Source organism: Ranitomeya imitator, chromosome 2 (assembly GCF_032444005.1).
Source record: "Ranitomeya imitator isolate aRanImi1 chromosome 2, aRanImi1.pri, whole genome shotgun sequence".
NCBI lineage: Eukaryota > Metazoa > Chordata > Amphibia > Anura > Dendrobatidae > Ranitomeya > Ranitomeya imitator.
Window position 1 is genome coordinate 501264378 of NC_091283.1, and position 144179 is coordinate 501408556.

The 144179-nt window shown below is 43.0% G+C and overlaps 3 protein-coding genes across 3 annotated transcripts; all 3 read left to right on the top strand.

The window, feature by feature from the left end:
• Positions 1–29682: 29682 nt before the first annotated feature.
• LOC138664671 (keratin, type I cytoskeletal 42-like) lies at positions 29683–53087 on the top strand. The gene is made up of 8 exons (XM_069751574.1): positions 29683–30437; positions 44608–44690; positions 47161–47317; positions 47619–47780; positions 49075–49200; positions 51433–51653; positions 51857–51891; positions 52898–53087. Exons 1-8 carry the CDS (start codon positions 30033–30035, stop codon positions 53008–53010), a joined length of 1302 nt encoding a protein of 433 aa, XP_069607675.1. The 5' UTR covers positions 29683–30032; the 3' UTR covers positions 53011–53087.
• Positions 53088–55349: 2262 nt separating this feature from the next.
• On the top strand, positions 55350–103882 carry LOC138664672 (keratin, type I cytoskeletal 19-like). Its single transcript, XM_069751575.1, has 7 exons — positions 55350–55878; positions 59088–59170; positions 70083–70239; positions 72404–72565; positions 86413–86538; positions 95977–96194; positions 102908–103882. The coding sequence occupies exons 1-7, from the start codon at positions 55474–55476 to the stop codon at positions 102921–102923; spliced, it is 1167 nt and encodes a 388-aa protein (XP_069607676.1). The 5' UTR covers positions 55350–55473; the 3' UTR covers positions 102924–103882.
• A 34319-nt stretch (positions 103883–138201) lies between these two features.
• LOC138664673 (keratin, type I cytoskeletal 12-like) lies at positions 138202–143711 on the top strand. The gene is made up of 8 exons (XM_069751577.1): positions 138202–138697; positions 140812–140894; positions 141354–141510; positions 141604–141762; positions 141860–141985; positions 142103–142320; positions 142590–142645; positions 143166–143711. The coding sequence occupies exons 1-8, from the start codon at positions 138308–138310 to the stop codon at positions 143261–143263; spliced, it is 1287 nt and encodes a 428-aa protein (XP_069607678.1). The 5' UTR covers positions 138202–138307; the 3' UTR covers positions 143264–143711.
• The last annotated feature ends 468 nt before the right edge of the window (positions 143712–144179 follow it).

Here is a 144179-nt window from a genome sequence, read left to right on the forward strand (position 1 = left end):
ACGAACCTCTGACATACTGCACCACCTTTATTGGACGCCCCTTAGCAGGACCGGGTCTAGCCACTGTGACAGCCTCAGAACCGAACCAGAGAGGCCCGGTACCGAGAACTCGTGGCCCTGTGTCTGGGGGCAATCCATAAGCCAAAACCAGGAGTGGAACAATTAGAGGAAAAGTATAATAGAAACATATGCACCACTTCTGTATTTATCACCCACTCCTGGTTTTGGCTTACAAATACTGAGGTAAAATACTGACCAAATACTGCTAGTGTGACGGCAGCCTAATACAGCATAGTCTAATATATAAAGCTGAATGTGTGTGTGTATGTGTGTGTGTGTGTATGTATGTATGTCCGGGATTGGCATCTGAACCGTCGCAGCTACAGCCACAAAATTTTGCACAGTCACACGTCTGGACCCCGAGAGCGTCATAGGCTATGTTGTGAGGTGAAATTTTAACCCCGCGCTTTCCAATTCACCAAACAATTTTGCCCCTATCTACATAATGGGGAAAAAGCGAAAGGAAAAGTGTTGGAGGCATCGCAGCTACAGCCACAAAATTTTGCACAGTCACACGTCTGGACCCCGAGAGCGTCATAGGCTATGTTGTGAGGTGAAATTTTAACCCCGCGCTTTCCAATTCACCAAACAATTTTTCCCCTATCTACATAATGGGAAAAAGTGAAAGGAAAAGTGTTGGAGGCAAATTGACAGCTGCCAGATGTGAACAAGGGGGACTTAAAGAATGAGAGCGATGGCGCCAAAGACTATATACCGTACAGTTGCTAAGGTGGGGCACCGACATGGGATACTCACCATACACGGGGATATGAACACGCACACAAAATGCGCCACACACTACCATGTGCTTGAACACATATACCACCCTCAGCACACATTTCACCACACATACACCAACCTCGCCACATAAAAGTCGAAACACAAAAGACGCCGCTCAAAACTCGCCTCGTGCAAAACTCACCACATGCAAAACTAGGCTCACGCAAAACTCGCCACACGTGCAAAACTCACCTCATGGGAAAACTCGCCACATGCAAAACTTGCACCCGCGGAAAAATTGCCACATGCACAAAAGTTGCAACACATGCAAAAGTTGCCTCACACAAAACTTGCACATACTCAAAAGGCACCACACATAAAGCTCGCCACGCGCAAAACTCGCCATGCGCAAAACTTGCTGCACACAACTTACTACACTAACCTGTCACATGCAACTCGACACACAAAAAGTTGCTACACGCATGTCGCCACACAAAACTCATCTCACAAAAGTCACTACATGCATGTCGCCACACGCAACTCAACACACACAACTTGACACACGAAACTCGCCCTAGAGCACACACAAGTCTGGTATTATCCTTCAAAAATAAAAATCTGATTAATAAGCAGACAAACTACAAGAGCAACAAATACACCATATAGGAAATCCGCCAGCTGTCAGTCACATGACCTGTCTATTATGTGTATGTGTGAGCTAATATATACTGCCAAGGGGAGGGCTTCCTGTTGGCTGGGGATTTATCAGGCTGCCAATTTAGCTTACAAATACTGAGGTAAAAATACTGACCAAATAACGTGTGAACGAGGTCTAATACAGGAGGAGATGACATACAGATATATACTATGTACAGGGGAGATAACACACAGGTATATGCTATATACAGGAGAGATGACACACAGGTATATACTATATAGAGGAGGAGATGACATACAGGTACATACTATATAAAGGAGGAGATGACATACAAGTATATACTATATACAGGAGGAGATGACACACAGGTATATACTATATACAGGAGCAGATGACCTACATGTATATACTAAATACAGGAGGAGATGACTTACAGGTATATATTATATACAGGGGAGATGACACACAGGTATATACTATATACAGGAGGAGATGACATACAGGTATATACTATATATAGGAGGAGATGACATACAGGTATATACTATATAAAGGGGAGATGGCACACAACAGGTATATACTATATACAGGGGAGATGACATACAGGTATATACTACATACAGGAGATGACATACAGGTGTATACTATATATAAGGGAGATGACAAACATGTATATACTGAGGTGAAAATGAGAGGTGTGAGGTGAAAATGAAAAGGTGTGAGTGCAAAATGAGAGGAGTGAGGGAAAATAGTGGAGTGATCGGAAAATGACAGATGTGAGGTCGAAATGACAAGTGTTAGGGGGGAATGAGAGGAGTGAGGGGGAAAATAAGAGGAGTGAGGGGGAAAATGAGAGGTGTGAGGGAGAAAATGAGATATGTGAGAGGGAAAATGAAATATGTGATGGGGAAAATGAGAGGCGTGATGGGAAAATAAGAGAAGTGAGGTGCTACAACTAACCACAGATATTTACTATGCCCAGGCAACGCCGGGCTCTTCAGCTAGTAACATATAAAGTTGTACCATATACCATATCTAACAGTCACTGTTAGTAGTAATTGCATTTATCAATGTAATAACATTGAATTAGTGTCAAGTAAGTGACCACTAGACACCAAAGACTCGACCATACAGCCCTCTGGCCACCAGGATCTAGGGCAACAGTCCCTATCATGCGTCTCTCCAGCTGTTGCTAGGCAACAACCTCCAGCATGTCCTTTCTATAAGACACCCACCTATTGAATCAGGGAAGATGCCAAGGCCCATTGGAATCACAGGTAGCAAGGCTGATCCAGATATTCAGGATTATTCCTTGTCAAACAGAAAGTGTAGCAGATTTGGTGAACACTGTCACCCAGGATTCCATATGTACCTGGGCTGTGCCCTGACTACATGCTCACAATTGCTTGCACATGCCATTAAAATCAGTACCAGCCGGCATTTTCCTTATACAGTGCATTTCATATGTATAAGTAACACAACATTTTCCCATATACAATGGCAGACAGTGTTCCAATATAAAATGCTAGGCAATATTCCCAATATACAGTACCAAGAACATAGTAACATAGTTAGTAAGGCCGAAAAAAGAAATTTGTCCATCCAGTTCAGCCTATATTCCATCATAATAAATCCCCAGATCTACGTCCTTCTACAGAACCTAATAATTGTATGATACAATATTGTTCTGCTCCAGGAAGACATCCAGGCCTCTCTTGAACCCCTCGACTGAGTTCGCCATCACCACCTCCTCAGGCAAGCAATTCCAGATTCTCACTGCCCTAACAGTAAAGAATCCTCTTCTTTGTTGGTGGAAAAACCTTTTCTCCTCCAGACGCAAAGAATGCCCCCTTGTGCCCGTCACCTTCCTTGGTATAAACAATCCTCAGCGAGATATTTGTATTGTCCCCTTATATACTTATACATGGTTATTAGATCGCCCCTCAGTAGTCTTTTTTCTAGACTAAATAATCCTAATTTCGCTAATCTATCTGGGTATTGTAGTTCTCCCATCCCCTTTATTAATTTTGTAATCACTTAAGTGATTTGTAATCACTTAAGTGATTACATTCTATGGAGAATATCTAACTTTGACTTATCTGCCATGTGCTGAGCGCATCGCTAGGGTTATGAACTCACAGTCTTTGCCTCTAGTGATATCTACAGTATTTTCTTTTATTCGGAATTACAAAGCTGTCAGTGGGCCAGATCTATTCAGATAAGACTCTTTCACAAATACAATGTCCTTATATAAATAATGAACTAGTGTTTTTGAGGTCATAAATATAATTGCTATCATTAAGGGAAATTATCATTGATGATATCTATTCTAAATGCAATTAAAGCATAAGGCAACAATGATTATTCTAGTTTTTATGATCTATGTTCTGGTGATGGGTGGTTTGGCTTCTTTCCCAGGACTTGGCAATGCTAAGATCAATGAGAAGGAGACCTCTAGGCACTCCCTGATTTATCATGCACAAGTAATACCCCTACGCATCATAAAGGGGTTGACCAATCAGCTTACTTTTACTTCGCAGTCACGATGGGCGAGATGGGCAGAGGGGCAAATGCCACCCGGGCCGCTCCCCCAGCAGCTGTACAGGGCCAGCTACCTGCTGCGTGATGTGAGTATACCAGACATGGCCATGCACAGTGAACTGCACCGTCTTTGCTGTACTGGGATGAGGCTGGAACGGCACACCGACACATATACAGGCGCCATGCTGCATACCAGTACAGCAGACACGGCCCTGGACGAATGGGGATCCACTCGACGTCAGGCACCCCAGAACAGCGTGGGTCCCTCCCTCTCAGATACTCAACTCTCCAGGTTGAGAAATGCACTTTTAATCTTTTATGTTATTGATATCTTCCAGGTTCCGGAGCGTGCGGTGATTGGAAGAAATCACTGCCTCCTCTTTTCATTACAATACCCCCCTGCCATGCTGACACACTGCCCAGTGACATACAGTTGCGGCGCCGTAATCCTGCACATGCGCCCTGCTCTTGCGCTATTACCCGTACCTTATCTGCCCTTCTATGGGCAATGTCTTCTGATTCTGTGCAAGTGCAAACAAGTCACTGCTGCTGCTACTGTTTTGTGGGCCTCCACCATTTTCATTTTCAGAGTGTTAGGCAGCTGCTTAGAAGAAACCATGGCTGCCGCTTCTTGGCATAAGGTTAGAGGAGGCTGGGTTTTTATAAAGCTGGAAAATTTGCATCCCCTGGCCCTTCCTAGCAATGATAATGAACAAGCCATAACACTAACAGGCTAATTAAAGTCAAAGTTATCTGAGCACACAAGTCTCCAAGGGTGCCCAAACTTTTGCATTGGTCCATTTCCCATTTTGTCTAAAATACAGAAGAAATGTTTCTTCTTTAACTTTAGACCTTTTAGAGATCATTTCATCTTCAACTTGCTTAACTGTTCACAATAACCGTAATTTTGCCCAGGGTGCCCACACTTTTCCATGCCACTGTATATACGAAAGTTTCCTTCACTAACACATAGTCTTATTTCCTATAACAACCAGCCAGTATCAGTATTCTTAGAAGATAGGAGTTTCATGAATACTTAATTGCTTGCTAGTAGTGTTAACAGTTCATCAGGCAACTAACAATCTCTCTTCGGGTGAAGCCATATCCTCAAAATGGCAATAAACAGTTCCTCCACTGACAAGATTGGATAATATAGTCGTCATTTTTACGTGAAAATATCCTGATAATAGTAATCACCTCTGACTAATGACTCTCTAGAATATTGATAGTGGCAGGCCCATGAAAAAAATGTACGGAGATAAATTACTTGGTTTCAGTCTGAGTTGACTGCAAATTGCAGATAATCCATACGTGCAGTATTGACTCCATCGTGAGACCTCTCACCAGCTTTCCTCATCTATCAGATACAACTTTATATGGACTTTCCCCTATATATTGAAGCAGGATGACATGGGCTTTCCCTTCTTCTTGCCATCGCTGCCTTGTTTTGCTGCTTGTCATCTGCTTTCTTTTCCTCCTGCTGTCATTGTCTTCTCCATTTTCCTCTTGCTTCCCGCCTCGTCTTCTGGCAGCAAGGTCTCATTCCTGCACTCTCAATCTGCCGAAAAATGTAGGGATCAAAATCTCCCCATGTCCAATAAACAGTCAATTATCCTGCCAGAGTCCAACCCCATCAAAGGTTTCTCAATGTCATCAATACCCCGCATCCCACCTCAAAATGGCCTCCATCTGAGACAGCAGCCAACTGCCACTTAGTTTCTTCTTCCTGCTTCCTCTCATTGATGCTTTGTACTGGTGCAAATAAATATCCTCATTTAGATACAGGGGCCAATATTTTCCACTTTTTTTAAAGGGAGTGTTTTATCAGAAAATAACCTATTGTAATCAGGTACTATTCTTAAATGTATTTTTATGTATTTATTTGTTCAGTATCACAATCTGTATTTAAAAAAAAATAATGAAATCTTGCAATTTTTGCACTGGCCACTGGGCAATTATTAAATTCATGCTGCCTGTTCTTTCCAGAAGACTTTTCAGAAGTCTCATTATCATCACAGGCAGGTTTACAATGACAGGTAACACAGCTGATAACACATAATCCATCATTTACAGTTCCCCCCTGCCTTAGCTATGACTTTTGCACATGCTTTTCAGATGCTTCAATACAAAAGATAGGGTCTGACTAAGTCTATTGCTGCTAATGTACATGTGGATTTCCAGAAATAACAGGAAGTAAGAGTATAGAATACCCCCAGTGGTTAATGGGAAAATTGCAAGATTTCTATTATCAATACATGAAAAAAAATGTTAAAAATACTTAAAAACACGATTTAAACATTATGTGAATTTCTGATTACACTTTTATATCCATTGTCTGGGCACGTGTTACAATATGATGATCTCTTATGCTAATTTTGGATGTGGTGTGGGCATCTGGGAGCAACATTTTTTTCAATATGTATATATATATATAATATTCATTATGTAAACTAGGGGGCAGGTCAGTGAGAGATCAGTGACCTGTCAGAAGCCATACAGATGTTGTGAATTCTGCTTTTGGGCTCCCTTCGGTGGTTGTAGATGGTAATGCAGTTGTCCCTGGGCTGCAGGTTTGGACAGGTGTATCTGCTAATTGCAATTCTGACTGGGGAATTTAGCTTTGCAGGAGTCATTAGTCCTTGCCAGTTGTCAATGTTCTTTTGGACGAGTTGGTTCTCTGCCTGGCCTCTCCTGCTTGCTGCCAAATCAGCAAAGATAAGTGTCTGCTTCTTTTTCTTAGGCACACATGCTGTGTGCTATTTTCAGTGCTGTTAATTTGTTTCTATTTGTCCAGCTTAGACTGTGTCAGTTGTTTTTTCAGTCTGGTTGGATTCTCTGGAGTCGCAGATATACTCTCCACATCTTTAGTTAGGTGTGGAGTTCTGTATTCTCTGCTGTGGATATTTTTGTAGTTTTTTTCATGCTGACCGCTTAGTATCCTGTCCTATCCTTTTCTATCTAGGTAGAAGTGGCCTCCTTTGCTAATCCTGTTTTCTGCCTGCGTGTGTCTTTTCCTCTCCTACTCACAGTCATTATTTGTGGGGGGCTGCCTATCCTTTGGGGGTCTGCTCTGAGGCAAGTGAGTTTTCCTATTTCCATCTTTAGGGATATTTAGTCCTCCGGCTGTGTCGAGGTGTCTAGGTCTGGTTAGGCACACCCCACGGCTACTTCTAGTTGCAGTGATAGGATCAGGGTTTGCGGTCAGTATAGTTACCACTACTCCAGTGAAGGTTTTCATGCTGCTGCAAGGCCACCTGATCATAACAACGGATGAATACCTAATCAGAGCACCACATGAAGGCCCCCACACAGGCCCGCACCAGAGTATGAGCAGATCATTACCTCAAAACTGAAAATAAAGATTACACAACAACCACAAGACAGATTTCATCACCCAGGTATCATTGTTATCAGTGTAATGGTGCCAACCTGACACTGCCTGTAGGTTACTGTGCACAATCCTGCTGACAGGTTCCCTTTAATACATTAATTAGTGGCATTCAGAATTTTTCTTCCGCAAAAAAATATTAGGCCTTTGTGTTGTTTTTTTATGTTTATGCTATCCTGAAGGATCCCCCTTACTTTGGCTCATTTCCCTCATTGAAAGTACGGCAGTTCCCTGATAATCTTTTTCTCACTGCTGATTTACTTATCTATACAATTCTGTCATTGATATTAATGTAAAAACTCACAATAGAACTAGATGAGCAATAAAGTTGATTTATTAATACATTTTAAAAAAGTGATGACGTTTCAACCCTTTGTCTGGACCTTCATCAGAATAAAAGGCCGATTGAACAGAAGACATGGATGTGTCGGGTGTGGATAGCGCAATGGTAAGATGGTAAGATACTCATAACAATAGATGTCACTTTTGCCATTGCACCATCAACAATTTTCCATTTTTGCACATCCCTTCCTTCCCTGTAATCCACCTTTTTTCTGATGAAGGTCCAGACAAAGGAGTGAAACGTCATCCCTTTTTTTGGATTGTATTAATAACGCAGCTTTATTGTTTATCTAGTTGAGTGCAGAGTTTTTGCACTACTTACTACTGATTACATTTTGTCATTGATGTGATGGAAATCTGCACTCTGTGGATTGACATCCTGACATAGATCATAATGCTGCCCTAGTGAAGTTGAGCTAAAAAGCTGCCAAGCAACAAGTACTGAAAATAAATAAGTAAGCATTCCTCTACCTTGCTTATCAATTTTTGAACGCATGACTGCAGAGTCACTTTAAATGCTTCGATAGCCTCCTCTTCAATGAAACAGTGCACCATGTAAAAAAAAGAAAGGGTATGCACTCTCCTCCTAAACCAGCGCTGCTTGAGATATGTCATTGCTGTTTTTGTAAGCACTAACATGACATTGTTATACCACATAAGCGCTGAAACCTAGAGTTGAGCGACCTTGACCTTTTTAGAGTCGAGCCGGGTTTCGCGAAACCCGACTATCTCAAAAGTCGGGTCGAGTGAAATCGGCCGATTATGACGTAAAGTCGGGATAGACCGAAACACGAAACCCAATGCAAGTCAATGGGGCAGCATAGTCGGCAGTGAGTGGGGGCCAGGAAAACACCTAGAGTGCCCATTTTAATGTCAAAACCATCCATTCTTCTTAATGAAGCTTGTCAAGCGTAATTTACCTTATAATAATTGGAAGGCATTTGAAATTGGGGGTCATTTGGCTAAAGTTGTGGGGGGTAGGGCTGGTTCAAGTAATTAGTGGGCCCAGGAAATCTGGACCACGTCACGGCAGTGGAGCAGGGAGAGGTAAGTATTTCAACTTTGCAAGTGCTGTGAACCTGAGCAAGCAGGGGGGGCCCACTCGTTGGCATTGGCACTGGCACAGAGCCCCTCAAAGTACAGCGGTGTGTTTGCACGGCGGGGGCGCCTCCCACCGGCAGCAACACTTTTGCGTACTATGAGAGGCCCTGTGCCAGTGACGTCGCCAACTAGTATTCCTCCCCCACCTGATGAAGGAACCTGCACTTTCATCTGCACCTTCCTCTTTGTCCCCGTGTAAGGTGGTATGGTATGCGGGAAGAGCAACCTGACTTTCAGCAGGGTCACAATGTTGTTGTCTAGCGTGCACGGGGAATGTTGCGTTATGGGTCAATGTACCAGCAGACTCATCTATCACTGGCTGGGCAATGGGCAGGATGAGGAGGAAACACAGATATAGGCCCAAAGAATAAAGTTGGCTAAATGCAGTTCAAAATTGGTAACACAGGAATAACCAGGGGGCATTGCAGTGGAGGACAACTGGAATGAGAGGCTGACACAGAGAGTAGGCCCAAATCAGTAAGTAGTCGAAATGCAGTTCAAAATTGGCAACCGTAGTAAACAGGCGGCACAGCTTTGTTCAGTGAAGGAGAACAGCAAGGAGTGGCAGACACCGATAGTAGGCCCCAACCCAACTAGTAGGCCAAATGCAGTCTAACATTAACAACTACTTAACGAGCGCCTGAAAACGGAATTTCAGGACAGGAAACCAGGAGAACAGCAAGGAGCGGCAGACACTGTTAGTAGGCCCCAAACCAACTAGTACGCCAAATGCAGTTGTTCCATTTAACCACAATTTAACGAGAGCCTGAAGATAGAAGCTCAGGAAAGGCAACCTGGAGAACACCTTGGAGTGGAACACACCATCTCTCTCCACCCCATACCCATTTTGGAGGCCTAATGCAGTGTAGTTTTCTACAACTACTAAACGAGAGTCGGAAGATCGAAGCAATGGCGAGGAAACCTGGAGAACACCTTGGAGTGTAACACACCATCTCTCTCCACCCCATACCCAATTTGGAGGCCTAATGCAGTGTAGTTTCCAACAACTACTAAACGAGAGCATTAAGATCGAAGCTCTGGAAAGGCAACCTGGAGAACACCTTGGAGTGGAACACACCATCTCTCTCCACCCTATACCCATTTTGTAGGCCTAATGCAGTGTAGTTTTCTACAACTACTAAACGAGAGTCGGAAGACCGAAGCAATGGCAAGGAAACCTGGGGAACACCTTGGAGTGTAACACACCATCTCTCTCCACCCGATACCCATTTTGTAGGCCTAATGCAGTGTAGTTTTCTACAACTACTAAACGAGAGTCTGAAGACCGAAGCAATGGCAAGGAAACCTGGGGAACACCTTGGAGTGTAACACACCATCTCTCTCCACCCGATACCCATTTTGTAGGCCTAATGCAGTGTCGTTTTCTACAACTACTAAACGAGAGTCGGAAGATGGAAGCAATGGCGACGAAACCTGGAGAACACCTTGGAGTGTAACACACCATCTCTCTCCACCCGATACCCATTTTGTAGGCCTAATGCAGTGTAGTTTTCTACAACTACTAAACGAGAGTCGGAAGACCGAAGCAATGGCAAGGAAACCTGGGGAACACCTTGGAGTGTAACACACCATCTCTCTCCACCCGATACCCATTTTGTAGGCCTAATGCAGTGTAGTTTTCTACAACTACTAAACGAGAGTCTGAAGACCGAAGCAATGGCAAGGAAACCTGGGGAACACCTTGGAGTGTAACACACCATCTCTCTCCACCCCATACCCAATTTGTAGGCCTAATGCAGCCTACTTTCCGACAACTACTAAACGAGAGCATGAAGATCGAAGCTCAGGAAAGGCAACCTGGGGAACACCTTGGAGTGTAACACACCCTCTCTCTACACCACGGAAGGGCTGATTCTTAGGAAGGAAGGCTGTCGGAAAGAAGCAGGGCGCGTCCGAGGGTGATTATATTCTTATTAGGTATATACTCACCCTCGGACGCGCCCTGCTTCTTTATTTGTAATGAATGTTTATTTGCAATGTGGTTTTGACTTACTCTATTTTTTTGGTAAATAATGATTTTATTATTTTCATTGTTTTGCATCTTCTTGGCAATAATATAAAGAAGACGCGACAGGACAACACTCGGTGGATGCCATATCTGTGTTTTAAATTGAAAAAAACTTTCAGTTAACTACTTGCAGGAGAAAGTTATTGTAGCTGGTGGCCATTTTTAGTACTGTACCTGATTTTTGTTGTATGTGTTTGTTTTTAATGTTAAAATGTCTGCATTTGATATCTCTCCAGTATTTTCTTTTTTATAAGCAAAATACTTATTTTTATATTTTCTGATGTTGGTTCAAGGGGTACACGGGCAGCAGTAGACAGGTCAGTGGAGGCCTAGTGGAAGGAGGGACCGCAGACAGGCTTCGAAGGCCTATCATAATAAATTGGGCTGGCTGTCGGCAATTTTAAATTGGTTCCAGGGGAACACGGGCGGCAGTAGCCAGGTCAGTGTAGTAGTGGAAAGAACGGGCCGCAGACAGGCTTCGAAGGCTTAACATAACAAAAATTGGGCTGTAGGCAATTTAAAATTGGTTCCAAGGGAACACGGGCAGCAGTAGACAGGTCAGTGGAGGCCTAGTGGAAGGAGGGACCGCAGACAGGCTTCGAAGCCCTAACATAATAAATTGGGCTGGCTGTAGGCAATTTAAAATTGGTTCCAGGGGAACACGGGCGGCAGTAGACAGGTCAGTGGAGGCCTAGTGGAAGGAGGGACCGCAGACAGGCTTCGAAGCCCTAACATAATAAATTGGGCTGGCTGTAGGCAATTTGAAATTGGTTCCAGGGGAACACGGGCAGCAGTGGCCTGGTCAGTGTAGTAGTAGTGGAAAGAACGGGCCGCAGACAGGCTTCGAAGGCCTAACATAACAAAAATTGGGCTGTAGGCAATTTACAATTGGTTCCAGGGGAACACGGGCAGCAGTAGACAGGTCAGTGGAGGCCTAGTGGAAGGAGGGACCGCAGACAGGCTTCGAAGCCCTAACATAATAAATTGGGCTGGCTGTAGGCAATTTAAAATTGGTTGCAGGGGAACACGGGCGGCAGTAGACAGGTCAGTGGAGGCCTAGTGGAAGGAGGGACCGCAGACAGGCTTCGAAGCCCTAACATAATAAATTGGGCTGGCTGTAGGCAATTTAAAATTGGTTCCAGGGGAACACGGGCAGCAGTAGACAGGTCAGTGGAGGCCTAGTGGAAGGAGGGACCGCAGACAGGCTTCGAAGGCCTAACATAATAAATTGGGCTGGCTGTAGGCAATTTAAAATTGGTTCCAGGGGAACACGGGCAGCAGTGGCCTGGTCAGTGTAGTAGTAGTGGAAAGAACGGGCCGCAGACAGGCTTTGAAGGCCTAACATAACAAAAATTGGGATGTAGGCAATTTACAATTGGTTCCAGGGGAACACGGACAGCAGTAGACAGGTCAGTGGAGGCCTAGTGGAAGGAGGGACCGCAGACAGGCTTCGAAGGCCTAACATAATAAATTGGGCTGGCTGTAGGCAATTTAAAATTGGTTCCAGGGGAACACGGGCAGCAGTAGACAGGTCAGTGGAGGCCTAGTGGAAGGAGGGACCGCAGACAGGCTTCGAAGGCCTAACATAAGAAAAATGTCAATACAATGGTATTGACAGTGCCAGGCATTGAAGGATGTCAGCGCATAGACTAAACATTGGTGGAGCTGTGAGAGAAAATTTTGCAAGTGGTAGAGCACTGTTTGAGCTGGGGGGGGGACTGTCTTGTGGCCGGCGGTACAGGTCCAGGGCCCCTCATATTACAACGGTGTGTGTGACGTTGGGTGCGCACCACCACCACCAGACACTTTATTGTACTATGAGGGACCTAGTGGCAGTGCCGTCGACCAAAAGCGGGCACACCCACCTCTTCAGACAAACAGTACTCTCACGGGTGCTGGCGCCAAGTGGCGATACCACGGCCCCGTGTGGGGACTTTGGCCATTTAGGGAGGTGTTAACATGTCGGATGCTGGCCAATCAGGTGCTGCAAATTACGAGATTGGAAAAGTCGTTCAGAATAGTCCACAGGCAAGACCTTTACATAGGAAAGCTAGGTGTCAGCCGGGCAAGGTGGGGCAAAAGATTTCGAAATCCAGTTGTGGTTCATTTTAATGAAGGTTAGATCATCTACATTTTGGGTAGCCAGACGAGTCCTTTTTTCTGTTAGTATTGAACCTGCAGCACTGAATACTCTTTCTGATAGGACACTAGCTGCCGGGCAAGCAAGCTCCTGCAATGCATATTCTGCCAATTCTGGCCAGGTGTCTAATTTTGATGCCCAGTAATCAAATGGGAATGACGGTTGAGGGAGAACGTCGATAAGGGATGAAAAATAGTTAGTAACCATACTGGACAAATGTTGTCTCCTGTCACTTTGAATTGATGCTGCAGTACCTGTCCTGTCTGCGGTCATAGCAAAATCACTCCACAACCTGGTCAGAAAACCCCTCTGGCCAACGCCACTTCTGATTTCTGCCCCTCTAACACCTCTGGTCTGCTGGCCCCTGCAGCTCGTGTTAGAACGATCACGGGCGCTGTGTGCAGGGAATGCCAGAAGCAAACGGTCAACAAGAGTTGATTGTTTGGTTGCTAATATTAGTTCCAAGTTCTCATGTGGCATTATATTTTGCAATTTGCCTTTATAGCGAGGATCAAGGAGGCAGGCCAACCAGTAATCGTCATCGTTCATCATTTTTGTTATGCGTGTGTCCCTTTTGAGGATACGTAAGGCATAATCCGCCATGTGGGCCAAAGTTCCAGTTCTCAAATCTGTGGTTGTGCTTGGTTGAGGGGCAGTTTCAGGCAAATCCACGTCACTTGTGTCCCTCCAAAAACCAGAACCCGGCCTTGCCGTGCCAACAATTTCCAGTGGCCCCGGAAAAGCTTCCTCATTAAAAATATAATCATCCCCATCATCCTCCTCGTCCTCCTCCTCCTCTTCGCCCGCTACCTCGTCCTGTACACTGCCCTGGCCAGACAATGGCTGACTGTCATCAAGGCTTTCCTCTTCCTCAGCTGCAGACGCCTGATCCTTTATGTGCGTCAAACTTTGCATCAGCAGACGCATTAGGGGGATGCTCATGCTTATTATGGCGTTGTCTGCACTAACCAGCCGTGTGCATTCCTCAAAACACTGAAGGACTTGACACATGTCTTGAATCTTCGACCACTGCACACCTGACAACTCCATGTCTGCCATCCTACTGCCTGCCCGTGTATGTGTATCCTCCCACAAAAACATAACAGCCCGCCTCTGTTCACACAGTCTCTGAAGCATGTGCAGTGTTGAGTTCCACCTTGTTGCAACGTCTATGATTAGGCGATGCTGGGGAAGGTTCAAAGAACGCTGATAGGTCTGCATACGGCTGGAGTGTACGGGCGAACGGCGGATATGTGAGCAAAGTCCACGCACTTTGAGGAGCAGGTCGGATAACCCCGGATAACTTTTCAGGAAGCACTGCACCACCAGGTTTAAGGTGTGAGCCAGGCAAGGAATGTGTTTCAGTTGGGAAAGGGAGATGGCAGCCATGAAATTCCTTCCGTTATCACTCACTACCTTGCCTGCCTCAAGATCTACAGTGCCCAGCCACGACTGCGTTTCTTTCTGCAAGAACTCGGACAGAACTTCAGCGGTGTGTCTGTTGTCGCCCAAACACTTCATAGCCAATACAGCCTGCTGACCATTGCCAGTAGCTGCCCCATAATGGGAGACCTGGTGTGCAACAGTGGCAGCTGCGGATGGAGTGGTTGTGCGACTGCGGTCTGTGGACGAGGTCTCGCTTCTGCAGGAGGACGAGGAGGAGGAGGAGGGGGTGCGAACGGCTACAGCCAACTGTTTCCTAGACCGTGGGCTAGGCAGAACTGTCCCAAACTTGCTGTCCCCTGTGGACCCTGCATCCACCACATTTACCCAGTGTGCCGTGATGGACACGTAACGTCCCTGGCCATGCCTACTGGTCCATGCATCTGTTGTCAGGTGCACCTTTGTGCTCACAGATTGCCTGAGTGCATGGACGATGCGCTCTTTAACATGCTGGTGGAGGGCTGGGATGGCTTTTCTGGAAAAAAAGTGTCGACTGGGTAGCTCGTAGCGTGGTACAGCGTAGTCCATCAGGGCTTTGAAAGCTTCGCTTTCAACTAACCGGTAGGGCATCATCTCTAACGAGATTAGTGTAGCTATGTGGGCGTTCAAACCCTGTGTACGTGGATGCGAGGCTAAGTACTTCCTTTTTCTAACCATAGTCTCATGTAGGGTGAGCTGGACTGGAGAGCTGGAGATCGTGGAACTAGCGGGGGTGCCGGTGGACATGGCAGACTGAGAGACGGTGGGAGATGGTATTGTTGCCGCCGGTGCCCTAGATGCAGTGTTTCCTACTACGAAACTGGTGATTCCCTGACCCTGACTGCTTTGGCCTGGCAAAGAAACCTGCACAGATACTGCAGGTGGTGCAGAAAATGGTGGCCCTACACTGCCGGAAGGGATGTTGCGTTGATGACTAGCTTCATTGGCCGAGGGTGCTACAACCTTAAGGGACGTTTGGTAGTTAGTCCAAGCTTGCAAATGCATGGTGGTTAAATGTCTATGCATGCAACTTGTATTGAGACTTTTCAGATTCTGCCCTCTGCTTAAGGTAGTTGAACATTTTTGACAGATGACTTTGCGCTGATCAATTGGATGTTGTTTAAAAAAATGCCAGACTGCACTCTTTCTAGCATCGGATACCTTTTCAGGCATTGCAGACTGAGCTTTAACCGGATGGCCACGCTGTCCTCCAACAGGTTTTGACTTTGCCACGCGTTTTGGGCAAGATACGGGCCCGGCAGATGGAACCTGTTGCGATGTTGATGCCTGCTGCGGCCCCTCCTCCTCCGCTTCAGAACTGCTGCCGCCTGCACCCTGTTCCCCCAATGGCTGCCAATCGGGGTCAAGAACTGGGTCATCTATTACCTCTTCTTGTAGCTCGTGTGCAACTTCGTCTTTGTCACCGTGTCGGTCGGTGGTATAGCGTTCGTGATGGGGCAACATAGTCTCATCAGGGTCTGATTTTTGATCAGCACCCTGCGAGGGCAATGTTGTGGTCTGAGTCAAAGGACCAGCATAGTAGTCTGGCTGTGGCTGTGCATCAGTGCACTCCATGTCAGATTCAACTTGTAATGGGCATGGACTGTTAACTGCTTCACTTTCTAAGCCAGGGACGGTATGTGTAAAGAGCTCCATGGAGTAACCCGTTGTGTCGCCTGCTGCATTCTTCTCTGTTGTTTTTGCTGAAGAGGACAAGGAAGCGACTTGTCCCTGACCGTGAACATCCACTAACGACGCGCTGCTTTTACTTTTACCAGTTTCACGAGAGGAGGCAAAAGAGCTAGAGGCTGAGTCAGCAAGATAAGCCAAAACTTGCTCTTGCTGCTCCGGCTTTAAAAGCGGTTTTCCTACTCCCAGAAAAGGGAGCGTTCGAGGCCTTGTGTAGCCAGACGACGAACCTGGCTCCACAGCTCCAGACTTAGGTGCAATATTTTTTTTCCCATGACCACCTGATGCTCCACCACTACCACTACCCTCATTACCAGCTGACAATGAACGCCCCCGGCCACGACCTCTTCCACCAGACTTCCTCATTGTTTTAAAAACGTTACCAAACTAACGGTATTTGTTGCTGTCACACAACTTACACGGTGAGCTATAACTTCAGTATGATTTAGCTACCCCTTTACAGGTGGGTGAGACCACAACGAAAATCAGGCACAATGTTACACACTCTGTTGTTGGTGGCAACAAATGAGAGAGATGCCACACACGCAGGACTGTCACTGAAGCGCAAATGTAAATATTAATCTCCCACTGATTTGTGGGTTTTTTTTTAAAAGGGAGACTTTAGAAAAAAAAAAATAATAAAAAAAAAAGATTTTTTAAGGAAGAATTTATAAACCAAATAAAATGAAATGATTGTTTCAGGGAGAATTTAGAAAACAAATAAAACAAAAAATAGGCTTTCTAGGGCCCACTGAGTGAGAGATGACGCACACAGGAGTCAGGAGTGGCACACAAGCCCAGAGGCCAATATTTATCTCCCACTGATTTAGTGATTTTTTCAGGTAGATTTTTTCAGGGAGACTTTAGAAAAAAAAAATACAAAAAAATGAATTTTTCAGGAAGAATTTAGAAATAAAATAAAATAAAATGATTGTTTCAGGGAGAATTTAGAAAACAAATTAAAAAAAAATAGGCTTTGTAGGGCCCACTGATTGAGAGAGGATGCACACAGGAGTCAGGAGTGGCACACAAGCCCAGAGGCCAATATTTATCTCCCACTGATTGATTTAGTGATTTTTTCAGGTAGATTTTGGAACCCAAATCAAGCCAAAAAATTAATAGGCTTTCTATGGCCCACAATTGGAGAGAGAGAGATGGCACACCCAGGAGTCAAGACTGGCACACAAGCAGAAAGGGCAATATTAATCTCCCACTGATTTGATTTTTTTTTTTTTTTCAGGGAGACTTTAGAAAAAAAAAATACAAAAAAAATGATTTTTTCAGGAATAATTTAGAAACCAAATAAAATAAAATGATTGTTTCAGGGAGAATTTAGAAAACAAATAAAACAAAAAATAGGCTTTCTAGGGCCCACTGAGTGAGAGATGACGCACACAGGAGTCAGGAGTGGCACACAAGCCCAGAGGCCAATATTTATCTCCCACTGATTTAGTGATTTTTTCAGGTAGATTTTGGAACCCAAATCAAGCAAAAAAATTAATAGGCTTTCTATGGCCCACAATTGGAGAGAGAGAGATGGCACACCCAGGAGTCAAGACTGGCACACAAGCAGAAAGGGCAATATTAATCTCCCACTGATTTGATTTTTTTTTTTTCAGGGAGACTTTAGAAAAAAAAAATACAAAAAAAAGATTTTTTCAGGAATAATTTAGAAACCAAATAAAATAAAATGATTTTTTCAGGGAGAATTTAGAAAACAAATAAAACAAAAAATAGGCTTTCTAGGGCCCACTGAGTGAGAGATGACGCACACAGGAGTCAGGAGTGGCACACAAGCCCAGAGGCCAATATTTATCTCCCACTGATTGATTTAGTGATTTTTTCAGGTAGATTTTGGAACCCAAATCAAGCCAAAAAATTAATAGGCTTTCTATGGCCCACAATTGGAGAGAGAGAGATGGCACACCCAGGAGTCAAGACTGGCACACAAGCAGAAAGGGCAATATTAATCTCCCACTGATTTGATTTTTTTTTTTTTTAGGGAGACTTTAGAAAAAAAAAATACAAAAAAATGAATTTTTCAGGAAGAATTTAGAAACAAAATAAAATAAAATGATTGTTTCAGGGAGAATTTATAAAACAAATAAAAAAAAATAGGCTTTGTAGGGCCCACTGAGTGAGAGAGGACGCACACAGGAGTCAGGAGTGGCACACAAGCCCAGAGGCCAATATTTATCTCCCACTGATTGATTTAGTGATTTTTTCAGGTAGATTTTGGAACCCAAATCAAGCCAAAAAATTAATAGGCTTTCTATGGCCCACAATTGGAGAGAGAGAGATGGCACACCCAGGAGTCAAGACTGGCACACAAGCAGAAAGGGCAATATTAATCTCCCACTGATTTGATTTTTTTTTTTTTTTCAGGGAGACTTTAGAAAAAAAAAATACAAAAAAAATGATTTTTTCAGGAATAATTTAGAAACCAAATAAAATAAAATGATTTTTTCAGGGAGAATTTAGAAAACAAATAAAACAAAAAATAGGCTTTCTAGGGCCCACTGAGTGAGAGATGACGCACACAGGAGTCAGGAGTGGCACACAAGCCCAGAGGCCAATATTTATCTCCCACTGATTTAGTGATTTTTTCAGGTAGATTTTGGAACCCAAATCAAGCCAAAAAATTAATAGGCTTTCTATGGCCCACAATTGGAGAGAGAGAGATGGCACACCCAGGAGTCAAGACTGGCACACAAGCAGAAAGGGCAATATTAATCTCCCACTGATTTGATTTTTTTTTTTTTTAGGGAGACTTTAGAAAAAAAAAATACAAAAAAATGAATTTTTCAGGAAGAATTTAGAAACAAAATAAAATAAAATGATTGTTTCAGGGAGAATTTATAAAACAAATAAAAAAAAATAGGCTTTGTAGGGCCCACTGAGTGAGAGAGGACGCACACAGGAGTCAGGAGTGGCACACAAGCCCAGAGGCCAATATTTATCTCCCACTGATTTAGTGATTTTTTCAGGTAGATTTTGGAACCCAAATCAAGCAAAAAAATTAATAGGCTTTCTATGGCCCACAATTGGAGAGAGAGAGATGGCACACCCAGGAGTCAAGACTGGCACACAAGCAGAAAGGGCAATATTAATCTCCCACTGATTTGATTTTTTTTTTTTTTTTCAGGGAGACTTTAGAAAAAAAAAAAATACAAAAAAAATGATTTTTTCAGGAATAATTTACAAACCAAATAAAATAAAATGATTTTTTCAGGGAGAATTTAGAAAACAAATAAAACAAAAAATAGGCTTTCTAGGGCCCACTGAGTGAGAGATGACGCACACAGGAGTCAGGAGTGGCACACAAGCCCAGAGGCCAATATTTATCTCCCACTGATTGATTTAGTGATTTTTTCAGGTAGATTTTGGAACCCAAATCAAGCCAAAAAATTAATAGGCTTTCTATGGCCCACAATTGGAGAGAGAGAGATGGCACACCCAGGAGTCAAGACTGGCACACAAGCAGAAAGGGCAATATTAATCTCCCACTGATTTGATTTTTTTTTTTTTTTCAGGGAGACTTTAGAAAAAAAAATACAAAAAAAATGATTTTTTCAGGAATAATTTAGAAACCAAATAAAATAAAATGATTTTTTCAGGGAGAATTTAGAAAACAAATAAAACAAAAAATAGGCTTTCTAGGGCCCACTGAGTGAGAGATGACGCACACAGGAGTCAGGAGTGGCACACAAGCCCAGAGGCCAATATTTATCTCCCACTGATTTAGTGATTTTTTCAGGTAGATTTTGGAACCCAAATCAAGCAAAAAAATTAATAGGCTTTCTATGGCCCACAATTGGAGAGAGAGAGATGGCACACCCAGGAGTCAAGACTGGCACACAAGCAGAAAGGGCAATATTAATCTCCCACTGATTTGATTTTTTTTTTTTTTCAGGGAGACTTTAGAAAAAAAAAATACAAAAAAAATGATTTTTTCAGGAATAATTTAGAAACCAAATAAAATAAAATGATTTTTTTCAGGGAGAATTTAGAAAACAAATAAAGCAAAAAATAGGCTTTTTAGGGCCCACTGAGTGAGAGATGACGCACACAGGAGTCAGGAGTGGCACACAAGCCCAGAGGCCAATATTTATCTCCCACTGATTGATTTATTGATTTTTTTCAGGTAGAATTTAGAACCCAAATCAACCAAAAAAATAAATAGGCTTTCTATGGCCCACTATTTGTGAGAGAGATGGCACGCTCAGGACTGGCACACAAGCCCAGAGGCCAATATTAATCTCCCACTTTTTTTTTTTTTCCAGGGAAAATTTATAAACCCAATAAAAAAAATAATAAATAGGCTTTCTATGGCCCACTATCTGAGAGAGAGAGAGATGGCACGCTTAGGACTGGCACACAAGCCCAAAGGCCAATATTAATCTCCCACTGATTGATTTATTGATTTTTTCAGGTAGAATTTAGAACCCAAATCAAGCAAAAAAATTAATAGGCTTTCTATGGCCCACTGAGTGAGAGATGGCACACACAGGAGTCAGGAGTGGCACACAAGCCCTGAGGCCAATATTTTTCTCCCACTGATTGATGTTGTGATTTTTTCAGGTAGATTTTGGAACCCAAATCAAGCAAAAAAATAAATAGGCTTTCTATGGCCCACTGAGTGAGAGATGGCACACACAGGAGTCAGGAGTGGCACACAAGCCCTGAGGCCAATATTTTTCTCCCACTGATTGATGTAGTGATTTTTTCAGGTAGATTTTAGAACCCAAATCAAGCAAAAAAATAAATAGGCTTTCTATGGCCCACTGAGTGAGTGATGATGCACACAGGAGTCAAGAGTGGCACACAAGCCCTGAGGCCAATATTTTTCTCCCACTGATTGATGTAGGGATTTTTTCAGGTAGATTTTATAACCCAAATCAAGCAAAAAAATAAATAGGCTTTCTATGGCCCACTGAGTGAGAGATGACACAGACAGGGATGGCACTCTAGCAGAAATGCCAATCTTAATCTCCCACAAAAAAAAAAAAAAATAGGAACTGTCCTTCAATTACTATCTCCCTGCAGTAATCTCAGCCAGGTATGGCAGGCAGCAATAAGGAGTGGACTGATGGACAAATTAAATAAAAAGTGTGAACAAACAAACAAGATAGCCTGTGCAGAAAGGAAGGAACAAGAGGATTTGTGCTTTGAAAAAAGCAGTTGGTTTGCACAGCGGCGTACACACAGCAATGCAGCTATCAGGGAGCCTTCTAGGGCAGCCCAATGAGCTACAGCGCTGAGGAAAAAAAAAAAATGTAGCTTCCACTGTCCCTGCACACCGAAGGTGGTGTTGGGCTGTGGAAATCGCTACAGCACAAGCGGTTTGGTGGTTAATGGACCCTGCCTAACGCTATCCCTGCTTCTGACGAAGCGGCAGCAACCTCTCCCTAAGCTCAGATCAGCAGCAGTAACATGGCGGTCGGCGGGAACGCCCCTTTATAGCCCCTGTGACGCCGCGGACAGCAAGCCAATCACTGCAATGCCCTTCTCTAAGATGGTGGGGACCAGGACCTATGTCATCACGCTGCCAACACTCTGCTTTTACCTTCATTGGCTGAGAAATGGCGCTTTTCGCGTCATTGAAACGCGACTTTGGCGCGAAAGTTGCGTACCGCATGGCCGACCCCGCACAGGGGTCGGATCGGGTTTCATGAAACCCGACTTTGTCAAAAGTCGGCGACTTTTGAAAATGTTCGACCCGTTTCGCTCAACCCTACTGAAACCTAAGGGTTTCACCCAGAGGCATAGCTAGGGGTTTAGCTCAGGGGGGGCAAACATCTGAGTGGGCCCCTAACCAGGTAACTCTGATTACAACTATAGTGGCACACCCTAATAACAGCACTGTTATTACCGCCATATGGTGCTAGATCACACTACTGCAGAACATGTAGGAGATTACATAACAGTTATAAATAGTGACTTACAGGTGACGTTCTTTCTGATAGAATTGTTCACTTTCACCATCTTTTCCATCTGGCCCAGACTGACATGACAACTTCTCCACCCAGGACTCGTCTGCAGAGATTACAACAAAGACACATTTCACTTCTCATATTCCAGCCCCATCACCATCTATTCCCAACCTACACAAACTCCTTATCCTACTGAGACCCCGATACTGAACAGCGTCTGTCATATGTGCCCCTATTACTGCACCTGCTGTACAAAAACAGAGCTCCTCTTACTGCCCCATATAGTAATGCCACCACTGTGCCACTGCGAAAAACATTTAGTCTCTAGAAAGATATAATGTCACCTTTGACAGTCACAAAACTCTGAGTGCCCCTATAATAATAATGCATCTTAAGTGCCCACTTAACATTGAATATTGTCCGCTGAGTCCCCAAAATGTACAGCTCCCCTATACACAGTATGAGGGACCCACAGCTCTACTATACACAGTATATTTCCAGTACAGCTCCCTATACACAGTATGAGGGGCCTACAGCTTCCATATATACAGTATGAGGGACCCACAGTTTCGCTATACACAGTATGATGGGTCCACAGCTCCTCTATGCATAGTATGCAGGGCCCACAGCTGACCGATACATAGTACAGTGGGTCCACAGCTCTCCTATGTATAGTATGAGGGGCCCTCAGCTGCTCTATACACAGTATGATGAGCCCACTGCTCCCTCAAACACAATATAGTGATCCCCACAGTAACACCCACACTATGTAATGGCCTCCACGCTGTCTGATGGCTCCTACAGTAGCCCCAATACTATATGTTGGCCCTAACACTTTATATTAGCCTATACAGTAGTCTCCACACTATATGATGGCCCCTAAACTGTTGAATGGTGCTCACATTAGCTCTCACACTGTATTATGGCCCCACACTAGTCCCCACACATTATATTGGCTCTCACACTGTATGAGGGTCTCTCACAATAGTCAACATAATAGCCCCCAATCGACATAATGGCCTTCTCATTAGCTCCCAAACTGCATAATGGCCCCAACAGTAGTTTTCACATTATATAATGGCACCCACATTAGCTTCTATGCTGTATAAGGGCCCCCTAAAATTGTATTCACATTGGACTAATTTAAATTGTGAATATAATGTAATACTTGCTGCATATCTCTTGAGTGCCGAGTTCTACTTATATTAACATTTAATGGTGCCCCCCAAGCCCCCATGCACAGTAATAATGTCCACCAAGCCCCTCATGTACAGTAATAATGTCCCCCGAGCCCCCCATGTACAGTAATTATGTCCCCTTAGTCCCTCCATGTACAGTAATAATGGCCCAAATATCGGTGATGTGAGAAGGCGGTCATGTGACCAAAGGTATACAACTTGCAGTCATGTGTTGACTACACTCTTTTGGCTTCTCTCAATTCTTTTTTATTGAAAGACACCAAACGTACCCGGTCAGCACGTGCAAATAGCAAACATGAGCTTGCATGACCGCCTGATCGCACATAGATCCCAAGCCTGGACAACCCCTTTAAGGGAGCCTGACAGGTGATACAAGCTGCTCAAACTATGTGCAGCGTGTATCAGATGTAGCAGTAGTATCTTGCCAGGATGTTTGTCTCTGTAAAGTTGCAGCATTTCAGAAAAAAACATACTAATAACTGCTGGGGAGCAGGCGGCGCTGTACACTAGTCCTACAGACAGGTCCCTGGCGGCTTCTCCCCGCCCGCTGACAGTGTGGTGCTGTGCACTAGTCCTACAGAAAGGTCCCTGGCAGCTTCTCCCTGCCCGCTGACAGTGTGGTGCTGTGCTGTTATGGACCTGGTGGTTAGGAGCACCGGAACGACCTGATGGTTAAACTAACACAGGACAAGCTCTGGGAAGTGGGAGCTCTGCTGACCGCAACCCCTAATCCTATCACACACACTAGAAATAGCCGTGGAGCGTACCTAACTCTGCCTAGACGCCTCTGCACAGCCTAAGAGCTAACTAGCCCTAGAGATAGAAAATAAAGCCTACCTTGCCTCAGAGAAATTCCCCAAAGGAAAAGGCAGCCCCCCACATATATTGACTGTGAGTTAAGGTGAAAGTCACAAACACAGAAATGAAACAGGTTTCAGCAAAGGAGGCCAGACTTACTAAACAGACTGAGGATAGGAAAGGTATCTTTGCGGTCAGCACAAAAAACTACAAAAAGACCACGCAGAGTGTGCAAAAAGACCTCCGCACCGACTCACGGTGCGGAGGTGCCACTCTGCATCCCAGAGCTTCCAGCTAGCAAGGCAAAATCATGATAGCAAGCTGGACAAGAAAACAATGAACAAATAATTAACTAGCAGGGACTTAGCTTCTGCTGGAGTAGACAGGTCACCAGAAAGATCCAAGAGCGAACTGAACCAGTACAAGAACATTGACAGCTGGCATGGAGTAACGATCTGAGTGGAGTTAAATAGAGCAGCCAGCCAAAGAATAAACTAAGTCACCTGTGGAAGGAACCTCAGAAGCAGCAGCTCCACTCACAGCCACCAGAGGGAGTCCATGGACAGAACTCACCGAAGTACCATTCATGACCACAGGAGGGAGTTCGATAACAGAATTCACAACACTGTGCACTAGTCCTACAACCAGGTCCCTGGCGGCTTCTCCCCTCCTGCTGACAGTGTGGTGCTGTGCACTAGTCCTACAGACAGGTCCCTGGCAGCTTCTCCCTGCGCGCTGACAGTGTGGTGCTGTGCACTAGTCCTACAGACAGGTCTCCGGTGGCTTCTCCCTGCCCGCTGACAGTGCGGAGCTGTGCTCTAGTCCTACAGAGAGGTCCCTGGTGGCTTCTACCCACCCGCTGACAGTGCGGTGCTGTGCACTAGTCCTACACACAGGTCCATGGCAGCTTCTCCCCACCTGCTGACAGTGCGGTGCTGTGCACTAGTCCTACAGACAGGTCCCTGGTGGCTTCTCCCCTCCGCTGACAGTGACTGAAAGTGTCTTCCTATGTGCACATATAGCAGAGAGTTGTCAGTCACTGTCAGCGGATGGGGTAAAGCCGCCAGGGACCTGTCTGTAGAGCTAGTGCATAGCGCCGCACTGTCAGCGGGTGGGGAGAAGCTGCCGGGGACCTGTCTGTGGGACCAGTGCACAGCCCCGCACTGTCAGCAGGCGGGGAGAAGCCCCAGGGACCTGTCTGTAGGACTAGTGCACAGCCCCACACCCTCAGCGGGCAGGGAGAATCCACCTGGGACCTGTCTATAGGACTAGTGCACAGCGCCGCTTGCTATGTTTTTCACTGAAATGCTGAAATGTGCACACGTTCAGTAATTGGAAGCGCTTTGGACGCAGCACATGTCGGCTGCGACCAAAGTGCTGACAGCTTTTGACCGCAAGTGATTCCACATGTGTTCACTGAACTGTGCGGATTCACTGCGTTCAATTGCATGGGTGACATTTATCTTACGGAGACTCGCGTCTCGGCAAGAGAAATTGACATGCTGCGGTCTGGAAAGACGTGCTGCATGTCCGTCTCTGCAGGTTAGCCGCGGGCATCTCAGGACGCATAGTGGGCATGGGACTTCTTGAGCTCCCATCCACTATGCTGTAACATCTGGACGCTGCGGGTTGGACGCTTCACAAGTATTCAGTGTCTAATCTGCAGCGTTTACTGATTGTGCGCACCTACCCTTGCAGGGACAAACATGCCTGGCTGGGATATTACAGCCTATGCTGATAGACGCTGTAGAAACCATGAGTGGCCTGTACCACCGGTCAGGAATGCTTTAATAACTTTATTATAATAATAATGTTATGTACTATAACAGTATTACATATAGCGCCGCTCATGCTGTGGTTACTGTTTGGGGGCTTGTTATGCTCACAGGATGGGCTTATAATAAGTCCCCGGCTGTAAGAATAATAATCCCCCTACCTCCCCATCTCCAGCCCCCCCCTCCCCCCTGAACAGCACCTATTACATGTGATGTTGTGCAGAACACTAAACACTGTAACAATGAGTATAATAATAAGGCCCCTGCCCCATCCATTACATTCTGGATAGCACTGGCAATTTCTGATCCAAGTGCTGCAGGTGAAGAGCATGAGATGAGGTCAGGCCCTGGCGGAGCCGGAGATGGTGAGCACTAGTACCCAGGGGAGGTCCAGTGTGCATGAACCAGAGCACGCAGGGAGCGGCGCTAACTGCAGCACTGACAGCAGAGCCTCTCAGAATCTGATCAGCTCAGCTCCTGCCGCACATTACACTGCACCCAGACTCTGCTGCTGTGCTACCAGTGCAGTCTCAATCAGATAGGGAAGCAGGCAATTTGCCATGCTCTCCCTCAGTGCTTCCTCATGGCAGAAAGGGCAGTGGATTCGGGAGGGCCCTTTCATATTTATATCCTAGCTAGTGAGGGGCACCAGTAGTAGGGGGATACAGTACCTGGTGTCATATACCGTATACTCAGACTAAACATTGCAGGGCAGGTAGAGGGCACGATAAGACTAAGAAGAATGAACTAGAGATGAGCAAATTCTTTAATACCAAATCGAATCTGTTCCAAATTTCCTGAAAATTGTGGATTCCAGTGAATCTGAAATTTTTGCCATTCGAATCACACAATTCCGGCAAGTTGCTGGATTATTTTGAGGAAAGGAGATGAATAATAAGACACTCTATGCTCACCTCTCATAGGCCCTTACCTACATCGTTACGCTGTCTTGTGTGCTGCTCATTGATCCTCTGGTCGGGTCTCCAGTTCTTCTGCCGTGAGGCGGCAATAGTATGGGGTCAGTGGTCATCAATCCCACAAGCATACATGAGGTGACACACATCATTGATGTCCTTGAACTGTGTGCTCCTCTACATGGATTGCTCAGTTCCACAGCGATCTCAGGACATTGATTATGCCAGGTTAGCACTGTAGCCTTCAGAGTTCTCTCAGGGCGGACATAGCGTTCAGAACGGAGCAGCGGTGCTAGCCAGAGCGAATGGGTTTTTTCTTAAGTCAACAATTTGGGAACATTTATAAGGGATTTTCCAGTAGTGGACAACCTTATAATAGTAATCTTATTGTTACTACTCTACTCTAACTAACAACCATGGGCAGGGGAACTGGAGCAGCACGTCTGCAGCATTAGAACCCACATAGGCTATATTAGCTGGCTGTTATTATGAAGATACAAACTGTTAGCAAATGTAGTAAAAAAACATATATTTTGCAAACGTTCTTTTTTTATATTGGAGAAATAAAAAACAAAACAACTGTTACTGCAAAAGTCCATATCCCAGTTTCACACGTCTTTATTGATATGATCTAAAGCAGGGATGCACAACATTTTCCAGTCCGAGTACCAAATTTTCAGATGGATCCAATCCATACAACAGTAATAATACCTTAAAGGGCATAACCATCTGATACATTTATGACATATTGAAAGTATATCCATAAATATCTGATGGGCCCTAGAAAATTGACCTCCTGTTTATCACAGAGCTTAGAAGGAGTCAGCTAGTCAGTTTTTAATCACGTGATATCATAGGCCTAATGGAAAAGAGAAGAATTAACTGGATAGAAAGGTAAAATGAGCAAATGTAAGTACACATTGCTATATCATATGATGACTGCAGTATATTAAGAGTTTGAAAACTGTGATGGGAGGAGTGTTTCTTTAATATGAGCAAAGACCCCTATATACATTAGGATAAAGTGTGCCGAACCCTTCGATATCGACAGTATCAGCCAACAGTCTGATGTGCATAGGGGCCTCATGAATCTCCCCTAACAGATGATGTCAGGGGAGAGGAAGTTCCAGCATGTTGGATTTCCAACAGCTGATCATTGTGTTCTTTGAGAGATAAGCTGTCGTCAGAGGATTCGGGCAGCAGCTCTTTCACAGAGTGCACAAGGTTGTTCAAGCCAACAAAAATAGTTGGGAGAGATCAATGTTGGACAACCATTCGGCCGAAAGCTTAAGACTACAAAGAACAGAACAACACTTGAGTATAGCCACCACATCTTCCCCTTGTGTGTAGGGAAGGAAGTAGAGAAGCCCTACTCATCCTAGATATGGGGGATCACAAAGGTGGCCACACAAAGTACACAATATCCTTATTGTTCTTTCAGCTTCCTACACACCACTCCTCTCTGACATGTCTGTGACCAGATGGTTGGAGCCAACACAGAATAGCATTGCAAGCTACATATAACCCCCTGGCCACAGATTATATACCCCTGATCTAAAGTATAGGGTTCAGTTTAACAGTAAAAGGGTGTAGAAAAACATGGCTGCTTTCTTCCAGAAATAGGCTGCGTTTGGCACTGCATCATTAATCTGAATAGAGCTGAGCTACATCACCGGACAGAACCCATGGACACTGGGTTGTGTAAGGCTGGTTTCACATTTGCGTTTTTTTGGGTGCGTTTTTGCGGTAAAAAACGCAAAAAAACGCATGGTGAAAAAACGCATGTAAACGCGTGCAAATGCTGCGTTTTTTTGACGCATGCGTTTTTGCATGTGGTGAAAAAAACGTGGCGTTTTGATGCGTTTACATGCGTTTTTTCATGCGTTTGCATTTTTTAAACGCATGCTGAGAAATGTGTGACAGCTGCCAATCATCAAAATAAAGTAAAAAACACACTATAAACAGAAATAGTTAGGGTTAGGGTTAGGGGTAGGGTTAGGAGTAGGGATCATAACCCTAACCCTAACCCTACCTCTAACCCTAAGGGATCCTACCCCTAACCCTACCCCTAACCCTAAAAGGATTAGGGTTAGGGTTAGGGGTAGGGTTAGGGTTAGGGGTAGGGTTAGGGGTAGGGTTAGGGGTAGGGTTAGGATCCCTTAGGGTTAGGGGTAGGGGTAGGGTTAGGGTTAGGATCTCTTAGGGTTAGGGGTAGGGTTAGGGGTAGGGTTAGGGTTAGGATCCCTTTATCACTTTTATGTTGGGGGGTGGCATATCAGTGTGTTTTCTGTTTTTTTAATATAAAAACGCATGCATTTTTAACGCAAAAAAACGCATGCACAAAAAAACGCATGCGTCCCCATTGACTCCAATGTATTTTTTGACCCCCAAAAAACGCATGAAAACGCATGCGGTTTTTTTTTGGTCCAAAAAATGCCTCTCAAAAATACTACAAGTTGCATTTCTGAAAATGAACACATGCAGTAAAAAAACGCATGCGTTACAAAACGCGACCAAACGCGTACAAACAAAAATGCATGCGTTTTCAATGTTAAATATAGGAGAAAAAAACGCATGCGTTTTTTTGAAAAAAAAAACGCTGCAGACAAAAACGCAAGTGTGAAACCACCCTAAGATTAGAGAAATAATTATGTTTTTTTTTTACCAAAAACAGCTTAGCTCTTTTCCATAGGCTTTGTCTTGGTTTGCAATTCTGTCCCATTCCAGTGAACAGTGAAACACTAAACATGGCCTATGGTCTACTGATGCTATTTTTTGAAAAACAGTCAGTTGTAAAGAAATCCTAATTTCATCCATAGAGCAAACTTAGTACGTCCTAATTTCATCCTTAAAGAAAACTTAGTAGGTATATAAGGCTTGTCAAAACCTTATTGATGTGTGTGTTCGTTGAGCAAACAATGGTAACTTGCATTGACTTCTGTGTTTGTATCTGGTCACTTCCCTCGGAATTTCCATTTTAAGCAATACACAATGAAGGGCACAGCTTATGCCAAGCAGGAACGAAGCCAGATTTATGTAACTAGTATGGATGGTCATTTGTACAGATCTGAAGATATACAATAAAGTGTAATGACTTTTTAAGGTCTGCATATGAACCTGAAAGCAAGGCTTTATAGGATTCAAAGGTTTTATTTGCTCAGCTTTTCATGCCTCACTTATCAGCAGTTGAGGTATATTGCACTTTTATGGAGGAGGAGGAGCTGTAATTCTTGGATATAAGGAGTTCCATCAACAGTAATTCTCTTCCACGCTTCAGTCATTTCTCAAGTCCATTCACACTAACTGGCAAGTCTAACCTCACCATGTCTTACAGCATAGTCGGCTACAAGAGATTAGGTTCTGTAGACAGAGCTCCAACATTTTCTGGAGGAAGCTATAACAAATCAGTATCAAGATATGCCGGAAGTGTTTATGGCGGAGCTGGTGGGTATGGGACCAAAATCTCAACCGGTTCAGGTTTTGGTGGTTCCTTCGGTAGCAGTCTCCAGATTGCCACCAATAGTGATGTCCTCCTGGCTGGAAATGAGAAGGAAACAATGCAAAACCTGAATGATCGTCTTGCTACTTACCTGGATAAAGTACGATCCTTGGAGAGGGCCAATGGGGAGATAGAGCTGAGGATCAAGGAGTGGTACAGCAAACACTCTGGCATTGTGGAGGCCGACTATAAAGATTATTACCAAACAATTGAACATCTGAAGAACAAGGTGAGCTATTAAAATTTTATATAATTCAATTTGAAAAAATATTAAAATGGATTAAATTATTCTAAGTTTGCTTAAAATGATCGAGATGCAAACATGTACCACCCACTCACTTCTCCGTACTTGAACGACAAAAAGTACATAGGGTGTAACAACGGCTGTTCATGTCTGTCATGTTGACTTTGGCATAATGTTGCTAGTAGTTCTTGAGCAAACATCATAAATTATTACTCAAGTGATCTATCACTGAAAATATAATAGGCCTGTCAGTGACAGAATAAGGTTTAAACTATTACTGTATCTAGTAAAGATCTGCTCTGCAAAAAAGAACCAGATGGCTTATGGAAGGCTAGGATTAGAAAATAGAGTCTGTTATTTTTCCAGAAAATATGCCCTTGTTGTCCGTAGGCTATGTCTGGTAATGCAGACATTTGAATTTTGTTCCATTGCCAACTACCTGGCATCAACTGTTTTATGTACCCGCTAAGAATGTCCACAACCATCAATGGTATTTTTATGGAAGGAAATTAGTCAGATTTGTCTATATGGACAACAGTTTTGCAGGCTATCCGTATAGCATGCTTGCACTATCAGAGTGAATGTCTGCAAAAAAAAGGGCATGTATATATACACTGAGGTTTTTGAGGAGTTGCCTGAAGCATACGCCTCAATAATCACTTAAAAAAACTTTACGTACTCTTCCAGTTAAGTTTTATTGTAAATCCTCCTTTCTGGTCATAGTTTCAGTGCTTTGAATGTTTTTTTTCACTTTCTGTTTTTAAAAATGGCTGGTGGAATAAGAGAAAGTGCAGGACACTTCTTTAAAGCAACTCCTGATGGAATCTGCTCCATAAAAGCAGCAACAATGAAATCAGGAAAGAAAAAACCCACATCAGAAAACTGAAAAATTCCTCAAAGAAGCATTTCCTGGTTGTTTTTGACCACCTTAAAAACACTTTTTGCACACAGTGTAATTGTGGTGGATGTTAGATATCAGCCATAATACTTGAAGGCGAGGGTATTGAAACTATATACAATATATAATGAAGGCATATGCTGCAGGCTGTTAATCTTTTGAGACATTAACGGAGCTAAAGAAAAAGGTTCTCACCCTTCAACTAGGCTATTCAGCCATTACCTAGTTTGACCAAATGAGTCCTTAGCTTTAGGACATCATGTCTTGACCAAGCTAAATGCATGTGTAGGCTACTTAATTCACATGATGAATTCGCATGATGAATTGCCTTGGGATTCTAAGGATTTGCCAAGTTATACTCTAAAAATATTTTCCTTTAAGATAGCAGCAGACAAGAATGAATCCAATGGTCATCAACATATGAATAGACCTTCATTCACAGCAACATAATGTCATTTTTCATCCCCAGGGGAAATGATTTTCCAAAATGTTCTGAATTTTGAAGAAAGTATTCAGCCATATTTAGAGCTAGATAAAAAAAAGTTTCCCCTTACCTGAGGCCCACCACCAACTATCTCTCAAGTGGCTACAAACTAATGAGTTGAACAAAAAATAGCATTATGTCCCGTTTTTTAACTGCACTATGCAAAAATTACTAGGGGTGAATCTATGTTTTCCTCCTCTCCATCACCCGGGTCAAAGAATTTCCTTGAGTGATACTCATCTCTGCGATTTCCCTAACTAGAGGTTCAGACTTTGTATACTGCTGAAAACTTTTAGTGATGCACAGCAATATTTTATACAAGATCCGAGTGGGGGCAATTTACGTTATCACACTAAGCAAATATCGAAAATACCCATTGCGTGACATTAGGCCTAAGTCTTGGCACAGACCAGTGGTATAAATGACGAATTATTGAAGGAATATTTGGGAGCAATTATTTATCAGTCATAAACAGTTGGCTACGAGTAATATTTTCTAATCAGAACAGATTAGATGGTTATGATAGCCACACGACCCAAACGAAAGCAATCTGCCAAACAGCTTTACTATTAATATGGGTCATATTAATGCCCAGCTGTCACAGAAACTCCATTATCTATTACATAATTATGTTAGAATATGGGTTTATATGATTTATCAGATGAGTAAAGCAAACGTACAGTACTGCACTACATTAGTAATTAAAGAATGTATCTAGAATTACCCATCTCTTTACTAGTAGATCCCAAACCCAATGTCACCACTAAAGGTGTCGACATTATGGGCAACTTCCTAAAAAGTTGAGAAAAATCAGAGTTTTAGATTTTAACATCTATGACCTATCATTTTGTATAGAGTGGGTGTAGAGCTACCAGAAACTTTTACAATAGGGGTGGGACCAATGCTCATAGTAGTGTCAGAGCCCCTAATGTTTTTGGCACATCTGGTATTGCAGCTCAGCTAAATTACAATGTATGGATATAACTAAGGCTGAAGATAACTGCTGAAAAATATCCACAGATTTATATACTAATTGAAGAGCTAAAAACTAGTTGAAAAATAATGTAATCTGTATCTGTAAATATTGAGAAGTCTTAAAGATTGCTCGACAAGAAATGTTTATATCCCTGATCAATTTCGGACTAGGGTGCCAAGGGCCTACCAGTAGCATCGACTCTGGGGGCGTACTGTTCAGCTGCATGGAATTATTACCTGACCCTAATTCACAAGTTTACCTCTGCTTCTACAAAGTGAACCAAATGTATTGTGCCAATTGCTGCTTATACAGGGAGTGGTAGGGACCGTTTCCTGCACAGGGACCCACAGGGGCCAGTCCCTGCTGTTCCCAACCTATACCTGAATATTGTACACTAACACTAACATTTTGGGTTTACCTTCATCACGGTCTACAATTAAGGGCTCATTCAGACATCCAACTTTCATGTTTGAGTGCTATTGGTGATTTTCATGGATAGTACTTGTACCTGTGATAGTCTGTAGGGCAATTCACTTGACCAATTGTTTCCTCAGACCGAGGGGTCAGAAGAAAATCTTGGAAAAATATCCAACTTTGATCCGAGAGTTGGATCAAAATTGGCAAGTCAATGGGTTAGTGAAAATATTGTACCACACTTGGATGACATCGATTTTCATGGACTGTCAGAATGGAGAAGGTGGATTACTTTATTATTTTTTTTTTAAATTTCTCCACTTACAACAAATTTGGATGACACTTGTACCATACTGTGATCAAACTCTGATCTTCTCATACATGAAAAAATAGGACATCTGAATGAGCCCTAATTCACTCTGTATCAAATTTATCTTTCCATTACCGCCTTTTTTTATGTGTTTATATGCCTGTTTATATGTGTTTGCCTGTTGTTTCTGAGTGCTGGGTTTACGACTTTCAGATGTTTTTTTTTTACCTGACTCATTTCAAACTTTTCAAAAAAGGCTCAAATTTTGTTGCAAAAGTACACCAGTCCTTCCATTAGAGTAAAATAATATACTGTATATAGACATTACTTCAGTGGAGGGGCTCGAGTACATTTATGCCTTTTTTTGTAAAGTTCTAAATGATAAATCAGGTAAAAATATCTGGAAACCTTAAACCCATCCCTCAGAGTCGAACAAAGAAACAACAAAAACAGGCAAACACATATACGGTATATATAAATATGGTAAAAAATGTTGCACAATGAAACGTGTGACTTTTTTGCACTAAAATGTTACAAAACTGGTTAGAGACATCAAAAATAGCTCCTTTTCCATTGCGCAATTAATAAATTGTGTGAATTTTGATGAATTTAGCCAAACACATCAGTGAAAACCACAAGACAAAAAAGAGAAGTGGCTTAAAACAAAATTTAAATTATGAATTTAGTTTTCTATCCTTTCACACAAATTAATGTTAGTATGGATTTTGCTACATACTCTAAAAGATGTGTTACCAGGAAGAAATATATTTTTGAGTAAACCATGACCTGTGTCCCTGAACACCTGAGAGTCCAACCCTCTTCTTCAATCTTCTGTAACCTTATATGGTTAGTAAAGATACTGATGAAGTCACCTGCTTTATATAACTAACCGTCCACACCTATATACACCTTTGACCCAGAATAGTGTAGACCAGGGAATGGCACGCTTATCTCAATATACATTCTCTTAGCTAAAAACTATGCAACTCAGACCTTGAAACATGTAACATCATTAAATCAATTGCATGTATGTTTTTTTTCAAACATGGAAACTTAAGACTTTCACACAAATTTAACATCGATCTATCTACTAAGCCAGTCATTGCTACGAACAACCACATAGTCTAGTAGCGCTAAAGTTCTTTCCATGAAATGTCCTTAAGTCATATGCAATTAACTCTCCCGAAAGGACATCTTTGAATAAACCAGCACCTTTATATAGACCAAATTTCCAATAACAGATACTATATCATTTGGCTACTGATTACCTTCATTAAGAGGACCAGCCTCCTAGAAGACGGTTTTAGTGTGGCTGTCTCAAAGAGTTTTCATTGTATTACTAAGTACAATAATGTTGAAGGTCTCATTAAATGGTGAACCCAGATAACCTCTAGAGAATTTGGATACATTTCACGTCCATAATATTTTTAGAATTTACTTTGTCTTTTACGGTATCAGACTGAGCTTTGAGTGGAGTATGACTCTCCTTCAGGATTCAGGACGCCAGTTGAGTATGTGGAGTAATGCTATATGGGAAAAACATGCAAATTACCTCTCTTCTGAAAGGAAGCTGCCTCACTGGTGCTACCTATGAGAAGCTATCTCCATAGATGGCACCAGTAAGAGAATATTGGACTTAAAAACTAATTGATTTTAATAATGTGGATTTGTACATTAAATCTCAGGAATGACCTCATAAGTTGGTTCTAATGGCATTTAAGTATAGATATCAGCACAGTACAGGGTATAGACACCATCCTCCTCAATAATGAAGACAAGAACAGGACCCTCAAGACATCAAGACTAAAAGTGCTTTAAAGGGAACCTGTCACCCCCAAAATGGAAGGTTAGCTAAGCCCACCTGCATCAGGGGCTTATCTACAGCATTCCGTAATGCTGTAGATAAGCCCCCGATATATCCTGAAAGATGAGAAAAAGACGTTAGATTATACTCACCCAGGGGCGGTCCCGGTTCTGTTCTGGTCGATGGGCATCGTGGTCTGGCCCGGGGCCTCCCATCTTCTTACGATGACGTCCTCTTCTTGTCTTCATGCTGCGTCTCCGGCGCAGGCGTACTTTGTCTGCCCTGTTGAGGGCAGAGCAAAGTACTGCAGTGCGCAGGCGCCGGGCCTCTCTCACCTTTCCCGTCACCTGCTCAATGCAGTACTATGCTCTGCCCTCAACAGGGCAGACAAAGTACGTCTGCGCCGGAGCCGCAGCATGAAGACAAGAAGAGGACGTCATCATAAGAAGATGGGAGGCCCCGGACCAGACCGTGACGCCCATCAGACCAGAACAGAACCGGGACCACCCCTGGGTGAGTATAATCTAACCTCTTTTTCTCTTTTACACGTTCCCTTTAACATTGCGTCTCTGCTCCATTCAGTGGCCCTGTTGGAATTTCAGTCTACTACGTCTGAGTGTCCTGTTATGGCTGGCAATCAGGCAACACAGCGTGCAGTAATCAGCGCACATACAGAGATCTGGCAATAACCAAAAACAATAGGACGAGCTCTGAGACGTGGAATCTCTGTAGACTGCAGTACCTGATCTATCCTCACACAACTATAAGCAGCAGTGGATTGCGCCTAACAACTACCTATGCAACTCGGCACTGCCTGAGGAGCTGACTAGCCTGAAGATAGAAATACAAGCCTGACTTACCTCAGAGAAATACCCCAAAGGAATAGGCAGCCCCCCACATATAATGACTGTTAGCAAGATGAAAAGACAAACGTAGGAATGAAATAGATTCAGCAAAGTGAGGCCCGATATTCTAGACAGAGCGAGGATAGCAAAGAGAACTATGCAGTCTACAAAAAACCCTAAAACGAAAACCACGCAAAGGGGCAAAAAGACCCACCGTGCCGAACTAACAGCACGGCGGTGCACCCCTCTGCTTCTCAGAGCTTCCAGCAAAAGACAATAGCAAGCTGGACAGAAAAAAACAGAAAACAAACTAGAAGCACTTATCTAGCAGAGCAGCAGGCCCAAGGAAAGATGCAGTAGCTCAGATCCAACACTGGAACATTGACAAGGAGCAAGGAAGACAGACTCAGGTGGAGCTAAATAGCAAGGCAGCCAACGAGCTCACCAAAACACCTGAGGGAGGAAGCCCAGAGACTGCAATACCACTTGTGACCACAGAAGTGAACTCAGCCACAGAATTCACAACAGTACCCCCCCCTTGAGGAGGGGTCACCGAACCCTCACCAGAACCCCCAGGCCGACCAGGATGAGCCACATGAAAGGCACGAACAAGATCTGGGGCATGGACATCAGAGGCAAAAACCCAGGAATTATCTTCCTGAGCATAACCCTTCCATTTGACCAGATACTGGAGTTTCCGTCTAGAGACACGAGAATCCAAAATCTTCTCCACAATATACTCCAATTCCCCCTCCACCAAAACAGGGGCAGGAGGCTCCACAGATGGAACCATAGGTGCCACGTATCTCCTCAACAACGACCTATGGAATACATTATGTATGGAAAAGGAGTCTGGGAGGGTCAGGCGAAAAGACACCGGATTGAGAATCTCAGAAATCCTATACGGACCAATAAAACGAGGTTTAAATTTAGGAGAGGAAACCTTCATAGGAATATGACGAGAAGATAACCAAACCAAATCCCCAACACGAAGTCGGGGTCCCACACGGCGTCTGCGATTAGCGAAAAGCTGAGCCTTCTCCTGGGACAAGGTCAAATTGTCCACTACCTGAGTCCAGATCTGCTGCAACCTGTCCACCACAGAATCCACACCAGGACAGTCCGAAGACTCAACCTGTCCTGAAGAGAAACGAGGATGGAACCCAGAATTGCAGAAAAATGGAGAGACCAAGGTAGCCGAGCTGGCCCGATTATTAACGGCGAACTCAGCCAACGGCAAAAATGACACCCAATCATCCTGGTCAGCGGAAACAAAACATCTCAGATATGTTTCCAAGGTCTGATTGGTTCGTTCGGTCTGGCCATTAGTCTGAGGATGGAAGGCCGAGGAGAAAGATAGGTCAATGCCCATCCTACCACAAAAGGCTCGCCAGAACCTCGAGACAAACTGGGAACCTCTGTCAGAAACAATATTCTCAGGAATGCCATGTAAACGAACCACATGCTGGAAGAACAAAGGCACCAAATCAGAGGAGGAAGGCAATTTAACCAAGGGCACCAGATGGACCATTTTAGAAAAGCGATCACAGACCACCCAAATGACCGACATTTTTTGAGAAACGGGAAGGTCAGAAATGAAATCCATCGAAATATGTGTCCAAGGCCTCTTCGGGACCGGCAAGGGCAAAAGCAACCCACTGGCACGTGAACAGCAGGGCTTAGCCCTAGCACAAATTCCACAGGACTGCACAAAAGCACGCACATCCCGTGACAGAGATGGCCACCAGAAGGATCTAGCAACCAACTCCCTGGTACCAAAGATTCCTGGATGACCGGCCAGCACCGAACAATGAAGTTCAGAGATAACTTTACTAGTCCACCTATCAGGGACGAACAGTTTCTCGGCCGGACAACGATCAGGTTTATTAGCCTGAAATTTCTGCAACACTCTCCGCAAATCAGGGGAGATGGCAGACACAATGACTCCTTCCTTGAGGATACTCGCCGGCTCAGATAACCCCGGAGAGTCGGGCACAAAACTCCTAGACAGAGCATCCGCCTTCACATTTTTAGAGCCCGGAAGGTATGAAATCACAAAATCAAAACGAGCAAAAAATAACGACCAACGGGCCTGTCTAGGATTCAAGCGCTTGGCAGACTCGAGATAAGTCAAGTTCTTATGATCAGTCAATACCACCACGCGATGCTTAGCACCCTCAAGCCAATGACGCCACTCCTCGAATGCCCACTTCATGGCCAGCAACTCTCGGTTGCCCACATCATAATTACGCTCAGCAGCAGAAAATTTCCTGGAAAAGAAAGCACATGGTTTGAACACTGAGCAACCAGAACCTCTCTGTGACAAAACCGCCCCTGCACCAATCTCAGAAGCATCAACCTCGACCTGGAACGGAAGAGAAACATCAGGTTGACACAACACAGGGGCACAGCAAAAACGACGCTTCAACTCCTGAAAAGCTTCCACGGCAGCAGAAGACCAATTAACCAAATCAGCACCCTTCTTGGTCAAATCTGTCAATGGTCTGGCAATGCTAGAAAAATTACAGATGAAGCGACGATAAAAATTAGCAAAGCCCAGGAATTTCTGCAGACTTTTTAGAGATGTCGGCTAAGTCCAATCCTGGATGGCCTGAACCTTAACCGGATCCATCTCGATAGTAGAAGGGGAAAAGATGAACCCCAAAAATGAAACTTTCTGCACACCGAAGAGACACTTTGATCCCTTCACGAACAAGGAATTAGCACGCAGTACCTGGAAAACCATTCTGACTTGCTTCACATGAGACTCCCAATCATCTGAGAAGATCAAAATGTCATCCAAGTAAACAATCAAGAATTTATCCAGATACTCACGGAAAATGTCATGCATAAAAGACTGAAAAACAGATGGAGCATTGGCAAGTCCGAACGGCATCACCAGATACTCAAAATGACCCTCGGGCGTATTAAATGCCGTTTTCCATTCATCTCCCTGCCTGATTCTCACCAGATTATACGCACCACGAAGATCAATCTTAGTAAACCAACTAGCCCCCTTAATCCGAGCAAACAAGTCAGAAATCAATGGCAAGGGATACTGAAACTTAACAGTGATCTTATTAAGAAGGCGGTAATCAATACACGGTCTTAGCGAACCATCCTTCTTGGCTACAAAAAAGAACCCTGCTCCCAATGGTGACGACGATGGGCGAATATGTCCCTTCTCCAGGGACTCCTTCACATAACTGCGCATAGCGGTGTGTTCAGGTACGGACAAATTAAATAAACGACCCTTAGGGAATTTACTACCAGGAATCAAATCGATAGCACAATCACAATTCCTATGCGGAGGTAGGGCATCAGACTTGGACTCTTCAAATACATCCTAAAAGTCCGACAAGAACTCTGGGATGTCAGAAGGAATGGATGACGAAATAGACAAAAATGGAACATCACCATGTACTCCCTGACAACCCCAGCTGGTTACCGACATAGAGTTCCAATCCAATACTGGATTATGGGTTTGTAGCCATGGCAACCCCAACACGACCACATCATGCAAATTATGCAGTACCAGAAAGCGAATAACTTCCTGATGTGCAGGAGCCATGCACATGGTCAGCTGGGCCCAGTACTGAGGCTTATTCTTGGCCAAAGGTGTAGCATCAATTCCTCTCAACGGAATAGGACACCGCAAAGGCTCCAAGAAAAATCCACAACGTTTAGCATAATCCAAATCCATCAGATTCAGGGCAGCGCCTGAATCCACAAACGCCATGACAGAATACGATGACAAAGAGCACATTAAGGTAATGGACAAAAGGAATTTGGACTGTACAGTACCAATAACGGCAGAGCTATCGAACCGCCTAGTGCGTTTAGGACAATTAGAAATAGCATGAGTAGAATCACCACAATAGAAACACAGTCTGTTCAGACGTCTGTGTTCTTGCCGTTCTACTTTAGTCATAGTCCTGTCGCACTGCATAGGCTCAGGTTTACTCTCAGGCAGTACCGCCAGATGGTGCACAGATTTACGCTCGCGCAAGCGACGACCGATCTGAATGGCCAAGGACATAGACTCATTCAAACCAGCAGGCATAGGAAATCCCACCATTACATCCTTAAGAGCTTCAGAGAGACCCTTTCTGAACAAAGCCGCTAGTGCAGATTCATTCCACAGAGTGAGTACTGACCATTTCCTAAATTTCTGACAATATACTTCTACATCATCCTGACCCTGGCATAAAGCCAGCAGATTTTTCTCAGCCTGATCCACTGAATTAGGCTCATCGTAAAGCAATCCGAGCGCCAGGAAAAATGCATCAACATTACTCAATGCAGAATCTCCTGGTGCAAGAGAAAACGCCCAGTCCTGTGGGTCGCCGCGCAAAAAAGAAATAATAATCAAAACCTGTTGAATAGGATTACCAGAAGAATGAGGTTTCAAGGCCAAAAATAGCTTACAATTATTTCTGAAGCTCAGGAACTTAGTTCTGTCACCAAAAAACAAATCAGGAATCGGAATTCTTGGTTCTAGCATCGATTTCTGATCAATAGTATCTTGAATCTTTTGTACATTTACAACGAGATTATCCATTGAGGAGCACAGAGCCTGAATATCCATGTCCACAACTGTGTCCTGAAGCACTCTAATGTCTAGGGGAAAAAAAAGACTGAAGACAGAGCTAAGAAAAAAAAATGATGTCAGGATTTCTTTTTTCCCTCTATTGGGAATCATTGGTGTGGCTCCTTGTACTGTTATGGCTGGCAATCAGGCAACACAGCGTGCAGTAATCAGCGCACATACAGAGATCTGGCAATAACCAAAAACAATAGGACGAGCTCTGAGACGTGGAATCTCTGTAGACTGCAGTACCTGATCTATCCTCACACAACTATAAGCAGCAGTGGATTGCGCCTAACAACTACCTATGCAACTCGGCACTGCCTGAGGAGCTGACTAGCCTGAAGATAGAAATACAAGCCTGACTTACCTCAGAGAAATACCCCAAAGGAATAGGCAGCCCCCCACATATAATGACTGTTAGCAAGATGAAAAGACAAACGTAGGAATGAAATAGATTCAGCAAAGTGAGGCCCGATATTCTAGACAGAGCGAGGATAGCAAAGAGAACTATGCAGTCTACAAAAAACCCTAAAACGAAAACCACGCAAAGGGGCAAAAAGACCCACCGTGCCGAACTAACAGCACGGCGGTGCACCCCTCTGCTTCTCAGAGCTTCCAGCAAAAGACAATAGCAAGCTGGACAGAAAAAAACAGAAAACAAACTAGAAGCACTTATCTAGCAGAGCAGCAGGCCCAAGGAAAGATGCAGTAGCTCAGATCCAACACTGGAACATTGACAAGGAGCAAGGAAGACAGACTCAGGTGGAGCTAAATAGCAAGGCAGCCAACGAGCTCACCAAAACACCTGAGGGAGGAAGCCCAGAGACTGCAATACCACTTATGACCACAGAAGTGAACTCAGCCACAGAATTCACAACAGTGTCCGCCTCCTGTAGGTGTACATTCCCGTAAATGAAGCACGCCGGAGTGCACGTTCACTCTGCCATCACCATTATAGTCTATGACCCCGTCGGTGCATACATCTTAACCCTGTTTTGCTGAAGATTTGGGCATAAACTCTGCCGGGGCCACTGAACGAGTGCAATGTGCAATTGAAAACGCAATGTGAAAGCACCCTAAGCAAGACATGCTTTATTATATTTTGTTCCACTAATGTCCTTCCAGTTTAGTGACTTTCTGTTTTAAGTACCGTACTCAATCTTTACAGTGATATAAAAAGAAGAAAGAAGTATGCCCATACAAAGGGATGACCCAAAATGAGTCACTGTTTATTTATTAATGTACAGACAAAAAGACGCCACATGGTAAAAACAATTAAAATATGTATGTAGTGGCTATTGCTCATTTTTACTGATACCGAGCTCCAAATCCAGTGCATAGCCCTAGAGAATATTCAATTCTTACTGCATACAGTTTTTAATTTTTCGTTCAGTATGCATTAAGCTCCGAAGCTCCACCTAGTGATGGCTGCAGGGAAAAAGAATTGTGACATTAATTTTATAGGAAATATTATTAGCAGGGTGGATATTCACATTAAATGTTTAACACATGATGCTTATGTCCTCCAGGAAAGGAAAAGCTACACCAGTTCCAGCCCTGACTTACAAAAGAAATGAATGGTTACGTCAATGACACTTCATTTTCAACATGTTTTTGCATATACAATATGTGGAAATAATTCCCTGAAGACTATGGTATTTTCCCATATAGAATGACATGGTATAGAAGCATCACTACATGAGTAACATCGGGTGGATATACGGCACTTTGATATATGATCAAACACAGTCAAATAACAAGAAAGCAGAATTCAAATTGCGGAGCGATTAAGGGAGGGAACCGTCAAAGTGAAAAGATCATTGTGAGGAAACCTCTCAGCCAGAGGAAAATTAGAGAGATATTATCGCACCCGTCTACATCACACCTGTCACAAATAGCTCAATGACAAAGTAACAATGCATCATTGTCAATAGCCGCACGGTTTCATTTACATGCATCATCTGCGTCGTAATTAGGCGTCTGCCAATAGATTGAATATTACACAAATATCATTTGTTTGGCAGCGGTTGACTTCATATTGCCTCCGCACTTTCTTCAGCTTCTTCAATTTACTTCTGATGCCATGTTTTAGGATGCTATTTCTTGGCAGAAATCCTGGCCTCGAATAAAGAAACTGTTTTGAGAAGTTGTAAGGGATTATAATTAATTAAGACTGCATAAGCACAATTATACATAAAGAATGCAAACAGTAGCTGTTTTTGTGTTGCTATTATTCTATTGTAGTAAGAGGTTGGGGACGATTACAAAAGATTTTTTCACAAACAACGCCACTTTTGTGAGCTGGTCACCTCTCAAAGTAGTAATATAGGTAGAGAAAAGTAGAACAGCAGGCTGACCTCAATTGTAGACTTATTAAAAAATTCCAGACCAAACAAAAGACCATCTCTGTATTTCTCATTCTCTACAAGCAACGTTTCAGGTAATGAGACCCTTCATCAGACTTAATGATTAGTGATGAGCAAATATACTCGTTACTCAAGATTTTTCGAGCACGCTCGGGGGTCCTCCGAGTATTTTTTAGTGCTCGGAGTTTTATTTTTTCTTGCCGCGGCTGAATGGTTTACGTCTGTTAGCCAGCATAAGTACATGTGGGGGTTGCCTGGTTGCTAGGAAGTCCCCACATGTACTTAAGCTGGTTAACAGATGTAAATCATTCAGCTGCGGCAAGAAAAACGAAAACTCCGAGCACTAAAAATACTCGAGAAATCTCGAGTAACGAGTATATTCGCTCATCACTATTAATGATAAGTACAAAAGACAAAATAGATAGTGAGCACATATTTGTGTAAATGAACAAAAAAAAAAAAAATATATATATATATATATAAAGAAAATTATAATAATATCAAAATCTGTATCATAGCTCATACAAATTCTCTACTGGGATATAGGAAGGCAAACAAGATACTTTGAGAAATCCAAATATAGAAGTTGGTACAAATTATGACAGGATGGCAATAAAAATGTAGTAAAAATACAAGTTGTATAGTAAAGAGGTGGTGTACTCCTAAAGAATATAAACCTCAGGCGCACAAGGCAAAAGGCTTTTGAATGGATGTGCAGGTAATGCAAAGTGTCAAGAAGAGTTAGCATTTCTACTAGTTTACTAACAGATTTTTTAAAACTAGGGAAATAGGATAAAATTATGTATTTCAAGGTGCGTGAAAAGGTCATTAGGATTCTATTGTTGAGAAGGTACTGAGGATGGCGTCCTTTGTGTTATGAACCTATGGATTAAAGGGATAAATTAGTCATTTTGCACTAACAAACTGCTTTTAACATCGACACCTCTAAAACTCAAGGCATCCTACCAATCAGCCGAGATAGATTATATATATATATATTATAGATTACCAACCATAATACAAGAAGGGCCAGGAGCTGTCAGAGAGCCAGACCCTTCCAATGTGCCTGCTTCTTCCTTCCCAACACGTCATACATTGGAGGAGAGTCAGGCGGCCATTATACGCTTTATATAGAAGGGAGTCCTAAGTGATGGAACTTCCCTAACAATGTCCATTTGCCCTAATATGTAATATAGTTGGAGATTATCTTTATGAGTCAATCCATTTGATTGTCATCAAAGGAGTAAATCCCTTTGAATTTACAAATCTAGCTACATTTTGTTAATCACTTGATTGAACAGAACTATATGTAACATCATGAGTCTTCTTCTGGGTAAAATGACTCATTGCTTCACATTACATCATTAAAAGTTGTGATTTGCTACATTTGACCAAAACAAAGTGTCGCCAATGTTCAAGAAAAATGGTATGGCTACAGAAAAATGACTATGTATTGTGTTCTTCTAGATACTGACTGCTACCTTGGACAATGCTCGAGTTTTGTTGCAAATCGACAATGCTAAATTGGCAGCTGATGACTTCAGACTCAAGTAAGGAAATCTTTTCTACTTCTGATGAAATTGTGCTAGCTGCAGGTTAGAGAGGTTTTCCCATCTTCAACATTAAAGGCATTTTCACAGGTCGACATCCTTTGGGAGTTTTGGAAGTTATGGAAACAGCAACAAAAAAAGAAGAAAACTGAGTCAAAAAAATGACAATAAAAAATATCAAAGTTTATTATTACACAAAAAATAAGTAATTCCAAAGGAAGAGGAAAATTACACAAAATTGTATTCATAGCATTATGCATGTATATTTAACATATGGGTTTAATCTGAAGACAGTCATTCACTCCATGGGTGTGAATAGGGGCCAAAGGAAAGGTCAGGATTAATGATTATAAATGCAAACAAAAGGGAAAAGTAAAAAAAGGTATGTAATTCCATTAAAATCTAATGCAACGGTTCATTAAGTGCTTGTGCACATAGATATATATGCATTAGATATATAAATAGTCATAAAGGTAACATGCACTCAATATAGCGCACTGTAGTATCCTACATTATGCATTGTTGTTAAAAAGATTAGTTCTAATAAACTACGAGATAATTACCCATTATAGGTGCTTCGTCCTGCCTTAACCCCGGCCACGTACCCCAACGCGCGTTTCGCTTTAGATGTCGCTTCCTCGTTATATGCTGACACACTACTGGTATTTATACATAGAGTTATGGAAACAGCTTAGTAGGCATGTTTTCCATATGTTTGACTTCCACAAATCAGACAAGCTGACCAACACGTGTTCGGCCGACAGCTATTTCTTCCAACCCACCTATACACACGTACTTTCAAGTTGAGTGCCCATGCATATCTTATGAATGGAGAGAGAAAGTAAGCTGCTGCCAGCTTATACCCTATGATATCAGCCATTGAGAGAAAGTAAGGACACCTCCATACTTAAAATGTAAAGTGCTGTGGAATATGTTGGCACTATAGAAATAAAAATTATTATTATTATACTAAATGGATGGTGGGCTTGTCCTAACTAAATTGGTAGGTTTGGTTAAACTACTTTGCAGGCGCTTCTTTAGGTACACAGAATATCCTCTATTTTCCTCTACTTACAGTTAGAAGCATACAAAAGTTTGACATGAACCCATAACAGGTTATTGGCACCATAATAATGCATCCATACAGCACATTAATCCATTAGTGAAGAAATGTCCAAGATGTGATGTTAGATCTAATCCTACAGAATTCAGCACATTATAGCTAAAAACATAAATCTAATCAATATTCTAAAGATGATGGTAATTACACAATACTAAAAATACCTGCAAAATGCTGAGCTCAATGTGCCATAAATAAATAATGAGGAGTCTATTCCAACAAATGGCTGCATAATTACAGCATACAACAAAGGTCAGATTACACTACAGCTGACACCTGAAGTTCCAGCTCACCTTATGTCACTGGTTAAAGTCTCAACCATTCCATGCCCCATGAATCAATCTAATCTGAAAAATAAAGGAAAACACCTATAAAGTACTCAGGACAATCAGCTGATGGTGTGGCTTATTTGCTTGATGTATTAAGGTCTCCTAAACCAGTGGCTACTTCCCACTTTATGCACAGATCTGCCTGTGCACTATCTGTTCATCGTAGAGTAAACCAACAAATGTCTTTTAAAGAGTGAAACCCATTTATCTTACAATAGTGTTGTTAACTTGTCAGCAAACCATCTATAAATGTAACTGCTCAGCTTGACCAAATGTGCGGTTGTTTTCAATAGAAAGAGGGGGTTAAGATGCTGTCAGACTCTTCCTCTCATCTTTTCTGAGGACTGAAGGATCCACTGTTGAAATCCAATGTTGCTTTCTTTCTCAAATTCATCCATTGGGGCTAAGTCAGGAGGCTCCCAAACATCTTAGAATAGATAGTCGGCTGGTCCAATCAAAATCAGAAGTTTCATCCGCCGTTGTTCTAATGTATATGAACACCATTATTTTTCAGTTTTGCTTACTATGCACATGAATTATGTCATGGTAGAATTTCTGTTGGCCTTTGCTGACTAGCTAACCATCTGTATATAGATATAAGTTTGTAGGTTCTCCATCACAACCCAAAGCTATAACCTTGTCATGTAAGTAAGATAGCCTACAATAAAACTTGGAATGCAGCCTTAATCCACCATAGTCAATCAAGAGAATGTAAGCTCAAGAAATGAAAAGGCTATGATCATTAAGGTCTTTTTTTCCAAAGTCCTTCTCCTATTTCTTCATCAACCAAGTGCTCAAATCCTACATGTGTGACACCTTGAGCTTCTCCCTCTCCCTTCAGCATACTCATGCCTCAATATTTTCAGCATCAGTAGATTGGGAATCTCCAACTTTCCATCGTGGTTAGTTTCAGTTATGTTGGGTGTTGATGGGCCCCTTCAAATGCTAGACATCATAAAAGCTGCTACTTTAACCTATAATTTTTTAAATATAGTTTTCTTTAACTATCAATGCATTGTAGGTTTGAAACTGAGCAGGCTCTGAGATATGGGGTGGAACAAGACATCATGGGACTCCGTAAAGTAATTGATGACCTCAGTTTGACCAGAGCTGACCTTGAGCTTCAGATTGAAGCTCTGCAAGAAGAACTGGCCTATCTCAAGAAGAACCATGAAGACGTAAGTTGGTCATTGTTAAACCACATTTGGCACCTTTGTCATCACTGTATTTGGCACAATGTGTACCATATGTATAGTTTGTACTGCACTATCAGGCACAGGTGTCTATGTGTGAACTTGGGCAACACATGAGTTTTTTCAGCTATCAGTTCCATAGGCATAGAGCAACTTACCATCAGCTCACATCATGACCTTCATATATGACCTTAAGTAGTCATAACACAATCTATGTACAAGCTGCTTGAATTTTTGCATGTTCTGAAATAATATCATCTAACATAACATGTTTCTTGGCATTCAGGAGGTTTTAGTACTCCGCAAGCAAGTTGGTGGAACAGTCAACGTTGAAGTGGATGCAGCACCTCCTGTGGATCTGGCCAAGATATTGGCTGACATGAGAGTCCAATGTGAAACTGTAGTGGAAAAGATAAGGAAAGAGGCAAAGGAACAATATGAAAGCAAGGTAAGTTTGCGAACAAAACACAATAAGTCGATACCATAAGAGGGTGTAAGCATAAAAATGAAAAAAAATAAACTATTTGGTTTGTTCCTGCCCTGTTGTGGGCAAAAGGATTCTCCTACAGACGAAGACACAACAGATTTCAAAAAGTTCATAGACAACTCAAGGACAAATACTTTGCTGAATGGGGTCTGTCGCTTTTTCTTTTTTTAAATCAATTTTTTCCTAGTCCTAAGAGTAGTGTGTGCAACCATTCCCACAGCTTACAATACAATAAATATTAACCTAAACTAGATAGATGGGGCATTAGAATAGTATACTGTAGAGGATCCAAGTATTTTATGGCAGCAGTTTCTTCTGTTCACAATGGCAACTACCAATATTCAGCTCATAATAAATTAGCATGAGCAATTACTTAATAAAAACTATTCTGAGCAGAAGTGAGACAATTTGCCATATGGACTTCATTGCTGAAAGAGGAACATGTCCTAGAAGATGAGGACATGAAGAAGTTTTGTAAATTTTGCTTTTACTGTTTCACTGAACTTCCAACTGATTTACATTAATTTACCACTCTCCACAACCCTTCGTTGTGACTATTTGCCCAACTCTGAATGAAGGTGGTCCCACTAATATCTGGACACCACATGAACATCAATTTCCATTACCATGGTAGTTACTTTACATTTACATCCTACCTCACTTATACAGTTAGGTCCAAATATATTTGGACATAGACAACATTTTTCTAATTTTGGTCATAGACATTACCACAATGAATTTTAAGCAAAACAATTCAGATGCAGTTGAAGTTCAGACTTTCAGCTTTCATTTGAGGGTATCCACATTAAAATTGGATGAAGGGTTTAGGAGTTTCAGCTCCTTAACATGTGCCACCCTGTTTGGACCTAACTGTATCTGTTTGGAATTACTGTAGAGTTTACACAGAGTAAGATATTCTATCTGGGTCTATAGTGCAAATTTTCAACACTAATATTTTCTTAAGTTTTTTTAATTTTTTCTTTTTAGCTGAATCCTGCATGTTCTCTCTCGCTTACTTTCCACATTTGTCACACTGGTCTATAGTATGATGAAGCTTCTAGTTTATTTGTAGATTGTGTGCTAAAAACTATAAAGTTCATGTGACCAAGCAGGTCTTCTTGTCCTCAGTGGCTACAGCTCGTCCACAGAGCACACTGGACCTAGGGACAGATTCAACATCTGAATATAGGAGAACAGATCCCTGTTTCCTATCAACCACCTCTCTTATGTGCATTGTTTTTTTGCTTCTTTTTAGATAGAAACTGTAAGCATTCAGATAGTAACAGAAACTAATGAGCTGGAGAAAACCAAGGTCATAATTAAAGAGTTGAAACGCAGTTTACAAAGTCTGGAAATCGAGTTTCAAGCAGAACTGAGCACGGTATGGATTATAGCATTTATGATTCTCAGTAGATCCGATATCTGTATGGTCACATATATATGGTTGGATATTTCTTCAAATCTTTTAGCTCTTTTTAATATTATTCAATATGTAGCCCATTCTCTTGTCCTCTCTACTATGTAATGTAATTTTCAGATTTGAGACTCATAGGATTTAAAACTTCTTTCCGAGTCTCTGTTAGAGTAAAAGTACTTGATTTTGTAGCTATATACTACTTAAAATAGTTTGACGTACGGCTGATGATTGGCTAAGCGAACGTTAAAAGGATGTTACAGATCAGCTCATTTGTCAGCTGATCACATCTTTTAAGCGGATGTAAAAATCCTCATTGACCAACAGCTCATCCTCTTGTATGAATAGGGATGTGTTAACAAAAGTATGCAAACTGTACGGCGATGGCTTTTGTAACAATTGTTTATTTCTATGCAGTTTGCACATGCAGATGATTAGATACAGTGGCTTGCAAAAGTATTCACCAGTCTTGGTTTTTTGCCTATTTTGTTACTTTGCAACCGGTGTTTAAATATTTTTGTTTTCCGATTTGTGTGAGATGCATCAACACTAAATATTCTAAGATGGTGACGTGAAAGTAAAATAATATAGGCGTAAATTAAATTTATAGGATCAAATAACTAAAATTGGCATGTGCATATATATTCACCCCTTTTGCTATGAAGCCCCTTAAAATTTCTGGTGCAAGCAATTACCTTAAGTTACACACTTAGTGAAATGAAGTCCGCAGGAGGTGGCCTTTATGCAAGGCTTGATGTGAGATTGCCAAAAGACATGTGGGAGACTCCCTTAATGTATGGAGGAAGGGGCAGTGGTCAGATGAGACCATAATTTTAGTTTTTGGCCTTCAAGGTAAATGCTAAGTCTAGCGCCAAACCAACACAGCTCGTCACCCCAAGAATATCATCCCCACAGTGACATATAGTGGTGGCAGCATCATGCTGTGGGGATGTTTTTCGGCAGCAGGAACAAGGAAAATAGTTTGAAGCGAGGGGAAGATGGATGGTGGGAAATATAGTGATATTCTCAAGCAAAACCTGTTTCAGAATGTCAGTGATTTGAGACTGGGATGAAGGTTCACCTTCCAACAAGACAATGACCCAAAGCAAACTGCTAAAGCAACACTCGAGTGGTTTAAGGAGAAACGTGTAAATGTTTTGTTATGGCCTAGTCAATGTCCAAACCCTAATCCAATGGAGAATCTGTGGTCTGACTTGAAGATTGCTGTTGATCAGAGAAAACCATGTAAGTTGAAGGAGCTGGAGCAGTTTTGCTTAGAGGAATGAGCTGAAATCCCAGTGACAAGATGTGGAGAGGTCATATAGACTGATCGAAAGTGACTTGCAGCTGTAAATATCGCAAAAGGAGGCTCTAAAAATTACTGACTTTAGGGGGGTACATGGTTATGCACGCAAGTTTTCAGTTATGTTGTACTATTTTTTGTTTACTTCACAATAACAACAACAAAGAAAATCAAATGTTCACAGTTATAGGCATGTTCTTTAGATGATCTGATGCAAACCCTCCAAAAAATAAAAAACAGAGAAATTCAAGGTCGTGAGATAACAAAACATGAAAAATGCCAAGGGAGGTCAATAGTTTCGCAAGCCAACGTATATGCAACGAACTGTATCAGTGCTTGTTAGAGTAATGATTAGGGCAGGATATAAAGGGCTCCATAGACATTAGACTAAAATCTGCCAAGCTCACTGAAATTCCCCAACATGTGAAGTGTGGAGAAGAATCCAGTTGTTAGAATTTCAATCCTTTTCTTCAGCTGAGTGATAAGCTACTGACAGTCTTTTAGAAGCTCTCTCAAGGAGAACTCAAGAAAGTTACATGAAAACAAGCATTTTTGTATATGGGGGAGCCAAGAGGATGTAATGAACAGAGGAATTGACCATTCTTTCAACTGGCCTGATGAGGTGCCCAGCAGCAACCTTGTAAGACAGAACAAGGATGGAAGGCCTTTGCTCTTGACAATAGTGCATGTCCTATGTATCAAATAGTTATGGCATGTCATAAATGTCTAAGAAATGTCCAAGATAGTTCATTGTATTCAAAGATTTTTTTGTCAGGACAATTTCTTCTCAAATAGCCTATCTCCTTCTGTACTGAATTTAAAAAAAAATGTAATTGCTACTGAAATTAAATCCTGTTGATTTTCCATTATTAACATCTGTTATCTTCCTTCAACAGAAAAACGCTCTAAGTGACACACTTCAAAGTATTAATGCTCAGTATGCTGCTAAGCTGTCCCAGATACAGGAAAGGATCAGCATTATTGAAGCTCAGTTGCTACAGATCCGGTCAGACATGGGACGCCAGTCTCATGAGTATGAGCTTCTTCTGAACATCAAGATCCGCCTGGAAATGGAGATCGCCACTTACCGTCGTCTGCTTGAAGGGGAGGAAGTGTCGTGAGTTATTATTGATAAACTTAAGTGTAGAAATTTATACAATGTCATAGGATAGGAAAGTTTTCAATCAGCATATGGTTCACATGAGTCTAGAACTTGATTCCCCATAACTTGAATTTTACATGCTGAATGATGCCAGCACATCACAAAAATACGTCTAAAAAACACAATAATATTACATGTCTTTTTTACATTTTTTTTAGCATCATGACGTTGGAAGAAGAAGAGAGACAAAGAGGTAATAATACAAATATCTTTACCGAGAAACAACTTAAAGACTAAAGACTGCAGGGAACTGTGGAAGGGGAGCAGATTAAAATAAAATACAATGAAGATTTATATTAGACAGATTATAAAGGTAGGAGGGGTGACTCCAACTTAGGAGTCTCAAATCCTCATTCTCAGTTGGAGAGCAAGACGGAAAGCAATGTCTCTTTCTATAGAACTGAATGGGACTGTCTGAAACAGCTGCATACACATTTGGCTTTTTCTGAAGCACCTATTTAAAGGGAATCAGTCATCTCAAATTGGCGGGCTATGTAAATGGCCTGTGTCTGGTCTGATGGGTGGTGTTTCGTCTTTTCTCCACCCCATCCTTCCCCGCTGTCTGCAATATTTTCATGAATTTGAGTAGGTGTCCTCCATAGTTTGGGCGTGCGCAATGCAATCTTTCCTCGCGCATGCGCAATATGCTTTGCCCAACTGCGGGAAAAGCCGAAAAGCATTACTGCGTATGCGCACGCGCACTATGTCCCGGAACACAGCAAGATACTTCCGGGACATACCGCGCCGGCGCATGCACAGTAATGTTTTTCGGCTTTGCCCGCAGTTGGGCAAAGCATACTGCACGTGCGCAAGGAAAGATTACATTGCACACGCGTGAACTATGGAGGACATCTACTCAAATTTACGAAAATATTGTGGACAGCGGGGAAGGATGGGGTGGAGAAAAGAAGACAAAACGCCACCCATCGGACCGGACACAGGGCATTTACATAGCCCGCCAATTTGCGGTAACAGATTCCCTTTAAAGAAGTCCTGACATCAGATCAAAAGCGGGCAGTTTTTGCTCTTATTTTATTACTGCTGCTTTGTCAGTTATTACCTTTATATATCTTGGAGATGTCTGTGTTTGGGGTCCGTGCTCAAACAGTAGGTTTTCAGATTTGGTTATCACTACTTGTCGGCGATTCTAATTCACATATTTACCTTTACCTTTAACTACTGTATTTTGTTCCTTCCAGAGCTCCTCAGAAGCCGAAAAATTAAGACAATCGTAGAAGAGGTGATTGACGGAAAGGTGGTGGCTACTCAAGTTAGGGAGGTTGAAGAAAAGCTACCAAGTATAATGCAATGAGAAGAATTACTTCACTCCTAATAAACGTCTTGACTTGTTGAGGATTTCCAATAAATAGATATATACATTCTAAACAAGTCTCAAGTAATTTTTGCACTGGTAAAAACTGATCCTTGCAGTTCTCAAAAAAGTGCTTTGAAATAGATTGAATTGTGAAAATAAAAATAAAAATATTTCATGATTGTGACAAAGGGTATAAAACTATAGTACCCAGGGACGTGAATTCAGGATGTAAAGTCTTGTGGACAACACTAAACACCAGGAATAGCCCAATAAACAGGCACTAAGAATTGAGTCACTAAGCCTTTGGAGGTTTTCTTGGACAACCAATCTATGTGAAAGAAGCTTATCTGCAGTATCAGACATAATCCTGCTGAAAGTACATTGGTCACACTCCATTGAACCAACCATAGTGTAAAATCCGGGGAACTCCCTTATTGACTGAACACAAAGGTTTGGGTACAAAACCTTTAGACACAAGCTAGTGAAACTGCCATGTTTGGGCTTCAAAGAAGCAGGTACTATCAATACAAGCAGGAAATGCCTGCAGTAGTCAATCAATGATGTTATGCCAAGACCCCTCAGGATCAGCTGTGATGCAATGTAATGCATAAACCAGTAGTAAGTTTTCATTTTCCTGGCAGCACCAACACCTGGCCATTGCCAACTTCATAGAAAGGAACATGAAGAGTAAAACAATCAAAAATTGGTGTTACCAAATCCAGCACAATAATTGCTAAGTGGATCTCTCACAATTATATACCATTGCCTTTCTTGACACAGAACAGTGTCTGCAAATTGAGATTCTGGTTTGGCTTTTATCCTAAGTCATGTGACAAGGCTCGTTAAAGGGTCGACATAGACTTTTAGGATAGCTACTTCCAATAGGTGGCACTAGAGTTCCAGTGTAAATCTCTGAAATATGTGATTCAGATAGAAGCCCCCGGTGGAAGATTACCTTAAATGAGGCAGGTGGAGGCACTGTGGACACCATCTAGCTTATGATCCAGCGGTGTCCGTCTTTATAGGCAAGCATAAAAACGTGGTCTAGCGCAGCTTTTTATGCACTTCCGGAAAAAAAGGACAGCGCTGAACAGATGCCAGGCAGAGTCCAGAGTAACTTTGCTTCTTCATTATAGTGAATGGATCCCTCAGTGGATTCATATGAATCACATCACTCGGAGATTTAGATGGAAATCCCGATGTTAGTGCTCGTTGTAGAGTGCCAGACAAATGCGATTCAAAATGTTGTATAAAATGCTCCCAATAAAAGCTTCAACTAGTCCACACAAAAAAAACAAATCCCACTCTAGTCCGTCATCTGTTAATGGAAATATAGGGGGCTTCCACGTTACTTGTAGTACAAAAGTTTAGGAAAACCGAAATTGCTCCTTGCCCCCCAAAACAAATTCAGTAAATTCTGGCCTGATCATGAAGGTTAAAACCAGGCTCGGGGGTGAAGGGGTTAGTTATCCTTTAGAGGTGTATTCCAATGGCCAAGATCTTATCCCACTATGTAGTCGGTATAAAAATATTAGCAAATTGCAGTAGCTTAGATATCCATAGCAATGACCACTAACAGCTAACTGTCACAATGTATGTGGTCATAGCTATGGATGCCTAGGCTACTGCAATGCCCTGCACATGAGGTAACTGACATAGCGAATCAGAAGAACTATGCTACATTTCTACTTAAAGGTATTTACTAATTTTATTATTATTGCACCTACTACATATTGAGGTTGGATCTTAGAGATGGAAATACCCATTTTAGTCCTAATTTTATATACAGTGTAAGAAAAAAAACTGAAGCCTTAAAGTACATTTCTGCTTGCAATTATTAGAAGTATCCCTTGCTGTGATGTTCAGAGACGAGCTGTAAGATGTAGGGATACTTTGTAAAAAGTGTTTAATATCACAGCAGCGCCGACACATGTGAAAAGAATCATTATACAGTGCTGAAATTCAGATTTCTGTAATACAGAACAGGGCACATGCCCAGAGCCGGAGACACTCGTTGCAACGACTCTTCAAAAGATGAGGCTCCTGAAAAGAGGGACCCTCTATATTTAACCAGAATTTTCCAATGGGTATATGAAAATTTGCCCCGTAAACTAGACACCATCCTTGAGTTCAGTCAAACATTCAGGTAATTGAAATTGGTTAATATGTGAGCAATTTTAACGAGATATGCAAAGTGAGGGTAAAGGTTATTTAATCAATGAGGTATTGGGGCCTTTCGAATTTCATTGTTATACTGAAACTAATTTGAAGCTTAGTCAATTTTTCTAAACGGAGCAATGACCTCCAGAACATGGCATACCGGGGCAGTGATGTAGCCTTGCTTATCACTATCCAAACATTAGTGAGATTTTTACCACTGGATTCTGAGCACAGGAAGTTCATTTCATTTTTGAAATTTAGAAAAGAGGATCTGAGGGTCTCTTGCTATCTGTTTTCACTATGTACAACCAAACTTATTTCAAGAAGGTGACATCTGTTCAAGTGGGTTCAAAGGCGGCTAGTATTAGCGGTGGAATATACCGCAAGGTCTCAGGAGATGGCCATGCCTCCAGTGTCTATGCTGGGGGAGAAGCACTGGGCACCAAAGTTTCATCCACTTCACATAATGCCTGGTTTGCAAGTGGACATGTACAATATGGAGGCACTCGAATCATGGGAAACGAGAAAGAAACCATGCAGAATCTGAACGAACGTTTGGCCAGCTATATTACCCAGGTTCATGACTTGGAGAAGGCTAATGCTGAGCTAGAGGGACAAATCTGGGATTGGCACAGCAAGAACAAGGGAAATGCAGAAAGAGATGACCAGCGCTACTTCCAAACTATTGAGGAGCTGCGAAAACAGGTAAATCAGTTGTATGGAGATACGATTAGATGAAAATGTAAGGGCAAATTTGTCCATGTCTTTTCTTTGTCAAATTTTCCATGTATCTGTATTGCTTCTCACATGTCAGATGATAGATAGACCCTCTACCTCGTAAGAAGGCACCACAATTATTAATGACACATGGTGAGGGAATTTTTCACTGAAGCCTAGGAGCTTCAAGTTTTGTTGGTTGCGGAACAAGACAAATTTGGTTCTGCTAAATCTAGAGATCCAATAATGACATATAATCCTATCATAATTAGATTCTACAGATACACCATTGCATTTAAAGCTTTTGGGCAATTTTTTTATGAGAGTGACATTTGACATATTTAATTTTTCTTTATTATTTACGAAAGCTATTTTATTAAAAAAAAAAAAAGACCTGTCCTTTAGCATAAGTATGAATTTTATCTGATGTAAACGCCACTGTCGATGTTCCTGCACCTCTCCTGTCCTGAGAAATGTCTTTCTCTTCCATGTATATACAGTAAATCTAGTCTTATTAGCCCAGAGGACTCCCATAGAGAAGAGTTAGGAACCACACCCACTTGGATGAAAAGACTATATTTATATACAGTGAAGAGGAACCATTTTTCCATGGATAGAAAGGCACAAACAAAAGCAAAAGAAATTACTGTAAATTCCATATTTAGGAGAATAGTTGCATTTACACCAGGTACAAAAATTCCATATTTATGGCAAGTGGCAGGTCTTACTTGGCAGTATATGTAATACATCCATACTACACAAAATTCAACTATGGGTAACATCACTTTCTATATAGTATTTAGACCTGATTCCAGATTCTGATTCTCACATTCCAGGAAATCTATTAATATGACATTTTCAGTAGAGTTAGATTCTTGAGTGCAGCGTTGGACTGGAGCACCTTGGGCCCACCAGAGAAAATCATTCTTGTGGCCCACTATGTAGCTACATAGAAATGAATACAAGACCACCAATTGTGTGGTAAAACACGCTAATATCAGGGTATAATATAAGGTAGTACACAGCTTAATTATATAGCAGGATATAATGTAGCCCCCTCATAGAATATAATGTAGCCCCCTCATTGAATATAATGCAGTCCCCCTCACTGAAAATAATGTCGTCCACTTATAGAAAATAATGTAGCCCCCTCATAGAATATAATGTAGCCCCCTCATTGAATATAATGTAGTCCCCTTTATAGGATATAATGTAGCCCACTCATAGAATATAATGTAGCCCCCTCATAGAATATAATGTAGCCCCCTCATTCAATATAATGCAGTCCCCTTCATAGAATATAATGTAGCCCCCTCATTGAATATAATGCAGTCCCCCTCCTAGAATATAATGTAGCCTCCCTCATTGAATATAATGTAGTCCCCCTCATAGAATATAATGTAGTCTCCCTCATTGAATATAATGTAGTCCCCCTCATAGAATATAATGTAGTCCCCCTCATTGAATATAATGTAGTCCCCCCATAGAATATAATGTAGCCCCCTCATAAAATATAATGTAGCCCCCTCATTGAATATAATGTAGTCCCCCTCATTGAATATAATGTAGCCCACTCATAGAATATAATGTAGCCCCCTCATAGAATATAATGTAGCGACTTCATTGAATATAATGTAGTCCCCTTCACAGAATATAATGTAGCCCCCTCATTGACTATAATATAGTCCCCCTCATTGAATATAATGTAGCCCACTCATAGAATATAATGTAGCCCACTCATAGAATATAATGTAGCCCCCTCATAGAATATAATGTAGCCCCCTCATTGAATATAATGTAGTCCCCCTCATAGAATATAATATAGCCTCCCTCATAGAATATAATGCAGCCCCCCTCATAAAATAATGTAGCCCCCTTCAAAGAATATAATGCAGCCCACTCTCATAGAATATAATGCAGCCCCCTCTCATAGAATATAATGCAGCACCCCACAAAATATAATCCAGCTGCGCTGTCTCAGACAGGAAGTGTCGGGCAGGAAGCAACCCCCTCATAAGGTATAATGCAGCCCCCCATAGAGTATACTGTAGCCCCCTCATAGGGCATAATTCTGCCCCTCCTCATATAGTATGATGTAGCCCCCCAGAATATAATGTAGTCCCCTTAGAGAATGTAGCCCCACCATAGAATATATTCTATGGGGGACTGCATTATACCCTATGAGGGCGTTGCTTCCTGCCCAGCGCTTCCTATCTGAGACGGCGCAGCTGGATGATGTCATCATTCAGCGCGTGGCTGTTTCAGACAGAAAGCTGCCGGTGAGGAAGAGGCTGCCGGGATGTGCTGTGAGAGGTGAGTGGTGCTGTGTGTCTGTCTGCATGCGCGCACATGCGTGTGTGTATGTGGTGCGGTGCTTTGTGTGTGTTTGTGTCAGAGTGGTGCAGTGCTTTCTGTCTGAAACAGCCACGCGCTGAATGATGACATCATCCAGCTGCGCCGTCTCAGACAGGAAGCGCCGGGCAGGAAGCAGGATGCCGGGATGCGCTGCGAGAGGTAAATGTTGCTGTGTGTCTGTCTGCATGCGTGTGTGTATGTGGTGCGGTGCTTTGTGTGTGTTTGTGTCAGAGTGGTGCAGTGCTTTCTGTCTGAAACAGCCACGCGCTGAATGATGACATCATCCAGCTGCGCCATCTCAGACAGGAAGCGCCGGGAAGGAAGCAGGATGCCGGGATGCGCTGCGAGAGGTGAATGTTGCTGTGTGTCTGTCTGCGTGCGTGTGTGTATGTGGTGCGGTGCTTTGTGTGTGAGTGTGAGAGAGTGGTGCAGTGGTGGTGGGGCTTTATATATGGGCAGTGTTAGCTGCAGCCTGTGGCTAACACTGCCCGCTATTAAAGTGAAATGGTATTCACTCCTCTCCACGCCCATGGGGGGCATGGGGAAACGTGAATATTCATTTCTCTTTAGCAGTGGGGGCAGACGTGGCTTCCTATCACCCGTTGCTGCTCCACTGGCACAGGGTGGGCCCCCTTGACTCCGGGGCCCCGTGGCCACTGGCTGGGGGCCCCTAGAGCAGTGAGGGCCTTAGGCAGCTGCTGGCCAGTATGCCAGCAGGTGTCAGTGCCTGGGCCCACCAGAGAATCCTCCGGTTCTCCGGTGGGCCAGTACAACCCTGCTTGAGTTTTTGTGAGATATACTGTATTTATACATAAATACATAATTGTTTGGTTTTCATTTAGATCCTAGATGCAACCATAGAAAATGCCAGTATTTTCCTTCAGATTGATAATGTAAAGTTGATGACAGATGACTTCAAAACAAAGTAAGAAAAAAATTAAATCATAAAAAAAAATGGTGAGGTCCATCGATAATATTGTTTATATCAATATTTTCATGTACAGTAAGTAAATTTGTACCTATAAATTGTGTCTCATACCTGTGTTGTAGGTGCATAAAGCTAAATGACTAATATTAGGGGTGTAATAATAAGAGGTGCAGAGGAAACTGTTCCACTTGAGCTCTGATATCCAAAGGTTCTTCTGAATTTTAGAAAATCAAGCAATAGATCACAATCTACGGGTAGACTTCAAAGTTAGGTGGTCAGGTTATTCTCTTTCTGAATATAGAAAACACCGTGCGCACAGCTATGGGGTGGTGCTAAGGTTAGGTTCCCAAACCGTTGATATAGTAAAAGTAAACCTTGCACTCAACTTAAATGCGTAAAGATGAATTTATTGTAGCACATGACACGTTTCGGTCCACACGGACCTTCATCAGTAACTACAACAGTAGATAGATTAAGTTTAGTACAAGATAACCGTGAAAACACAGCAAAAGCAAAAATAAAGTATGTACATAGTTAAATACAAGGTCATTAGGACATGTATCTGTAGAGATAGGCAGGCAGGGAGTCTTATTGCAATATACTGGCGCAAACTTAGTAAATCGGTGGTGTGTCATCATAGAGTATGAGGTACAGAGAGAATAAGTAGATAGAGGTCACATACCGTGATATGCTGGGCTTGTATATAACCTAGCTCCCAGAAGAGGACTGTATGTAAAAAGTACCTACTATGATGAAAGAGAAGTAGTCTAATTAAGAGTGATGGTGATGAAGTGAACAAGAGGTGGACAGAAAACACAGGAGACCGTACTTACAGCGGGAGATGTTATGAAAGGCAATTCAGTACTACAATGGACATAGCGGTCAGACCACATACAGTGATCTGACAATAACCCAAAATCATAGAACGAGCTCTGAGACGTGGGAACTCTGCAGACCGCAATCCCTAATCCTCTCCAAACAACACTAGAGGCAGCCGTGGATTGCGCCTAACTCTGCCTATGCAACTCGGCACAGCCTGAGAAACTAACTAGCCTGAAGATAGAAAATAAGCCTACCTTGCCTCAGAGAAATACCCCAAAGGAAAAGGCAGCCCCCCACATATAATGACTGTGAGTTAAAATGAAAAGACAAACGTAGGGATGAAATAGATTCAGCAAAGTGAGGCCCGACTTTCTTAACAGAGCGAGGATAGAAAAGATAACTTTGCGGTCTACACAAAACCCTAAAGAAAACCACGCAAAGGGGGCAAAAAGACCCTCCGTACCGAACTAACGGCACGGAGGTACACCCTTTGCGTCCCAGAGCTTCCAGCAAAACAATTAGACAAGCTGGACAGAAAAAATAGCAAACAAATAGCAAAGAAGAACTTAGCTATGCAGAGCAGCAGGCCACAGGAATGATCCAGGGAAAAACAGGTCCAACACTGGAACATTGACAGGAAGCATGGATCAAAGCATTAGGTGGAGTTAAGTAGAGAAGCACCTAACGACCTCATCAGATCACCTGAGGGAGGAAACTCAGAAGCCGCAGTACCACTTTCCTCCACAAACGGAAGCTCCCAGAGAGAATCAGCCGAAGTACCACTTGTGACCACAGGAGGGAGCTCTGCCACAGAATTCACAACAGTACCCCCCCCTTGAGGAGGGGTCACCGAACCCTCACCAGAGCCCCAGGCCGACCAGGATGAGCCACATGAAAGGCACGAACAAGATCGGGAGCATGGACATCAGAGGCAAAAACCCAGGAATTATCTTCCTGAGCATAACCCTTCTATTTAACCAGATACTGGAGTTTCCGTCTAGAAACACGAGAATCCAAAATCTTCTCCACAATATACTCCAATTCCCCCTCCACCAAAACCGGGGCAGGAGGATCAACAGATGGAACCATAGGTGCCACGTATCTCCGCAACAATGACCTATGGAATACGTTATGTATGGAAAAAGAATCTGGAAGGGTCAGACGAAAAGACACAGGATTAAGAACCTCAGAAATCCTATACGGACCAATGAAACGAGGTTTAAACTTAGGAGAGGAAACCTTCATAGGAATATGACGAGAAGATAACCAAACCAGATCCCCAACACGAAGTCGGGGACCCACACGGCGTCTGCGATTAGCGAAACGTTGAGCCTTCTCCTGGGACAAGGTCAAATTGTCCACTACATGAGTCCAAATCTGCTGCAACCTGTCCACCACAGTATCCACACCAGGACAGTCCGAAGACTCAACCTGTCCTGAAGAGAAACGAGGATGGAACCCAGAATTGCAGAAAAATGGCGAAACCAAGGTAGCCGAGCTGGCCCGATTATTAAGGGCGAACTCAGCCAAAGGCAAAAAGGACACCCAGTCATCCTGATCGGCAGAAACAAAGCATCTCAGATATGTTTCCAAGGTCTGATTGGTTCGTTCAGTCTGGCCATTAGTCTGAGGATGGAAAGCCGAGGAAAAAGACAAGTCAATGCCCATCCTACCACAAAAGGCTCGCCAAAACCTTGAAACAAACTGGGAACCTCTGTCAGAAACGATATTCTCTGGAATGCCATGTAAACGAACCACATGCTGGAAGAACAATGGCACCAAATCAGAGGAGGAAGGCAATTTAGACAAGGGTACCAGATGGACCATCTTAGAAAAGCGATCACAGACCACCCAAATGACTGACATCTTTTGAGAAACGGGAAGATCAGAAATAAAATCCATAGAGGTATGTGTCCAAGGCCTCTTCGGGACCGGCAAGGGCAAAAGCAACCCACTGGCACGAGAACAGCAGGGCTTAGCCCGAGCACAAATCCCACAGGACTGCACAAAAGTACGCACATCCCGCGACAGAGACGGCCACCAAAAGGATCTAGCCACCAACTCTCTGGTACCAAAGATTCCAGGATGACCAGCCAACACAGTACAATGAACCTCAGAGATAACTTTATTGGTCCACCTATCAGGGACAAACAGTCTCTCCGCTGGACAACGATCAGGTTTATTAGCCTGAAATTTTTGCAGCACCCGCCGCAAATCAGGAGAGATGGCAGACACAATTACTCCTTCCTTGAGGATACCCGCCGGCTCAGACAAACCCGGAGAGTCGGGCACAAAACTCCTAGACAGAGCATCCGCCTTCACATTTTTAGAGCCCGGAAGGTACGAAATCACAAATTCAAAACGGGCAAAAAACAGCGACCAACAAGCCTGTCTAGGATTCAACCGCTTAGCAGACTCAAGATAAGTCAAGTTCTTATGATCAGTCAATACCACCACGCGATGCTTAGCTCCTTCAAGCCAATGACACCACTCCTCGAATGCCCACTTCATGGCCAGCAACTCTCGGTTGCCCACATCATAATTTCGCTCAGCAGGCAAAAACTTCCTGGAAAAAAAAAACGCATGGTTTCATCACTGAGCAATCAGAACCTCTCTGCGACAAAACAGCCCCTGCTCCAATCTCAGAAGCATCAACCTCGACCTGGAACGGAAAAGAAACATCTGGTTGACACAACACAGGGGCAGAAGAAAAACGACGCTTCAAGTCTTGAAAAGCTTCCACAGCAGCAGAAGACCAATTGACCAAATCAGCACCCTTCTTGGTCAAATCGGTCAATGGTTTGGCAATACTAGAAAAATTGCAGATGAAGCGACGATAAAAATTAGCAAAGCCCAGGAACTTTTGCAGACTTTTCAGAGATGTCGGCTGAGTCCAATCATGGATAGCTTGGACCTTAACAGGATCCATCTTGATAGTAGAAGGGGAAAAGATGAACCCCAAAAATGAAACCTTCTGCACACCAAAGAGACACTTTGATCCCTTCACAAACAAAGAATTAGCACGCAAGACCTGAAAAACTGTTCTGACCTGCTTCACATGAGACTCCCAATCATCCGAGAAGATCAAAATGTCATCCAAGTACACAATCAGGAATTTATCCAGGTACTCTAGGAAGATGTCATGCATAAAGGACTGAAACACTGATGGAGCATTGGCAAGTCCGAATGGCATCACTAGATACTCAAAATGACCCTCGGGCGTATTAAATGCAGTTTTCCATTCATCTCCTCGCCTGATTCGCACCAGATTATACGCACCACGAAGATCTATCTTGGTGAACCAACTAGCCCCCTTAATCCGAGCAAACAAATCAGATAACAATGGCAAGGGGTACTGAAATTTAACCGTGATCTTATTTAGAAGGCGGTAATCTATACAAGGTCTCAGCGAACCATCCTTCTTGGCTACAAAAAAGAACCCTGCTCCTAATGGTGACGATGACGGGCGAATATGCCCCTTCTCCAGGGATTCCTTCACATAACTGCGCATAGCGGCGTGCTCAGGCACGGATAAATTAAACAGTCGACCTTTTGGGAATTTACTACCAGGAATCAAATTGATAGCACAATCACAATCCCTATGCGGAGGTAGGGCACTGGCTTTGGGCTCATCAAATACATCCCGGTAATCAGACAAGAACTCTGGAACCTCAGAAGGGGTGGATGACGAAATTGACAGAAATGGAACATCACCATGTACCCCCTGACAACCCCAGCTGGACACCGACATGGATTTCCAATCTAATAATGGATTATGGGCTTGTAGCCATGGCAACCCCAACAAGACCACATCATGCAGATTATGCAACACCAGAAAGCGAATAACCTCCTGATGTGCAGGAGCCATGCACATGGTCAGCTGGGTCCAGTATTGAGGCTTATTCTTGGCCAAAGGCGTGGCATCAATTCCTCTCAATGGAATAGGACACTGCAAGGGCTCTAAGAGAAACCCACAACGCTTAGCATACTCCAAGTCCATCAAATTCAGGGCAGCGCCTGAATCCACAAATGCCATAACAGAATACGATGACAAAGAGCAGATCAAGGTAACAGACAGAAGAAATTTTGACTGTACCGTACCAATGGTGGCAGACCTAGCGAACCGCTTAGTGCGCTTAGGACAATCAGAGATAGCATGAGTGGAATAACCACAGTAGAAACACAGCCCATTCAGACGTCTGTGTTCTTGCCGTTTAACTCTGGTCAAAGTCCTATCGCACTGCATAGGCTCAGGTTTAAGCTCAGGTAATACCGCCAAATGGTGCACAGATTTACGCTCACGCAAGCGTCGACCGATCTGAATGGCCAAAGACATAGACTCATTCAAACCAGCAGGCATAGGAAATCCCACCATGACATCCTTAAGGGCTTCAGAGAGACCCTTTCTGAACATAGCTGCCAGCGCAGATTCATTCCATTGAGTGAGCACGGACCACTTTCTAAATTTCTGACAATATACCTCTATCTCATCCTGACCCTGACAAAGAGCCAGCAAATTTTTCTCTGCCTGATCCACTGAATTAGGTTCATCGTACAGCAATCCGAGCGCCAGGAAAAACGCATCGATATTACTCAATGCAGGATCTCCTGGCGCAAGAGAAAATGCCCAGTCCTGAGGGTTGCCGCGCAAAAAAGAAATAACAATCAAAACCTGTTGAACTGGATCACCAGAGGAGCGAGGTTTCAAGGCCAGAAATAATTTACAATTATTTTTGAAACTCAGAAACTTAGTTCTATCTCCAAAAAACAAATCAGGAATAGGAATTCTTGGTTCCAACATAGCTTTCTGATCAATAGTGTCTTGAATCTTTTGTACTCTTGCCGAGAGCTGATCCACAAATGAAGACAGACTTCTAATGTCCATCGCTACACCTGTGTACTGAACTACCCAAATGTCTAGGGGAAAAAAAAGGCAAAACACAGTGCAAAGAAAAAAAAAAGGTCTCAGAACTTCTTTTTTCCCTCTATTGAGAATCATTAGTACTTTTGGCTTCCTGTACTGTTATGAAAGGCAATTCAGTACTACAATGGACATAGCGGTCAGAGCACATACAGTGATCTGACAATAACCCAAAATCATAGAACGAGCTCTGAGACGTGGGAACTCTGTTGACCGCAATCCCTAATCCTCTCCAAACAACACTAGAGGCAGCCGTGGATTGCGCCTAACTCTGCCTATGCAACTCGGCACAGCCTGAGAAACTAACTAGCCTGAAGATAGAAAATAAGCCTACCTTGCCTCAGAGAAATACCCCAAAGGAAAAGGCAGCCCCCCACATATAATGACTGTGAGTTAAGATGAAAAGACAAACGTAGAGATGAAATAGATTCAGCAAAGTGAGGCCCGACTTTCTTAACAGATCGAGGATAGAAAAGGTAACTTTGCGGTCTACACAAAACCCTAAAGAAAACCACGCAAAGGGGGCAAAAAGACCCTCCGTACCGAACTAACGGCACGGAGGTACACCCTTTGCGTCCCAGAGCTTCCAGCAACAAATTAGACAAGCTGGACAGAAAAAATAGCAAACAAATAACAAAGAAGAACTTAGCTATGCAGATTAGCAGGCCACAGGAATGATCCAGGGAAAAGCAAGTCCAACACTGGAACATTGACAGGAAGCCAGGATCAAAGCATTAGGTGGAGTTAAGTAGAGAAGCACCTAACGACCTCACCAGATCACCTGAGGGAGGAAACTCAGAAGCCGCAGTACCACTTCCCTCCACCAACAGAAGCTCACAGAGAGAATCAGCCGAAGTACCACTTGTGACCACAGGAGGGAGCTCTGCCACAGAATTCACAACAGGGAGACCGCACTTAGTAGTATATGAGACAGTGCAAAAAATAGTATGTGTGCTCATTAAAAAGCATAGTGTGTCAATGGAGTATACACTACATTGTAGCAAAGCCGCATGTGTGATAAATACCTGAGAGAATGAGGATAGGAGGATACTTCTGCCGCTGGACATAAAGTGGCATATGGGAGCTGCAAACATAATGTGCGTACTTAATGTATAAAGTTATGCATATAGCGAAGCTTGTAGGCAGTGGGCCGCGGCGTCTATAAATACCTGAGAGAGGAGAGAGGGCGGATATGTCCGCCGCCAGACACAGAGTCCACCGCACTTCTGGGTAAGCTGGTTCCCCCGCCTCATTAAATAGGAGGGAGGGCGGGTCTAAGCGATAAGCGGTCAGTGAGTGGACCGGATGTGACATATGTTAATGGAAATAAGCGGCAATGTAACGGTATGTGTAAGTAGGGGTAGGGACAACACAAGAGTACTTGTATGGAGCAAAAATGGAGGGAGGTGGTAAAAGAGTGGAGCGGAAGAATAGGACAGCAAAGAGAGACTGCCGCATGGAGACAAATTGCACCCCACTATTTAATTATGGGTATAGATATAGATATGGAGAGGGTAGTTTAATATGAGAGCAATGCAAATTAGATGTGCTCTAATAGTATCTAGTGTATGATAGAAGGAGGGTGAGATATATTCAGTGCTCATAGAGATGGATACAATAAATCGATGGAGCCGTAGTCTACAGAGAGGTGGTGGTGAATAATCCTCAAACGTAGAAGTGGAGAATTGTGATGGTGTCATCAAATTCTTATACATCATTAATATAGAAGAGTCTAAAAAACAGAAAAACATATTAGTTCCTGCTACAATATAACACAGATATATCATTTAATGTACAATGACCCTCCTAAACATACTCCAATGTTATACAGCATATAAAGGCAGATAGCTCATATTCTCTATTAAGGCCCTTGGGGGACCTTGGCGTGGGGGTGGTACCTGTTCTATCACCTGGAACCTGAGTTGGGAGATGTTGTGACCATGGCTTATGAAGTGGTCGGGTATAGGAAGAAGATTTTTGCAGCGAATTGTGGATTTGTGTTTAGAAATCCTATCACAAGATGTTTCTCCTACATATAGGAGGCCGCAGGGACATTTAATGGCATAGACTACGTATGTTGAGTCACACGTGAAGAAATTATGAATTTTAAATTCCTTTCCAGAAAAAGGGTGTACCACTTTATCTCCTTTAAGGACATTATTGCATTGGACGCAATGTAAACAGGGAAAGGTCCCCTCTCTTGGTTTCTGTAGAAACCGTTGTTTAATGTGATTTTGGGCCAATATCTGCTTTGACTAAAGTATCCCTCAGATTGGGTGCCCTCTTGAAACATGGTAAAAAAGGTTGTGTAAACTCTGGTACATCAGGATAAGCTGTCGAGAGTATTGACCAGTTTTTTATGTATAGATTTGTGAATTCTGGACATGAATGGGTGGAAAGAGTGGACAAATGGGATACGTTCGTAAGTGTTCATTTTGGGTCTGTTAGACATAACTCTAGATTCCTCGAGAGGGAGGATATCCCCTTGCCAAGAATTTATTCATCATATCTTGTAGACGTTGATCTCTGGTACTAGTGTCTGTGACAATATGACCCACCCTATGGTATTGGGCCTTGGGAATAGACCTCTTGGTAGAGGGAGGAGGCTCTGAAAATGTAATAAGCTATTTTGATCCGTGCTTTTAGAATAAAGATCTGTTGATAGGGAGCCGTCAGCGTTCTTAATGACCATGGTATCCAGGAAATTCATGTGCCAAGGGTGATGACCCATTGTAAAACCAATACCTGGCCAAGAGGCATTCAGGAGATCTAGAAATAGTGATAGGGAATCCGTGGTACCCCCCCATATGCAAAAGATGTCATCTATGTAGCGTTTCCATATGATGACATTCTCACAAAACAGATTACTCTTATAGATGATGCTTTCCTCAAAGTCAATCATATACGCATTTGCATATGGGGGTGCTACGTGCGACCCCACTGCAGTCCCCCGTGCCTGTAAATAGAATGTATCTTGAAAAAGAAAAAAGTTAGAGGTAAGTACTAGTTTGAGGAGGTCGATACATAAGGTTATTTGGTCACTATCCATATCAGTGTTGCTAAGCAGACGGTGAGTGGAATTAATGCCCTCCGTATGAGGGATGGAGGTGTAAAGATCCGTGTGGACTGAAACGTTTCCTGTGCTACAATAAATTAATCTTTATGCATTTAAGTTGAGTGCAAGGTTTACTTTTACTATTCTCTTTCTGAAATCACAAAAAATATATATATTACTTCCTCATATTACCTATATTTCAATGTGGATTTCATTAAGGTACCGTTACCCTAAACGATTTACCAATGATCACGACCAGCGATACGACCTGGCCGTGATCGTTGGTAAGTCGTTGTGTGGTCGCTGGAGAGCTGTCACACAGACAGCTCTCCAGCGACCAATGATGCCGAAGTCCCCGGGTAACCAGGGTAAACATCAGGTTACTAAGCGCAGGGCCGCGCTTAGTAACCCGATGTTTACCCTGGTTACCATTGTAAATGTAAAAAAAAAAAACACTACATACTCACATTCCGGTGTCTGTCACATCCCCCGCCGTCAGCTTCCCGCACTGACTGTGTCAGCGCCGGCCAGCCGTAAAGCAGAGCACAGCGGTGACATCACCGCTGTGCTTTACGGCCGGCGCTCACAGTCAGTGCGGGAAGCTGAAGGCAGGGGACGTGACAGACACTGGAATGTGAGTATGTTGTGTTTTTTTTTTTTTACTTTTACAATGGTAACCAGGGTAAATATCGGGTTACTAAGCGCGGCCCTGCGCTTAGTAACCCGATGTTTACCCTGGTTACAAGTGAACACAAGTGTGTGACGCCGATCCAGCGATAACAGCGAGTAATCCAGCGACGAAATAAAGTTCTGGACTTCTAGCTCCGACCAGCGATGTCACAGCAGGATCCTGATCGCTGCTGCGTGTCAAACACAACGAGATCGCTATCCAGGACGCTGCAACGTCACGGATCGCTATCGTTCTTGTTCAAAAGTTGCTCAGTGTGAAGGTACCTTTGGTGTCACAGCTACCTGTAACTTCTCCCAGAACAAACATTTAGTTTACTGCCCGAGCCCTGAATCTGAATGGCTTTTTAGCACCCAGGACCCACACTCCGCCAGCTCCCTGTACCCAGTACAATGCTTGACATCACACTCTCTTATGGAAGCAAATAATTTGCGCATGTGCAAATTATATACAGAGTCATGAGTTTCAGTTATTAGTTGGTGTGGATTGCAGACTCTCACTGATAGCTAAATATATATTGTTGTTGGGACACTAAGAAATGTAGTCATCAAACGTGTAGGGTTAGCTCTCAGCACTCTTCAAATAACAAAAGAGAAGATCAAGACATTTTCCTGTATAAAGGTGCAAGGTCCAAAATCCAAGGAACACTGTTGGATACAGCATGCACATGAAAATAGTAGACAGCATCCAAGAGGTGATGAAGTCCAAAACATCTTTATGTTGCCATTCAAAGGATGCAACTTTCCGACCTGTCAGGTTTTTTCAAGTTTGCGACGTTTCGACCTGTCACAGGTCTATTTCAAGCATGCTTTAATGCCGGAAAAAAACCTGTGACAGGGTGAAACCGTGCATTCTGTGTATGGCAATATAATGATGCTTTGAACTTCATCACCTGCTGGACGTGGTCTACTATTTTTCTTAGCAATGTGGAGGGAAGGAGCAGGGTGGTTATATATGAAGAAGGTATGGGTGTGGAGCAAGTCCTACTGCCAACAAATTGTGAGTGTTTTTACATTTAGTTTACTCATTTATTTAGAACCATTAACTTTCACAGACATCATCGTCATTGTCCCCTTTGAGGCTCACAATCTAGATTCCCTATCAGTATGTCTTTGGAGTATGGGAGTAAACCGGAGAACCCGGAGGAAACCCATGCAAACACGGGGAGAACATACAAACTCCTTGCAGATGCTGTCCTTGGTGGGATTTGTGCCCGGGACCGCATCACTACATAGCTGTAGTGCCAACTACCGAGCTTAATACTACCTCATGGCTATTTGGGGGTTCTCACGCATCTTTTGATGTCTCGTGAGTTTTTGATAGATCACATAAATGAGGAATAAAGAAAAATAGAAAGAGTAAAGAAAATCTTTGGCCACTCCTGTGTTAATGCTTGTTAATATCCACTCATTTCACTCTCTAGGTTTGAAAATGAGCAAACTCTCCGTCTCTCAGTGGAGAAAGACACGTTCGAATTGCGCAAGACGATTGACCAGCTAACCATTACCAAGACTGAATTAGAGATGCAGGTAGAGGGCCTGAATGAGGAAATGATCTTCCTAAAGAAGAGCCACAAAAAGGTCAGCAGCCATACTTTCCTTTCATTAATAAAGTGCTATGATTAACAAGCAAAGCTTACAACTGAGGGCACAAGTAAAGAAGTGTACCCACTATTCGTCATTTCAGCAATTGTCACAAACATATGATAGTATGCATGTTTAATGTGTAGACGCAACATTTTTTATATAACATTGAAGATTTGTCTTGTGAGACGTCTAAATAATAGAAAGCAGACATGTGACCGCCTTATGACTTTGGATTAGAACATAAATTGGCAATCCTAAAATGTACAGTCCTTCAGAAATGAAAGGCATCATGCCATCTGCTGGTATGTATTGAATCCTGTGGGCCCAAGGATAATGTGGCCACTACTGCTAGTTCATACTACAACAATTCTTTCCATCTCGAGAAGTAAGACCTAGAATTTTTTTATTATCTCGTTTCTCAAGCCTTGTAAAAGAGGTGGTGAATAACAGCTGCATTGCCTGCTACTATTATCTGTAAAAAAAAAAAACATAATAATAGAAACCTGTAAAGGGTTTTATCATTTCAGGTCACCAAAGCAGACTACAGGAAGGGTCTCAACCACCTTGGAGACTAAAGGTCTCCTAAACATTAGAGTGCGATCGGCCACAACAGCCGATATCGACATGTTCAGCAGACACTCGAATATGAGTGGCTGTGCTAGATGACTGATCTGGTGAGATGCCAATCAGGCATGTCCAATTTCAGACTGCCAATCGCGTTGTTCTCATGGAGGTAAGCCTTGACTTGTCTGTTGTTGGCATTCTTTTAGAGAACACAAGAGGGCTCGGCCGAGAAAACGTTTCTGTATACGGGAGAGATGGCAGTTAGGTGAACGACTTACAAAGCTTTATAAATATGAAAAAAGAAGAACTGCGGCAGCACTCACCAGATTGCGTAGATCAAACCTTTATTGAAGGTAAAAAATCCATCATGACGTGTTCACGGCTCGGGGGAGTGCGGACATAGTGGAAGTGAGCAGGGGAAGACAACAGCTGTTTCGCGCTCTACCAGCGCTTCTACAGGTCTAGCAAACTGGGAAGTGACGCCGGCTGAAGTACTGAATACTTCAGCCGGCGTCACTTCCCAGTTTGCTAGACCTGTAGAAGCGCTGGTAGAGCGCGAAACAGCTGTTGTCTTCCCCTGCTCACTTCCACTATGTCCGCACTCCCCCGAGCCGTGAACACGTCATGATGGATTTTTTACCTTCAATAAAGGTTTGATCTACGCAATCTGGTGAGTGCTGCCGCAGTTCTTCTTTTTTCATATTTATACTGGATTGTTTGTTTTTTCGTATGCGAGCACCTCCAGTTACTGAAGCCCTACACCCACAAGTGACTGTGTTCTTACCAGTACGTTACATTCAGGCTGTGCAGCAATACTTTTTTTTCTCTTCATTGATTGGACTTACAAAGCTTTATTCAGCAGACAGACACCCAATGTCTATGGCCGGCTTTACCACGTTTCTGCTCTAGAGCCCTGTCCCACCCCTTCTTCCTATTGCATACACAGCTTACCATTGAGACGCCTCTTTTTTTGAAAAATAGGGAATCCTTTATGGCCATTTGGCAACTCTTTTCAGCGAAAGAGGGGGGAGAGTTGGTCACTCAAGAATATTTAGAGAGATGGCCAAAAAAGAAGAGGGTAAGTGGTGGCAACGCAAGAAGAAATGGAGAGATGGACAAGTCTAAGTGAGTCACGAGGCTATCTCCATAACTTCTTAGATCCCGTTATTGCAGGTTACACGAATGTGCTGCCTCCTGTTTTTATATATGGTTAGTGTGATATCTGGGTTCTAGATTTTTGGGTGAGTCCCCACCAACGGTAATCTGTCATGGTGTTTATGGTATGTGAACAAAGTATCAAATCATATAAAACCTTGGTGCACATCATAGACTCCATCATCTGTCTAGCTCCTTCGGTGTCTCAATACTCAAGAGTGTCCTACCCACATAACCATCAATGTAACTAAACCATCCACCTGTCAGATCCATCGATATACTGCTATAAAGCCACTTTTTGTGTCTGCAGTGTGGTGCCCGCCAGACCATAGTCCTCCAACTTCAAAAATAAACATAGCCATGTTAAAAATATGTTTTGCAGAAAAATTGGGAGTATATGATGCTTTTATTTACCGTAATTATTAATTGCACTATCCAGGAAAGGGGAGAACTTCGCCAACAAGCAAAAGGTGCTGTCAATGTGGAGGTAGATGTGTTGCCACCCGTGGATCTTGGTAAAATCATGGACGATATGAGGGCACAATATGAGCAGTTGGCGGAAAAACAAAAACTTGATGCTAAAAATGTGTTTGATAAAAAGGTAAGTGATCTTCACGCCTTGGCCATCACCAAGGGTCCACTAACAAGTAAATAGTTTTCACTATGAATCTATCAGATATTTGAGAGCAGCATATATGGAGAGAGGCCCTGATATCAGGGATGGTTTCTTATTAGTCTGTGTGCTGTAGTTTCAATACAATCAGTGTTTTATCAGCAGGAGATTATCAGTGCAGGACTAGGTCTCACTTTCTGCCAAGTCAGGCTGATCTGTGTAACATGGCCCCCACCACTGATTGGCAGCTTGCTGACAATTCACAAGGTACATAAGAAGCTGCCAGTGAGGGGCGTGGGTGACAAAAACAGGAATTAGATTAAAACTGCACCAAGCAGCCCAGAATTAATTAAATAATTAAGACAGCATTGAGATAAAAGAACTGGTATGCCTGATTGTTAGTAGGGTGGAATTTAACAAGTGTTTATATTAATTGGAGATTCCATTTATGCATGCAGGTAACATTCTATACGATTCCAAAAGAAAAAACGAGACTGACCTGTGAGATACATAAATATGTGCTCAGAGAATATCCTTTCTGGTTATTTATATGTGGTACATAGGCAGATTCAAGAGTTTTTGCATGAATGAAAATAAAATCTATCATGCAAATTGCAAATCGAGTCAAAGTTCTGAGAGTATTTGTATAATTGTATTTGTATATATTTTGTATGCCATGTATGTAAATAATTTTGTATTAGATGAAGGATTTAGAAAAGACAGAAAACATTGGCATTTTTCCATAAGTAGGGAACAGAAATCTTTGCCAATAAGGTGTTAGAATGATTGGATCATCATTATTTTGCTAGAGGTCTGCATGTATTGCTCTGTTCTTATGTTGTCATGCCCGGCATGCTTAGAGGACAGTAGCGTACCACCAATGGAGGCAGACCCTCCCCCCACCCATCATCACACAGTCAACTGTATCGGCATCCTGGATTCGGACGTATGCACCGATGGGGCCATAGACTATAATGGTGATGGCAGAGGGAACATGCGCTCTGACGTGCATAATTCTACGGCGTATGTGATGTAGTAGACTGCGTCTGGGTGTCCACCTCCAGTAGGATCACACACCCACAAATGAGGCATGGCAGAGCGACCGTTTGCTCTGTCATCACCGTTACAGTTTATGGCCTGTTTGGCAAATATGTCTGAATCCCGTTTTGCAGGAGGGTTCAGATGTAAGCTATGACGGGGCCACTGAACAGGTGCCTGAAAGCAATGTCAAAGCACCCGCCATCTTCTCCATTCTGTGAAAATCGGACTGCACTCAGATGTCATTGGAATGCAGTCCCATGGTTTCAACAGACCTAGAGAAGACATACTGTAGACAGAGGGTAGTAGGTTACACGGCATGGATATCATGAAAGTAAATCTACATTGAAATGACTCATTTACAATTGTAATAAATAATGTGGAGAAGAAATTAGAGCCATGAGGCGGGGGCATCGCTAGTCACTTAGATCCCGGAATGCTGCCACAACTCTCTAGTTATTTTTTTTTTTTTAAATTGCATCATGAGGAGGTAGAGGAAGGAGGTACGGGGCAAATGCAGTGGGTGACAATAAGGCAGCCAGCCCTGAGGAGAGGGGAGACAAGTGCAGCCCTCTCCCATCTGTGGCTGCTGCTCGCACACTGGAGCGCTCTGCCTCCAGTAATGTTACTAGCAGCTCAGCAGTCAGAGGGAGGGGGCTTGACAAAAACAGTGCAGGGCACACAGGAGGTCTCCCATCATCTGGCAGCTGACTTCCAGATCCAGACCTCCCATCCACAACTGCCACTGGATACATGATACTGAAAAAAAGTGAATATATACTGGATCGCCCCCACGTAAGGGCAATGGGGTACTCGGTACCGGGTCCTTCAGTTCCCTCAGCGAGGATGTCACGGTGGCCCGACCCGACCCCTTGCGCACAGTAACGTAGTAGGTCCCTACATGCATTAGCTACCATAAGGTTCTCACTCTTGTTACTTCTCTCTCTCTGTCTCCCAGATGGATAGGACATAACCCGTATGACGATGGTGGCCTGAGGCTATTTTATAGGGACCTTAGAGACGCCCCTCCTCCGCGTTGCCACCTTGTCTGCTTAGGCTTTTAGGTCGGACAACTTGGAATCGACTGCCCTGCCGGTCTCTGAAGTAAAGCGTAGAGTCTATTACTCCCTTGGTGTTCCGGCCACCAGATCTGCGCTCAGAGGGAGGCAGCCTGCTTCTAGCTGGTCTCCCGCTGTTGTTTTACTCCTGTTGCTATGACTTCTGTGCTCACTCACTATGGCACGCTTCCTTTCTTGTCCTTTCTTAGGAGACTGCCGCATGGGTTGCAGGCGCAGCTCTGTGTCCTTCTTTCCCTTTCTTGGGCCGAGCCCAGTCTGCTCCTCTCCTCTCCTCCTCCTGGCTCCAACTGTCTGACTTCCTAACCAACCCCCCAGTTTTACCCAAGTGTGAGGAGTGGCCTAATAGATAGAACCTTTTGCTCCCCCTGGTGGCCGGCGTGTGAAGTGTGTGTGTGTGGCTGTGATACCTGGCAGGGTGAACTCCTTTGGTGCCATCAGACGTAACAACGCTCCCCCTGGTGGAAGAACGACATTACTGCAACGACCAGGACTCTGGGGCGCTGCACTCTCCCTCCCCCCCCCCCCCCCCCCTTCCCGTTAAATCCAGCACTCCCGGGCTGGGAAAAGAACACAACAATTACAGGTTAGCGAAAGACATGCAAAATTTTGAAATGCTTTTAAACAAATAAATTTAACAGTGCTTCCCTTTATGGGATGTGAGAACACTTGAACGTTGCAAACCAAAACATATTTACATTGTGCGTATTACCCTTTAAGGCAAAACTAGAAAAGGAACAATTACTTAATTACTGTGGCATACAATGACCCATACAGGAATTCTATCTACTAAATGCAAGTACCCTCTAAGGGTATACTATCATTAACCCTTAATGTGCAATTTAACATTTTCTTTATTCTTCTTCATATGCAGGACTATCTGTCTACCCCCTCGGGCCTACTGCATTTTTCTTCAAGCTTTCTAGCACTATCTAGATACATATCACCAGCTATGTAAACATTATTAAGGTGCAACAACCGAACATTCGATTTAAGAGGGAAACAAGTCTTTTCTGAGGCAGTGCAAACAATCAACAAGTCAGGAATAAACTTTAAGACCATAGAAACTTTCATGTCGTCATCAGGAACAGTTTCTTCGCAAAGTCTTCTTTCTTGTAAAACCAGTAGAGAGCACCCTTAAGAAGGTGCAAACTATTTACAGGGGACAGTTAGGGAACCATTCACCGTCCATGATTCCAATGTTCCTTGAAAACCATGACGAACTTTGTGCAAAACTGGAACAAATAGGGATCCCGGGTAAACTAAGGGATCTCTTTAAGAATTAACCCTGGACGGGTTTAAAGCAGCAAAAAGCAGGAAACAAACAGTTAACTATGTATAGTTTCATGGTTTCGAGGTTTATTGCAGCTCTGGAGGTGGCACTGGTGGAGGTAGCCCGGTTGGATACTGGCAGCTACCAGGTGCTACATAGGGTGCTCCCTCACTCCAGACGTGGGTCTGAGTACCCACAGTGTTCCGTTCAGGGGTAACCTGGGCACCAGTTACCATTGGAGTTGGCTCTGTGGCCATGACAGTTTCAGTATTTGTGACAGTGCACACAGTTATCTTAGAAAAGGTACAAGTAGGCGTAATAGTCATAGTGGTAGTAGTGTTGCGACCCGCTAGTTCAGGGACTAGGGGGTTAATGTCGTTAGTCTTATTTGTGGCAGCAGGTAGTGCTGCTACGGGGCCTATCAGCAGTCCTTCAGTCACTGGGGCAGAGTCGGCGCGCTTACCGGTCTCAGCGGTGTCCCCGGCGTTGACTGGTGCCGTCGGCGGTGTCATCTGCGACGGTGCTGGCAGCAGCTCCTGGAGCGGTGCAGGGAGTAGTGGCGGTGTCGAGGAATCTTCCGCAGGTGTCATCCGGTATGCGGCCTTGGCATTTACCTGCATCTGCAGGAGCTGGTCAATCAACTCCTCCATTCCGGCCTGCAGGAAATCAGAATCAGCGGTGGAGGCCTGGGTACGGTGCCCCTCCAGGTAGCTGGAGGAGTCCTCTGCTCTGACCCCACGCTCTGGCCCTGGGCAGCTCGCCATGGCGTCCTCCACATGGTTCGCTTCCTCCTGGTCTTTTTCCCGCTCCCTCCTTCGTGGGCAGTTTCGCTTTCTTTGTCTCCGCCCTCCATTGAGGATCTGGAGGCGGATCTCAGCTGTTGACGGACACGTCCTCAAGGTACAGAGATATTTAGACTGGGCGGCCATTGTTTTTTGTGCTTCTCAGTTCGTTCATGCCCACAACTCCACGCCCTTCTTCTTCTCCAGCGCTCCTCGTGGTGCGGTAATGGCGACGGTTTTGGGGGGAATCTTTTGGCGGTAAATGGCGATACACAGTATTTAAGCACAAACAGTTTAAATACAATTCTGGCACAGTTCTAAGGCACACATGACCCGATTCTTCAGGCTTAAGTAGATCCTGTTCGTGACGCCAAGATTTGGATCGCCCCGACGTAAGGGCAATGGGATACTCGGTACCGGGTCCTTCAGTTCCCTCAGCGAGGATGTCACGGTGGCCGGACCCGGACCGTGACCCTATGAGGGGCACCCAATAAAAGGCAGAGTTCGTAGATAACAGTAGTGTTCGTTACGCCACCTGTGGTATTCGGTCAGGGTGACCGACGCTGCTTAGGGGTCCGCTTGGGTGATGGAATGGCAGCTAGATGGTATACCTTCCCACATGTGAAGTATATCCCCAGGGCTTCCCAAAAGTGTAGATGGTGATGGTGGATGGTGCAAGGCACGGTGAATAACGAGGACACAATGGTGCAGTCTCTTTACCTTTACTGAAGGCTTCAGAATCCACAGTCCAGAGTGCCGGATGACAGGGTAGGCAGAGTCCAGCTGGTCTGATGGCAATTCCAGAGTCCCCTTATCCAGGTGGAAATCAGTAGCCTTCCCCTTGCGCACAGTAACGTAGTAGGTCCCTACTTGCATTAGCTACTATAAGGTCCTCACTCTTGTTACTTCTCTCTCTCTGTCTCCCAGATGGATAGGACATAACCCGTATGACGGTGGTGGCCTGAGGCTATTTTATAGGGACCCTAGAGATGCCCCTCCTCCGCGTTGCCACCTTGTCTGCTTAGGCTTTTAGGTCGGACAGCCAACTTGGAATCGACTGCCCTGCCGGTCTCTGAAGTATAGCGTAGAGTCTATTACTCCCTCGGTGTTCCGGCCACCAGATCTGCACTCAGAGGGAGGCAGCCTGCATCTAGCTGGTCTGCCACTGTTGTTTTACTCCTGTTGCTATGACTTCTGTGCTCACTCACTACGGCACACTTCCTTTCTTGTCCTTTCTTAGGAGGCTGCCACATGGGTTGTAGGCGCAGCTCCGTGTCCTTCTTTCCCTTTCCTGGGCCGAGCCCAGTCTGCTCCTCTCCTCTCCTCCTCCTGGCTCCAACTGTATGACTTCCTAACCAACCCCCCAGTTTTACCCAAGTGTGAGGAGTGGCCTAATAGAAAGAACCTTTTGCTTCCCCTGGTGGCCGGCGTGTGAAGTGTGTGTGTGGCTGTGATACCTGGCAGGGTGAACTCCTTTGGTGCCATCAGACGTAACATCGCTCCACCCTGGTGGAAGAACGACATTACTGCAATGACCAGGACTCTGGGGCGCTGCATATACTGTATACATATGTGCATGGTGTGTGTTCATGTAGATACCATGCATCTGAGATGTGTGCCTGGGTGTTTGTATGGTGTATATGATGTCCTACTGTGTATGTCTGGATGTGTATGTGAAACTCCGGCCAGGGCCGTCGGATACTCGGTACCGGGTCCGGTACTTAAAGGGATGTGTCACGGCGGCGGTGACCCAGTCCGTGGCCCTGGGCGTCCAAGTAAAAGAGATGGTCTTTAAAGGAGTTTGTGAAATAATAAAAGATTGTGACGCACCTGTGGTACTCGGTCAGGGGTTCCTTGCTGCCTGTGGCTTCTGTCAAGATCCTCTCTCTCCTGTCCTGGGACATTACCTGCATGGTAGGTGACTCTGGCCTTTTTACAGAGTCTCTATCACGACTCGGGCTCTGTGTGTTGCTGTACCTTCAGGTTGGGGTGCGGACAGTCAACATAAAATCTACTGTCCTCCGGTTCTGCTGTGGGACATAGAGTACTATACAGCCTTGGGCTCCCGATGCCCGATTCCTGCGCTTCGGCTTGGAAGGAGCGCAACCGCAGCTCCCTTCCAGCTCCCTTGTCCTCCAGTGCTTCTCCCCTCAGGCACTTGCTATCAATGCAACCACAAAATCTGTAAACTAGGAACAAAAGTCCCCCAACACAGCGTAAAAAATCAATAATTTCTTTATTGAAAATACACATTTTAAAATGTTTTAAGGAGATAAGAGCAAACTGAAAAACAGGACGGAAAGAAACATACACTGGACGGAACATGTATGATGACAGTATCCTGGGTATAAATATACCATGTGCATTACATCCAAGATAAATTATTTAATATCATCCGCTTGAGGCACAGTTCAATATTGCATATAGGTAAATACAGAATAAAGTGCATAGTGCTCATAGCCAAAAGAGTCTCAAGACAGATATAAAATACTTAACACATCATACACATGTATCTGGGAGTTCCTCATTCCCTGATTGGATTCAGGAAAAAAACATGTAAGAGTATAAAGTGAATAATCCCCTAAGGGCAATCAGGGACAGTGTCATGCATATTAAAGATCAAGGGAACTAATTAGAGCAGCAAAAGTAAAAACCACAGATTCATATAAATAACCAGAGTTCAGTTCCGTCCAATGTACCTTTTGACGCGCGTTTCGATGGCAAAGTCTTCCTCAGAAGGGTTGCAACCAGTCTGCTTCTCTCCTCTCTCCTGGAGCTGCAGCACTACACGTGGCTGCACGGCCCCAGCTCTGCTCACACTCCTCTCTACTTCACTCTCTCTGAACAACTCACTAACTTCTCCTCCAGACCAGAATATAAATATATATCCTGGGGCAAGCTCCCCTAAAACCGGGTTCAGAGCTCCCCTTTCTGGCCTGGAATCAGAAGGTGTTGCATGTACTGTAGGTGTACTACCTGTTAAAGAGATCTTCCTTGCTTCCAGGCATCACATCACCCTTCCCGAAAGGTTTCCTGGGGTGTTACATATGATCAGCGTGGGACTGGAGTAATTTGGGCCCACCAGAGAAAATCATTCTTGGGTCCCACCATGCTTAAGGGGTACTAGCTGCAGGGCCTTCCCTTAGCTTCTATCTAGTCAAGCTGATAATCAGGGAATTTTTTCCAACTATATAACTATCCAAACAATCACCTGATAAACCAGTAAAAAGCTCATTTGTTGGGTGCAATGATTTTTATGCTTGATTTAAAAACATCCTTATCGGCAGCAGATAATTTTGTGTAAACAAGACAAGTGCTGCCGAGAACAATGATATTCTATAAGCACAGAAAGATTGTATTAGTTAGACATGTGCCACATACACACACTAGACATATGACACATACACACCAGTCACACGCTAGACACAGGATACATACACACCGATCACACACTGGACACAAGATATATGCACACCAGACACAGCATACACACCAGTCACACACTAGACATATGACATACACACACCAGACACAGGATTACAGATGTGCAGACCCCTGGATGTTCAGGTCCGGTGGGTAGGGAGAACAGCTCAGCAAACATTGCCTCTGATCAGTGGTAATAATTATTATCACCGGTCAGACAGCCGCGGTTCCCATGTTGTCAAATTACAGCGTGAGCCAGTAGCTGTAATCGGAGGTATAAATTTTGCCTCTGGTCACTGGCGTCGGCAAATGGGACTACTGCTCCCATTAGCCTACGCCTGCTGCCGCTAATAACAGCAACAGCAGGAGAGGCTGATGGGAGTATTCATCAGCCTGTGCTCTAAATAAACAATTACAAAAAATGGCATTGGTTCCCCTGTATTTAACTGACAGCTGGAGGCTGCAACCCTCAGCTGTCAGCTTTAGCAAGGCTCTTTATCAAGAATAAAGGGGTCTCCACTCTGTTTTTTTCTATTTATTTGAATAAATAATTTTAAAAAATGATGTGGGATCCCCCTTCATTTTTGACAACCAGCCAAGATAAAGCAGACAGCTGGGGGCTGGTATTCTCAGGATGGTAAGGGGCCATTGCTATTGCCCCCCAGCCTAAAACAGTAACCCATAGCCACCTAGAAAAGGTGCATGTATTAGATGCGCCAATTCTGGCGCTTTGCCCGGCTCTTCCCACTTGCCTTGTAGCGGTGGCAAGTGGGGTTCCTATTTGTGGGGTTGATGTCACCTTTATATTGTCTGGTGACTATAAGACACCTATCCATTACTAATCCTATAGTTCTATGATAAAAAAAAAGACACAGCCAGAATAAAGAACTTTAATTTAAAGAATGACACAGACTCCTTTAACGACTCTAAATTAAACCATATGCATGTCATTGCTCATTCCATGGAAGCCACCATCTCCTGTAATAAAACAAAAAAACAACAATATCCCTTACCTCTCCGTCGTTCTGTCCCACGCCATAATCCATGTCTGGGGATAAATAGTTTTCAATCTGGACAGTGCCAAGATGTGACCATCCAGGCTGAGAACCACTCACTCAGGATTGAGCTGCTGTGAGCGCAGCATCAGTGAGCAGCGGTGACATCATTGAGGTTAAATCCAGTCGCTGAGGCTGCATTTCCAGCATGGCCCCTGTACTGCAGTGACCTCAGTGAGATCACTGAAAGCACAGTGAGAAAATCTCACGGTGCAGCGCTGAGATCAGAGAGTTCACCGCAGTTCACATTGAGAAATTTCGGTGAACTCACCGCTGCACAGAGAGGCTTTTTTCACTCCCCCCATTCCCCACACAGCCCCTCATCATCCCCCCATCTTTCACACAGCTCCTCATCATCACCTTCCCTATGCAGCTCCACTCAAGTTTCACCAACCCTTTCCAAAATACATTCTCAGAGCACTCACATTGAGTCCTGTGTCCTCATTCCCATCTGTACAAGGGTCCATGGTGCAGCCCCTCAGTCCTCTCCTCCTCACACAATTCCATGGTGCAGCCCCTCATTTCCCTCCTCTCTAGTCTCCAGCTGCTTCCTTCTATCAGGTCTTCACTGGACTGAAGGAGGCCCCGCCCTTTCCGGTGACATCAATCCCTCCAAAAATCAACTCTGTTCTAGACGCTGCCATGCTGTGTGTGTTACAGGGCAGACTCACAGTCTGTGATTGTGTTGGCATTGCTGTGTATGGGTTTTTCCATAACTGGTGCTGGCAGCCTGCACTGCTCAGCAACAAGTGATGTGAGGTGAGCGCTTTCTCATCACCTGTCGCTGCTGGCTTCTAGTGATCTCATCAAGCACTCCGCAGCTGAGAGAGAGGTGAGCGCCATGAGATCAATAGAAGCCGGAGCAGCAGGTGATGAGAAAGCGCTCACCTCACATCACTTGTAGCTGAGCAGTGCAGACCACCCCCGACAGACGACCCAGAATACAAGGCAGAGCAGGCACTAATGTAAAGGAGGCAGGAGTTGTGGTGCTGGTCAGAAGGTGGGCCCATATATGTGATATGTGTCTGGGGGTGTGTATGATGTATGTGTGATATGTACCAGGGTGCGTGTATGATGTGTGCGTGATATGTGCCTGGATGCATGTATGATGTATTCTTGATATGTGCCTGGGTGCATGTATGATGTATTCGTGATATGTGCCTGGGGGTGTGTATGATGTATGGGTGATATGTGCCAGGGTGCGTGTATGATGTGTGCGTGATATGTGCATGGGTGCATGTATGATGTATGCGTGATATGTGCCTGGGTGCATGTATGATGTATTCGTGATATGTGCCTGGGGGTGTGTATGATGTATGTGTGATATGTGCCTGGGTGTGTGTATGATGTCTCACTGTGTGTGTCTGGTGATGCTCAACTCTGTGTGCAGATAATATGCATTTGTATAAAAATCATATTGAGATTCTCAGGGCCTAGCTACTAAACCTGCACACTACAGTCTTGTAGCACTCCCAAAAAATGGAGCATAAATGTATGTCAGGAAAGAAGGAAAAACATCTGACATTCAGATGTGGATAAAAATGTATCTTTATGCTTCATAGTAAAATGCAAAACAACTAGGAAAAAAATAATTCCTTAGTTATATGTGGTTTCTTGTGGATCTGTTTTACCCTATGTTTTCAATTTTCTGCTGTTTTTTTTATTTGTTTTTTTGCTCTGATATTGCCTTTGTTGTGCTGCCATTAAAATACTATTATAGTACTATAGTAGTTGTATAGTATAGCATAAGCAATGGAACAATTGCAGGTTCGGATCTAGTAGTGCTAAAAAAAGTAAAGATTAAAAATTTTTTAATAAAATAAAAATGTTCTCCTCCTATTCCCACATTCAAAAATAGAGAAATTAAAAAACAAAAAAAAACATGTTTATATTGTCATGACTGATAAAATTCAATCTAACAGAATATGAAATACGGTAATAAAAAACACACGGTAAACGTGGAAAAAAAAAGGAATCCAATGCTAGAATTGTCATTCTTCTCTCACAGCATGTGCCCCAAAATATAACAAAAAAGCTAAATGTTATACGTACCTCAAAATGGTATCATGGAGCAAAAAATAAAACAAGACCTCACTCAGCTCCATGGATGAAAAATGTTCTGAATTTTTTTTAACCACTAGAATATTAAAAAAAACCTTGTAAGGCAAGAAGAAATCTGCTGCAAATACTGGACAGTTAGGAGGAAAAATGCAACACAAAATATGTGCTATTTTATGTGTTTTTTCGCTCTATTATGGTAATTTAAATGGGTGAAAAACATTGAAAATTCAACGCTGCAGCTATGAAACGACTTGAAATCCACAAGGAAAAAATAAGCAACATGCAAAGATTTCTGAAAACAGTTTTTTCAATGAAAAAAAAACCACAGCAAAAACACAGCGTGTGCATACACACTAAGGCCTCTTTCACACGTCTAGATAATTCCGGTACAGGAGAAATCGGTACCGGAGTTATCTGTGTCCGTGTGTCCGTGTTCTCACGTAGCACATCAATGTAGCACATGTGCGGCAGCCGTGTGCCGCCCGTGTGCCGACTGAGGACCACACGGACCGTGCAGGAGACAGCGCTACAGTTAAGCGCTGTCCCCTGCTTTTGGTGCTGAAGCCGGCATTCATTCCTTCTCCCCAGCAGCGTTCGCTGCAGAGAAGGAATGAAAAATCAAGGTTTTTTTTGTGTGTCAAAAATAAAGTTTGTGGGTCCCCTCCTGCCTCCCATCCCCTGTGCGCCCGCCCGCTTGCTGAAAAATACTCACCCAGCTCCAGCGATGTATGCTCTCAGCGCCGGCAGCATGTCCTGTGTGAGCGGTCACATGGTACCGCTCATTACAATGATGAATATGCGCATATCCTTCTCTCCAGCGAACGCTGCTGGGGAGAAGGAATGAATGCCGGCTTCAGCACCACACGCAGGGGGGACAGCGCTTACTGTAGCGCTGTCTCTCCTGCAGGCAGAACGTGCACATGGAGGAGAGTGCACACTGGTCCATGAAAACACAGAGACATGTGCATAGACCCATTCATTTGAATGGGTCTACGTGTGTCAGTGTCTCCGGTACGTGAGAAAACTGTCAGTACACGTACCGGAGACACTGACGTGTGAAAGAGGCCTAAGTCTGGTATTGGCGCAATGGTAATCACCTGGTGAATTATTTTGCCATTCCTTTTTTACTGTAAAATGAACACTAAAAACAAAACCCAAAAACAATGGTGGGATTGCATTTTTTCACCATTTCATCTCACTTGGTTTTTTTCTCCATCGTTCTGCCCGGCGCCAATCTCTGCTGGCTGAGAGAGGTTACGGGCTGCTTCTGCTGCTACTGGTGAAGTGACATCGACAGAGTAGCTGCCTCCCTTCCACTCTGCTCTGTTGACAAGGCGTGACTGGCAATGTCATGCTGATTGACAGCCGGCTCCTGGTTGCATAACTGCATTGACCCAGCTGTCAATCAGCATGATGTTGGCATGAACATAAAAGAACGCAAATGCCCCCATAATAGTCAGTGGGGTCCCACTGTTTCCCTTTGTATTAGTTATGCAACGGATTCATTTTAGACAATAATTCTGTTTGTCTGTTTCTAAGAACAGATGCACGGAATTATAGAATGCAAGTGAGAAAGTAGTCGCTGATATTGCATCTATTACATTCACATTTTCCAAGCCAATTTTTTTTTCCGTGTTGCAGTTATCTTTGCACTTTGGTTTTCTTCTGTTGCCGATTATAATCACTGCTGTTATTGTGTTACATAGGACTACATGTTTCATATGCATTGTCTGTACTTGCAGCGCGGGGCGGCAGCCGCTGGTGAGGCACTCGACTCCTTTTACACCCCGGCTAGTTAAATGAAAGGGTGGGTCCTGGCGGGGTGTGTCGACTTGTGCTGTGAGGGCATCATGCACATGCAGGCCGTATGTAGCCGGAGGTGTGGGCTGGCCAGAACCATAGGTCCAACAGTTCAATAAAGGAGACTGTCATTCAAACATAGCGTCTTTACCGAACGATAACATAGCAAAGGTTATGTATAAGGGATAGCAGGTACAAAGTCTTATGGACACTTCATCTATGGTATAAAGCATTTTCCCCACACACCTTATTCTTCTTCTGTAGTTCTACTGCACGGCTCTGCAGATTCAGAGCTTTATCCCACACTGCCACAACTTGAACGTCACAGTTCTGATCAACAAGTCTCTCTACTCACTCAGCAGTCCTGCGACCTATTTCTTCCACTACTGGCTCCCTGAATCTACCTCTCTGGACCCCCACCAGTCATAGGAACTCAGTCCTGTTTAGGTCCGTTACCTTCGCCATTGCAAGCTCGGTTGTTCATGACTTAGCTTTCTATTCACAGATGCTTCTTCTGGAAGGCACAGTGACTAATCAGTATCCTCTTCTTAAGGATCTCGCTATTTCATTCCTTAAGTCTCCTCTTACTGTGGATCACCCCACTGGCAGCACTGCTCACGGTACACTCTAAACTCCAAGTCCCATTGACTATCTCCAGAAAGCAGTCACTTACCCGAACAATAAGCAACTCTCACTATGGGCTAGTCCCAAACATTAACTCTATCTTACCCTACTGTCATTACCTAAACTACTGTCAATTTTCTATCCCTATGCTACCTATCTTATACACTGTTCTACACTGTACAATACTAACATTACCTATAACACATTATAGTATACTATACTTATCACACTCTATATCACAATACATTACAATGCACATTACACAGTACAACACAATGCGATTGGTGTCTTTAAGGGTAGGAATGTGACAGCACAGTCCACCATCCTTACATTCTCAGAGTTATCTATGGTGTTACATAGGACTCCAGGTGACATCTACTACATTACCTATACTTGGAGAGTTATCACTGTGTTATATGTGGTGTTACATACTATAGGAATACAGGTAGCATCTACTACATTATCTGTATCAGGAAGTTATCACTGTGTCATCCGTGGTGTTACATTTTTTTTATGGTGAGGGTGCCTCATGGCCTGGGCCCCTGATCTTTCCGGACCCTAGCTATACCCCTACTGTACACAGAGGGTAATATATTACATGGCTGGGGTATTAAGAAGGTAAATGTACATTAAAATGACTCCACATTTTCAACTGTAATAATGTTAAGAAGAAATTTCAGCTATGTGTCTGTTTCTGTCACAGGTAGAAGAGTGGACTATGGAGATACGAACCAACACAAGTGAAGTAGAGAAGTACAAGAACGAATTGAAGGAATACAGACAGAAGGTGCAAGAACTGGTTATAGAGTCTGAGGCTGAGCTCAGTAAGGTCAGTTTCTGCTCTTATAAAAAAGGTAGTTTGAATTTTTTCTCAGAGGAAGCACCACTATGGTCCATGGTCTCGCATTGCAGTCCAGTCCCATGAAAGTAAAGAGGCTAAACAGCAATAACAGATACAGCCTAAGGGAAGAAAATGGCACTGTATCTACAGAAAAGCAGACATTTTATTCTATTCCTAGGTTGTACAAGTTTAAAAAAAAATCACCTGTCCACACATTGTGTATGGTATTGCAGCAAAGCCCTATTCATTTAAATAAAGCTCAGGAGCAATGTCTGACATACAGTGACAAGTAAAAGTTTTGGCACCGCTGGTCAAAATTACTGTTTTTGTGAACAGCTAAGCAAGTTGAAGATGAAATGATCTCAGTTTGGGCACCCTGCATGGTTAGTACATAGTAGAAGCCCCTTTTGAAAGTATCACAAATCGTAAATGCTTTTTTTTAGCCAGCCAAGAGTCTTTCAACTCTTGTTTGAGGCATTTTCATCCAATCTTCCTTTAAAAATTCATCCAGTTCTTTGAGATTCTTGGGTTGTCTTCTATGCACTGCTACTTTGAGGTCTAGCCACAGATTTTCAATGATGTTCAGATCAGGGGACTGTGAGAGCCAATGTAAAACCTTCTGCTTGCACCGTTTGAGGCAGTCTAGTGTTTAGGATCATTTTTACATTTGTAGAAGCCATCCTCTTTTCAACTTGAGCTTGTTTTTACAGATGATGTTATGTTGTCATCAAGAATTTGTTGAAATTTATTTGAATCCATTCTTCCCTCTACCCGTGAAATGTTTCCTATATCATTGGTTGCAATTTCAAAGCATGATTCACCCACCCCCATGCTTAATGGTTGACGAGATGTTCTTTCCCTAAAATTCTACGGCCTTTTTTCTCCACACATTCCTTTGATCATTGTGGCCAAAGAGTTCTATTTTAGACTAAGTGCACACCTTGCAGAATTGCCGCGGGAAGTAAGCGGATCAATGCATTCCTATGTGTGCGGAATCCCTGTGATTCCGCAAATTACTGAACATGCTGCGTTTTTTTCTGGAATGCGTTTCCGCTCAGGAAAAAAGCGCAGCATGTGCATACAAAATTCAGATTGCATTCTTTTAATAGGATGCTTAATGTGAGCGTTTTTTTCGCAGTTTTATCGCGTTTTTATAGTGAAAAAACACAAAAACAATGCGAAAAATCTGGAAGGTGTGCACACAGACTAAACCTCATCGGTCTTGTTTTCAAAATGCATCAGACTTGATTAGATGACCTTTTGCATACTCCTGACACTGAATTTTATGTTGAGGACACAGGAGAGGTTTACTCCTGATGACTCTTCCATGAAGGCCATGTTTGTGCAGGTGTCACTGAACAGTAGAACAATGTTGCACAACTCAAGAGTCTGCTAAATCTTTCTGAAGGTATTTTGCAGGTGCTCTCACTGAAATTTTGCTCTGTCTTCCAGATCTTATTTTGACCTCCACTGTTCCTGAAAACTCCCATTTCTTAATTACATTTCGAACTGAGGAAAGTGCAACTTGAAAACGCGTTGCTATCTTCTTATACCCTTCTTGTGCTTTGTGGGTCTCCAACATTTTCATTTCCTAGTGCTAGCCAGCTTCTAAGAAGAACCCATGGCTGCTGTTTTTTGGCATAAGGTTAGACTAGGCTGGGTTTTTATAAAGCTGGGAAATTTGCAATACGTGACCGTTCTTATTGATGATAGTGAACAAGCCATTACCCTAACAGGCTAATTAAGGTCTGAAACCTTAATCAAAGTTATCGAGCACATAAACCTCAAAGGCTACCAAAACTTTTGCATTGGCCCATTTTCCTCTTTATAGCTCTTTATAATTTTTGTGTCATCTTTAACTTTATTATTATTATTTCATCTTCAACTTGCTTAACTGTTCACAATAACAGTAATTTTGGCCAGGGGTGTACAAACCTTTACATGCAACTGTATCCCATGGACACGTGTGCAACTGTTTTGGGAAAATGTTATAGCCATGTATTTCTAGGCCTGTAACATTTAAGCTAATTTCCACTTTGAGGGAAATCTCAGGCTATAGTCATTGAGTTCAGAATTGCAAATGCTATCATATCCCACCTTATGCAAGTGTGGGATATTTGGGTCAATAGTCTATTTCCTTTCTTCCTTTAGTCTGAATATGCATACAATTTTTTCTTTTATCTATTAGTCATCTAGTGAATCTATTCCACATTTCAGTGTTTTTTCTGTAATTCTGCCTCTCAGGGTATGTTTCCATGGTCAGCAATGGCTCAGTATTTGCTCAGAATTTGACGCAGGTGAAATCTGCACCAAAACTGCATCTCAGGTCACTGGCAGGTCACCTGTGTTTTTCACATGTGTTTTTGATGCGTTTTTTCATTGCATGCATTTTTTTGTCACTTGAAATAAAGCTAATTGAAAGTTGGCTTCTGGGAAGGAAAAAAAGTGATTTCCTGTTTGCAGATATATTGGGGTATGTTCCCACGGTCAGTAAACATTGCGGGTTGGACGCTGCGTACATCTGCAGCGTCCAACCCACAGCATCCAGATGTTACAGCATAGTGAATGGAATTTGAAGATATCCCATGCCCACTATGGCTCACCCACAGAGACAGACATGTGGAGTGTTTTTCCAGACCGCAGCATGTCAATTTATGTAGCGGAGACGCTCCATCTCTATTGCGTTAACTACCCATAAACTTCCATTAGATGCAGTAAAACCGCATTATGTTCCTAGTCGCGTGTGGGAACGCAGCTTATTACGCATGTGTTCGAATTTAAATAATGATGAATCTTGTGACACAGCCGGACATACACGACACAGGAAGTGGAGGAAAGCACAGAAGCCCCCTCTTTAAAATATAAATAAATCATTTAAAAAAAATGTGTGGAGTCCCCCTATATTTTTAACCAGCCAGAGTAAAGCAGACTACTGGGACTGGTATTTCAGGCTAGTAAGGATCCAATATCCCTGAACCTTACCAGCCTGATAATACCAGGTCGCAGCAGTCTGCTTACCCTGGATGGTTAGCAAAAATAGTGGGATCCCTGTTGTGAATTCCGTTCTTGGGCTCCCTCCGGTGGTTGTAAATGGCACTTTTGTGAATTCTGCCCTTGGGCTCCCTCTGGTGGTTTTGAGTGGAACTGCCGCTCCTTGGGTTTAGCTTTAGCAGCTGCTTTCACTAATCGTCTCTCCTGGCTCTGCTATTTAACCTGGCTCTAGTCTTCAGCCTATGCCACTTGTCAATGTTTTCTGCTGGATTCACAACTCTGCTTGGATTCTCCTGGTTTCCTGACCAGTTCTGCAAAGATAAGTTCTGGCTTTGCTCATTTCAGTCCACATGTTGTGGACTTATTGTTCTATGCATTGTATTTTTGTCCAGCTTGTCATTATGGATTTTTTCTGTTAGCTGAAAGCTCTGGGAAGCAGATTTACCCTCCACACCTTTAGTCAGGTGTGGAGATTTTGTAAACTCTGTGTGGATTGTTTTGTAGTTTTTATACTGACCGCACAGTATCCTTTCCTGTCCTATCTATCAAGCTAGACTGGCCTCCTATGCAAAAATCTGATTTCATTTCTGCGTATGTTATTTTCCCCTCCTCTCACCGTCAATATTTGTGGGGGGCTATCTTTCCTTTGGGGATTTTATCTGAGGCAAGATAGGTTTCCTGTTTCCATCTTTAGGGGAAGTTAGATCTTAGGCTGTGCCGAGGGGTCTAGGGAGCGTCAGGTACCCCCCACAGCTATTTCTAGTTGCGCTGCTAGGTTCAGGGTCTGCGGTCAGTACAGATACCACCTCCTTCAGAGCTTGTCTCATGTTGTTCCTAAACCACCAGATCATAACAGATCCCCTCCAAATAAAATAGCATGGGGTCCCCCTATTTTTGTTAACCAGCCAAGGAGAAAGCAGACAGCTGCGCCTTGGTATTCTCAGGCTGGCGAGGCCCATGGATTTTGGCCCTCCCCAGCCTAAAAATAGCAGCCCGCAGCCGCCCCACAGTTGGCACAAGCAAAGATGCACCAATTGTGGCACTTTACCCGGCTCTTACCACTTGCCCTATAGCGGTGGCAAGTGGGGTAATATTTGTGGGGTTGATGTCACCAGTGACATCAAGCCCATGGCTTAGTAATGGAGATGCATCTATAAGAAACCTATCCTGTTGTGAATTCTGTGGCTGAATTCACTCCTGTGGTCACAAGTGGTATTGCAGCCTCTGGGCTTCCTCCCTCAGGTGTTTTGGTGAGCTCGTTGGCTGCCTTGCTATTTAACTCCACCTGAGTCTGTCTTCCTTGCTCCTTGTCAATGTTCCAGTGTTGGATCTGAGCTACTGCATCTTTCCTGTGGCCTGCTGCTCTGCTAGATAAGTGTTACTTTGTTTTTGTTTCCGTTTTTTCTGTCCAGCTGTGCTATTCTCTTTTGCTGGAAGCTCTGAGACGCAAAGGGTGCACCGCCGTGCCGTTAGTTCGGCACGGTGGGTCTTTTTGCCCCCCTTTGCGTGGTTCTGCTTTAGGGTTTTTTGTAGACTGCATAGTTCTCTTTGCTATCCTCGCTCTGTCTAGAATATCGGGCCTCACTTTGCTGAATCTATTTCATTCCTACGTTTTGTCTTTTCATCTTGCTAACAGTCATTATATGTGGGGGCTGTCTATTCCTTTGGGGTATTTCTCTGAGGCAAGTCAGGCTTGTATTTCTATCTTCAGGCTAGTCAGCTCCTCAGGCAGTGCCGAGTTGCATAGGTAGTGTTAGGCGCAATCCACTGCTGCTTTTAGTTGTGTGAGGATAGGTTCAGGTATTGCAGTCTGCAGAGATTCCACGTCTCAGAGCTTGTTCTATTGTTTTTGGGTTATTGCCATATCACTGTATGTGCGCTGATTACTGCACACTGTGTTGCCTGATAGCACAGCATAACAGTACAAGGAGCCCAAACCAATGATTCTCAATAGAGGGAAAAAAGAAGTCCTGACATCATTTTTTTTTTCCTCAGCTCTGTCTTCAGTTTTTTTTTTTTTTTTTTTCCCCTAGACATTAGAGTGCTTCAGGACACAGCTGTGGACATGGATATTCAGGCTCTGTGCTCCTCAATGGATAATCTCGTTATAAATGTACAAAAGATTCAAGATACAATTGATCAGAAATCTATGCTAGAACCAAGAATTCCTATTCCTGATTTGTTTTTTGGTGACAGAACTAAGTTCCTGAGCTTCAAAAATAATTGTAAGCTATTTCTGGCCTTGAAACCTCATTCTTCTGGTAATCCTATTCAACAGGTTTTGATTATTATTTCTTTTTTGCGTGGCGACCCACAGGACTGGGCGTTTTCTCTTGCGCCAGGAGACCCTGCATTGAGTAATGTTGATGCGTTTTTCCAGGCGCTTGGATTGCTTTACGATGAGCCTAATTCAGTGGATCAGGCTGAGAAAAATTTGCTGGCTTTATGCCAGGGTCAGGATGATGTAGAAGTATATTGTCAGAAATTTAGGAAGTGGTCAGTACTTACTCTGTGGAATGAATCTGCGCTGGCAGCTTTGTTCAGAAAGGGTCTCTCTGAAGCTCTTAAGGATGTCATGGTGGGATTTCCTATGCCTGCAGGTTTGAATGAGTCTATGTCCTTGGCCATTCAGATCGGTCGTCGCTTGCGCGAGCGTAAATCTGTGCACCATCTGGCGGTATTGTCTGAGAGTAAACCTGAGCCTATGCAGTGCGACAGGACTATGACTAAAGTTGAACGGCAAGAACACAGACGTCTGAACAGGCTGTGTTTCTACTGTGGTGATTCCACTCATGCTATTTCTAATTGTCCTAAGCGCACTAGGCGGTTCGATAGCTCTGCCGTCATTGGTACTGTACAGTCCAAATTCCTTCTGTCCATTACCTTGATATGCTCTTTGTCATCGTATTCTGTCATGGCGTTTGTGGATTCAGGCGCTGCCCTGAATCTGATGGATTTGGATTATGCTAAACGTTGTGGATTTTTCTTGGAGCCTTTGCGGTGTCCTATTCCGTTGAGAGGAATTGATGCTACACCTTTGGCCAAGAATAAGCCTCAGTACTGGGCCCAGCTGACCATGTGCATGGCTCCTGCACATCAGGAAGTTATTCGCTTTCTGGTACTGCACAATCTGCATGATGTGGTCGTGTTGGGGTTGCCATGGCTACAAACCCATAATCCAGTATTAGATTGGAACTCTATGTCGGTAACCAGCTGGGGGTTCTGGTGAGGGTTCAGTGACCCCTCCTCAAGGGGGGGGTACTGTTGTGAATTCTGTGGCTGAATTCACTCCTGTGGTCACAAGTGGTATTGCAGCCTCTGGGCTTCCTCCCTCAGGTGTTTTGGTGAGCTCGTTGGCTGTCTTGCTATTTAACTCCACCTGAGTCTGTCTTCCTTGCTCCTTGTCAATGTTCCAGTGTTGGATCTGAGCTACTGCATCTTTCCTGTGGCCTGCTGCTCTGCTAGATAAGTGTTACTTTGTTTTTGTTTCCGTTTTTTCTGTCCAGCTGTGCTATTCTCTTTTGCTGGAAGCTCTGAGACGCAAAGGGTGCACCGCCGTGCCGTTAGTTCGGCACGGTGGGTCTTTTTGCCCCCCTTTGCGTGGTTCTGCTTTAGGGTTTTTTGTAGACTGCATAGTTCTCTTTGCTATCCTCGCTCTGTCTAGAATATCGGGCCTCACTTTGCTGAATCTATTTCATTCCTACGTTTTGTCTTTTCATCTTGCTAACAGTCATTATATGTGGGGGGCTGCCTATTCCTTTGGGGTATTTCTCTGAGGCAAGTCAGGCTTGTATTTCTATCTTCAGGCTAGTCAGCTCCTCAGGCAGTGCCGAGTTGCATAGGTAGTGTTAGGCGCAATCCACTGCTGCTTTTAGTTGTGTGAGGATAGGTTCAGGTATTGCAGTCTGCAGAGATTCCACGTCTCAGAGCTTGTTCTATTGTTTTTGGGTTATTGCCATATCACTGTATGTGCGCTGATTACTGCACACTGTGTTGCCTGATAGCACAGCATAACACTATCCATTACTAATCCTATAGTTATATGGTAAATAAATACACAGCCAGAATAAAGTCCTTTAATTGAAATTATGACACAGACTTCTTTAATATTCTAAATTAAATCATGCTTACTACATCTCCCATTCCACCGAAGCCCTCGATATCCTGTAAAAAAGTAAAATGAAAAAGCAGCAGTATACCATACCTGTCTGCTGAGAAGATAATCCATAATGTCCCATGATGAGTCCAGCCCTGCTACATCTGTATGCCTTTGGCTGAACAGTGGCATTATGCCATCATCCAGCCTGACATCCAGACACGGCAGAGCTTGTAGATGACCACCGGAGATAACTCAGTCTCTGGTGCCTAGTGCACTGCAATTCTCACAATCAGATGATCAGCTGACTGTGAGAACTTGGCAAGTGACCGGAGATAACCCCGGCAGTCACATGCATTGCAGTTCTCGTGGTCAGCTGATCTCATCGCGAGAACTGCAATGGATGCGAAATTCCGCTGTGGCACAAGATAAGACATTATTTAAATTAGTTCACATGCGTAGTAAACTTCATTTTCGCACTTAATACGCATGTGACTATAAAGATGATACGGTTTTACCACATCTAATGATAGTGTATGGGAAATTCATGTTGTGGAGACTTAGCGTCTCCGCAACAGAAATAGACATGCTGCGGTCTGGAATGACGCGCCGCATGTCCATTTACGCAGGGAGCCGCTGGCGTCTTTTAACGCATATTGGAGATGGGATTTCTTGAAATCCCATCCACTATGCCGTAACACCTGGACACTGCGGGTTTGACGCTGCAGCTGTATGCAGCGTCCAATCCGCAGCGTTTCCTGACCGTGGAAACATAACCTTACACTAAACTGTGATATTTCATTACATTATACTACAGTGCTTACTATGTTATTCTTTCACTCAATGAAGATTGTTTACTAATTATTTGCATCTTTTGTAGACATCGCCAGTAGTTTTATGTTTGTCCTATTAATTCATAACCTGATTTGTTACTCTATTTATTATTCTAGTCATCCATACCATGATTATTAGTGCGTTCATATAATTATACAAAAATGTGACTATTCTAGTTTCCACAATTCGTTTAGGGTCTGTTTTTATAATAATACCTACAGTGGTTTGAGAAATTATTCACCCCCCTTCGCTTTTTGCCTATTTTGTTACATTAGAACCTGTGTTTAAATAATTTTGTAATCCAATTTGTGCATCAGCACTAAATAGCCTAAGTTGGTGAAGTGAAGTGAAATAGAGGCATAAATTAAATTTATGGGATCAGATTACTAGAAAATGGCAAAACCTGTTTGTCTGTCATGATTTGAGACTGAAACTGAGGTTCACCTTCCAGCAAGACAATGACCCAAAGCATACTGCTGGAACAAGACTCGAGTGGTTTAAAGGGAAACGTGTAAATGTTTTGGAGTGGCCTAGTCAAAGCCCAGACCTTAATCCAATTGAAAATCTGTGGTCAGACTTGAAGATTGCTGTTCACCAGGGGAAACCATCTAACTTGAAGGCGCTGGAGCAGATCCCAGTGGCCAGATGTGGAAAGCTCTTAGAGACTTATCTTTACATGAACTGATACAAACCCTCAAACCAGTGAAATTCCAGGTTGTGAGGTAGCAAAACCCAAAAAGTGCCAAGGGGGTTGAATATTTTTGCAAGCCACTGTAATTTTAAGCTATTTGTATTGCGTTCCACAATATCGTGTAATACTTTATTTACACTACCCTATTACAGCTCTGTGTAACTTCCAGGCAGTAATGAGCAGATTTCTATGGCACCCTACTTTACTTCATCTGAAGGTATTCTATAAGCTCCTTGGTATATGCTACTGTATGAAATCCAAGAAAACACACTTGGTCTAGCTTCTGACTTGAATTACTAGTAAAAATCCTATGTGTATTAGGTTCTGGTTAAAACATGGTATTAATGTCCAACGAGTTTTTAATGTAATAATGTTCTCATTCCCTACTCATGCCGGGAATAAGAACATAAAAAACATGGTGACCAGTTTAGTGCACTGTAATACAATATTGTAATCAGAAACTACCAAAAATTGATTGGATTTTTAGCTATTAATTCAAGTTAGAAGATAAACCAACTGTTTTTTTTTAATGGTGAACACCTGACAGGGGCAAGGTCCTGTGATTCTGAGTGCAGTCATAATAGAACAATTGAGCAGGTCCCATCATTTTTCTATATTGCATGCTGCATGGAAGCACCACATGGCAGCACACTGATTGCCGTCGGACCTGTGTTCACGATCCGTTGGTGGGCTTTATTGAATGCATGTGGCCTAGCAATGCGCTAGCAAGATTTACACTTGACCATATCCAGTGGAACCTATACCATTTTTTTCTATTGCTTCAAATAATGCAGTGATATTATTATATTGGCAGAAAAATGTAGCAGTTTCCATATTGGAGAATATTGATGCCCAATATGCCACACAGATGACCGAATGGCAAGAAAACATCAATAACATAGAGACTCTACTTCAGAAAACACGTCGAGATGTTGGCCACCAGATATCGGAATTTACGCTCCTTTTGAGCTTAAAGAACAGATTAGAAGCTGAGATTGCCACCTACCGTAGTCTCCTGGATGGAGCAGCAAGGTGAGACATAATCATTTTGTGTTTTGACTAGGGTTGAGCGACTTTTCTTTTTATAGGATCGGGTCGGGTTTCACGAAACCCGACTTTTTCAAAAGTCGGTTCGAGTGAAATCGGCCGATCCTATAGAAAAGTCGGGGTCGGGGTCGGCCGAAACACGAAACCCAATGCAGTGCATTTGGTTTCTAATGGTTTCCAGGGTCTGAAGGAGAGGAAACTCTCCTTCAGGCCCTGGGATCCATATTTAAGTGTAAAATAAAGAATCAAAATAAAAAATATTGATATACTTACCCTCGGACGCGCCCTGGTTCTCACCGGCAGCCTTCCTTCCTAAGAATGAGCGCCTGAAGGACCTTCGATGACGTCGCGGCTTGTGATTGGTCGCGTGAGCGGTCACATGGGCGTCACGCGACCAATCACAAGCTGTGACGTCATCTAAGGTCCTTCAGGTGCTTATTCTTAGGAAGGAAGGCTGCGGATTAGAACCAGGGCGCATCCGAGGGTGAGTATATACTTATTAGGAATATACTCACCCTCGGACGTGCCCTCGGACGCTTCCTTTCTAAGAATTAGCGCCTGAAGGACCTTAGATGACGTCGCGGCTTGTGATTGGTCGCGTGACGCCCATGTGACCGCTCACGTGACCAATCACAAGCCGCGACGTCATCGAAGGCCCTTCAGGCGCTCATTCTTAGGAAGGAAGGCTGCCGGTGAGAACCAGGGTGCGTCCGAGGGTGAGTATATCAATATTTTTTTATTTTTATTCTTTATTTTACACTTAAATATGAAATCCGATACCGATTCCCGATATCTTAAACATATCAGAACTTGGTATCGGAATTCCGATTCCAGATCAGAAGATCGCCGACCTCATGGCCGACCCCACACAGGGGTCGGGTCGGGTTTCATGAAACCTTCTGAATCTGGCCGACCCGTTTCGCTCAACCCTAGTTTTGACTGATAGGACACAGGCTATATATGAACAGTTTCCAAAAAAAAAAAATACTGGTGACCAGAAGTCCTAAGTAGAGATGAGCAAATTTGTTTGTTTTTTGTCCACGAATCTGATGATTTTGACATATTCGTGTCATATTCAAACACTATTCGTGCTGATCGGTTTCTGAACATATTCGGAAATTTCTATCTCCCATTGACTCTAATGACGTTCGGCTGTGTTCGATGAATATTGCAAAAACAATATTCGATGCCGATTCTCTCATCTCTAGTCCTAAGTATTGCATACTGTAGATTTTCTACCAAACTGGTAAATGGTGTATATCCTATTATTGTCCAGTTCATCCCTTTTAGACTGGTGTCTTAAGCCCCAAGTTGGTTGTATCCACCTTTATTTTGATATATTGGAGAAGAGAACCCAAACAAGTAAGTATGAAGCCGGTGTAAATGGCAAGAGGAGAGACATATTCAGTTGTCCATTGTCCCTACTTCAGGCCTATAGTTTCTCTCTATGCTACAAAGACCAATTGTCCAGGTTTTACAGTTTTTTTTAACTTGATTTTCCTCAAACATGAGAGAGAATTCATCAGTTGACATACCTTACATGTAGAATTTGCAGATTCCTCCTCCATTACCCTCCTAACAGATTATGTTCCAAGTGTAGGTTAATAATTCTCCAAGTCCTAATTTTGTCAGGATTGTCAAATTCGGACAAGTTTTATTTAGAGTTCATATAAATTCTCCCTGAAAGTTGGAGTTCCCTTCCAGTTTGCCATTCCTGGGGGTGAAATTTTAACATCCCTATTTCTAACTATAGTTATTATTGTAAATATAATTCCCCTGGGTATGAACAGCTACTTCAGAGACATGTCTTACGATGACCACCTTGTACACCCAACTGACTATTTTCACCACCAGCCACTGTCAAATGTTCAATATAAAATTATTGATCACATCCTATTCTAGTGCTCAAAGAAAGAAACAAGTAGAATGTCAATGGAGTTCATTTACAGTTAATAAACAGTCAATCCCTATAAAGCATATGATGATTAAAAACAGTAAAAACCGGATAAGGATTAAAGTAGGCGTCATCAAATTTGAAAAAAGTTACAAAATAATGGAGTGGCTAAACTTGTCACTCACCAACACAGAATCTCATAATACCAGTAGAATACACAATGCCGAGTTAATCTGTTAGTAGGAGCCCTTGATAATAGCTCTAATGCACTATGGGTGGGGTTATACAGTAATATTGACTTTCAGTAAGAGGCTTTTGTTATGCAGAACAACTGTCCTTAACTACGCAATACTCTGATTTCAACTGTTTGCCTACTGTGGGGACCAATGATCTTAGAAATAAATATTTTCTAAGCTTCTTAATATCTCTGCTTCTCAAACAGAGGTTATCTGGGCAAAAGGTGCTCATTATCTTGAGGATGGATTCAGTAAAAATAGCAAAATAAATCATACTCTACTGAATCCAGCACAGGCCACTCCAACGTCTGCTCTATAGTGTTGGCTGTGCCAGTCAACCAGCCACAGGACTGCTGAGTTTGTGATAGCCTGCAGCGATGAACCTAAATCATTTAGTGCTTCAAGTCACATGGCCACTGTAACCTATCACAAGCAGAGGCGGTCCTGTGGCTGGATGAACAGTCCAGTCATTTCTTCCAATATTGGCAGAGTTCATGGAGCAGCCTGCACTTGATCTTGTTATAGCAAGTGAGTATCATTTAATTTGATATTTATTTTGTTATTTTTACAGAACTAATCACCCAAGTAATGAATACCTTTTGTCTGGACAACCCCTTTAAGAATTATTTTCATAGCCATTTACCCAGGATTAAGTGCGTGGATAGAATGGAAGCCACTGGTGCAGGTGCACCTGGTGCTGATTACCAGAGGTGGTGCAAGTGTGTCATCTACCTTTGCTAGAGTATTTAGACATTGCACTTGGATACCAAATTGAGTCTCTTCCCAGGATGGAGGAAAGTCTAGCTATTAATATGTCTTGCATAATATGTATAAGAGCACCTCGTTTACAATACTTAAGCATCAGCATAGATAATAATTCTAGCAATAGTCAGCTGTCAATGGAGTGGAATACTTTCTGTTTCTCTGATATATATGTAACGCCCAGCCAGGACCATGAGGTACTCGGTACCAGGTCCGACACAGTTCTTAAAGGGGAAGGTCATGGCAGCAGTGACTCGGTCCATGGCCTGGGCGTACAATAAAAGAGTCAGTGAATGAAAAGAGGAAATCTTCGTAACACCACCCGTGGTATTCAGCATTTCAGATCCTCTGGGAAAGATGGTAATGCAGCAGAGTTGGTGCAGCTCCCCACGGGTAGAGCTAACCCCAGGGCAGATGTAATGTTGTATGGTAAGATGGCGGTTGTGGTTATGCCGGGCAGGTGATGCAGCAATGACTCAAAGGACATAGCAAAGTGCAGTTTCCACTTTTACTTACAGTGTCCAGTCTACAAACGCCAGCCGGATGCTGTATTCTCCGGGTCAGTGGTCCAGCAAACTCCCAGGTATCTTGGGATGCACCTTTCCAGGACTCGTTTGGTATGCCTTTCTCTAGCCGTCTCACTATGCCTGCTTCCACTTCTCCTGCCCAGCGCCTTACCCCCAGTGTCCCAAGCCAGCAGCCACGAACCTGGTCGGGCGACGTCCTCTGAGTCCCCTGGATTCTATCCGGCTGCCTTTTTGGTTTCTTAGCTGAACTTGAATTTTTCTCCTAAGTTGGGGCTGGTCCCCTGACTGTGACCTGGTCCCTCCATGTCTGGATGTGGGCCCCACGAGTGGCTTCTGCACTACCCGTGCCCCTAGGACTCCTTCTGTCCTCCCGGGAGCTTCCTTCTGTCTCTTCCTCTCGGTCTCTATATTTAGCTCTGTTCTTCCACTCTTTCTCTTTTGGTCTCCCAGGACCAACTGCTGTGGTACAGAGTCTTTGCAATCTCTCTCTAGCTCCCTCTGACAGGAAGCTCCTTCTCAGTATGTCCGCTCTCCTCAGCTCCTCTCACTCTCTCCCTGACTCCCACTCTCTAAGCTCCTCCCCTTTTTCCTACCTACCCCACCCACTCCTACCACCCATTCCTATCTAGCCTGGGATGAGGCCTTCCTCCCTAAAGGTACACCCAGGTGCCCTGAGTGAACTGGTGTGTGTTGGATGTGAGTGTTAGAGTCCTGGGTAGTGCTCCCTCCTTACCTGAGAGTGGGATATCACACCTCTGGGTGAGGTGCAGTACCTCTGTGGCTACTGGACCCCAGGGGCACCACATATACTTTGATTGTCCATTAAATCAAAAGAAAAATGTGTTGGGCAGAGATGTTAGTAGGATGTTAGAGATGTTAGTAGGAATCCTTTTCAAGACCCACATCTATTAGCCAGAGTGGGTGAGTAGTTGCAATACATGCCTCTTACTCTTGAAGTCTAAGCATTTCCATGTCCTGCATGGACAGCCCTGTAATTTTAAAGAGTCACTCATTTTTCTGTTGGTGGAGATATATTGGTTTTCCACAGTTGATTAATGTGGGTCTCAGCAGCGGGACTCCTTGTGAATTGTTTATTATTGGGGGCCCACCTATAAAAAGTCCTATGCCAAAGGTTTGATCACAGTACAAAAATCAGTCCAAAGCCTACTGATCCATCACCTTATAAAAATAGGGAACCTTGATGCCAATGAGAGCTGAGCCTGAGCAGTCAAAGTCAGGTATTCCATAGTGATTTATTTAGTACTTGAGGAATCTATATAAACTTGCCAACATCTTGGGAGGCTCTCAAAAAAAGAGTCTTCTTGGACTCTGGAACAGTTGTCAAATCTCTTGGAAGGTGAAAAAGTGAGTATTGCTTCCAGTTGAGCTAACTGGTGGTATATTTAAATAGGATCTTTCAAATATGTCATGTGAAACAATTTAATAGGGGCTGCAGAGCAGAATCAATCTTCATTCTTTTTTTTCACCTATCCATAGCGGCGATATAAGAGTGATTACATATGTTGGAGCACAGATGTGAGTGTGAATAAGCTTTCAGCTTTCATCTCCAGCAGTCAAGTGTCAAGGGAGTATAGTTGGTAGCACTACCCTTGCTTTGACACTGTTAATGTGTGTTTGGTTTGGTCCTGCTAATAAAACTCAATTTAATTTGAGAGGAGAGTTGCTAGTGTTGTTTGTAATGAAACTCAACTTCTGCAGCACTGCTCTTCCCTTCCACACTGATTGCCAGCTGAAAGCTGTAAGTTAATCCTACCCAGGTCTGCAGTGCTCCAGAACATCTCATCACACTGCACTGAAAGGAGCAGACTGTTTGTCAGTACATGTCTCACCCTGAGCCTGTTCTAAGCTATTGTGGTGGTCTATTCTTTTTTCCCCTCTTGTGTTGTTGCCTTTTTGATTGGTCAGTGTCAGAAATATGAAGAAGTACACATCCCCAGTGAAATCTCTCTGGTAATGCCCACTTGGATTTTTTTTTAATTAACTACTTAGGTGCCGAATACTTTGTTGCTATTATCTCTGTAGTACCTAATACATTTAATAAATAAAATAATAAAATGTTGTCAAAGGTTCTCTTTAAGTATCATACTAAGTCTTGGCATCCAGTGTAAGGGGCATCCAGAAAAATGTCTCAAACATGTTTGAAGTATAGTCTCTTTTAAATATTTAATGCTAGTTAAATCCCACAATTTTGACATTGATACCTATAGGTTTAGAAGGACAAACAAGAATGAGAAGTAATTATCCTACAAATGGATTAGATGACCAATATCCAGCTAGGCCAGGTCTGACTTTCACACCTCAAAGCTTATGGTAATGGCTGTCAAATTAAGGTACCGTCACACTAGACGATATCGCTAGCGATCCGTGACGTTGCAGCGTCCTCGCTAGCGATATCGTCCAGTGTGACACGCAGCAACGATCAGGCCCCTGCTGTGCTGTCGCTGGTCGGGGAAGAAAGTCCAGAACTTTATTTGGTCGCTGGACTCCCTGCAGACATCGTTGAATCGGCGTGTGTGACACCGATTCAGCGATGTCTTCACTGGTAACCAGGGTAAACATCGGGTAACTAAGCGCAGGGCCGCGCTTAGTAACCCGATGTTTACCCTGGTTACCAGCGTAAAAAAACAAACAGTACATACTTACATTCAGCTGTCTGTCCCTTGCCGTCTGGTTCCTGCACTGACTGCTGGCCGTAAAGTGAAAGCAGAGCACAGCCACAGCGGTGAGTCACCGCTGTGTGACTCACCGCTGTGCTGTGCTTTCACTTTCACTTTACGGCCAGCAGTCAGTGCAGGAACCAGACGGCAAGGGACAGACAGCTGAATGTAAGTATGTAGTGTTTGTTTTTTTTACTTTTACGCTGGTAACCAGGGTAAACATCGGGTTACTAAGCGCGGCCCTGCGCTTAGTTACCCGATGTTTACCCTGGTTACCGGGGACCTCGGGATCGTTGGTCGCTGGAGAGCTGTCTGTGTGACAGCTCTCCAGCGACCAAACAGCGACGCTGCAGCGATCCGGATCGTTGTCGGTATCGCTGCAGCGTCGCTAAGTGTGACGGTACCTTTAGTCTAGTTAAGGACACAAGGATTAAAGTGCCATGGTGTATACAGGCTCAAAATGTCCCCCCTGCCCCTGTAGATCCATGAGGTGAGGTAATTCATAATATAAGGCAGCAATTAGGGTCAGGTGTGAATATCCCTGTTCTGACTGCTCCCATGTCTCTGCTCATTGTAAACATCGACTTCTTTTATTTTTCAGCTCAATACCCAAATGAAGATGCCCTGAAAAGTTAATGGAAGGAAACAAAACCTGCTGAATGTGTGTCAATAAAGCCAGAGAGCAGTGCCCAGCTTTTGTCATTCGTGGTTTGCAATCCCTTTATGAAACTGTATAAACAGTGTAAGGACAAACAAGAAACATTTGGCATGGAGCACATGTCCCTACGTGCAGGAAACCCTGATCTCTGCCAGTTGGCATAATATAACATACTCTTCTATTCACAGACTTGCTATCGCTATTATCCATTTTTTTCTCACACATGAATCCTTCTTATTACAGATATTAATTTAAAGGAATACTGATATGTCGTATGTCTAGTGCAGGGCGTGCGATGATTATGACTCTGTGGATCTCTGTTTGGTGTTCTCCGAATCCCTATACCATTCACCGCCCAATCAGACCTGTACTAGGCATAATGCAATTGTGTCTGTCTGGAGTGTTCCTTTAAAACCACTTTCTAATAAGCCCTCATATACTGTGCATGGCCCCTGTTTCCATCCTCTGAAAGACCACAGCATAGTGGAGATTGAACAGAGATGTGGTAACAGATGTGCTGATCCACTTTAAAGGGAACCTGTCTGCCAATTCATGCTGCCACTGGCAGAATGAACCAGAGCCTAAGCGACCAGGCATACTTTTTCCTGAAGCACTAGTTTTAAGATCCTGCCAGGGACCATATGCAGAGAGGAGACTATTTTGGCACTGTCCTATGCCGGCTCCTCCCAGTACCATTAGAGGTGATGTACACCATGGGAGAGACCTGTCAATCACCTGGAGTGACATGGAGAAAAGTCAGCCAGGGGCAGCACCAGACTAGTCTCGTCAATCATACTGCCAAGCTCTGATTTAATCTACCTATGGTTTGGGCAGCATGAACTGTCTGAGAGGTTCATTTTAAAGAAGCACACACACATACTTCTATATGTACAAAGTAAAAAAAAAATCTTACTACTGATAATGTGGTATGAACTTTTTTCATTTCAGCTCATTTATAGCCATACAATTAAAACTCCAATTTCTCATTGGGGTCTGTTACAAACCCCCAAATATAACAGAAACCATGGAAAGTCTACTTCTAAAGCAGATAGATGAAGCTGCAACCCATAATGAGGTCCTGGTTATGGGGGACTTTAACTACCCGGATATTAACTGGGAAACAGAAACCTGTGAAACCCATAAAGGCAACAGGTTTCTGCTAATAACCAAGAAAAATTATCTTTCACAATTGGTGCAGAATCCAACCAGAGGAGCAGCACTTTTAGACCTAATACTATCTAATAGACCTGACAGAATAACAAATCTGCAGGTGGTCGGGCATTTAGGGAATAGCGACCACAATATTGTGCAGTTTCACCTGTCTTTCACTAGGGGGACTTGTCAGGGAGTCACAAAAACATTGAACTTTAGGAAGGCAAAGTTTGAACAGCTTAGAGATGCCCTTAATCTGGTAGACTGGGACAATATCCTCAGAAATGAGAATACAGATAATAAATGGGAAATGTTTAAGAACATCCTAAATAGGCAGTGTAAGCGGTTTATACCTTGTGGGAATAAAAGGACTAGAAATAGGAAAAACCCAATGTGGCTAAACAAAGAAGTAAGACAGGCAATTAACAGTAAAAAGAAAGCATTTGCACTACTAAAGCAGGATGGCACCATTGAAGCTCTAAAAAACTATAGGGAGAAAAATACTTTATCTAAAAAACTAATTAAAGCTGCCAAAAAGGAAACAGAGAAGCACATTGCTAAGGAGAGTAAAACTAATCCCAAACTGTTCTTCAACTATATCAATAGTAAAAGAATAAAAACTGAAAATGTAGGCCCCTTAAAAAATAGTGAGGAAAGAATGGTTGTAGATGACGAGGAAAAAGCTAACATATTAAACACCTTCTTCTCCACGGTGTTCACGGTGGAAAATGAAATGCTAGGTGAAATCCCAAGAAACAATGAAAACCCTATATTAAGGGTCACCAATCTAACCCAAGAAGAGGTGCGAAACCGGCTAAATAAGATTAAAATAGATAAATCTCCGGGTCCGGATGGCATACACCCACGAGTACTAAGAGAACTAAGTAATGTAATAGATAAACCATTATTTCTTATTTTTAGTGACTCTATAGCGACAGGGTCTGTTCCGCAGGACTGGCGCATAGCAAATGTGGTGCCAATATTCAAAAAGGGCTCTAAAAGTGAACCTGGAAATTATAGGCCAGTAAGTCTAACCTCTATTGTTGGTAAAATATTTGAAGGGTTTCTGAGGGATGTTATTCTGGATTATCTCAATGAGAATAACTGTTTAACTCCATATCAGCATGGGTTTATGAGAAATCGCTCCTGTCAAACCAATCTAATCAGTTTTTATGAAGAGGTAAGCTATAGACTGGACCACGGTGAGTCATTGGATGTGGTATATCTCGATTTTTCCAAAGCGTTTGATACCGTGCCGCACAAGAGGTTGGTACACAAAATGAGAATGCTTGGTCTGGGGGAAAATGTGTGTAAATGGGTTAGTAACTGGCTTAGTGATAGAAAGCAGAGGGTGGTTATAAATGGTATAGTCTCTAACTGGGTCGCTGTGACCAGTGGGGTACCGCAGGGGTCAGTATTGGGACCTGTTCTCTTCAACATATTCATTAATGATCTGGTAGAAGGTTTACACAGTAAAATATCGATATTTGCAGATGATACAAAACTATGTAAAGCAGTTAATACAAGAGAAGATAGTATTCTGCTACAGATGGATCTGGATAAGTTGGAAACTTGGGCTGAAAGGTGGCAGATGAGGTTTAACAATGATAAATGTAAGGTTATACACATGGGAAGAGGGAATCAATATCACCATTACACACTGAACGGGAAACCACTGGGTAAATCTGACAGGGAGAAGGACTTGGGGATCCTAGTTAATGATAAACTTACCTGGAGCAGCCAGTGCCAGGCAGCAGCTGCCAAGGCAAACAGGATCATGGGGTGCATTAAAAGAGGTCTGGATACACATGATGAGAGCATTATACTGCCTCTGTACAAATCCCTAGTTAGACCGCACATGGAGTACTGTGTCCAGTTTTGGGCACCGGTGCTCAGGAAGGATATAATGGAACTAGAGAGAGTACAAAGGAGGGCAACAAAATTAATAAAGGGGATGGGAGAACTACAATACCCAGATAGATTAGCGAAATTAGGATTATTTAGTCTAGAAAAAAGACGACTGAGGGGCGATCTAATAACCATGTATAAGTATATAAGGGGACAATACAAATATCTCGCTGAGGATCTGTTTATACCAAGGAAGGTGACGGGCACAAGGGGGCATTCTTTGCGTCTGGAGGAGAGAAGGTTTTTCCACCAACATAGAAGAGGATTCTTTACTGTTAGGGCAGTGAGAATCTGGAATTGCTTGCCTGAGGAGGTGGTGATGGCGAACTCAGTCGAGGGGTTCAAGAGAGGCCTGGATGTCTTCCTGGAGCAGAACAATATTGTATCATACAATTATTAGGTTCTGTAGAAGGACGTAGATCTGGGTATTTATTATGATGCAATATAGGCTGAACTGGATGGACAAATGTCTTTTTTCGGCCTTACTAACTATGTTACTATGTTACTATGTTAATATTTTGGGCAGCTGTGCCATTTGATCTCAAATCTGACCACCAGTCCAGCAAATGCTCTCATAGATGGACCAGATGTCAGTTTCTAATTTCCTGTAAACTATGGAAAGACGTTGTCAAATTTCTTCTGGCTCACCCTCCATGTTCCTCTGTATTCTCCCTATATTATCTGCGAGCGCAATGTGCAAATTCTTCAGTGTACTCAATGTAATGCAGGTTCAGTCTGTCCCTCTGACTCCTGCTTGCTAACAAGGAGGAACTTATGACAAGCAGGAGGAGGAAGAGTTTTGAAGAACCTGCATCTCATAGGATACACTGAGACATTGCAATTTGAGTCAGGGGATAGCAGTTTTATGTCACTATGCTGTCATTGCTGCCATTAGGTAGAGTTCAGAGCAAAGCAAGTGTAGTGAGATCAAAATCTGCCCCCTCTGCAACACAAGAGGCATCATAGCAAAAGTATTAAAAGCGTAAAAGCAAACAAAATGGTGAAGATCCCAGAAATGGCAAATCAATTAAAAAAGGTAAATACAAAGCATACTCATTATTCTATAATAAAATCCTCACCTACACTAAATAGACATATAAAAAATTTGGACATTCTTCCTCCATATCTATGGGCAAACTGTATAATCATAGAGGAATATACATACACTCCACACACATAACACATCTATCAGACAGAGACTCGATTTTTCCAATGCCTATTAATCTACACTTTACCATAAAAATGCACTGTTGATTCATGTGGGTGTGCTTTTTTTTTCAAATGGTAAAGACACCCCTCTGGAAATGTTTTATCTGCCACAAGGGACATTGACATACTACATAGCCATTTATTTTCCACCTCATTTACGAGAAGGAGGCAATTGGGAATCTCTGAGTCAACCAATCCAGATGAAAATAGAAAATTCAGTCATTATTTCTCTCATGTGAGTGACCTAAAGACAGAGCCTCTGGAGTGTGTGAATATTTAAGACCTGGTTAGGAAGGATTAAGGTTTGTGTAGCCGATCAGGCATGCCCATTGCGAAAGGAATTGTACACTTGACACATCAACCTGTGTGTGAGTTTCAGAGTATTAGCACACAGGCAGGACTTCTGTACCACAGAGTCTCAGACTTTGTTTCTACCTTAATCATTACATCTTTCAACACTAGGACTTAAGTGCTCTCGACTCGAGGATCGGGAACATTCTGTATTAAACAAACTATCAACATATCATGATCTAAAGAAATCACGTCCAGTTGTCAGGACTCATGACACACCCGTGGTTTTAAGGATGAGTGCCAAGATTAATCTACAGTTATACAACCTTCGTTTCCTGCCGACAACCATTGATATAATGGAAGATACAAAAGCACTTGACTTCTTCTGCTTTACGAGATCAAACATGAAACATTTATTTTTGCAAAGTGGTCAACTAAACAATATGCCATACATATGCCTATAAGCAGTATCCTGAGGGTATGTGCCATGGGTATTGAAAGTCAGTGGGTCATTTAAAATACTGCTGATGCCAGCTACGACACAGGGTAGTTGAGATAGGACTAAGCCATATGAAAAGAAATAGCTGCAATGTAAAGCATGAGGGAGAAATACAGTAACTTTTCACCTATATTGTGTTGTTTATCATTACAAGGTCTCAACTCGGGAACCAAGGGGTAACGCTTCTCCTTCCTAAGAGTGAAATGTTAAGCATGTCGAGATGAGGAGACTTTTAAGCCGCAATGCTCCTCTGCCAAATATGCAAATTGTCTCTTTGGCTTTTCTCCTAAGTTAGACGACTTAAAGGGTTTTTGGATTGCTACTTCCCATAGGTGGCACTAGAGTTCTAGTCCTCTTCCTCTCTGAAGAAACAATTTTCATAAGATCTCAACTGGAACTTCACTTTGCCCAGTCCTCAAGGCAAAACTTCTCCACTTCCTTCAAGTTAGATGGTTTCCTCTGGTGAACAGCAATCTTCAAGTCTGACCACATGTTCTTAAATTGGATTAAGTTCTCGGCATTGACTATGAAACTCCCAAACATTTAGACTTTTCGCCTTGAACCGAGCATTGTTTTAGCAGTATGCTTTGAGTCATTGTCTAATTGGAAGATGAACCTTCGACTCAGTCTCAAATCACTGACTAAAACAAATTTTGATGAAGAATATCCCTGTATTTCGCAACATCCATCTTCCCCTCAACTTGGACCATTTTTCTTGCCCTGCTGCCCCAAAACATCCCCACAGCATGACACTGCCACCATCATGTTTCACTGTGGGAATGGTGTTCTTGGGATGATGACCTGTGTTGGTTTGGCGCCGGACATAGAGTTTACCTTGGTGGCCAAAAAGTTTAATATTGGTCTCATCTGATCACAGCATCTTCCTGTATACATTTAGGTTGTCTCCCATATGTCTTTTGGCAAACTCAAAATGAGCCTTAAAACTTTTGTGTGTAAGTAAAGGCTACTTTTCTGCCCACTCTTCCATAAAAGGTCACCTATATGGAGTGTATGGCTTAATGTGGTCGTATGTACCGATACTCCTGATTCAGCCTGGGAACTCTGCAGATCCTTCAGGGTTTCCTTTGGTCTCTGTTCTGCCTCCGATTAATGGCCTCATTGCCCAGGCTGAGCGTTTTGGTGTCGTGGCCCTCTCTTGGCAGGTTCGTTGTGATACCCTGTTCTTTCCATTTGATGGGAATCATCAGAAATTGGGATTTTTTTTAATAACCCAACCCTAAGTTGTACTCCTCAACAACTTTGCCCCTGACTTGTTTGGAGATCTCCTTGGTCATAATGGTGTTGTTTGGTTAGTGGTGCCTCTTGCTTAAAGGATTAAACCAAAATCAAACTTTTTGGCAACAATGCCAAATGATATGTTTGGCGTAAAGGCAACACAGGTCATCACCCGGAACACACCATCCCCACTGTCAAACATAGAGGTGGCAGCATCATGGTTTGGGCTTGCTTTTCTTCTGCAGGGACAGGGAAGATGGTTAAAATTGATGGGAAGATGGATGGAGCCAAATACAGGACCATTCTTGAAGAAAACCTGTTGGAGTCTGACACTGAGACTAGGACAGAGATTTGTCTTCCAACAAGACAATGTTCCCAAACATAAAGCAAAATCTACAATGGAATGGTTCACAAATAAACGTATCCAGGTAATAGAATGGCCATGTCAAAGTCCAGACCTCAATCCAGTCGAGAATCTGTGGAAAGAGCTGAAAACTGCTGTTCACAAACGATTTCCATCCAACCTCACTGAGCTCGAGCTGTTTGCCCAGGAAGAATGGGCAAGAATTTCAGTCTCTCCATGTACAAAACTGATAGAGACATACCCCAAGCAACTTGCAGCAAAACGTGGCGCAACAAAGTATTAAGTTAAAAAGGCCGAATAATATTGCATGCCCCACTTTTCAGTTTTTGAATTTGCACAAAAATGTAAAATAACCAAGACATTTTGTTCTAACTTCACAATTGTGTTCCACTTGTTGTTGATTCTTCACCAAAAATTTACATTTGGTATCTTTATGTTTGAAGCATAATATGTGGGAAAAAGTTGAAAAGTTCCAGGGAGCCAAATACTTTCGCAAGGCACTGTATGCACATGCCAATTTTTAATCATTTGATCCCACAAATTAAATTTGTGGCTATATTTTTCTCACTTCACCAACTTGAACTATTTAGTACTGATGCTTCTCACACAAATCAGATTACAAAAATATTGAAACACAGGTTCAAATGTAACAAAATAGGTCAAAGCCAAGGGGGTGAATACTTTTGCAAGCCACTGTATATACCAAAAGAGAAAGATGAATCAATAGCTGAGGACAGGGTAATTACAAATTTCATGCAACTAAACTACCAGTAAGAAAAATTATCAGGTATATGACAATAAATGAGCCACAATGGGGGAATCATGCAAATTTACTTTAATAGTAAAAACAACTTCATGCTCTTTTTTTCAGACCATCCAAGTAAAAGTATATGCAAACATGGCTGGTTTCACAGCTCAACACATCTGTTTGTTCACATCCTTAGTGACGGTCATGGTCCATATGCTTTTCTAATCGAAGTGTCACCATCACTCACTTTTGTCATTTATCGCACTGCAACAGCTTTTTTAATCTTCATGTTATCTCCTATGTATTAGAATGTACAATCTAAATAACAAAACTCCAAATCTTGGACATAAAATTATATTATGACTTCCTGCAGCCACCACCATGGGTAGCCTATGAGCTTCCTACATACTGTAACACAACAGGAAGCAGTAGGTTTCCCCTGGTGGTGGCTGCAGTCACACAGAATTCTATCAATAACCTCAATGTATACGGCGGGAATTTGGAAGTCTATCAGAAAAAATAAAAATATGACCACTGTGGACATATTATTAAATTAATCAGCATAGTAATTTTATGTAAAATTATAATGTTAAAAGGTAAACATTTCCTATAAAGAGAATCTGTCACCCCCCCCCAGGACATATATGACCTATTAATATGGGCATACAGGTAATTTAAATGTTACACTAGTCCTACCTGTATGCCTCATATTAATGTTCTTGCTGCTGAGAAATGTTATATTCTTTCCTTATGTTAATGATCCCTTCCATTATTCGGGGCAAGCAGTGCCTGGAAGAAATTCCTGCCTCCTCCCCTCATTACAACATTACCCCCTCCCATTAATGTCAATTACAGCTCAGAAATCCCGCACCTGCGCCCTGCACTCCTTCAAAAATCCATACCTCGTCCTCCCTTCTGAGGCGCCGGTGAGCCACTGTGTCCTCTGGCGTGCGCACTGATAATATGCTCTCTCCACTTCCTCCCTGCACAGTCATCACTAGGAACCATGTGTACATGGTGATGACTATGCAGAGAGGAAGTGAGGAGAGCACCTTAACGGCGCACAATGGAGGTAACAAATGGAGGTTGCCAGCACCTGCTCAGAAGATCCATGAATGCAGTGCCCAAGGAAGGGAATGTATTTCTGAGGGAGTACAGAGTGCAGGATTCCAGGGTTATAACTGATGTGCATGGGAGGGGGGTAGTATTACAATTAGAAGAGGCAGGGATTTCTTCCAGGCGCTGCATGCCCCAGACCCTGGAAGAAATCATTAACATAAAGACAGAATATAACATTTCTGAGCAACAAGACCACTAATATAAGGCATACAGGTAGGACTTGGGTAACATTTACATTACCTGTATGCCCATATTAATGGGTCATAGACATCCCAGGAGGTGACAGATTCCCTTTAAACTACATACAGCTCTGGTAAAAATTAAGAGACCACCACATCAAAACCCTGTCATGGGCAGCACAATCTCCAGACCTGAACCCCATTGAAAACCTCTGGAATGTAATCAAGAGGATGATGGTCACAACAAGCCATCAAACAAAGAAGAACTGCTTACATTTTTGCGCCAGAAGCAGTGTGAAAGACTGGTGGAAAGCATGCCAAGACACATGAAAGCTGTGATTAAAAATCATGGTTATTTCACAAAATATTGATTTCCGAACTCTTCCTGAGTTAAAACATTAGTATTGTTGTTTCAAAATAATTATGAACTTGTTTTCTTTGCATTATTTGAAGTCTGAAAGTACTGGGTATTTTTTTTAATTTTGATCATTTTTCTTTGTCAGAAAAAAAATACAAAATGTATTGCTTGGAAATTCGGAGACATGTTGTCAGTAGTTTATAGAATAAAAGAACAATTTACATTTTACTCAAAAAATATACCTATAAAGAGAAAAATCAGACAAACTGAACATTTTGCAGTGGTCTCTTAATTTTTGCCAAAGCTGTACTTTTAGAAGGTTATGGCTTATGACAATTCTATAGCATATTGTTATTTTCCCTATAATTTTGGAAACGTTGTAAGAATACACAATACAGTTGTTTAGGTTAGCCTGAAGTCTGCCCATAGACATCAAACTACAAGTGTGTGTCTTCTGTAAGCAAAAAAAAAATTCTAGGATATCCTGTTTGTTACAGAACGCATTACAATGTATTGTACAATGTAAACAGGCCTAAATACACAATACGGAAGTTGCTCTGCATAGATAAATGAAAAGGTGAAAAGGTTGCAGACCTCACAATCAATATAGGGTATTTGCCCTCCCCCAAAATTATCCAATATATAGACTAAGGGATAATGTGCTGATCACTGGGGGTCCAACTTTTGGAATCCCTGAGATCAGTCTCTAGAACTTTGAAAACAGGGTTTTGCAGCCCCATCCTTACTGGGGTGTAAGAGCTCATTCATAACGTTGCTCCTTTCATTGTCTCTAGGGCCGAGCGCTGCACTCTGCAGTTCCATAGACAATGAGTGGATCTGAGACTGAGCATGTGCACCTCAGCTCCATTACGGATGAGGCTGCAGAGCCTTGTTCTTGGGTTTTCATAGTCCCAATCTCAGAATAGTTAGAGGTCCCAGCAGTCAAACCCCCAGAGACTAGCAAATTATCCAATGGATATAGGAATAATTTGCTTTTTTGGGAATATCCCATTAATGGCATGTCCTATGATAAGCCATCTAAATTAAATCCCCTAAAAAAAAAATTAACTAAAGTGAAAATTATATTCAGTGGGACCTCAGATAAGTGGCCATTTTGACGTGGTAGATAAAACTAGAAGGGTTGTAGCCAAGCGAATGCCATCATTTTTGCATTGTCTAAGGCAGGGGTCCCCAACCTGTAGCTCGGGAGCCACATGTGGCTCGCGAGCCTGTGATGTGTGGCTCGCGGCTGCCTGAGAGCTTGGTGCATTAGCACCAGGTGTAAATAACTATTAAGATCAGATCTCTAAATGGTGACTTGTGTGTAGCCCTGTACAGAAGAGCAGATCTGAATGGGGGTGAGATAGGAAACCGTGGAGCTTGGCATACTGCCTTGATGTGATTTCAGTGGAAAAGCTTTGGTTGTCATACCAGTAATGGAGGCTCTCGGTAACACTACTGTGAGTGGGGAAGAAGCTGGTTGTGGCTCGCGACCCTCTCTCAGAGCTGAAGGTGGCTCACGACCCTCTTTTCACAGCTGGATGTGGCTCTCGAGGTCAGAAAGGTTGGGGACCTCTGGTCTAAGGCATTAGTAACATTTCTCAGACAATATCGGTCGGGTTAGATTTTTTTTAGGCCGATCATGCAACCATTGCTTCTCATCAGGGGAAAACCACCAACATGCATATCAGTGTTCAGATCGATAATTATGACCATTTATTTGTTGAGCATGAGTCAAAATGAACAGTTATTTCAGTGAAACAGTCACCGATCACTTGTTATAGCCGAAATTAGCGCTGTTCCAATGCAGTCAGTGTAATACCTAATTTCCTCTGCAGAGGCGCTGTAGGGAAACGGAACAGTTGTTGTCATGTTTCTCCACTGATCACAACTGCCTAGCAGCAGGACATCTTGTAATTAGCTTATCATGGAAAGACTCTAATATCAATAGGAAATGGCCAAAGTGGAAACCCCATTTATGGGCTGATGGTGATTACGTAGCTTTACAGATAGGTGGATCTTCCCTTTCACATAAAGCTGATCAGTCTAGACTGTCAAAGACAAAACACATTGAATTATGTCCTCGTGCCTGAAGATCACAGCACAAAAATATACCAGACAGTTCATTTACTGAGTACACACCATTATTATGTCTCCGCTGTCATGGGTGTCTGACTCTGAATAAGGGGATCATTTCGTCAACAGCAAAACTGGTTTTCTGGCAACAAGATAGAAAAAGCTGCAATAACATAGAGCCTCACCCCTGGCAGTGATAAATCATCACTCCTCTTACATATTGAGCATTCACATACCATCGAATAAGATGTTTAGCAATTCTCCCCCACCCAGGTACATAATCATTATCTCTATTCACCTATGTGGAAACGACATTTCTCAATTGAAAATCATAGGAGGGGATGACAGAGGGAGGTGATGAGGCATAAAAGGAATGGAAGACGTACATTGTTTCTGCCGCGCCCTGGCTGCACAAATTAGGATTACTGTCACATCACTGAGATCACATCCATAGATTACGTGGAAAAAGGCTTTGCAATCTTTTGCCAGTTTTTTCCACTGATGATCTGATTGGAGCGCCTGCTAGGACCCTGGGGAACTCGGGCCGGGTCCGGTGGTCGTTAAAGGGGTAGTTACGGTAGCAGTGACCAGGTCCGTGGCCCTGGGCATCCAAGTTATAGGGAAGGTCTTTAAGGGGGTTGTTTTGAAAAAGGAATGTTCGTGACACCACCTGTGGTATTCGGTCAGGAATGACCGACGCTGCTTAAAGGAGTCCACTAGGGAAGATGGTACTGCAGCAGGGATGGTATGGCTTCCCACAGGTAAAGCTTGATATCCAGGCCTCCCGATGTAGTTGTTAAAGATGACAGATGGGGTAGTGCCGGAAAGAATTGGAGGACAAAAACTTGCAGTCTGTTTATCTTGACTGGTAGTGTGCAGGCACAGTCCAGGGTATCGGCAACAGGTGATGGTGAGGTCCCGCCAGCCTGGAAGCGATTCAGAGATTCCCCTAGCCAGGTGGTGTTGGAATCCTTCCTTACTGCACTGTGTTGTAGTCCCTTGCTGCCTAAGGCCTCACACAAGATCCTCATTTTCTCTTGTCCTATTAGCAGGACAGTAATCCATATGGCAGGCAACTCGAGCCTTTTTACAGGTGTCCCTGGTTGCGGCGACTCTGGGCTCTATATGCTGCTGTGCCTTCAGATGTAATGGTGTACAAGCGACTTGAAATCTCCTGCCCGCCGGTTTCTGCTGTGGGGCATGCAGTTACCCCCTCAACCTCAGAATTCTGGCTTCCAGTTCCTTGTGCTGATTCTGGAGTGAGCCCTCTCGCAGCTCCACTCCTACTATCTTTCCTCTCCTTTTCTTCTGCTTTCCTCACAGTCTCTTACAATCTGCTCTGCCTCTCTCTTCTCTTTCCAGGAGCTGCAGAACCTCGTGTCTGCACGGCCCCATCTTTCCTCAATACTCCTCATTCCTCTTTCACAGACTCTCTCTGACAGACTAACTCACTCCTCCCCCAGCCAGAATATATATAGTGAAGTTCCCCTGAATCCGGGTCTCGAGCTCCCCCTTCTGGCCTGGAGTCAGAACAGTGTTGTATGTACTGGTTACCTGTTAAATGGATTCTCTTCACTTCCCAGCATGGCATCACCCTCCCCGTGAGGAAGACAATACCACTGTGACAACCGAACTCCTGAGGTGTCACATGATCACCTATAGAGGATGCCTGGTCTGTTAAAGTAGTGGTAGGGCTAGATAGGGGCAGTCGACAAGGTGCAGGGGCGCCACACTTTCAACTTAGGGTGCCAAGATCCGCTGTCAGGGAGGAAATTGTGAAGGACAAAACTAGTACCTATCTTTCCTCATTTCTGCTTTTTTATATCACTGTTTTTCTGTGTAAATGTGTGTGCATGTATGTCTTTTTGTCCAGGGTTTTTAAACTGACTAAATAAAGAGAAATCTTTTTTAGGTTTTATTTGTTATGGGTTACATGTATAAGGGCCCCATATGTTGATTGCTTTGGTTGTTGATTGAGGGGGCTATGTGGGGGCTCATATTGTATGTAGGGGGCTATGTGGGGGCTCATACTGTATATAGGGGGATGTCAGTATACTTAATTTTGCTCAATATTAAGTCATACCATTATTAATGATTATTTGTTACTAGATGGTGACCCGATTCTAACGCATCGGGTATTCTAGAATATGCATGTCCACGTAGTATATTGCCCAGCCACATACTAATTGCCCAGCCACGTACTATATTGTCCAGCCACGTACTATATTGCCCAGTCACGTAGTATATTGGCCAGCCACGTAGTATATTGCCCAGCCACGTACTATATTTCCCAGCCACGTACTATATTGCCCAGCCACGTAGTATATTGCCCAGCCACGTAGTATATTGCCCAGCCATGTAGTATATTGCACAGCGACGCAGTATATTGCACAGCGACGTAGTATACAGCACAGAGCCACGTAGTATATTGCCCAGTCACGTAGTATACAGCACAGACAAGTAGTATATTGCCCAGCCAGGTAGTATATTGCCCAGTCACATATGTAACAGGTTAAAAAATAAAAAAGAAACATACTCACCATCCGAAGAGCCCGTTGTAGTTCCGTCGCTTGTGTGCGGTGTCCGGTCCCAGGATTGGTATGAGCGCAGGACCTTCCATGACGTCGCAGTCACATGACTGTGATGTCGTGGTCACATGATCGTGACGTCATGGAAGGGCCTTCTCCCATAGCATCTTTGTAAGCGGAACCTGCCGCTTGCAGTGCCGAGGAGACGACGCGACGGCGGAAGGTGAGAATAAGGTTTTTTTTTTAATTATTATTTTTAACATTAGATCGTTTTACTATTGGTGCTGCATACGCAGCATCAATAGTAAAAAGTTGGGGACACAAAGGGTTAATAGCGGCGGTAACTTAGTGCGTTAATCGCGGCATAACGCGGTCAGTTACCGCCGGCATTAACCCTGTGTTAGCAGTGACCGGAGGGGACTATGCGGGCGACAGGCACTGACTGCGCGGAGTAAGGAGCGGCCATTTTCTTCCGGACTGTGCCCGTCGCTGATTGGTCGTGGCAGCCATGACAGGCAGCTGCCGAGACCAATCAGCGAATGAATAACCGTGACAGAAGGACAGACGGAAGTGACCCTTAGACAATTATATAGTAGATACATTATATTAATATTGAGCAGAATTGCTTTCAGCCTATTGGTTTGGCATCCACAATAGTCATGGTCATGCGGTCCCTTAGGAAAATTAATCTCCCACGCTTGATCTATTTTATAGAATGCTATGTTATGTATAGTGCTGTACATAAAGAAAATATTTGTGCATCGATTCGTGTGTAGTGCTCTGCTATCTCTATCGCACAGATATGAACCAGAGCATCTTTGTGCTACTCACAGGGAGCCCAACACTCAATCGTACTCTCCAACAATCCTGAACCAGGCCACAAAGCGAAGTGGTCAGTTTGGAGGCATTTTTACATGGTTCTGGAGGTGGTGCCTAAAGTGTAACCATTGTTTTAATTTTTCTTGCATAAATCAATAGTACATATGAAAATAAGTAGATTTTGTAATTTATCTTATCAGATAAATTTCCTTCTTTCTCCTCCTGGACGGATCTTTCATTTTCAAAAGTCTCAATTCCTGGATAAAATCTGTCTCGTGAAGAAAGACATTTACATCACTGATATAAGAGATGACAGTTGCTTTTAAATAACTGAGATAGAATCTTATCATTTGCAACACTGCCATCTCTTATCTCAATATTATATTATTATATTAATATCTCAATATTTAATAAGTTCATAATGGGGAATTACAAGTTAAGCTTTTTTTCCAATATAATCACTTCAAAGGATACTAAAGAAGCCTGTCATCTAGATACATGCTACTTCTCCTACTGTGTCATGTCCTGGAGACCATTGCATGCTCCACTACTGAACAAACTTCACAGACGAGATCAAAACAAAGAAAGTTTGCCTTGCCTGAGTGGTTTAGCTAGTGCTGTGCGGGTGAAAGGACCTCCATGTGGATAAATCTGGACCTCTCAGTCCTGAATTACAAACACAGCCCAATGATTTCACACCATTCTTCCTGTGGTGGCAATGCAGAGGAAATCAACATTCTCCCAAAAGAGTATCGATTGAGGTCTCAGCTGGGAAATACCGTATTATAGGCTTACTGTTAAGAGACCGTTCATAGTAACATAGTAACATAGTAACATAGTTAGTAAGGCCGAAAAAAGACATTTGTCCATCCAGTTCAGCCTATATTCCATCATAATAAATACCCAGATCTACGTCCTTCTACAGAACCTAATAATTGTATGATACAATATTGTTCTGCTCCAGGAAGACATCCAGGCCTCTCTTGAACCCCTTGACTGAGTTCATAGTAACATAGTAAGTAAATAAATAATCTTTATTTTTATATAGCGCTAACATATTCCGCAGCGCTTTACAGTTTGCACACATTATCATCACTGTCCCCGATGTTGCTCACAATCTAAATTCCCTATCAGTATGTCTTTGGACTGTGGGAGGAAACCGGAGTACCCAGAGGAAACCCACACAAGCACGGAGAGAACATACAAACTCCTTGCAGATGTTGTCCTTGGTGGGGTTTGAACCCAGGACTCCAGCACTGCAAGGCTGCAGTGCTACCCACTGTGCCACCGTTGCAACAGAGGGGTTTGCCTAAACTGACATCTCTTGTTAGGTAGCCAGATATAGATCAATATTCAAATCCACTAGTTAATAAAATCTAGGTAAGTAGTGATGGGAAGCATGCTCGGCACTGCTCAGTACTCGATCGAGCATCCTGGTGCTCAAGACGCTCTATACTCAATCGAGTATCTGGGTTCTTGAGTGCCAAACTTAGTTCCCCGCTTCACATGTTTCGTGGCTGATTTTAGCCACTAAACATGGGGGATTGCCTGCCAATCATGGTAATTCCGCAGCCACGTTGGATACTGGCATTACTGTGATTGGCTGGCTGCATCACATCATTGGGTCTATACAAGACTCGGTGACACAATGCTCACCACACTGCACTCAGAAACAGAGTAGGGAGAGTCGCTGCAGAAGGGAAAGTGAGCGTTATAGGCCTTGCCGAAGAAACCTAAATCAAACAGTCCTTTTTGGGCTCCATCTAGGTTTCAATACAGCTGTGATCTCTAATACTGAGTGAAGGGAAAGCAGGTGGAGAAGATATAGTGCATTCAGGGCTGCCACCAAGAATTTCAGGGCCTGATACTGTCAACATTTCCAGGCAACCCTTGAGACTCTGTCCAGGCTCCACCACAACTACACCCCTCAAACATTCCACAGTTTCACTGCCACCCTCTCTTGAAAAAACTCCACTCCTGTACCACGCCCTCACCAATCACACTTTAGCAGTTCCCATAGAACACCTTATCACATACATAGCCATCAGCTTTTGCTTTGGTCAAAAGATTTTTTAAGATGCCACCACGACAGTGCCCTCCTCTATGGTAACCTGTAACCTATTAAATATTTCTTTAAATATCCCATACACATTTTAGGCATATTTTTATTTATTTTTCTTTAAGGGAATTTGTTACATACATTTTTTTAAATGACCAATAATACAACATACAAGGGAGAAATACCATGACCCCATGACCAGACCACATATTACAAATATAGCCATGCCGTGGCCGGAAAACATATTACCACCACATAGTGAACGAATACTAAAATGATGATCATTAATAAAAAACACAACACTAATGTTACAATACCTGCCACTATACACAGGAGCTCTGTACATATAGTAGTACAGTGTAGTGTAAGTGTACAAGTATTACAGTGATCAGTAGTGACATTATAAACAGGAGCTCTATATATAGTGTCAGTGTACAGATAATACAGTGATCACTGGTGACATTATACACAGAAGATCTGTGCATAGTATACAGTGTATATTGTAAGTGTACAAGGATCACCAGTAACATTATACACAGGAGCTCTGTATTTAGCTTCAGTGCACATAAAATACAGTGATTACCAGTGCCGTTAGGGTATGTGCACACGTTGCGGATTCTCTGCGAATCCGCAGCATTTTTTGAGGTGCAGAAACGTGGCAGATCCACAATTGATTTACAGTACAATGTAAATCAATGACAAAAAAAATGCTGTGCAGACTTTGCGGAAAATCCGCTGCGGAAACGCTGCGGTTTAAAAGAAGTAGCATGTCACTTCTTTGTTGTGAATCTGCAGCGTTTTTGTATCCATTCCATTAAAGAAAACCGCAGGGGCAAAAAACGCAGCAAATCCGCAAGAAAACCACAGCAAAAAAACACAAAAAATGCTGCGGAACCGCACAAAAAACGCAACAAATCCGGAGGTGCGTTTCCTGCCAGAAGAGACAGAATCCGCACCAGAAATTCCTAATCCTAATCCGCAATGTGTGTACATAGCTTTATACACAGAAACTCTGTATATAGTGTATAGCGTACAGGTAATATAGGGATCACCGATGACATTATATACATGAGCTCTGTATATAGTGTCAGTGTACAGGTAATACAGAGATCACCGGTGACATTATACACAGGAGCTCTGTATATAATGTCAGTGTACAGGTAATACAGAGATCACCAGTGACATTATTCAAAGAAGCTCTGCATATTGTACAGTATATAGTGTTTTGTGTACAGGTAATACAGTGATCACCAGTGACATTACACATGAGCTCTCTGTACACAGTATATAGTGTATAGGGTCAGTGTACAGATAAGATGGAAACAAACTGCAAGCTCTCGAGACTACTCAGGTCTCTTCATCAGGCATAGAGACCCGAGTAGTCTCGAAAGCTTGCAATTTGTTACTATCAGTTAGCCATTAAAAGGTATCAACCACTGAGGACTCTCAATTCTCAATATTTTTTCTACCTGCTGGCTAACACGGTACAAAGATATATATCTTTCCTGTATTAATATACAGACAACACACTGACTCAGCGGTGACATCTCTGTTCTGTCCTCACTAGCTGAGGCAGGCTCATACGTAGCTATACAGTCAGCTAAACCGCTATACCGGGGTCCAATAAGGAGACTGTGGTTGAGTCTGTGCTTTATTAAACGTAGTGGTATATTGATGCGGTGAAACTGTGAACAATGATATACATAGAATCAGTGCATGGTATAGAACAGATACATACTACACATGAGGTACATTATGCATAACATTTAGGAAGCTAGTGACTAAACTAGGAGTTCAACTGGTTAAACTAAGCTAATATAGAGCAGGAATATCTATAGGAAGCATAAAGACATACCGGCAATGCAATCGCAAAGGGGATGAAGTGAAGCGTCTTTCCTTGAAGGCAAACTGAAGAAAGTGAAAGGAAAAATGGAGGGAAATGGAGGCTGATCTACCATAATGCATTGCAAAGGAGGAGGAGAATCAGACATGGATAATACAAAAACAAGATTGAACTGCCAACATAACTCTGACCGCTAGAGGGAGCCAAAGCATCACAGATGAATAAAGGCATGAATATATCAATACTGTATACTGAGGAAACTGCAATTATGCAAGCAAATAATCAGGGTAACAATATTAGATGGCGGAGACAGAACACTCCCCGTCTGGCATCAACGGATGTCACTACTCCTTTCTTCCGAAGGCAACAATAGGACCAGTTCAGATACCGGTCTGGAAAATGTCTTAGGTTCATTCCCTTTGGTCATCCTTAGCTCAACTTTGCGGACGTTGCCGTCCTTGCTCGGGAACGTTGCGGTAACTAGACCAAGTGGCCACTGGTTCCGGTGAATCTGACAGTCTTTCACAAGAACAAGGTCACCTATGTTCAGATTAGGTTTAGCAGATTGCCACTTTGTACGTGGCTGCAGGGTAGACAAATATTGTTTGCGCCACCTGTCCCAGAAAGTATATGCAAGACTTTGTACCTGTCTCCATTGGCGCTTGTAGAGGTCCTTAGCGTCGAATCCTCCTGGAGGGGCACTGGACAGTCCCGTTTTCTGGGTAAGTAGAGTAGCTGGAGTCAATAACAAAGGCTCCTCAGGGTCGTTAGGAACTGGAACCAGGGGTCTTGCATTGATTATTGTTGCAGCTTCAGCCATGAAGGTGATTAGGCTTTCGTGAGTGAGCCTTGCTGCTCCTTTACATTTTTCCATGTCATGAGTTCTGGTGGTCCTGAATGAGCGAGCTATATGAGTCAAGCAGGTAATGGCTCGAGTAAGTGACTTCCAACTTGAGAATCTGTCGAACCTGCAAGATCCAAGCTGGATAACAGAGGTCATTGTATGTAGTGTAGACACCTGAGGGCGGATTTCAGCATCTGAGTCCTCTCCTACAAGTTCGAAGGTGTCTGGAAATCATTCCTCAATGTACAATAGTTTTGGTCCAGAGAGCCACGTTGTGCTTCCTAGTCGACTTGCGTCAACTGCTCTAGTTGCATGATCTGCGGGATTCTGGTCTGTGGGTATGTAATGCCACTGCTGTGGGTGAACTGATCTTCTGATTCGTAGCACTCTGTTATTGACATAAACGTAGAATTGCCTGGTTTCGTTGTGGATATACCCCAGGACTACTTTGCTGTCTGAGTAGAACTTGGCCTGTGTCAGGTCGATATCCATTTCGGATGCGATGAACTCCGCTAACTCAACGGCTAAGACTGCAGCACAAAGCTCTAACCTGGGTATAGTGTGCTCTGGTTGTGGTGCGAGTTTGGCCTTTCCCATGACGAAACCAATGTGGCACTGACATTTGGAGTCTACAGTTTTGAGGTAGGCAACAGCGGCAATTGCTTTGACAGAAGCATCTGCAAATACGTACAGTCTTTGGCTCTGTATCTCAGTAGATGGCACAGGGGTGTACGGTCTTGGCACATGCAGGTTGGAGAGTGCCGCTAACGAATTCTTCCACTCTTCCCACTGGATCCTCTTGTCAGGTGGCAGAGGTGCATCCCAGTCAGATGTTTCCCTAGTTAAGTCTCTTAGTAGGGCCTTGCCTTGTATAGTAACAGGAGCTGCGAAACCCAAGGGATCGTACAGACTGTTGATGGTAGACAGGACGCCTCTACGTGTGAAAGGCCTTTCTTCCTGGCTGACCTGAAAGGTGAAAGTGTCTGATTGTAGATTCCAGAGAAGCCCGAGGCTGCGTTGCATTGGTGCGGGGTCTGACCCCAGGCCCAGGTCTCTGAGACCATTACATAGGTCTTGAGAAGGGAACGCTTCCATGAGTTCTTGGCTGTTTGAGGCTATTTTATGAAGCCTAAGGTTTGAGCAGGCAAGCATGTCCTGGGCTCTCCTGAGAAGACTGATGGCAGTCTCATTTGAAGGCATGGCTTTTAGACAGTCGTCGACATAAAAGTCCTTTTCTTTGAATTGTCTGACATCTGCTCCGTATTCTGGTTCTCCTTCCTGAGCTGACCTTTTGAGTCCGTAAATGGCGACTGCAGGTGAAGGACTGTTGCCAAAGATGTGCACTCTCATGCGATACTCTGTGACTTCTTTAGTAGGATCATTGTCTCTGTACCAGAAGAATCTTAGGAAGTTCCTGTCTCTCTCTCTCACAAGGAAACAATGGAACATTTGCTGGATGTCAGCGATGAAGGCAATGGAATCCTTACGGAAGCGCATAAGTACACCCAGTAGTTTGTTATTGAGGTCTGGTCCTGTCAGCAGAACGTCATTCAGGGAGACATCATTAAATTTAGCACTGGAATCAAACACGACTCTGATCTGGCCTGGTTTCTTAGGGTGGTATACTCCGAACATGGGTAGGAACCAGCATTCTTCAGAGTCTTTGAGAGTGGGAGCTAGTTCTGCGTGACGGTTTTCAAAAATCTTTGACATGAAGGAGAAAAAGTGATCTTTCATCTCTGGTTTCTTTTGCAGATTACGAATGAGAGAGGAGAAACGTTGTAATGCCTGATTTCTGTTGTTCGGTAGACGTGGTCTGTGGGTTTTGAAGGGAAGAGGTGCGACCCAGCTGTTGGTCTCATCTTTAACGAGTCCCTTGTCCATTACCGCTAAGAACAACTTGTCCTCTACCGACATTGCCACTTGGTTGTCCTGCTTAGTTCTCTGGAAGACTGTGCACCCTAACTGATCCTCATAGCTTCCCGACACTATACTGCTGTCGTGAGTAAAGTCTATTAGATGGTTGGGCAGTTGGATGCTGTGTGGCAGTTCCCTGACATGGAACTCATTGTTACAAGGTTGAAACAGAGATGGACGTCCTTTCTCCAATGTATTTGTCAGCATGCTTGTCACAGAAGATGGGGCGTGCATGCGTCCCAAGCATACGTTGCCAATTATGACCCATCCTAGGTCTAGCCTTTGGGCATAGGGAGCATTGTGAAGTCCATTGATATGACGTCTCACTTTATGAACCTGTAGGATATCTCTCCCCAACAGCAGAATTATCTGGGCCTGATGGTCGAGTTTCGGTATGAGGTGTGCTATTTGTTTTAAGTGAGCGTGATGGATTGCTACATCTGGCGTAGGGATTTCAGATCTGTTGTCTGGGATCTGGTTACATTCGATGATCGTAGGTAGTGGTAGGCAGAATTGTCCGTCTAAAGACTCGATCTGATAGTCAGTAGCTTTCCTGCCTGCTGTTGTCACAGTACCTGCACACGTCTTTAAGGAGTAGGGAGTGCTTGGCCCTTTGATGTTGAATAGGTCAAAGAACGTTGATCTAGCCAAGGATCGATTACTTTGGTCATCTAAGATAGCATACAGTCTTACAGCTTGGTCTCTATGGCCCTTCGGGTATACTTTGACGAGGCATATTTTTGAACAGGACCTACTGTCTATTGTCCCTTTGCAGACCTCGGTGCATTGTGAAGTGATCTCTGGCGTAGCTGTATCAGTGTTCCTTTCCTCCCCGCCATGCTCACTGTCAGCTGGCGTGTTTTGTGTACTCCATGGAGCTGGGCCAGGGTGTAGAGCGGTGTTATGATCTGTGGTGCCACATTCTGTGCATTTTACACTGACCTTGCAATCCTTGGCGAGATGAGCTGTGGACGAGCAGCACTTGTAGCAGATACCGTTTTCTTTCAGGAAGCTTCTGCGATCTGGCATAGATTTTCCTCTGAAGGCTCTGCATTTCAGGAGAGGATGAGGCTTCTGATGAAGTGGGCACTGCTTGTCAGGGTCCTGCACCTTTGTCTCTGATTGGGAGCAGCCAGCAGACCTTTAATTAGAACCTGAAGAAGAAACATAAGTCTTGTGTACTGCCACAGATGTTCTGCGTGGATTTGCAGGTGGTGACGGTGTGGCATATGGTATTGCAAAGTCAAAGCTGGGATCGTTTCTAATTCTTGCTTGTTGGTGTATGAAGTCAACAAAAACGGAGAAGGGAGGGAATGGAACGCTGTGTTTGTATTTGTACGTGGAACCATGTGTGAGCCACCTCTCCTGTAGATTGTAGGGCAACTTCTGGACTATAGGGTTAACACCTCTGGCTGTGTCGAGAAATGCAAGTCCCTGTAGGTCGTCCTCGTATTTGGCAACTTGGACTTCCTTTAGCAAGTCGCTTAGCTCTCTAAGTTTCTGGAGACCTTTGTTAGATATTTTAGGAAAGTCATCGATTCTTTTGAACAAGGCTCTTTCTATTACTTCTGCTGAGCCGTAACACTCATCCAGCCTTTTCCAGATCTCTTTGAGGCCAGTCTCAGGGCGGTTTATATTAATGTCTCTGATCCTTACTGCGTGTTTGACTGACTCTTCTCCCAGGTATTTGACTAACAGGTCTATCTCTTCCCTGTGTTGTAGCCCCAAGTCTCTAATGACATTTTGGAAGGAAGCTTTCCAAGCTCTGTAACCTTCAGCTCGGTCAGTGAATTTCATAAGTCCCTTGGCAACCAGTTCACGTCGTGTGAAGAACTTGGCAAATTCTGTCGTGAACCGGTTGTCAGAGTATACTGGTGATGGTGATGGGTCGCCCTGATAGTGATGTGAGGTGCGTTCGTACCTGTTAGTGTCCTCAGGGTGGCGCCAGCCGGTGTCGTATTGCTTCGGCCTGATGTACGGTGTGTCAGCAGGGTGAATCACGTTGGTTACCTGATAAAGGGCAAGGTAGTCATTAGCAGAGTTGTTTTGCCTCACATTTTCGAGTTTGTTTCTGTCCTGAGCCTCGTGACGACTCTCGCTCACTTCGCTGGAGGTGTCGTATTCTGGTTTTGGTACTGGTTCAGGGTTATAGTTTGGATCAGGAAGGTCATTAACATACTGAGATGTGCGTTGTGGTGAGTCTTGCAGTGGAAACTCCAGACTCGACGTACTGCTTTGGCTATGCAGCTTGGGATTTTGCGCGGCTTCTAGCGATTCTGCTTCGGCGAGGGCTGCGGCAGCTTCCCTTTTTGCTGCTAGGCTTTCTAAGGCGGCATCCACATGTGCCTTCTCTAACTGCGTTCTTCTCTCTTGGTCGGCTCTCTCTAAGCGTGACCTTCTCTCTTGCTCGTCTCTCTCTAAGCGCGACCTTCTCTCTTGCTCGTCTCTCTCTAAGCGCGACCTTCTCTCTTGCTCGTCTCTCTCTAAGAGTGACCTTCGCTCTTCGTCATCTAGGCGTGCTTTTTCTAATTTAAGTTGCATCTCTTGGTCAGCAAAGCTCGCTCGTATTTTGGCGGCTTCAGCATTTGCGCGGGCAATGGCGACCGCGCTGCTGATGGATGTTGTCTTTGAGGAGACGGAAGTAACAGATCTTGTCCTATGTGATTTGTGAGACATGGTGTCTTGGGAGAGTGCTTGGCTGTGCAGAGATTGCTGCAGCTGTATTCAGTCTCTGTGTAGCCGGTGACTTGAATCCCACTAGTTGGATGGCTGCCGTTTCACTGTTCTGTCCTCACTAGCTGAGGCAGGCTCATACGTAGCTATACAGTCAGCTAAACCGCTATACCGGGGTCCAATAAGGAGACTGTGGTTGAGTCTGTGCTTTATTAAACGTAGTGGTATATTGATGCGGTGAAACTGTGAACAATGATATACATAGAATCAGTGCATGGTATAGAACAGATACATACTACACATGAGGTACATTATGCATAACATTTAGGAAGCTAGTGACTAAACTAGGAGTACAACTGGTTAAACTAAGCTAATATAGAGCAGGAATATCTATAGGAAGCATAAAGACATACCGGCAATGCAATCGCAAGGGGGATGAAGTGAATCGTCTTTCCTTGAAGGCAAACTGAAGAAAGTGAAAGGAAAAATGGAGGGAAATGGAGGCTGAGCTACCATAATGCATTGCAAAGGAGGAGGAGAATCAGACATGGATAATACAAAAACAAGATTGAACTGCCAACATAACTCTGACCGCTAGAGGGAGCCAAAGCATCACAGATGAATAAAGGCATGAATATATCAATACTGTATACTGAGGAAACTGCAATTATGCAAGCAAATAATCAGGGTAACAATATTAGATGGCGGAGACAGAACAATCTCTATTTGAATTCCTTCATCTTCGGTTTTCTCCTTCATCCACTTCTTCCAGCCGGGACTCGTCTCTACCTAAAATAACACACAGTTATCTAGAGCAGAGGTCCCCAACTCCAGTCCTCAAGGCCCACCAACAGGTCATGTTTTCAGGATTTCCTTAGTCTTGCCCAGGTAATAATTGCATCACCTGTGCAATGCAAAGGAAATCCTGAAAACATGACCTGTTGGTGGGCCTTGAGGACTGGAGTTGGGGACCTCTGATCTAGAGCACCAATTCCAGGGTACATTCCTCAACTTCTACACTTTGCAGCTGAATACATACATGCATCCACCATCTATATATATAATTGTCTAAGGGTTTTTCCGTCTGTCTGTCTTTCTGTCTGTCTGTCTGTCTTTCTGTCTGTCTGTCTTTCTGTCTGTCTGTCCTGGAAATCCCACGTCTCTGATTGGTCGAGGCTGCCAGGCCTCGACCAATCAGAGACCGGCACAGCATCAACGTAGAAATCCCGCGTCTCTGATTGGTCGAGGCCGCCAGGCCTCGACCAATCAGCAACGGGCACAGCGACGATGATGTCATAAAGGACGTAGACATCCCGCGTCTCTGATTGGTCGAAGCCGCTAGGCCTCGACCAATCAGCAACGGACACAGTCTGCCGCGAATTCTGGAATCATCATTGTCCGACCAATCAGCAACGGGCACAGTATCGACGTAGAAATCCCGTGTCTCTGATTGGCCTCGACCAATCAGAAATGGGCACAGCGACGATGCTGATTGGTCGAGGCCGCCAGGCGACGATGATGTCATAAAGGTTGCCTCGATCAATCAGCGACGGACACAGTCTGCCGCGAATTCTGGAATCATCATTGTCCGACCTATCAGCAACGGGCACAGCGACGATGATGTCATAAAGGACGTAGAAATCCCACGTTTCTGATTCAGCGACGGGCACAGTATCGACGTAGATGTCATAATGGTTGCCATGGCGACGATGTTGTCATAAAGGTTGCCTCGACCAATCAGCGACGGGCACAGTCTGCCGCAAATTCTGGAATCATCATTGTCCATATACTACGGGGACATGCATATTCTAGAATACCCGATGCGTTAGAATCGGGCCACAATCTAGTTAATATATATTTAGTTATTATGCAACCCACCATTCCAAATATAAATTATAATCCACCACTGTGCCCCAACTAACTATATATATCCACTTTCCCCAAACCAATAAATATATAAATGGATTATCATCTATACTCTCTACCCTATTTCATTACCAGTCACACTCAGTCATCCTCAATGCCGCCACTCTGCACCTCCTGCTCCACCGATTCATTATATTTACATGCACTCCTCTGCCCCAATTCATTCATTGATCTCCCCACCTCCACGTCATCAATTGCTCTCCCCACCCCCCACTTCATAATTTGCTCTTTCCATTCCCACTACCAATTCATTATTTACTCTCCCACCCTCACTCCCAATTCATTATATGCTCTATCCACCCCCACTCCCAATTCGGCATTTGCATGTTTCCCAGAGGAGCATTGCTGCTTTAAGTCTCCTCATCTCGGCATGATTAACATGTCACTCTCCACAAGGAGAAATGTTACCCCTTAGAAACAGTTCTTGCTGTTGCAATCTAAAACCAAAAGTCCTTATCAGAATTACATCTATTCTATACTTTTCCGCATTAATATCGCTGTTAGATGCATTTAGTGTAAGGCTAGTTTTAGATTAGAGGGAGAAGAGAACAAGAAAAAGAAGAAACCATGAGCCAGCACCTACAAAGTGTAGAGGGACAGTTAATACCACATCTCCAGCTTGAATACCCAATATTTGTATGGCACACAGAAATAACAGAGGACGCTCGCATGGTCGGGTAGCTACTCTTTCACCATCTTCCCTAACTTTGCCCTCCTTGTCAGATTACCCCACGCATCAGAGCCTGGGCGTTGGAAGAGTCCAAAGAAACTATCCCAGATATTTGATAGTGCTCTCCAGCCTATGTTGGACCTAGGTTTCCCAAGGAACTATGACCTCTACCATCAGTGTTGTCAGATGGGAATTTTCATACTAATTGCTCGATTTGGGTCCTCTGGTATTGCACAATTTTACTAGCCCTTTCCGCCACAGGAAGGAGAGATGGAAAGTTCTCCTTTCAGCATGGTGTATAAGGCAATCAACCAACAGCACTCAGGTGGAGGGTGCACGCTCCAAAGTCCCAGGATCCAACTGGACCAATAGTAACAAAAGAAAAAGAAGGAGCAGCATCCATTCCAGGTGAAGAGTTTTCATGAAAAATCTTTATTCTGCCATCACAGGAATACAACATTTCGGCCGGAGTGACCTTCATCAAGTATGCTTTCAGCATGGGTCTAGAAGGGTCATGGGAAAGGCAGCAGAACATAAAGGCCCCCATGTGTATCACACTCCCAACGGGAAAGATTTCTCTGTCCCCACCAAGAGGACCTTTCTCCATCTCCTCCTCCTTCTACTCCTCCTCTTCAGCCAATCCACGCTGAACGGATGGGATGAAGCTGGTGTGGGTAGTACCCTCTGTATTGCAGGCAACCATCACATGTTCCTCGTCCTCCTCAGCCTCCTCCTCTTCCTCATTATTAGAGATGAGCGAACATTTTAAGGTTTGATTAGGGTCTTCTCAGCAAATTCCTGATGTTCACCAAACAGTTCGCCAAACTTATCCAAACCCCATTGAATTTAACCCCTTTCTGACATTAGACGTACTATCCCGTCGAGGTGGAGGGCCGCTATGACCACCGATGGGATAGTATATCATACGCGATCGGCCACGCTCACGGGGTAGCGCGGCCGATCGCGGCCGTGTGTCAGCTGCCTATCACAGCTGACATCCGGCACTATGCGCCAGGAGCAATCACGGACTGCTCCTGGCACACTAACCCCCGCCACACCGCGATCAAACATGATTGCGATGTGCCGGCGGTATAGGGAAGCATAGCGCAGGGAGGGGGCTCCCTCCGGGCTTCCCTGAGCCCCCCGCAGCAACGTGATGTGATCGCGTTGCTGCGAGGGTCTCCCTACCTCCCTCCCTGTAGCAGGCTCGAATCCAAGATGGCCGCGGCATCCGGGTCCTGCAGGGAGGGAGGTGGCTTCACAGAGCCTGCTCAGAGCAGGCACTGTGAAGCCTGCAGTGCTGTGCAAACTGTCAGATCACCGATCTGTGATGTCCCCCACGGGACAAAGTAAAAAAGTAAAAAAAAATTTTTCCTAAATAATGAAAAAAAAAAAATATTATTCCCATAAATACATTTATTTATCTAAATAAAAAAAACAATAAAAGTACACATATTTAGTATCACCGCGTCCATAACGACCCCACCTATAAAACTGGCCCACTAGTTAACCCCCTTAGTAAACACCGTAAGAAAAAAAAAACGAGGCAAAAAACAACGCTTTATTATCATACCGCCGAACAAAAAGTGGAATAACACACGACCAAAAAGACAGATATAAATAACCATGGTACCGCTGAAAACGTCATCTTGTCCCGCAAAAAATGTAAATGAGGTGTCGCTGTAATCGTACTGACCCGAAGAATAAAACTGCTTTATCAATTTTACCAAACGCGGAACGGTATAAACGCCTCCCCCAAAAGAAATTCATGAATAGCTGGTTTTTGGTCACTCTGCCTCACAAAAATCAGAATAAAAAGCGATCAAAAAATGTCACGTGCCCGAAAATGTTACCAATAAAAACGTCAACTCGTCCCGCATAAAAAAAAGACCTCACATGACTCTGTGGACCAAAATATTGAAAAATTATAGCACTCAAAATGTGGTAACGCAAAAAATATTTTTTGCAATAAAAAGCATCTTTCAGTGTGTGACGGCTGCCAATCAAAAAAATCCGCTAAAAAACCCGCTATAAAAGTAAATCAACCCCCCCTTCATCACCCCCTTAGTTAGGGAAAAATTTAAAAAATTTATTTATTTCCATTTTCCCATTAGGGCTAGGGTTAGGGCTAGGGTTAGGGCTAGGGTTAGGGTTAGGGCTAGGGTTAGGGCTAGGGTTAGGGTTAGGGCTAGGGTTAGGGTTAGGGCTAGGGTTAGGGTTAGGGCTAGGGTTAGGGCTAGGGTTAGGGCTAAAGTTAGGGTTAGGGTTGGGGCTAAAGTTACGGTTAGGGTTTAGATTACATTTACAGTTGGGAATAGGGTTGGGATTAGGGTTAGGGGTGTGTCAGGGTTAGAGGTGTGGTTAGGGTTACTGTTGGGATTAGGGTTAGGGGTGTGTTTGGATTAGGGTTTCAGTTATAATTGGGGAGTTTCCACTGTTTAGGCACATCAGGGGCTCTCCCAACGCGACATGGCGTCCGATCTCAATTCCAGCCAATTCTGCGTTGAAAAAGTAAAACAGTGCTCCTTCCCTTCCGAGCTCTCCCGTGTGCCCAAACAAGGGTTTACCCCAACATATGGGGTATCAGCGTACTCAGGACAAATAGGACAACAACTTTTGGGGTCCTATTTCTCCTGTTACCCTTGGGAAAATACAAAACTGGGGGCTAAAACATAATTTTTGTGGAAAAAAAAAAGATTTTTTATTTTCACGGCTCTGCGTTATAAACTGTAGTGAAACACTTGGGGGTTCAAAGTTCTCACAACACATCTAGATGAGTTCCCTGGGGGGTCTAGTTTCCAAAATGGTGTCACTTGTGGGGGGGTTTCTACTGTTTAGGTACATTAGGGGCTCTGCAAACGCAATGTGACACCTGCAGACCATTCCATCTAAGTCTGCATTCCAACTGGCGCTCCTTCCCTTCCGAGCCCTCCCATGCACCCAAACAGTGGTTCCCCCCCACATATGGGGTATCAGCGCACTCAGGACAAATTGGACATCAAATTTTGGGGTCCAATTTCTCCTGTTACCCTTGGGAAAATACAAAACTGGGGGCTAAAAAAATAATTTTTGTGGGAAAAATTCTTGTTTTATTTTTACGGCTCTGCATTATAAACTTCTGTGAAGCCCTTGGTGGGTCAAAGCGCTCAAACACATCTAGATAAGTTCCTTAGGGGGTCTACTTTCCAAAATGGTGTCACTTGTGGGGGGTTTCAATGTTTAGGCACATCAGTGGCTCTCCAAACGCAACATGGCGTCCCATCTCAATTCCTGTCAATTTTGCATTGAAAGGTCAAACGGCGCTCCTTCCCTTCCGAGCTCTCCCATGTGCCCAAACAGTGGTTTACCCCCACATATGGGATATCAGCGTACTCAGGACAAATTGTACAACAACTTTTGGGGTCCAATTTCTTCTCTCACCCTTGGGAAAATAAAAAATTGGGGGGCGAAAAGATAATTTTTGTGAAAAAATATGATTTTTTATTTTTACGGTTCTGCATTATAAACTTCTGTGAAGCACTTGGTGCGTCAAAGTGCTCACCACACCTCTAGATAAGTTCCTTAGGGGGTCTACTTTCCAAAATGGTGTCACTTGTGGGGGGTTTCAATGTTTAGGCACATCAGTGGCTCTCCAAACGCAACATGGCGTCCCATCTCAATTCCTGTCAATTTTGCATTGAAAAGTCAAACGGCGCTCCTTCCCTTCCGAGCTCTCACATGTGCCCAAACAGTGGTTTACTCCCACATATTGGGTATCAGCGTACTCAGGACAAATTGTACAACAACTTTTGGGGTCCAATTTCTTCTCTTACCCTTGGGAAAATAAAACAAATTGGAGCTGAAGTAAATTTTTTGTGAAAAAAAGTTAAATGTTCATTTTTATTTAAACATTCCAAAAATTCCTGTGAAGCATCAGAAGGGTAAATAAACTTCTTGAATATGGTTTTGAGCACCTTGAGGGGTGCAGTTTTTAGGATGGTGTCACACTTGGGTATTTTCTATCATATAGACCCCTCAAAATGACTTCAAATGAGATGTGGTCCCTAAAAAAAAAGGTGTTGTAAAAATGAGAAATTGCTGGTCAACTTTTTACCCTTACAACTCCCTAACAAAAAAAAATTTTGGTTCCAAAATTGTGCTGATGTAAAGTAGACATATGAGAAATGTTAATTATTAAGTATTTTGTGTGAGATATCGCTGTGATTTAATTGCATAAAAATTCAAATTTGGAAAATTGCAAAATTTTCATAATTTTTGCCAAATTTCAGTTTTTTTTCACAAATAAACGCAGGTACTATCAAAGAATTTTTACCACTATCATGAAGTACAATATGTCACGAGAAAACAATGTCAGAATCACTGGGATCCGTTGAAGCATTCCAGAGTTATAACCTCATAAAGGGACAGTGGTCAGAATTGTAAAAATTGGCCCGGTCATTAACGTGCAAACCACCCTTGGGGGTAAAGGGGTTAAAGGGATGCAAAACCAAACAAATAGACAACAGCTCTAAGGGGGCTCACAAAATGGTGCCAAAGCCACTTGTCCACTTTTTACATGGAAAGAGACATGTGACTTCAGCAGCCAATGACACAAGCTCTTGTGTCTGGACGTTGTGGGTGCTTTCTGCGCCCTGATTGGCTGGTGTGAACCTCAACATAATATGTTAAGAAAAGAAAAATAATAACAGCCCAGAACTTATCTGACCACTCCCCTCATCAAACATGTTCCCCGCTCATCATACAGCACCACTATCCTAGCCAACGTCCTAACAAAAGCATTAATAGAAATTCGGTCATTTGCCGAACTTTGCCGACTTTGAGGAAAATGCTCAGGAATCTGAACACGAATCCGAATGTGTAAGGTTCGTGTTGAATTTGACAATGGCAAAACTTTTCCGAACAAGTTCACTTCTTTCTACTCATTATCACTCAATCTGCACTGAGAGTGTGCGATGAGGCTGGGCTGGGTAGCATCATGCTCTGCAATTTCTTCCTCCATTTCCACCTGGTCCATACACAGGTCTTCCTGTCTAATTGTGAACAGCATGCATTTGAGTAAACACATAAGTGGGATGGTAGCTGCCGGACACAGGAGCCCTGCAAACTGGTTCCTAATTTTCTGGAACTCTTCTTTTGATTTGATGACCTGGTGCAATGTGACATGTGCATAACGCTGCAATGATGATGCTATACTAGGCCGGCTAATCAAAAGGGGTCCAGGAACACCATCATGTAAAAAGCAGTTCCCAAGACATGCAGCAACAGTTTTATGACATGGCTGCTGGATCTGGCCTGGGAATCAAATTGCACAATCTCCATTTAAATTCAATCGCAAAAAAATTAACGGGAACACTTTTTTTTATTTTTGGAGACATAACCTTCAATTTATCCAGAATGATCATAGAAGAAAAACAGCCTGGGGAGAGATGTAGATTATCTTACAGTCAAACAATCAGGCTGGTTGCATGTGATTATACTCCACAACACACAGAGTAACCGGATACTTCAGGCTAACACTGTATTCATGGTAGCGTGGTTTCCTAGCTATTCTACAAATGTGCTGTATTATGTTACATCATTATTACAATTCTGGATTTGAGCAATACCAACCTTTACCCTGCTGAAAGAGATGATGACAATCTGCTGATGCCTAAGAGACAGTCACTGCCTAATTATTCCAGATACTATTTATCAAAATGCCAAAATATGGGCACCAATTAAATGACCATTCAAGTGTGTCATTGCCAAAAAATTTTAATACCCTCCAATATTTGAAAAAAAGACACAACCAAAAGTCCCTGCCATAGATGGCTTGACTAGCATGCCAGTAGCATACAATGTGTCAGACTAGGAGAGCCTTAGAGCAGGGGTGGAAAATTTCCAGCCCACAGGCCATTTGCAGTCCATGATGTCATTTCTTCTGGCCCCCGAGGACAGCAGTGCTTGTGGGACTGGCCCTGTTTTGTCATATTGCCCTTTAATTCCTCCCTTGATCCTGAACACAAAATGAATGATTAGGTCCTGATGATGGCCATTCTCAGCACATTCTTTGTGGGTGAAGTTAGCACGCTGTGCTTCTATTTTGATGATAAGGGAAGCAGTCACAGTGTCTCCTATGTAATGATTACAGTAGTCTGTGTATTCTGTATATGTGATATATGTACATCAGCACTAGTGTCTCCTATGTGAAAGGGTCTGGTGCATGTACAGCACATAGGGAGCACAGGGACTGGAGTATCTCTGTGTCTCCTATGTGATATATATGCAACAAATCCCCCAGCTTCTCTTATGCAATGTATATCAGTCCCAACATTTACTTTGTGATGTATATATATCAGCCCCAGTGTCTTATATGTGATGAATATATATCAGTCCCAGCATCTGCTATGTAGTATATATACAGCCGTCTTGGTATGCCCTGATGTATATTCATCAGTTTCAGTGTATCCTATGTGATATAGATACAGCCATGTCAGTATATCCTATGTGAAGTAAATACATAAGCCTCAATGGCTCCAATGTGATGTATATAGACAGTCTATGTGTATCCTATGCAATATATACAGCAGTCTCAGTGTAAACTATTAGATGTATACAGCAGAGTCTCAGTGTATCCTAACTGATGTGTATACAGGGGTCTCAGTCTCTCGTATGTGATGTATATACATCAGTCTCAGTGTGTCCTATGTTATGTATACACATCAATATCAGTGTACCCTATGTGATGTGTATACAGCAACCTCAGTGTCTTCTTTGTGATGTATACAGCAGTATCAGTGTATCCTATGTGTTGTATACTGTAGACCTTCTTCTGCTTAAGTCCTATAAACATTGTGTGAGCAGTGATGGATTTCCAAATCTGAGGAGACATGTAGTGTAATATACTGTACATCTGTGTTCGGTATAACTCACTGCAGCGAACAGTTCTTTAAAAAACTTAAAATCACAAAGAGCCGACTGCGCTCCAGACCAAGGCGAACTTGGAAAAGTAATTGTAAGTAGTAGTAAGATCATCCATATCACCTACCATCACACAACTCACCAAAGAAAATCAGTTCCAGGCATCACAATAGAGGTGAGTTAATTAGATGTTTAACAAAATATAACAGGTTAATTTTGAAGTTGATATTTTTTCACGATGCCCAAGTGATGTTCCTGAGAATAGTGAATGTATAGCTTCACTAATTCACTATCCTTTACCATCAGTATCCTTTCATAGCCCCAGACAACCAGGGATATCTTGTGCATCAGTTGCCCCCAGAGTGTTCCCGCCACAGATTCTCTTGTCCAAACCTCTGCTTGTTCATTGTGTCTGACACCATGGAGAGCCTGGTACCCTCTTTGTCCTATGGTTAGAGAGGTGCTGAATTTAGACTGAAATATCTTCTGAGCTCAGAGTCTAGACATTTGTCTTGGATTGAAAACTCATAGTGTAATTTAATAGGTGGAGCATAGTTGAATGTATTAGTTTGATGATGTCATAGTCTTTTAGAAAACTGCCGATCGAAACAATTGAGATTACAATGAATTGTCTGCAGCTTAGCTCTGCTGCATCTAATAAAACCATACACTAAGAGGTACCTGATACTTTCCTGACATTTCATCTGCCATCTGTGTTTCATGTATATCATCTGGCCAGAACTTTGAATAGATAAAACCCAACCACAAAACTACAGTTCCCAGCATTTCCTGACTGGTGCTGCTGAAAGTGACCTTATGAAGCCTTCCATGTCCAATCTGAAAGCTATGTAGGATTTGTTATGTTTCAGGGCAGTGGTCTCAAGCTTTTGCATATCTTCAACCCCCAACATGTATAATTAAGCTGTCAGTATACTTTGGAATAGAACTGGAGACACAAATAGGTTATTCTTCGATGCCATGGAGAAAAAACAAAGGATGCCATTCCAATTTCAGGTGGTTTTATTCTTCAACACATTTCAAAGTATATAACTTCTTCATCAGGACAAACCAAGATCGTGGTTATATACTTTGAAGCGCGTTGATGGATAAAACCACGTGAAATTGGATTGGCATCTCTCATTTTTTCTCCACGGCAGTGCAGAATAACCCATTTTTTTCTCCAGCTCTATGCATTTTTCTCCTCGTGGGTCTGCAGGAGCCTTAAGTCTTATAAGTGGTTGTGTGCACACAACCCATCCAGATGAGCACAATCACAAGTGCATAAACTTCTATATTGTTACCCAGATAAGACCCTATTTGTGATTTGTCTCCTCTCCAGTTTTTCTTGGAGGATATTTTGGGAGTTTTAGTTTAGCAACAGCTCAAGTGCTGCAATTTGGAAACAACCTAGATCCGATTTCAGTTTGGGTTGCAACACAAAAGGTGTAGAGAATGATGTTCCGTGTGTAAACCTAAGGCAATGATTTATACCTGTGACTCTTATATGTTGCCCAATTACAATTCTTGGCATGTACCAGTAAGTAGTGTCTGTATAGATATGCTGAGAAAGGTAGTTCTGCAACAGCTGGAGTGACGTTTAATTGAGACCTCTGTCCTCAGGAAAATGAAGTAGTCATAAGGAGTAAAAACCAAACGGAAATTAGTAAGATAGCATAACAGGAAAAGTATTCTCATTAAAGTTAGTTCTCACTCCACCTCTGTTCCATTGTAATACACCAGAAATGCCCCGGGCATGTTTGAGAGAGAGATGATGGTTACATCTGTCGTTTTTGAACAGGTGGGCACAGCACGCTCAGCAGGTAGACCGTAAAAAAAATGTTTAGATGTGAAAGGAGGAATGTGCACAAAGAACACCCAGAGACCCACCCACTCTCTCCATATAAAGGTGACACATGACAGGAGAGAACTCAGCCTCTCGCATTCTTCCTACACCAAGGTGATACTGCTGTGGTACTAAGTTCTCCTGTCTCTTCATTCACATCATTGTTGCTCCTCATCATTAAGATGTCATACTCTAGTGGTTATCAGCTTAAAACATCTAGCCAAAAAGTCCAAAGCAGTAGTCGAGGTAGTAGCTATGGAGGATTCAGCAGTTCATCCTTGTCTGGTGCTGGCTTTGGTGGAGGATTGTCATCTCAAAGTGCCAAGATTAGTTTTTCTAGCTCTGGCTTTGGTGGAAGTGATGGGCTTCTACTTGGGGGCGAGAAGCAGACCATGCAGAACCTGAATGATCGTCTGGCTTCCTATCTGGATAAAGTGAGAGCTTTGGAATTGGCTAATTCTGAACTGGAGAAGAAAATTAGGGAATGGTACGAGAAACATAATTCTGCCAACAACAACCAATCCCGAGATTACACCAAATACTTCCAGATCATCGAAGATCTCAAAAACAAGGTAAGTTACTACTATGTATTATAGTGTTTAAATATGCTACTATTTAGATATAATGACTGTAGATGCTTTGTGCATTTTAAAAAGTACATTTAAAAAATTTACACTGGCTGTATACTTTCAATAATATAATATAGTGGCTAACCTCGAACCCCTCTTACAACACATACATGCTTAACTTGGCCAGGCTTGCTTGTATGATCAATAATGAGAGAAGAGTAAGTTACTCCTTGAAAAATAAAAGTATCAGGAATGAGGAGATTTAATGTGCTGATCCTTTTTCCCCCTGAGAGCCCAAATGAATATTTGGCAAACATTAGATGGTTGGCCAGTAAAGCCAACATAATTTGGTTTGGCAGACCTAAGTCTAATGTTTATGGCCATCTTTCCCAGCAGAACTTTCTAAATCATCAGATGCATCAGTCAACAGAAAGTCAGTTTAATAAAAGTCTCCAAAAAATTTGAACAACCACTTGGGTCCCAATAGTGTTTTTCAGGGTAGAAATTGATCTCATAAGCGGTTGCCTCCCATGTGCTTGAACCTGCACATTAGGGATATCAGTATTTGTTCTAGTTCATGAAGACACAAGCTGATTTGACCTTCTATTCCTTTTGATTGAAGAGTGATAAGATAAAATGGTTGGAATACAACCTTTTATAACCAGTTAAACCTATAACAAAAGAATAAAACAATGTATCAATAAAGAAGCAGTAAATAGTTCTGTTCTGCATTCAACACAGTACCTTCATGATGAATACATTTCTGCTGTTTACATGGAGCTCATGCCCCAAGGCTCTTTATAAATGAGATGCCTCCTCCTTAGGGAGTTTTTCCATGGTGTTCACATTAGACTTAACACTAAAGAATAATAAAAAACTAGATGCCATAGAACGTATACAATATGTATGTTTGTACTGCAGAATCAAAGCGACTACATGTTTGGAAAAGGCAACAATCGGGACAGCCATCTATAATATAGACTTAAGACAAGAATAAAATAATAGAACAACTCCTTATACTCAATTTTTTTTTTTTTGTGGATTATGTAAAGCAAAAGGATCCTAACTGTAGACATAACAAACATACAAGGTGATCAGAAGAGAAGGGATGAGTGCAATTAAGAAGATCTTAGCTGGGAAAAGTTGAGAGACCCATAACAACGCCCTTAATTCTTCTTAATTTTTCCTATCTTGCGCAGCTCCAATATCTACATTTTTATCATTTTCCTTGTTCCCTTTCAGAAATAATACGAAATATATGTATGTCTTCCACTTTTAGAATGTCTTCTTAATTGCCAGAAAATTTTCCCAACACAGTGGCAAATGTCTCCTTCTGAAAGTATCAGAAAAGGTGGATATTTTCTTTGTCCTGACGTAATGGGCTTATTAGACACATGACAAGTTACTGGACTTGTAGGATAAGAATGAGGTCTTCATTGTGCAAAACTCATGACAACTTCATCTGATGAGTGGTGAAGATAGTCCTATGACAACAATCAATACATAACAACAAAAAAAGAAGAGAATGATTGCTGTTTTTATTATTGCTCCAAATGAACAGGAGTTAGACCCTTGCTATTTTAGATTTTAGGAGTTATTTTAAACTATGTTAAGACAAAATGATAATTGTCAAATTTCTGGGCAGTATGATGGTTCGCACGAGTGATTTGGGATTGACCAAAGACAATACGAGTATGCATGTTGTCTCTGTGTTAGTGTGAGTGACAGTATCACATGCATGTTTTACCTGTAGTTTTCTTCCAGTAAACCATTATGAAATAGTGCATTTTGTATATTGCCTTTTAATTAGGGTTTAGCTAAATCAAATGTCTTCTGAGTTTCTTTACTTTTGGCCTTAATCCCACCTGTCACATTCCGAAAATCTTTTACAATGTGCTTGACATTTGGATCTGAATAAAACATAATAATCATCTCAGTTACATTATACAAGGTAATAAATAAGACAAAAAGAACTCAAGACCTATTAATTAAAGGCATATATCGGTTTATGTCTTTCTGAAATTACTATCAAGAAGGCTAGCCAAACACATCTCAGCTACTTAATGGCCAATAGACACATTCAAGTAACCACATAACAAATCTTTTTTGTCTAACAGATCATCATTGGAAGTACAGACAATGCCCGTATTGTCCTCCAGATTGACAATGCCAGGTTGGCAGCTGATGACTTCAGAATGAAGTGAGTATAATTTTTATAGTATGTTATAAATCTATTATGATAGTATGTAATGTGGAAGTTTAGAGTAGTGCATAATTGGGAGTAATATATTGATGACCCACCATTATTTTATATAAAGATTTTTTTTTTAGGTCTTAGTAATTACTAAAACTAGCCAAACAATCCTAATACACACCTATTGGCTTATCTAGCTTCTTCTCTAGTGCACTCCCAGGCGTTACAGATATCAGGCTAATAACAGAAGGTCTAAGCTGGACCTAGATCATAACAAATGATACAAAGGGAACACCGTCTCCATTTTTTGGTGCCACCTACCTTCCTTTTCTTTTTGGTATTTTCCACTTACGCCACTTGCAGCTTCCCTGATAGCTGTTTGGTGAACTTTTGAAAAAAAAAGTTGTGATTTTTAATTCATAATTGTGTACTTTACATTCAACATGTGAATATCCTTATCATCAGGTATGAGAACGAGTTGGCCCTACGCCAAAGTGTGGAAACTGATATCAATGGTCTTCGACGTGTGTTGGATGAACTGACCCTCTCAAGATCTGATCTTGAGCTTCAGCTTGAGTCCCTAACTGAAGAGCTTGCATTCCTCAAGAAGAACCACCAAGAGGTAAAAAATTATTTCCGTACATCTAACAAATATTTTATCTATGCAACTTGCAATGACAGGTGTAATCAGTTCAATTGTGTTTCATCTACATAGGAGATGAATTCCCTTAAGGGTAGCACTGGTCAAGTGAATGTTGAGATGGATGCTGCTCCAGGTGTAGATCTCACCAAAATCCTGAATGACATGAGATCAGAGTATGAAGTTCTTGCTGAGAAGAACCGCAAGGAAGCCGAGGACTGGTTCCTTAAGAAGGTAGACCTTATTTTGTAGATTTTTTTATTTCAATTCTATCATGCTATCATCATTGGGTTTCTTTTAAAAAAAAACTGTATATGATTTGTTATTACAGAGCAGTGAATTGAAAAAAGAAATCTCCACTGGAGTTCAGGAGGTTCAGACAAGCCGTTCAGAGATTTCAGACCTTAAGCGCACACTACAAAGTCTTGAAATTGAACTTCAGGCTCAAATTTCAATGGTAAGCTAATATTGATGTACTCATAACAATTGTGATTGTTTTGTAATGAATTATTCCAAAAATATATACCATATTTTGTATTTAATTATTTCTGTTCTTAAATCTCATTTCTCCTAGAAAAACTCTCTTGAAGGAACCTTAGCAGAGACAGAAGGTCGCTACTGCATGCAGCTTAGCCAACTTCAGGTCCAGATCAGCCACATTGAAGAACAGATGCAACAGGTCAGAGGTGATATGGAAAGACAGAAAGGAGAGTATCTGCGTCTTTTGGACATCAAGACCAGGCTAGAGATGGAGATTGAGACCTACAGAAGACTGCTGGAAGGAGAATTAGGGTAAGAACAATGCATGACCCACAGACAAATACTAGGTGATAAATGTTGAAAGAGACAACAGCAGAATAGATGAAAATGTGAAAATACTGTAAAATGCATCTTTGAAATGACCACCCAAAAATTAGACAAAAAATTGGTCTTCTCAAGGGTTAAGTAGGTTACAAGTGAATTCAAATGCTATCACAAATTCTGTTCCAAATCAGGAATGGCGCTTTTCGTATAGGCATCACTGTACTGGATGAACAAACATGCAATTTTTATATTCACAGGTCCATACAGGTACAGCAGACCAAGTCACAAGCATCATCCGTGGACTCCAAAAAAGGTCAGTGTCATTTTTGTCAGAAAAAATTATTCTTCAAGATAAAGATATACAATATAGCTTCTATGTTCCTCCTGGAGAGAGAGGTTCCAGACCCAGTTGTTCCATCCCTTTTGTAATTGGGTGGTAGGAACCTGGAAGGACTCTCTAAAGGAAATGTCTTCATAGATATCCATTACCCCATTCAGGAATTGTCTCAAGGGTCACAAAAAGGTTGTGAAAGGTAAAACAATTACCTTATCACCCATCACAATAACTAAATGATCACCCTTCAATATTTGGCTGCATTGTGATGGTTCTAAATATATCAAGGCCAAATGACAGTGAGTAACACAAAATGTATTAAAGACTTGCACCTGTCCCACTAAATATTGGCTTAGGTGTTGCCATCATAAAGTAACATAGAGAAGAAATGTTATTGTAATTATTATAAGAATTTCCTTTAGTCTGTTTTAGTTTCTATAAAGTATAACATAAATTCCATGTTTTGTGCACTAATAATTGCTTGTATCACATATTTTAGATCCTACCAAAACAAGGAAGGTGAAGACAATAGTTGAAGAGGTTATTGATGGGAAAGTGGTGTCCACTCAAGTGAAGGAAATTGAAGAAAAGATGTAGTAATGACAGCGTTGAATGATAACACAGACACAACCTTCTAAAATATACAAAAATGTCTGATATATTACAGATCTGTTATTTGCAAGTTTGATGTACTATAACATTGGTTTTTGTCAAAGTGATTACTTGAAGCAGCTGGGTCATAATGTATGAAAAATCTGCATCATGGCCCACCAATGGTCCAGCTATAGTAATGGTGACTCCATATGTAGGGGATGTAGGTGGTGCCAGGGCAACTTCTACACTGCCTAATTACTTAGTAGTACTCTAAATATGATGTATTTTTATTGGAGCCATTCTCGTCCAATGACTATGTCTAGAATCAGCTATTGAACGGCAATGAAAATATGAAGTATGTGGAAAGATATCTGTGGATGTAAGAAATAGTGTAATGATGAAGATGATGTGTCTGTGATCAGTTAACTCAATAAAGCATTATATAAACTTATGTGTCAATCTTCTTATAGCACCAGGACAGATAAAATAAAGCCTTACGCTATTTAATAGGATGTCAGGGATCCTACAGTCCAGAGAGCAAATCTTTATGTATCTCTCACTTCTGGACACCAAAGGGGGTCCCAATCCCTAATCAATGGAGTCATTGTGCCAAGATGTAACCTTCTGACTTGAGATACTCTGGTTCCCTTGATAGATATAGTGCCTGTATACCTGAGCATAGACACCTCCTACATTGTTTCTACAATTAAATGAAGTGGGATTATAACAAATGTGTCCGAGAATATTGAGGAGTGTATACCTTGGGAAGAAGTATAAAAGTTAATCACTGTTTTCATTAAAGTTTGTTCCACGAAGGTGAAATCAGAATTTCTATGCAGGTAGAAGTCATTCATTCATGTATTAAAGTGAACCTGTAATTTCAGGAAACACTATTTACTGCAGATATAATAGTAATCTG

Excerpts from the sequence above, each read along its gene's own strand:
- LOC138664671 (XM_069751574.1), top strand. The coding sequence starts at position 30,033 with ATGTCTTACAGCATAGTCGGCTACAAGAGATTAGGTTCTGTAGACAGA. Across the intron at positions 47,781-49,074 it reads AGGAACAATATGAAAGCAAG|ATAGAAACTGTAAGCATTCA; the intron begins GTAAGTTTGCGA and ends GCTTCTTTTTAG. Across the intron at positions 51,654-51,856 it reads CTTGAAGGGGAGGAAGTGTC|CATCATGACGTTGGAAGAAG; the intron begins GTGAGTTATTAT and ends CATTTTTTTTAG.
- LOC138664672 (XM_069751575.1), top strand. The coding sequence starts at position 55,474 with ATGTACAACCAAACTTATTTCAAGAAGGTGACATCTGTTCAAGTGGGT. Across the intron at positions 55,879-59,087 it reads TTGAGGAGCTGCGAAAACAG|ATCCTAGATGCAACCATAGA; the intron begins GTAAATCAGTTG and ends GTTTTCATTTAG. Across the intron at positions 72,566-86,412 it reads AAAATGTGTTTGATAAAAAG|GTAGAAGAGTGGACTATGGA; the intron begins GTAAGTGATCTT and ends TTTCTGTCACAG.
- LOC138664673 (XM_069751577.1), top strand. The coding sequence starts at position 138,308 with ATGTCATACTCTAGTGGTTATCAGCTTAAAACATCTAGCCAAAAAGTC. Across the intron at positions 140,895-141,353 it reads GCTGATGACTTCAGAATGAA|GTATGAGAACGAGTTGGCCC; the intron begins GTGAGTATAATT and ends CCTTATCATCAG. Across the intron at positions 142,321-142,589 it reads CTGCTGGAAGGAGAATTAGG|GTCCATACAGGTACAGCAGA; the intron begins GTAAGAACAATG and ends TTATATTCACAG.